Raw genomic sequence first — 144,179 nt, forward strand, 5'->3', positions numbered from 1 at the left:
CACAACTGTGGACATGGTGAGGACGCTGGTGTTGTCTGTTCAGGTGAGATATTGTTCTAATAAATTGTGTTGAATAAATGTATCTTTCTCTGTTTAGATGAACAACTCTGTGACCCAGTCACTATAACTGAGCTAAACTGAAGGACAAGAAGGAAAGTTGGGCTGGGTTATGCTGATTGGGTTTCTTTTGGTTTCTTCAGAATTTAAATGATACAAAGTATGTTATCTTTCATAATTATTATTGTTGGTAAATGTGTTTTGATTTTTGCCATGGCCAAATAACAAAAAAGAAACACTAACACTCTTTAAGCAAATGTGCCTGTGACTAGGTGCTCATATCAGATTATCCGGGTCTGGGTCCACTCGGTGCTCTGGAAGAGTAGAAATCTACCACAGCAGTGCGTGGGGAACAGTCTGTGATGATGACTGGGACTTAAGTGATGCTAAGGTGGCCTGTGGACAGCTGGGCTGTGGGACAGCAGTGGAGGCCACTGCATCTGCTCACTTTGGTCCAGGAAGTGGGAAAATCTGGCTTGATGACGTGGCCTGTTCAGGAAGTGAAAGTTCTCTAATTGAGTGTGGACACAGTGGATTTGGGACACACAACTGTGGACATGACGAGGACGCTGGTGTTGTTTGTTCAGGTGAGAAAAAATACACAAAACAACTTGATAAACTTAATTTTCTCCATCAATCATGTAAGGTACATGGGGTCAAAAGCAACAAATCAACCTGGACCCATCATGTTTCCTCCACTGTGCAGTGTTTGACATTTTTCTGTCAGTTTGCAGTATAGTGTGTTCTGTCAAGTTTTTCTTTAATGGTTTTTACTCAGGATTCAGTGGTTACTTGCCAGGGGAACTGTTTAAATAGATATGCATTTGCCATATACAAGCAGAGCACAAAAAGTGATCATTATTCTTTTTATTTTTTATTCTTTCATCTAACTAGTACACTGTTGATATCTCTTCATTTACAGACAGTTAATGTTTCAGATGCATGTCAAAGCTCTTTCAGATTATATTTCCAGCTTTCCCAGAGATCTGTTTTTGAGGCAACAATCGCATCAGCAGATGCATCGTGCAGATAACAAACTCAAAATAAGCGTAGCTTATCTTCACACCTTCAGTTTTGATTTGTAAATTAGCTGAGGCCCAGCTAAGGTTAGCATTTGGAGATGCTGTAGTGGGGTTTTACATACTTTTTCTAACCTACTGTACATGGAGCATTTTGATATTTAGCATGGTGTTATTAATATTTTGTCATCTAACTCCGTCTTGTCAAATGACAGAATCCTGTTCTAAGAGTACAAGCAGAAATGACAGTGTGGCTCACCACAGAGACCACATTCCTTTATTTATTTATTTATTTTTTGCCTGTCCCATTTGGTTCTTTAGCCGTCAGAATTGTTGTCTGAAGACCAACAAGGAGACCCAATGGATTTACTTTGCCAAATGGATCATCACGGCCTTGCCGTATTGGTCCATTTGATCGACCTTTGTTGTTATTATTTATTTTATTTTATTTTCAGTTGTTACAGACGGGACAGACATGACTGAGGGATAGGAAAGGGAGAAAGAAAGATGAAGTAAAAGAAAAACAGAAGGGAAGAGGGACAGTGAGAAAGGGCACTTAAAAAGAGAAAGAAGAGGAAAAAAATCTCCTGGATCACCTGTTGAGAGAAAAAGAAGAGAAAACAGAGCAACATACTAAACACAGCACCATCACGTTAATCTAGCTAAGTGTAAACAGCAGTAAATACTAAATATTGAATGTTGTTGTGTAGCAAGCAGGACCAACAGCGCACAATGTGCTTGGAAATAGCACCAATAAAGGTGTAGTTTATGTCTATGAACAGTGAACACCCGTGTGCACATCTGTGTGGATCAGCGCGCTTGTATTCAAAAGGTTTCCCCATGTAATGGTCTGCTAGAGGATGTAGAGAGCCATAGCCCCGCTCCCATGGCATGAAGCAGGCATGGAAGAGATCCAGGCCCCAGACATCCAGAGGCCCCAGAGTGCAAGAGCCCAAGAAGGACCACCGGAGGGGCATCCGTGCCACCCTCAAGAGCTGAAGAGAGACCACATTCCTAACATGTAATTGAAAATATATTTAAATGCACTGCAGCTGATTTGTACCAGCCTAAAATGTCCTCATGTAAAATGGTGAAACTACATTTTTATGCAAATAACTTGCGTATCAGCATGATTGATCAAGCATATTCACATAGATACATGGGCAGAAACACAAAAATGGCTCAAAACTAAACATCACAACACCTTCACATACTAACACACCCACACACAGTAAGTTACTCAGGCAAACAAGAAAAGCAGCAGCTGGTGTGTAGAGGAGATTTTAAACAATTCGGAGCACTGTTAAGTATGGGTGTCCATGGCTTTCTGCAAATTGTGCAGCTTTTACATGAGGATAACATCAACCAGTGAGGCTCTCTTTTCTTGACTCCTTTCCACTCTTAAAAACATTAAGGAAAAAAATAAACTGAAGGCAAGCAAACCCAACAAATCCAGGACTCTGCTTTGACACAACCAGCTTTAAGGCTTGGTGTACTTATAAACATAAAACTTTAACAATTCAGATGCAAAGAAACTGTCTTTGAGGAATTATGAAACAAAAACAAAACAGAAAAAAACCCCATTACATTAAACAGAGAACAGTGAGTCCGTTTTTTAGCGTGTATGTTTGGTGTTTTACTGTAAATTTCTTCTTGATTGTTTAGAGCAGGGCTCGGAAACCTATGGCTCGTGAGCCAGATGTGGCTGTTTTGATGGCTGCATCTGGCTCGCAGGCAAATCTTTAACAATAAAAGAAATATGATATTAAAACTATAAAACATTCCCATGTATTTCAATCAATTCATTTTCTACCGCTCATGTTGATGGTTGCGGATGGCTGGAGCTAACCACAGCTGTCCTCCGAGACAACACCAAATTTTTATTGGATAATGCGTAACATACATGGGTCATTGTGAGGTCAGGAAGTAAACTTCCTTCCTTTTAATCGAGTAGTCAGCTAGCCAATTGCAGAAACCCTTTTATCGAAGATGGCTAAAAGAAAAAAAGATGACGAATATCGTACTTTTCAGCAGGAATGGACAGAGGAATTCACCTATGTGGAGAGAGCAGGTTCTGCAGTGTGTCTAATATGCAATGATAAAATTGGATCGATGAAATGGTCAGATATAAAGCGCCACTTCGACACACGCCATACTACATTTGCATTGAAATATCCTGTAAGGGACAGCTTGATGTTGCTAGTTAACTTTTTGGCGACTTTTCAGATACAGACAAGATAATCAAACAAGTAAAAGATATGCCTCCGTCGGCAAAAACTGTTCACAATTGTACCACCATGATGGCAAATCAAATTGAGGCAACATAAGTGAAGGACATAATAATGGATTGCATTTATACAGCGCTTTTCGGGGACCTCAAAGCGCTTTACAATTCCACTATTCATTCACTCTCACATTCATACACTGGTGGAGGCAGCTACAGTTGTAGCCACAGCTGCCCTAGGGCAGACTGACAGAAGCAAGGCTACCATATCGCGCCATCGGCCCCTCTGGCCATCACCATTAGGCGGTAGGTGAAGTGTCTTACCCAAGGACACAACGACCAAGACTGTCCGAGCCGGGGCTTGAACCGGCAACCTTCCGATTACAAGACGAACACCCAACTCTTGAGCCACAATCGCCCTCAATTATTGAAGTTAACTCAGAAAGATCAATTGGAGAAAAAGAGTCTAAATGAATATCAATGGTACTGAAAGTAGCTTTTTATATTTTTATTAGTGTGTCCCACAAACAGCAAATATTGTCAAAAAAAGTAAGAAATCTTTGGGGGTGCTTTGGTCTACATCACCCCCTTTGATTGGGGGTGATGTAGATTCATAATATTATCTACAGCCAGGGCTAAAATCGCCCCTGGCTGTAGATAATATTACATCTGTGGGATGATTATTGGTAATTTCTTCTCTAATGAATAAAATTTTATTTGTGAAGAAGTTCATGAAGTCATTACTAGTTAACGTTAAAGGGATTGTTGGCTCAACAGAGCTCTGACTGTTTGTCAGCCTGGCTACAGAGCTGAAGAGAAATCTGGGGTTGTTCTTATTTTCTTCAATCAGTGATGAATAGTAAGATGTTCTGGCTTTGCGGAGGGCTTTCTTATAAAGCAGCAAACTATTTCTCCAGGCTAAATGATGATCCTCTAAATTTGTGACACGCTATTTCTCCAGATTACAAGTTATCTGCTCGTATCTGCTCATAGGCGGCTTACGAGCAGATAACTCATAGGCAGTTATCTGCCTAAAGCAGATAACTATAATTCTCCGTGGTTTGAGAATTATACCACAGAGTCAAATACTTCTGATTAGAGACCTTAGTTTTCACAGGAGCTACAGTATCCAGAGTCGTACGTAGTGAGGAGGTAAAATTATAATAATCGACCTCTGGAGTAGCGTTCAGGTAGCTGCTCTGCTCTATGTTGGTACAGGGCATTGAAGATGATAACAGTGGGTGGATTATATTCTTAAACTTAGTTACAGCGCTTTCAGAAAGACATCTACTGTGATAAAGTGATAAAGGGTTTTCAGGAAACACTGTTAAATGTTCAGTTTCTATGCCATATGTTAAAACAAGATCTAGAGTGTGATTAAAGTGGTGGGTGGGTTCTTTCTTTACATTTTGAGAGAAGCCAATTGAGTCTAATAACAGATTAAATGCCATGTTGAGGCTGTCATTTTTAGCATCTACATGGATGTTAAAATCACCCACAATAATTATTTTATCTGAGCTTCATTTAAACTAACATAATCATCCTGCTGCAACCAGGTTTCTGTAAGGCAGAGTAAATCGATTTGTTGATCAATTATTAAGTCATGTACTAACAGAGACTTGGAGGAGAGAGACCTAATATTTAATAATCCACATTTCACTGTTTTATTCTTTGGTTCAGATGTGGATACTTTATTGTTCTTTCTTTGTGATTTTTTTTTATGTTTAAGTTGTTTATTGCTGGTTTTTAGTTTGTTTTATGTCTGTTTGGGAGCTGACACAGTCTCTATGGAGATGGGGTTTGGGGGGGGGGGGGGGGGGGTAACCTGTACGAAACATTATTTAACAAGAGTCTTAACTCTAATTAACCTGTGAAGTAAAACAAATTTCTTAGAATTCACCTCATCCCATATCTTGTGTTTTAAAATTTCTGAATACATATTTTAATTTAACAAACTTTCGCTAAGCCTACCTGGGGTTGAAAGTCCTGATAAATGTGTGGCGTTTCAGCGGGTACACCGGCTTGCGCGAGTGTTTCGCTTTACACTACATTCAGTCATCCACACATTCACACACTGGTGATGGCAGCTACATTGTAACCACAGCTTCCCTGGGGCGCACTGACAGAGGCGAGGATGCCGGACACTGGCACCACCCGGTCCTCTGACCACCACCAGTAGGCAACGGGTGAAGTGTCTTGCCCAAGGACACAACGACCGAGACTGTCAAAGCTGGGGCTCGAACTGGCAACCTTCCGATTACAAGACGAACTGCAAACTCTTGAGCCACGATCACCCACGATAATCTCCCAAATTTAGGACTACAAGTTAAAAAAGAACTAACAGAAATAAAATGCACTTCAGCTAAATACTTTTACAATTTATTTTTTATAGCCACAGGTTGCCGACCCCTGCCCTAAGCCATTAGATGATGCATTCGCTGACACCTTGCATTCACAGCTTGGGTCATACATGGCTAACACTGGTGATGTCACCTTGTGTTCCAGGTCAAGAAACACTCGGCAGTTTCTCTTAGATAGGTCTCTTTCTTAAACAGAAGCCTGTCATGCTTAACTTTTGAGAATATAAGTAAATCTTTCTTTAAAAGAACTCTGTCCTGCTTAACTTAAAATCATATAAATTAATAGAAAGCAACAGAACAAAAATATTCTTGTAACTGTGCACATTTAGTGCATTTAGTACAATTGGCTTCAGTTCAGGTATTATTTCAGCTTTTCTAATGCTAATCAGCTGCTCCTGTTTGTAAACCCACTTGTTCCCATGATTACGCATCTTAACTCATCATCATTATTAATCTATGTATTACTTTTATGTATTAGTCATCTATTTGTTGTAATCATCTATCCTTGCAGTTGTTTATTACACAAAATAAATTATATTATCACACTTCTGGCCACATAGCCCTGATATTCACTGCACATGCCCATATTAACCTTAACCAGAGGGTTTAAAAAAAACAAACCAGTGTTTACATACCATATCTGCTTCTGCCGTGGCCTGGTGGACAAGCCCCTCATGTTCTTCATGTGCCCACCACTAGAAGCATGCCTATGGAAAAAGTGCGCCGGCACACAGTGCAGTGCGCTTTATAGGTGTTATCGTGCACTTTTCCAGCCAGGTGTTTTCCTTTTCCCATTCCTCCCTGTGCTTTTGCAGCCTATTTTTCTTTCTCTGAGGGGAACAAACATTGCTGCTCTAATGCTGGGCTTACACTGTGCGATTTTTGGCCCATTTTGAGCCGATTTTTGAGTCATGCGACCGATTTGGTGATCGGCCCGATTTTGGCCTTCATCGTGCATTGTGTAGTATATGTGGGGTAACGAGAAGCGATTAACACCTCACGACCAGCTCCCGATCATCAATCGCTCGTGAGCCGCTCACACTGCTCACGCGCAAACACGTAAACGTCGGTGAAAAAGATGGAGCAGCACGGCTGTGCAGCGTGTGATCTGGACACAAGCGATGGAGGCACAACTTGTAGAACTTTGGAAAGCTCATCCGAGCCTTTTCGATGTGGCCTCAGAAATTATCACGACCACAACAACCGTGAAAACAGTTGGATTTACACTGCTGCTCAATCACAGCTGCCTGATCAATGTTTTTCATTAGCAATTTAGCAAAGTTGATGGTGGTTGTGTGTCTGTGTGAGTGAAAGACAGAGAGAGCGAGCGACAGATTTTCTGTTATAACCTTCATTTTATGGACGCACAGTGTGAGCTCTCAGGTCGCATCAGAGCATCGGGTGAGACCCTGCATCGTGACCTACCAACTTCTAACCCCTGCGAGTCAATCGTGCAGTTTGAGCAGGAGCTGAATAACGTGACTGAAAAAATCGCACAGTGTTTGCCCAGCTTTAGGTGTACTGTCGTCCGAGACTTGCACCGCAGTGTCGGCGTTTGTTTCCCTGTTGGCCATGCTTCTTGTTGTGGTCATCTGTTGTCTTCCGGTATTTTCTCTGTAAGCGACCTTTCATCGACCAATGAGATGAGCGGTAATCTGAATTGTCATACTCGAATTGCCATAAGTGTGCTGTCAGCTCATTGGTCACAAAGCAGGAGAGGGGCTGGGAATTATGTTTTCAAACAAAGCGTTAATTCCATTAAAAGTTATAGACTACTTTTGATTCTCACTGTATTACGGGACAAAGTGCGTCCCTTATTAGCTCAATACGGGACGTGTACTTTTGTTTCGAAATACGGGACGATTCCGTTTTTTAAGGGACGTTGGCAACCCTAATGACAATTGCTATACACTTTACATCAGATGACCACTTTGGTTGCAAGATTCAGATGATTATTTATTAAAAGATAGAGAATTAAAATGACAATAAGAAAGAAAAGTATTTCTTTGTGCCCCTCTTTCCCTGGTAATGTGTCTGCAACCACAGTTGCAGACACATGATCTGGGCCACCAAAGGGTCGTCATTCTTTGCGGTATGTGGGCCATGTGTAAGTTGTGTGCAGCCACGGGCCAGTTGCAAGCACACTGCTGGCCCTGTGCTGGCCCTGAACAGGTTCAGCTCTGGACCCAGATGTCAGCCTAATGTCTACCTTAATCAAGCCATGTAATAACAACATGTGCATAATAGTGCAAAAGTAAAATGACAAAACTCTGATCAGACAGTGAATGGACTGACTCTTATACAGCACTTTTCTATTCTCCCAGATTGCTCAACATGCCACATTTACCCAATCACACACTTTCTCTAAACTGAGCGCTTCCTAACTACATTCATACACATTCAGACTTGACACTAGCCTTCCGATCAGTGGGTGACCTGCTCTACCTCCTGAGCTACAGCCACGCACTGGCAAAGATGAGCAAACCGTCACTAGGTTTTGGCTAAAGTGTACACTCACAAACCTGCATTTGTAATGTTGGCTACCATAGGAGTATAGTATTGCAACATGGCATTTGAGTCTTCTAACTAAAATAGGAACATAAATATTGCCATCATTGCCAGACCTGGCCCACATCTGGTTGACATGCAGCCATGACACCGGTCAGTCAGAAATGCCAGCTTGATGCCAGATCCGGGCCAGACCCATTTTTCTATGGGTCTGGGCCACATGAACCAAATCACAATCGAGCCAGATATGGCATGCCAACCGCTATGGACAGCGCAATCTATGCCAGGCCTGGCCCATATCTGGATGACATACGTCTTATCATGCCAGAAGTCAGCCAGCAGTGCAGGCTTGATACCAGATCCGGGCCAGACCTGCTTGCGATGTGGGAAGGACCTCTCCTGGTTTCATCTTCATGTTTCCCTCTCACCAGATATCCAAACCGATATCATGACCAGCAGCTTTTACGGCTGTGGCTCCAGCAAACATCAGCTGATACCTGAAAGTAATATTAAATAAATTCTAAAAACAGCTTATCAAGCTTAACCATACTGCTGTTGTTTAGCATGACATCCACAGGTTTCCTCTTTCTGTCACAAAGTGGGCGATAAACAAACAAGAGAGACGGAACTTGCAACAGAAAAGCCAATCAGCTGATCATTGATCAGTTTCATGATTGAAGTAGCAACAGGAGAGGGAGAGAATGTCAGAAGAAGAGGCAGCTGTGCAGCATAAAGACAGAATAACTCCAGCTTTGTGTCTTATTTTCATTCTAGCTGAAGAACGGAACAAATCACGTTCTTTTTAACCTCAATAAGGATACCGCAAAACCATTTTCTTCTGTTTGTCCATGATAAGATTGGTTTCAGAGCCGCTGCCCAAGCAAACGGGAGGGTGTGTCCGACGTCCTCAGCTGTAAATGGTCCAGCCCAGGGTCAATCATGACACATTGGCCAATCCACCGCCTTTTATTGTTTATACCATTACAAAAAATTAAAAAAAAACAACAAAAAAGCTCATGAGAACAAAAAAATATCATCGGCCCACCAGGCGAATGCCCAATATGCCTGATGGCCAGTCCAGCTGTACTTATGTCTGACTTTATGTTGATATGTTGATAGACTTCTGCAGGGTCAAATCTGAGTCAAGCTGCATGCATTCTGACAGCCGTTTGTCTGTGAGACCGACAACAAGCCTGTCACGTATCAGCTCATCATGTAGCACTCCATAGTTGCAGTGTTGTGCTTGTGCGTAGAGCACAGTCACAAAAAAAAGCATCCCCTTTCTGATTATCTCCCTGTCTGCGCATGTTGAATTTAAGCACGCTGAAAACAGCCTCGAATCCATCATGTACCCCCGATATGTTGTCCTCTGCTTAGCAGTTAACTTAGTCAGTGAAGAAATAAATCAAAATGTTGACTTGGTTCTCTTCCAAACTCACATTCAAATTACTTGCAAGAGAAAATCTTTTGAACCTTGGTATCCATTTGGACTACTCTTGCGGCTTTGAAAAGTCAGAGGACTCCAGTTGCTGGATGCTGAACGTCGTGCTCGGCCCCGCTGACACCACCAGTCTCGCCCCCTAGCTGCCATCCTAACTAATTACACTGATTGGTTCCGTTAACATCCATCCATCCATTCGCTTCCGCTTATCCTTTTCAGGATTTCGTGGGGCACTGGAGCCTATCCTAGCTGTCATAAGGCAAGAGGCGGGGTACACCCTGGACAGGTCGCCAGTCTGTCGCAGGGCTAACACACAGAGACAGACAACCATTCGCGCTCACATTCACTTCCGCATTCACACCGGTTCCGTTAACATCCTGCTGTGGAATGCAATTACACCGCAGATGTAACCTAACTCTGACCATGAAACCACAACCACTGTGCACCAGTCACACACTGTTCTTTACTTTAAATCCACCACATTATAGCAAATTAACCTGTTTATCCTGCAAAACACAATTTCGTATGTACTGGCTCAATGTCCGTTTTAAAAACATGAGGACTTACATGTAAGCTTTACATTTCCAGTTTATCAAATCCCACTGAGACCTTCAAATCTAACCTCTGTTCGTCTTGTCCAATCTTTCTTATCTTTCTCCAACTCTGGGTGAGATTTATTTCTCTACCTGTGAAATAAAGTAGCTGGACCTTTAGCTAGCAATACACTGTGAGACAAACTGCTCACAAACAGTTTGTGTGTTTGCTGATGTTTGTTGAGCTGATAAAAATGTTGCATTTGAAATGACCTGACACTTAAAAAGTCACTCCCCTCATTTTCATTCCTCTTCAGTAGGGCTAGCTAGATACTGCAACTGCAACTTACAGACACCTACAGTCGTTTCAGTGTTGTGCAAAAAAACATAAAAAAATAAACATAAAATAAACCACTGTCCCACTTTTAACCCATAAACGTTGGCCAATGCCATCTCTCTTTCTCTCTCTTTACCTCTCTTGCCATCCCTGGTGATTAATAAATGAACAGGACTGCCTTTCAAGTGTCACTGTCTAGGTTTAAACTGGTGTCATGAAGGCTAGCGGTAACAAACAATAAGTCCCCCCAAATGCGTTAAACCAGAGATAAAGAGCAAGTTTAGAAAATGTAAGGAGTAGAAAGTACAGATATTTGTTTAAAAATGTAGGGAGTAAAAGTAAAAAGTAGTCAGAAAAAAAGTACTTAAGTACAGATACCTGAAAATTGTACTTAAGTACAGTAACAAAGTATTTGTACTTTGTTACTTCCCACCTCTAGTGTTATTATACTGTCTATGCTTGGAAAGAGCCAAAGTTGTGTTAGCAGTTTCTGTCCCAGATACCATCTTGCTCTCATCTTTTCTAAACTGGATTTTATTGCCAGCAGACATGGTATTGATTCATGTAGAGCTTGAGAAGGGAAAGTGGAGGTGATAGTGGGTTGCAAAGTGGCTTGCTGTGAGAATGTCACTAAAGAGAATTACCAGTTGGATATGTAAACTGGTATCAGTTGAGCCATATGGATTGTTATTGGGATTAGCTGAGGACATCGGTGTAGCTTGACTTTGTGATCTATTAAAACTAACACTATTCTTTTTTTTCTTTTCTTTTTTTTTTGTTAGTGAGTCTCCCAAAACCCAGCATCTCTGTAAATGAAGGTCAGGTTAGCTGGGGTCAGAATATCAGCATCACTTGTTCCGTCTCATCTGAGTTCTTAGATGGAACTTTCACCCTCAAGAAAACCTCAAGTAATTTCAGTCAGACTGAAACAGGATCCAGATCTGCTACCTTCAATATCCACAGAGTGGACTTCAGTGATGATGGACTGTACCAGTGTCAGTATGAGAAACGCATTTCAAGTAACACATTCAGCTCCCCCCTCAGTGACTCTGTCAGAATCTCTGTTACTGGTAAGAAGAAATACACTTTCCTGAACATCATGTTTCATTTGTTTTCTATAAGTAGGGCGCTCAGTGAGCTACAACAAATGTATTATTGTGCTGGTGTTGTGTGTCTCTTTTCAGTAATCTTTCCAAAACCCAATATCTCCATCAGTCCTGCTGGTGAGGTGACCTGGGGTCAGAACATTGGAATCACTTGTTCAATCTCAACTCAAACTTTAGGTGGAACATTCATTCTTATGAAAACATCAGATTCATTCAACAGGACCCAAAACTCAAACACAAACTCTGCTACCTTCAATATTCCTGAAGTAGACTTTGATGATGAGGGATTGTACCAGTGTCAGTATCAGGAAAGCGGCCCAAGTCAACAATTTTACTCCCCAACAAGTGACTCTGTTAGGCTCTCTGTTACAGGTAAGAAAACAAATACAAGTATGATCATAAATAATCAATAGCAATGCTTATAAGAGGATACTGCAGTAGTTCTTTCTTGTATTTAGAACAGCAGCTCTTTTTTCATAAAATTTCTGGGTGGCTGACAAAATGCTCTCAAAGCCCACAGTACTCAGGACGAAACACAGACTACTGGAAACAAACTATTACACACTGTAGAGCATTTAGCAGCTAAAGAGCTAAATGTTAAGTTGAGGCCTAAAAGAGTGAATGCTGGACTTCCGTCCTTAATCCCAATGTCACTTTCACACAGTGAGACTGCAGAGGCCCAGCATCTCCTTGACGTCTCCGAATGCAGGACTTGTCTGGGGTCCTGAAGGTGCACAGATCACCAGGGGTTACAGCTTTGTCCTCACCTGTTCCATTAACTCCACATTTTCCAGTGGACATTTTATTCTGAGCTTCTCTGGCTCCAACCTCACAGAGCCAGCAGTCAACAACTCAGCCTCATTTAGTTTCCCTGTAGCTGAGTATGAACAGCAGGGCAACTACAGCTGTGTGTATGAGGTCACAGTGTCCACACGGACATTCAGATCTGCTGTAATTGCACCAATTAGTGTCATCATTAAGTACAGTAAGTACAGTATTTACACATACATAAATTACACAGTTTATGCTTTTTTATTTTTTAATTACAAACAAATAATAAGAAATGTCACTGTGACAAATCTTCTGTGCACACTGTGTATCTGTATTTCTCAGGCTTCTCTGTTCATTCTGTTAATTTCTGAATGTTTACATTTAAAACCAGAAAGAGAAGAAGCAGATGTAAAGGAGGAGACTGTTCCAGTATAGAAACAAACGTGAATATAAACAGAAAGATATGAGTCTGAAGTTTCCAAAAAAAACAAAAACAAATGCAGTAATCAGTCTTTTCAGAGTAATCCTGTGCTAGGGTGTACTTCATAGCAAAAATTACTCCATTTGTCAAGGGAGAAACTGGCAAGAATGTACCAGGGGGCCGATCCGACCTGCCCCAGATGTAAACAGGTGCCAGCCAACTTATGCCACATGTTCTGGTCTTGTTCCAGGCTGAAAGACGTTTGGGCTAACATCTTTAGAACATTCTCATTCATTTCTAATAAGGATATGGAACCAATGCCTCTGACATCCATCTTCGGTGTGGCACCGAGGGAAACTCAACTAACAGCCTCTCAGAGCAAGGCAATAGCATTCGCCTCATTGCTGGCTGGGAGATTGATTCTATTTAACTGGATAAAGGCAACACCGCCATCCCATAAACGCTGGGTGGAGGAGGTGATGGCACACCTCAAATTAGAACATCTCAGATTTACTATACAGGGCAACACCAAGAAATTCTTTAAGGTCTGGCAGCCTTTCATTTCCTATTTTGAAGATGAGTTTCCGTCCACTCCATGACTGGCAACTCCCCCCCCCTTTTTTTTTTCCCTTCCTCTGTCTGGGTATAGTTTTGTCTTACACTGTGTGGTAGGACTTGAGTTCGAGCTTTTCTGTATGAATGGTATGCTTTCTGAAAACTCAATAAAAACACTTTGATTATTATTCATAGCAAAAATTAGACAAACACTGGAATAGGATAAAATGATTGATAAGAATAAGATACTGTACATAATAGAATAGAATCAAATAATATACTGCATACAATAGAATAAAAATAGAATAAACTTTCTTAACCATCTTTCCTGTTTTAGCTTTCTCTCAGTCTGGACATTATACTGTCTGTCATCAGCAGAATTCTCAGTAATCACTAGTGAACCACAGTAAAGTTTTGAGACAGTCTGTTAAGACTGTTTAAACTTGTAAATAACTGCTTACATTAAATTGATGAAAATGATTTTATGTTTTTTACTGGTTTCATCTAATTGAATTAATTTAGCCTTTCTTTCTTTTGGTGCTGGGGACGCTGTCATATTTTTACAACTACTTTTAGTAAGTAAGTAGGTTTTTAAGTTGAGCGTGTAGTGTTGACTGTTGACTGTGTATCTGCTCCTGCTGAGCATAGTGTTCTGTAGCCAAACTCTTGAAACCAGACTGGTGTGAATGACATACGATGTGGCTGAAAACTACATGCTCTCGACTGAAACATAAATGAGAAGTAGTTTTTATGGATAAACTGATCAAATTTTCTCTTCTTAGTGTCTTTGATGATGCTGGTGTCCTCGGTATCTGTTGGAGTCCTGCTGCTGCTCCTGCTGCTGCCATTAGTGATGTGGCTGCTGTGCAGAAGACCACGAGCAACCAAGCAGCCTGGAATCCTCGTCCAAAGTCAAAGTGTGTGCTCACCAGGACACACAATTATTAAATAATTATTCATCACATTGTTTACATGTTCATACATATTACAAATTTGCATTGTTTTCCCTTACTTGTGTTTCAGTGTCTGTCAGAGTCAGGAATAATTATATCAATGCAGATGAAGAGGATGATGAGGAGGACTATGTGAATGTTGATGCAGTGGAAACTAATGAAAAAAGCAAAGAAGTTGCAGTACTGGATGAAGAAGCGAGTGATGATTATGATGACCCAGTGAGTGATGAAGATCATGATTATGAGGAAGTGAGCCCAAATGACAATTACAACAAGCCCAACGAGGCCTGTGTGAGCATAGACGGTCACAGGGAAGATGAAGGGGAAACTAGTGATGAAGAAGACAACTATGAGAACATATCCTCACCATCATTAGGTGTGGAAAATGATAAGGAAGAGGAAACTAGTGATGAAGAGAACGACTATGAGAATGTATCCTCACCATCAACAGTTCATTATCATTTATAATGACCTGAACTTCATAAACATCCGAAATACAACCACATAAAAAATGTTCATAAGGCTACGTCCACACGTACCCGGGTATTTTTGAAAACGCAGATTTTTCTAAGCGTTTGCACCTTTCGTCCACACGTAAACGCCGTTTTCGGTCATTGAAAACTGAGATTTTTAAAAACTCCTGCCAGGGTGGATATTTTCAAAAACTCGGTTTTTGCTATTACGTGTGGACGAGGTAAACAGAGAAAACGCAGCGTTAAAGGTGTGCACCTTTTTTGACGTCACACTGTGCGCCACATTATTGTTTCAGTGAAATGAATTTCTACAATGGCGGATTTAGACAAAATGTTACTGTTAATTTTACTCTCTGCAGTGTTTAAATGCTTACATATACACACACAGTTACTGTCCCTCCACACATACGACTCAGTTCTGCTTCTATGCGCCATCTTTGTTTACTCTTTCCCGCCCAGGCTTATTGACTTCTGATTGGCCAACATTTCTACACAGATAGGAATATAGCGCCACCTGCTACACCGGCATGTTTATAGAAGCGTTTCACTTCGTTTTTGGCTTTATGTGTGGACGGGATTTTTTTATAAACGAAAACAGAAAATCTTTGTTTTCAAAAATACCCGTGTACGTGTGGACGTAGCCTAAGTGTTGACAATAAATGATGGCAAGATTGGTCAGCTTGAGATTTCACAGTAAGCTGCAGTAACACCAGAGGAATATATTTTATTTCAAGCCAACATGAAAATAATCACAGGAACGTTTTTAAACATTCATTATTAACCTATTACATTTATATACATATTTACCACTGAATAATTGCTCGATGATGTCTTTTTCCATAACTTCTCTTTTGGGTTTAGTGTTCTATCGTGGCTCAAGAGTTGGGAGTTCGCTTTGTAATCGGAAGGTTGCCGGTTCGAGCCCCGGCTTGGACAGTCTCGGTCGTTGTGTCCTTGGGCAAGACACTTCACCCGTTGCCTACTGGTGGTGGTCAGAGGGCCCGGTGGCGCCAGTGTCCGGCAGCCTCGCCTCTGTCAGTGCGCCCCAGGGTGGCTGTGGCTACAACGTAGCTGCCATCACCAGTGTGTGAATGTGTGTGTGAATGGGTGGATGACAGGTTGTGTAAAGCGCTTTGGGGTCCTTAGGGACTAGAAAAGCGCTATACAAATACAGGCCATTTACCATTCTATGAGTCATTGAGTCGGGAACCATTTAGAGCAGAGACAGGCAGAGTTTAAAGAAGCAGAAGGACTTGTATGTTTATTTTTGCTGCAAGAGAATGATCAATAAAGTTCTGCTCAGCACCTGAATTGAATAATGCAAGAGTGTGTTTACTGTAATCTTTGCGGGTACCAAGAGTCTGGGCATCATGGTGAGTGGTTGGAAGGATTCAATATGTGGACTAAGGAATTACCAGCATTTATTTACAGTCTCAGCAATTCACACAGGGAAGTAACGAATTTGCAAACTATATCTCAAGAACAGCAGGTTATCCAGAAGGCCACTCATCCATGCCACAGGGATGGCCAGAGACAAATCCACCAAACTGACCCCAAAATACTCACAGTCCAAACACTCACTCAGCCCTCACACTCGATTCCTGTACAAACAGGAACAGAAGGTAAGTGGCAGCTTCAAGGCAAACAAAGAAGACAAACGATTAAATGTGGCAGAAACCAAACTTCACTAACTGTTTAGTTAGCAGTCCGGCGTTGAATGACAGTCCTCCTCCAGCTTAAAGGAACCGGATGATGAGGCAAGTACCCAAGTCAACCCAAGTGCAGTCAGCCAGATGCTGGAGGAAGACACTGCAAAACAAAGTGTGGTTAGAGACAAAGAGAGAGAGAGAAGCGGGCAAGGCAGGAAACTGGAGGACCATGATACTGGGTAGGAATGAAATATCAGATTTTGCCAAGCAGCATCCCGACATCAGTGTGAGGCCTGTCTAGAATTATCACTATATTTTTCATATCCCTTTTATTTATTAAACTTACACCTGATTATATTCTGATCAATAATAAGCAATTAAGCATCCTTAACTATCAGCAAAATCACATGTAAATCATGATTCTGTTCAACAAATACACCATAAATAACACCATTTCATTCAGAGTTATGCATAATGATTGGCTGGTGACATATTTATTATCTTTCACATTCCTGCAGCCACACACACACTAATCTGCCAAGGTCAAAACTTGATTATGTCTGTGCACACAGAATCTGGACATTGAAACCATTTTCACTACTGAAACTGTAAATGTGCAAAACTTTGGAAATAAAAGAGAAAATAAAGACTTAAAGAGACTTACAGCTTCTATTGTCATTGTGCGGTTTCTTGCACAGCGAAATTGGGTAGATGGACCACAAAGGTGCAAAAGTAAAGAAAACAATATACAATGAGGGAAAAAAGGCATATATATTTATACATATATGTGAGTAACAATGTACATGGTGTATGCGTAGAAATATTGAAAGAGAAACATTGTGGGCTGTATACAAGGTCAGTTATACAATATAATAAATAAATAAGGGTGGAGTGGCTATGGTCAGTTAGGGTGGAGGTGGTAGTTCCAGTGAGACCAAAATATTGCACATACCAAAGATATTACACATGGGCCAAAAATATTGCACAGAACATGAAAAGACTGAGATATTGCACATGGGATGGCAGCAACATAGTTGATTAGAAGCATCAGAGTGGATGTGTTGGAGAAGTCTGTTCACACTCTTAGTTTGCATTAAGAGTTCTGTCAGCCCACGGGAAGAAGCTGTTCTTTAGTTTAGTAATCTCAACTTTTTTCCAGAGGGCAGGATGTTGAAGAGGTGGTGGTTAGGGTGGAGGTAGTCCTTTATAATTCCCCTGGCTCTGGAGAGACATCTCGAGCTGGCAATGGAGTCCAGGGGGGACAGTGGAGCCGACAGCCGATCACCTTCTCTGCAGTTTTGATGACCCTCTGTAGTCTCCTCTTGTCAGCCAGCGTACCACACAGATAGTGGCTCGGTAGAAGGACACTAGTAGGTCAGTCTGCAGCCTGTTCTATCTCCAAACCCTCAGGAAATGGAGGCGCTGCTGGGCTTTCTTCACTAGGGCTGATGTGTTTGTGGACCAAGATAGGTCCTCAGATACGTGGGTGCTGAGGAACTTAAAGGAGGCCACCCTCTCCTCAAATATGCTGCATTGCAGAAAAATGTGGGAAACTCTTCATTTCGCACAAATTTTCTGCCAGGAATCATGACCTTGCAAGACCATCCAAGGTAACTGTGCACTACAGGGATGCATTTGGCTCATCTCCTGTATATCTAACAGTGACATGGTTCATAATTAAAAAAACCAAAAGAAAGCAGAGACATATATACTTCATATACAATGCCATGTAAGTGCAGCCTAGGACCATTCACAGATTATAATACAAAAATTAAATGGTATAATATAACATAAAACCACAGAAAACTGGCTAAATTTACATTTAAGTTAAGTTTTATTTCTCACTCAAATTCAAGTCTCTGAAGCTGTGAATGATAAATTTAAAAAGCAGACTGAGGAGCTCTTCAAGGTCATCTTCATCAACGCCAGCTCATCAGACTCACTGAAGAAAGTGATCACAAAACGTGGTGAGTTAAAGATACATCCATTCACTACCAATTCAATTAGGCATGTCTCTTAGATTTTTGATAATGTCATTTGAAATCTACCACTGAAATGTACATGTAGGTATGAACTCAGGAGGATGCGTTAGAACAGAGCTGTTAAAGGTCTCAGCTGTTTCTATTGAAATAACCCTAAATGGAAGCGATTACATTGAGAAAATCTTTGCTCTTTTAAGTGATCCTGATACATTCACTGCCCAACGCTTTCTAAATAAGACCTAATATGTGAATCTGGTCTGTGAAGATCAGGCCTCACATCTTCTTTGATGACCAGCAGAGACTTGTTGATACTGCATTGGGGTCCAGCACAGTGGCATTCCTGGTGCCCTCACCAAACTAACAATAATATGTCATAACGACGCAAAAATGTGAACTGAAATATGTCCCCATATTGGTCTAAATAACAAAAAATAAACACTTTTTTAAAATCTCATCTGTTATTTTTGTATCTTTATAAAACATATTTGTATGTATTAAAGTTATCAAAAAATGTACTGCATGTTGGAGCTGCCATAGCAGACTGGGATTTCCTCACAGAGAAACACTCTTTCAGGATGTAGATGTAAAGAAGAACCATAATATGTAACTATATCAGTCATTATGTAATTATGTCAAAAACATCTGAGTTTTGTATAGCACATGTTGAAATATAACAAATATGACTGTAGCACATTATGCTGCAAGGATTTATTAAAAAGCACCAAAATCTAGGAGGTATCATTTTTGTACCATCTTAGACAAGTAAATAATACTATCACACAAATCTCCTTAACCATTTAAAGTACTAACACTTTATATTATATAGCTGTTTTGTGAATTGGTGCTATATAAATTGAGTTATATAAAAGTTATATTCAAGTTCAAAATGAACTTCAAACTTCAAATTCAAATGAATCAAAATGAAGTAAAAGTGTTTTCACTCACTCTCAGCAGAGGGCAGTGCAAGATAGTCAGAGTTTATGTGCCTCTTTCCCCTGTTCCCTTGACTATGATGCTTTAATGCATTTCTACATTAATTCACAGAAACATTTATCAATGTAAAGCTGTTTAGAACCTACCTACAATAAGCTGTCTATTTTAAAGAGCTTGGAAAGAAAGCGAATGGACTTCATTTATTTTCATGAAGACAATTCACCTCTCATCCAAGAAGCTTCTGCAGTTCTAAAACAAGCTGAATAAGAGTAAATGTTGAGGATGAACTGTCCTGCTGAGGTCTTGACCTTCTGTATGTCAGTCAGATGACTTGTTTCTACTAACAGTGATGAAATCCAGCACACCTCAGAGCTTCATTAGTCTCATTAGTCTTCATTAGGCTCATCCAAAGACTCAATATATTTTATAATAATTCAATTGTTGACCAATTCCTGTGTGAAAGACCCTAAATCTGTAATATTATGAATTAACTAATGAGTCTCTGAATTTCACTGGTAAATATCTTAACAAGCGTATTGTGTATTTCATCCTTTACTTACATTATCATTATACAATAAATGTGTTCATTTCCAGAAAATCTAAATGTTATGATGATTTCAGGTGATTAAGTTCAGTGTTTACCCTTAACCCCTGGTAGAACCTGGGACCATTTCGTGGCCTTTGCGTTTTTTAATTCCACGCCATTTCCACTGTGTTTAATTATGTGTGACTGTCATCACATACATCAGCCACCATTCATGTCACACCCCTGGCTGAAAGGGAAAGACAAAATATATACACCTCACTGAAAAAAATAAATGTATTTAAAAGTCAAGAATATCACCAGTTTGTCTGTAATTTGTGTAGTGTGTAAATGCGTGTGTAAACAAATAAAAATTAAATTATCCCAAATGACCAGGGCCCTGTTTCAGGAAGCCGGTTTAGAAAACTCAGAGTGAAAAACGACACTCACGGTTGAGTAACCCCGAACTGTCCAACTCGGAATATTCCGTTTCAGAAAGGCTGATAACAATTAGTTCAGTCAACGCGGAGTTGCTTTAACCCCAAGTGAAGCGCGCGGACGAGGATACATAAAGCCCTGATAAGCGGAGCACAGATTAAGCGAGTCACCATGGAGACGGAGGGAAAGAAGGCGTGGTCAATGTATTTCACAGCGCTTGAGGCCGAAATTCTGATGGCAGCATATGCCGATAACACGCAAATTCCGCGGAAAAAAGTAACACAGCTACAGCTGCGAAAGACAGGGAGCATGCATGGCAAAACATAGCCGACAGAGTCAATGCGTGAGTGTTAATATAAACATTGATCTAGGGATTTCCACCCATTTAACACGTTATTTTATCATATGTTATTTTATTTGTTATTTTATACATTTTATTTTGTGATGTGATGTGAGCGCAGGTGCAACCCAACAGGCCCCAAACGTTCCTGGCAGCAAGTAAAAATGAAATATAAAAATATAGTCCAAACAGGTAAGGTGTAATTGTATTATGAGCCATAGTGCTTGGTCTGTTTGTCCTATGTAAATCAATTGCAGTTAGAGGCTACATTAATTTTCCTTCTGTAAGCACTTATTGAAATTATCTGAGCACATTACAAGTACATATTTGCTTACTCTGTATGCTCAAATGTGGCCCGTTATAGCCAACAGAAAAAAAGCGGAGGCCCGAAAAACAGGTGGGGGTCCTCCACCACCACCACTCACAGAGGCTGAGCAGTTGGCCCTCAGCCAAAACAGTGGGCGCCCTGTGGCCGAAGGCATCTCTGCGGGGACATCCTCTGAGTCAATAACCCCGCAAGACACAAGTGCCTACATAGGGGGTAAATCCAAAATAATACATGATGTGCATACATCCTTTCTTCACAGTCACCTTTGCAGTGCTACTCATTCATTTGATAAACTCTTTACCATAATGGATTATTTTGTAGTGAAGTTATTTTCCTACTGATTTTGCCTTCCCTCAGTCTTGGTTGTCTTTGAGAGCATAATGACAATGAAGTGTACGGTGATTGGTATGTTTGTTAATTGCCATTTGGTCCCTTGTAAGTTATAAGTGACCTGTATAAACCTCATATTCTATCAGTTGATGGTGGTGGTGTACTGCATCTGGTGCAGCCTCCTGTTGAGCCAGACCAACATGCAGTTGTGAGTAATACTCCACAGATTATATGAGTGTACAGTAGAACAGCAATGTTGTTTATTTCTTTACTACAGGAAAATAATGAAGAAACATTGACAGCTGTTACAGAGGAGGAAGCAACAGAGACACTTTATGAGGTTTACATCTTTTAATACTTTGTGTACAGGAAACACAGGTGACCAATAAAGCCAGTTGAACAAAAAATCTGTTTATTCTTCTTTCAACATGTTGAGGTGATGGGTCAAAAGAAATGATTGTGACATATGGTGTCTCTGACTGCTCTTCCATCTTGTATGTCCGTGGGAGGGTCAGGATGTTCATGGTTTGGATCACTGCTGATGTTTGGTTCAGAAGGACAGTGTTCTCCTCTAATTGTGGCAATGTTGTGAAGAATCACACATGCCACAATAATGTCACATGCCCTTTCTGGGGTGACCCTGAGTCTTTGCAGGCACTGGAACCGGGCCTTAAGCATTCCGATAGTCATTTCAATTCTGGCTCTTGTCCTGCAATTAGCCAGATTATATCGCTGCTGTGGGCCCGGTTCAGGGTCAGGGTAAGGGGTAAGCAAATAGGGTAAACATGGATACCCCCTATCACCAAGCAAGTAGCCAGTGAACTCTCCTAAGACAGAAGGATACACTTCAGTTCAAATGTCCCTGAAGCAATTGGTCTTTATATATTTTAAAGTATTCTCAACTCACCATGTCCAAATTTTGTGCTCAGTGTACATTCACGGAATATTTGTGAGTCATGGACAGAGCCTGGCCGCTTGGCTTCCACATTTGTGATAATGTTGGCAGCATCACATATGATCTTCACAGTGCAGAGAACACAAATTAGCATCCATTACTATAATGAAATAATTTGTTAGTTTGAAATGCTACAGGGAACTATGTACCTGCACATTAATGCTGTGGAAAGACTTCCTGTTCACATAGTCTCCTTCATTTACTGAAGGAGCAATGATTGGAATGTGAGTGCCATCTGTACAGCCAATCACGCCTGGGAACCCTGAAAATAAATGTAAAATTTAAGTAGTAGTTCAAGTATCACCACATCATAAATTAAGTTTTGGTCATCCTGATACCTGCAATTTTGTGGCATCCCTCTTTGATAAATCTTGTGGGTCTATGACCGGGGAACACCACAAACGAGTGCAGGAGACGTTTCAGTGCAACTGTAACATTCCTGACTGCCCGACAGACGGTAGCCTTGGAAACGTGCTCAGCGTCACCAATATTATACAGAAAGCTCCCGTTTGCAAGAAACCGAAGTGCAATACAAATAATATGTACAGAACTGAGAGCATGTCCGCGATGTGTCACATGCGTAATATATGGCCTGAGGATGTTATTCAAATAACTTATAGATTGTGCTGAGAAACGGTAACGTTCGCACAGAAAATCATCAGGAAATGATAAAATGTCCAAACGCGCTCTAATCACTCTCTCCCGGCGGAGAGCTCTGCGGAGAATTTGGGCTTCACGATCTACTGGCTCTTCAAGGAAGGGACACGCCATGTCCGACACTTCCTACTGTCAGGTTTCCGACAAAGGGGCGGAGACAGTCAGGGTTAGTTGTAGTAAACCTGCTAGGGGGCAGGTTAGCTTCACGGCGTGTGTCGTCATAGTGACTCACTCAGGCTTCAGCTGAACTCGCTTTGTGAAACCGAAAACCCAGAGTTTTCGTTAACTCAGGGTATACTTACTCAGTTTTTCCACTAAACCGGCTTCCTGAAACAGGGCCCTGGAAGAATAAGTGATAGAAACTGAGGTTGCTGAGGTCCATATATAGTCTCAGCTGAGTAACTAACCACGGTGACAAATATTGCTCTAAATACAAGTAGCCACCAAAACCTGGAAGAGGATATAGAGTTCTAAGAGCCATCACACATATTTATTCACAATAAAACAGGTTTTTGTGATGTTGTCCTGGGGGATGTCAACATGAAAAGTACACAGTAAAAATTAGCACAGACAGGTGTTCATCAAAAATGAAGGAAAAACATTGTAGAAGTGATTTGACCTGAGAAAATTTTAAATTTGTGTATGTAAAGAAAGCCAGTTTAAAAAAAAGAAAAAAAGAAGAAGAAAATACCCGTGTTATGTAAGCTTTGGATAAGATGGAATTAATAGCCAACACGAGAATGAGCCCACTCCTGCACCCTGATAAGTATGAAGGCTTAATTTGTTAATGATGTAGAGTATCAGGACAGGGACAGACTGTTAAAAAGTTATGAGCTGTGTTGTTGGAGAGAAAGTGGAGTCTGTCATCCTTGAAATGCTGCCAAGACAGGCAGCTGGCAGGATTGAATGATGCTCTGCCTCTGTGCTCAAGTACAGACATAGGCTTTAAGCAACCATGAGCCACTGATAAGCGTGACAGGTCAGTATTAATATGAATGCAAAAGTGGATTTGTTAAACATGAGCCACTGATAAGAAAACGCCAATGAACACGCAATAAAGTGGACTTGTCAGGGAGAGTTTTTCACCGCCATTGGAATAGTTCAGCTCAATTTTTGTTGAAATACAGAGCTAGAAAGTTGAGTCTTTGTTTCAAAATGCTGACAAAACCTTCATCAGATACAGTCAGACACAAACAAACAGTATAAACTACTGCTCAAAAGATTGGACTCAGTTTGAAAAGTCCTTGTTTTTCATGATTAAAGTACAGTACAGCACATTTTTAGTAACAATTACTCCTGTTTTGAAAGGAATCACATTGTTCTACTTAATACACGTTTTTCATGTTAGATAATTCATATTTGACTACAAACATCTTTATACTGACAAGCAGAGCTGAAGATTACTGTGCTGATTAAAGAAACATTACATTTGGTTAATTTAGGGACTGAAGCTTCAAATTTGTGGGTTAAATTGGACTGATAAGAGATCAAATTATCATGCACCCAGAATTTCTCTCCTTGTTTAATAGAAAATCTTTTTCCTTCTCTCCCTTCCTCTGGAGGAGGGGTCCACCCTAGGGCAGAGTCCGAGAATTGGACACCGATCTTTCCTGCTGAGCTGCATCGCTTCATGGAGCAGGCAGTATTTAAGGACGCCTTGTGCCACAGAGCTTCACCAGACTCTCTTCAGACTCTCTTCACCTCTTCAGTGGTACTCAGATCTGCCTACTAGTGTTTATTTCTACTTCTAGTTATGTGGCAACTAGTTTTCTATTTGTTCCAGCTGGTCAGCTTAAGCAGATCGCGCTGGTCAAAGACCTCAAGCTATCTCCCCTTAATGGTTGTGAATGGATCATGGAACTCTGAGCCCTCCACCTGCCTGCCCGCTGGCCACCGATCCCTCCCTTTAACCCCTCTTAGCTCCTGAAATTTCACGGGAACAGTTAACCCAGATTATCTGAAACACCCCATCAATTCTCTATCACTCTCTCTACGCAAATCCCTCAGCCTAAGTCCTCTGACTTCTTGGTCACACTGCCTCTGAATAAAAAACAAACCTTTGTGATAGAACGGTCTGCCCAGTCTGAATTTCAGGTCCTGACTTCCTGCTATTGGGACATAAATTGTAGAGTCTGCCTTACAATATAAAGTGACTGTTGTTGTGATTTGGTGCTGTATAGATAAAACTGAAATGACTTGAATTAAAAAAAAAGAAAAAAAAACTTCTCTGAGAATTACATTTTGTAAGAAGTGAAAACTATTCAATGTATGAAACTGATTTTTAAAAAAATGAAGGCTTTGAATATCTGGCTGTGCCAGTGTCAGGGCTGAATAGAAATAGTTAACCAAATTTGCTGTAATATAATATTAAATGAAGATTGTTGACAATAAATAAAAATATAAACAAAACAAAATATTTTAAAAAATAACTGTTTCTGAGCTCTTTGATTCCAATTTTTACGATTGCATTGTTCTCACATAATATTAATGCTACAAATACAGGATGTAATGTTCACAGGGTGATGTTAGTACTTTGTTGTAAAGTGAAGAATGTGAATAATTCCTCCATTGTTTAAAGATTAAGTGTATACTCAGAAAACTGTGTAAGAACATAAACTTTATCTACTTTGCTGTCCTCATAATCCTCGTATAACTTCGTATCATTGCTGTCAGTACTCTCATGCTCACAGCAGGGTCCTGCTGGAAGAATTCCCAACACTATTGCATCTAAGTCAGACAATGCATGCATTTCCCCACAGTTCCAAGAAATACTCTAAGCTACCAACTTTATACTAAATGTGTGCGTACTACATTACTGTTTGGATAGTAGTTCCAAAAAGATGGGAAGAAATGTTCCCAAAACGCACTATTTCTCTGTAAATTAAGGTGGAAGAAAAGCAAACTAGCTGCTGTTCTATCTTTTTAATTACTGCTGTTGAAAAACAGTTTACAATTGGAAATAGAACATTTCAGCAAACAAAATCACTCAGTGCAGTTATCAAGAGATCCCTTCATAAAATCTGTTTCATAGATCAATTTAAAAAAATAACAGCTCGTCCAACTTTGCTTCATGCTGCATTTTTTGTTGTATCATCTCAATGTACTTTTTTCACCAACACACCACTCATTATGGAATTTCTTTTTCTTATGAAGGTGGTAAAAAGCTGTATAATATATAAACAAGGTGGAATTAAAACTGGTTTTGTCATATGAAACGGGACATGTGGCAGTAATGTGACACTGGAAAAAAAACATTTCACATACTTCCATATCTGCAGTTGAGTTTTTGGTGTCATCTGAGTTATCTTTGAAAGCATGCACATACACTGGGAAGAGATATGGGAGTCTGTATTTTTTTTATAATGATGTTATCCCTTCATATAGCCTGTAAGAATTATTATTACTCGCTCGTTGCAAAAGAATTTATTTGATATCTTTTTGTATTTCATTGACAGGTGAGGCAGTTGTTGTGATTGCAGGCATGTGTTTATAACGTTGACAATTACTGGAGTGAAATTACCCACAATAATATAAATTGAGATGCAGATATGGAAGGAAATAAAGACTTTTTCAAATATGGCTTTTCAGCCCTGATATTTTCTCAACTTCTGAGAGAATATCACGGCTGTACATAATAAAAGTCCATCAGTGTTTTGGATGCTATTCCACAAGACAGCTGATTGAAAATGCCACACATAAATGTTCCAAAAGAACAGATGAAAACAGATTTAGTTTCACTGAGACGTTCAGTTGTCTCTCTGACTTGTACACAAAATCATGTCTTTTCCTTGTAACTGTGTATACAGTTAGCTGCATTAATGATACACACGCGGTTTAAAACTTTGCACCATAATACTTAATTTTAATATAAATGTATCATAATGAACACAATTAAAACACAATGATGAAAACAAGCTTGAGAAGAATAACAAGACTTCCAGTTTTGGCATAAAGCAAATATACGAGTTCTTCGTGATTTTTAGCTGATGAAACTCACCAACCAACCCACTGCTGCTCCAGCACCAGCCACAGCGGGACCTGCAGTAGCTGACATACCAGCTGCACCTGCAGCACCATTAGACAAAGAAACTGATAAATACTTGTGCTTTGTGCCTAATGACTAAATATCACTTCAGTCCTGCTGATATCACAGTGTACTCTATCATTATCATCAAGTCATAGCATGCACTGCTGTAAAGATTACAGCCAAATTTATCTATCCATGAACTGTATCATTATCATCATCATTATTCACAGTTATTGTTGTAATGATATCATTGATGATGTCATAGTTATGTTTATCATAATGACCATAATTATCATAATGATACAGCATAGTGTCATTATCTAATCTAAAATTATGATATTTTCATGAACTTTTTATTTTTGGATGTTGTTGCAAGTTAAAATCCTAATGAAACATCAAATTATTAATTTACCTGCTGACTGCAAAACTTCCGGCTGCCACTCCTCCTCCATTAGCAGCTGCAGCAAATGACATCATGCCTGCAGCTATTCCAGCTGAGGTGAAACCAGCAGCTCCCAGAAGAGCAGGAGCAGCAACTACAGCACCTACTGCAGGAAGACAAGACATGGATCAGACCTGGATCGGCCTTCGATTCAAATGAGGTAAAGTTAAATAAACTGCTTACCTCAGGGGTGTCCAACTCCAGGTCTCAAGGGATGGTGTCATGTAGGTTTTAGGTATCACCCTGGGTCAACACACCGGAATCACATGATTAGTTCATTACCAGGCCTCTGGAGAACTTCAAGACATGTTGAGGAGGTAATTTAGCCATTTAAATCAGCGGTGTTGGATCAAGGACACATCTAAAACCTGCAGGACACCGCCCCTCGAGGCGTGGAGTTGGACACCCCTGGCTTATCTGCTCCTGCAGCAGAGCACACAGCTGTCACTACAACCCAACATAAGAACACACATTACCATCTAACTGGGACCTAGTTCAGCTGTTTTTTATAAAAGACAATCTCTATGCACAGGAACTCAAATGACTCACTGGGGTCCATGTCTTTATCTGCCCTGCGTCTGCCCTGAAATTGGTTGATTTTTATAGCAAGATAAGCCTCAGTTTTGTTACTGAGGAAAGTTTCCTTTCCTCAGTAACAAAACTTTATGTTCAGAGCTGAACAACAGAGGGCGACAGAGAGCAACACAAACTGTAGAGTGGTTTTAACTGGAACGTTTTTTCTGGCACAAAAATGCTCAGCTGTCATTAATGAAATACATGTTTTCAGACATGTTCTGGCAGACCATCAATGTGTTTAACATGTCTGAGATGATGAGATATCACTTTGTTATCAGTCCATAATGATTCAGTGAAAAACAAAAATCATTTGTATCATGTGTGACACTCAAAGTGTGTGATCAATTTGTGTTTTCACTTCAAGCCTTGGTGATCACTTTCAATTTCTGCCAGTTATAACAAGCAAAATATGTCAGACTTGGGATCCAATTATGTAAAAGCAATGATATATGTATGTATCTGTTATCTGAAAAAAAAAAAGTAAATATAATAATAAAAAAAACCAGAACACAACTTCAAAATGCTTTTCATTATTAGGGCTTTATTCAAAGTTGCACAATTTGACCGTGTTCATGTGTTTTGTAATAAAACACCACAGCGCTACCAGCTCTCAGCCAAGCTTGACGCTGATATGATTGCAACTGTTTCCAGTTGGCAGCAGTAGATATATCATTTATTATTTCTTTTTTAAATTCTAATTTCAATAATTAGCGTACACTCGCAGCTGTACTCACATAGACTCATTATTCCACTCAGGGAGAGGAGCCTAAGACTGGACTGTGTCTTTTATACAAGTAGGAGGGTCACCAGTTATTTGATGGAAAACAAAACTCCTGAAGTGGGTGTCATGTGAAATAAATAAACTTTGTAAAGTAAATAAACTTTCTTTAGTAATGATGGAACAAGTGAGTGATTTTGAGGTTGCATCTCACGGGTAAGGCAAAGAAACAGAAACCTAAAGCCAAGGAAGTAAGAATAAACACAAGCAGAATGACAATAATCCACGAATATTAACCAATAAACACCAAACCCTGGGTCCGTGATGCAATACCATGACAGATTTATAACAAGTCCCCGAACAAATACAGATAAAGCATAAGAAGCACATTACCAACAAGTGGAAAGTGCAATAATATGATCCATTATGTCTGAGTGAGAGGTCAAACAAGAAAAAAATATCTGAATGGCAATTTCATGTTTTTGTTTACTGTGTACTGTGATGGATTAAAAGAGCAGTGTGTGACTGGTTCACAATGTGGCACAATGGCTGTGGCTTAAAGGTCAAAGTTATGTTACATCAAGTGTAGCACAGATTCATATAAATTTTACCTGATGATTCTGAGATTCCTTCTCTTCCACCTTCATACCTGCTGTATAGTGTCTAATAATAGGACAGCATTAACAGTGCACAGTCAATGTCTTAAAAACCCCAAAACACACTGCATCAAAAATTGGTTCACGCCAAGGATTGGGTCCCCCGACACAAACAGAGTAACATAGTATACGCTGTTAAGTGCCAGGAGGATTGCCAGGATTTATACATCGGGGAAACCAAACAACCTCTGGCTAAGCGGATGGCACAACACAGAAGTGTTGTGGACGTTTTCCATTAAATAAAGCTGGGGAAGGCTGGGGAAACCTGCAGTCAGCTGAGACTGAAGAAGTCACTTGGATGAGTGACGAAACATTTCTCTCTGAAAACGCTACGTCCAGATGAACAGAATCAACTTTTGGAGATGTGTCTAGAAACAAGCAAATTTGCTGAACAAAATGTACAAGTGAGTCATGGTTGAAGGAAAAAAAAAGTTTCTACAACTGCCTGTGAGGGGTGCAACAGGCCAACCACCAAAGAGTCAATTCTGCAAAAGTACATTAACACAAAAGACTTAAAACAAAATATCAATAAATAAATTATCAATCTCTGTGTTTTACAAACCTCATCAGCCAGTGTATTTCTGCTAATATCTGGGCTGGCTTGTTGCCTGCTGGTGCTTTTTTCTAGCCTGTACCCTCTTTCTTGCCTTTACAGAGTGATCACGGAGATTCTTCCACAGTCTGTAACACACTGATTTTTTCTTTCCCAGTGTCGCTGAAATCTCTCCGTGAATTCATTGACATTTGGGAGTCCTTGTGCTCTCACATTTATGTGTCATACAGATGCCTGTACAGACGGACCGTGGTTTTCCCTCGAATACGTCCATAGTGGCAATTGTGCCAAGTTACAAAACTCAAGAGGTGCATTAACAGCCAAGGTAACACCAAAATGGCGGCACATGCCGTTGTGTTCTTAATGTTAACATTACCTTCATTTCTGAAGCAAGTACAGTTTTGACATGGAACTGCTTTTTTTTATTATTTATGCATCTGTATGCTCTGTGAATTTTCATTCGTCAGACATTAACTGACTACCAAGAACTGACCTAAGCAGCGACTCCGGGCCGAGCACATATTTCAAACAGCAGTCTGAGCTCATCCTTTAAGCAGTGATGAGGCCCTGTAACCCGAAACAAGACAGACTCTAACATTTCCACACTGTATGTATGTGAGCGCTGTTTGTGAACACAACAAAGAGCATGTGTCATATGTATTTGTGGCTTTTTAGGACTGTAATGCCTTCATGTGATTGGCTCAAACAGTGAACAAGAATGAATGTGATTGGTTGAAAACAGCTGGTTCATTGTGGTATTTACCACATCCTCTTGGAACAGTTTGCTGATGCAAAACACCAGAAGCTTATCTTGATGTCTGTTATTGCTGTGAAAAGTTTAATGCACCTCAAAGTGTCAGCAAATAAATATTGTTTGCATTCAGCTGACTGGCTTTACTTGAAGCATTATGGTTTGGATGAACTGGACTGCACTGGGGATTCATGGTGAAGCCACCAAATCTGGACTAAAGAAAAAAGTTCACAAGGAACAACGACGCATATGAAATAACCTAAGTCAGCTGAAGTGTGTCAGTTAGGTAGAGGATGCCAGGATCAGAAACAGAAAGAGAGACTCCAGATAGCTGCTGTGTCTGCATCTCTAAATGACTAAGATATGATTACACCACCCAGCTCAACCAGGTTATTATTCAGTTTGTCAAAACATCCAAATTAAGATTGCCCAGGGTTTTAAATGTGTGAGAATGTGCAATAACATCCAGGTGAAATTACATATTCTGTAGGAAATTTATTAGAAAAGGTGTTTACTCGCTATCTATAGTTTTACATAAATAACAAAATGAAATTTATAGTTTGCTTTTGAAAAGTGTTTGAGTATCAAGGGACAGTGTATAATACTTTGCATGTATACATGTATATATTTACAGTATGTTTTTTATATGGACAAAGTCATAATACTGGAAAATATAAAATATGATGTATGCATCTAAAATTAATTGCAATATCAGTTCAAAATAGAGGCGTCCCAGACCCAAGTCCACCATCAAGAATAACATACAGTGCAAATGATTAAAATATAAATCATCAAAAATCTAAAAGTTATCAGGGAAGGTTGTTTCAAAGAACATTTGCACTCTTTTAAACACATATCCTGGAATTATTACTAATAATTAATGTGAAGACCCACACTGATGCTTTAGTGACATCATAGAAAACAGTTTGCAAACAGTTTGTTGAAGTTGAGCTTTTCACTGTTGACTATCATATCTAAAAGGCTTCTTACAACAAACTTAGGTTAGCCAGCTAATATTTTTACAGTACATAGACAATATTTGACTAGTTTAAATTCAGATCTGGTTTTAATGTTGGAGAAAATGTACAGTATCTCACAAAAGTCAGTACGCCCTGCACATTATTGAAAAAATGTTGTATCTTTTCATGGGACAACACTGAAGATATGACACCTTGATAGAATGTAATGTAGTCAGTGTACAGCTTGTATAACATTGTAAATTTGCTGTCAGCTCAAAATAGCTCAACATACAGCCATTAATGTCTAAACTGCTGGCAACAAAAGTGAGTACACCTGTAGGTGAAAATGTCCAAGCTGTGCCCAAGGTGTCAATATTTTGCGTGGCAACGATTATTTTTTTGTTCTGAGTGAAATCTGTCCTGTTAAACTGCCGTATGGTCTTTTTCCAATGTGCTGCAGCTCAGTTTCAGGGTGTTGGCACCCTTCTTATAGCTTAGGCCATCTTTATGTAGAGCAATAATTCTATTTTGCAGATCCTTTGCCATGTTAGACTTCCAGTGAACAGTATGAGAGTGTGTGAGAGCAATAACACCAAATTCAACACAACTGTTCCCCATTTGCACCTGAGACCTTGTAACACTAATGAGTCACATGACACCAGGGAGGGAATATGGCTAATTGGGCACAATTTGGACATTTTCACTTGGAGGTGTACTCACTTTTGTTGCCAGCAGTTTAGGCAATAATGGCTGTAAGTTATTTAGAGGGGACAGCAAATTTAAAGTTATACAAGCTGTACACTGTGTCATATCTTCAATGTTGTCCCATGAAAAGACATAACAAAATATTTGCAAAAATGTGAGGGGTTTACTTACTTTTGTGAGATACTGGATATCAAAAATTATGCATGCATCCACCCATGCTTGGCATCACCCATTGGTTATTGAAATCCCACCGTGAAGCCTCAAGATGAGCAATTTTGCCATCATTCTCTTGGTGTTTTCAAACTGGTGTTTTCATGAGCAAGGGGAAGATCTGACTGAGATTAGAACTTAGGGGACACAGCTCAATCAGTTGCAAGCAAGTTGCCTAAAGTGCATCATCATTTACAAAGTTAACATCATGTTGTGTTCAATATGACTGGAAGGTGACACGACAGTTTTTACCCTTTTTCCATGCACTTCCAAAGAAGTGCATGGAAAAGAAGTAGGTGAAGCTAGAGCGGGTCATCTACTAATCGGAAGGTTGCTTTGATCCTTGGCTCCCACAGTCTGCATGCTAAATATATATACTGACCTCAAGTTGCTTTCTGATGCATCCACTGGAGTGTGAATGTGTGTGAATGTTAGATAGAAAACTCTTAAGCATCAAAAGTGCTTGTATGAATGGAGGAAAGAGGTAAGTTGCCTAAAGCGCTTTGAGTGCTCAGAGGATAAAAGAGCTTTATAAGAACAAGTCCATTTACCATTTCATACAAAAGGACGAGAGCTCATTACGAATGATAATGAGCTGGTTATGGTAAAGATACATTCTCATAGTTGTTTTCTTCATCACTAGTTTCCTCTTCTTCCTTATTGTCCACACTTGCTGAAGGCGGGGACACATTCTCATAGTTGTTTTCTTCATCACTAGTTTCCTCTTCTTCCTTATTACACACACTTGCTGAAGGCGGGGATACATTCTCATAGTTGTTTTCTTCATCACTAGTTTCCTCTTCATCACTAGTTTCCTCTTCTTCCTTATTGTCCACACTTGCTGAAGGCGGGGACACATTCTTATAGTTGTTTTCTTCATCACTAGTTTCCTCTTCTTCCTTATTGTCCACACTTGCTGAAGGCGGGGATACATTCTCATAGTTGTTTTCTTCATCACTAGTTTCCTCTTCATCACTAGTTTCCTCTTCTTCCTTATTGTCCACACTTGCTGAAGGCGGGGACACATTCTCATAGTTGTTTTCTTCATCACTAGTTTCCTCTTCATCACTAGTTTCTTCCTCATCTTGTCTGTGACAGTCTACACTCACACAGGCCTCCTTGGACTTTTTGTCATTTGGGCCTGCTTCCTCATAATCGTGATCATCATCACTCACTAGGTCCTCATAATCATCATCATCTTCATCCAGCCCAGGAGCTCCTCCTTTGATTTTTTCATTAGTGTCCAATAGATCAACATTCACAGGGTCCTCAACATCCTCATCATCATCTTCATCTCCATACTTGTAAGCATTCCCGACTCGGACAGCCACTGAAACACAAGTAAGGGGAAAGAATGTGAATATATAGTCTGATGAATATCAGATGAATAATTGTTTAAAATTTGCGAGCACACACTTTGACTGTGGATGAGAGCTACAGGCTTCTTGGCTCGTCGTTGTCTTCTCCTGCACGTCAGCCCTACCACTAACAGCAACAGCAGGAGCAGCAACAGGAGTCCAACAGATACTGAGGACAGCAGCGGCATCAAATTGACTAAGGAGAGAGAATTTGATCAGTTTGACCATCAAAACACTTCTTCACATAATGAACTACTTTTCATTAATGTTTTAATTTAGAACATGTAACTTATTTCAAGTCTGTTTCGAGAATATGGCTACAGGTCACTGAAAGGGCACTCCGCTCATCCTGTCAACACTTCTCATCTCAACTATGTCTAAAAGTTAGACACGACCACCCATTGGTTTGTTAAGTCCTGTTGTCAAGCCTTCTTAATCTCACCATTTTTGCCATTATGAAACCAAGTGTCAGTCAATGGGTGGATCTGAGAAAATGAGGGACAATGCTTGCTCATGAAACGTTTCACCTACAGGGTAGGTCTGCCCTACAGCATAGCCAGCTTTAACCTCCAGTTTGACAATACTGCAGAACATAATGTCAATATTACAGAGTAAGAGTAACATTCATCAAAATGATCATTGCTTTAATGTCTTATATTAAGTCTGACTTTCTTTTTATTTGATCTTCATGATTTGTGACTAACTTTCACATAGAATACAGGATAATGGTGTAACACATAGTGGACAGTACCTCATCCAAAAGACCGGGTCTGTTCTGACTGAGTGACTGTAAGAGGTTTGGGTATACTTAACAGATTTTCTGAGAACATTACTGTAAAACAATCTGTAATAAGAACTGGTTTGCTAAGATCTTTTTTTATTTTGTGTCATCAAAAACAAATGGGGTCTTTTGAGGATGGCTGTAGCTCAGGTAGAGATGGGTATTGTTTAGGTTTTATCCGATACCGGTGCCAAACCGGTACTTTTGAAACGGTTCCGGTGCTTAAAGAATGGAGAACACAAACTTTGTCCAAAAACCTCTCATGTTCAGCTGTTTTTTTTGTAAAAAGACAACAATGTTAGCCTTTTCTGCAGCTATGGGGCATATATGGCATCACTCTTGGCTGGAAGCAGTGCTTAAACAATGGAAAAAAAACACAAACTTTGTCCAAAAACCTCTCGTTTAGCTGTTTTCCACTTTTTCTTTGGTCATTTTAGCCTTTTTGGCCAGGGTGAAGGGAGTATCTGCCATCAAACAGGAAGACAGCCGCATGTAACTACGACGGTGTTTGCTATTTCACCTTACATGCATTAATGTAATAACGTGGTTAGCCTACTCAATGTAAATTACACACGAACAACATTAAGCTACTCACGCAGAGAAGAATGGCTGCTGCTGCATCATCATCCTCATCATTTCTGCTACACTGGCAGGGCTACGGCTACACCCTCAGTAGATGTGCTCGGTGTGAGGTCTCGCAGCAAGCTATCAAATACGGCGCATTTCTCGGCTTTAAGAAAAACCTGCTATGCATCGCCAGGTGTTTCATCGGATTTGAGGAGTTGCCTCCTTTGCACAGTATCACCTTAAAGCACTTGTTGCAGGCTGCTGAGTTTGCATATTTTGCTGTGAAGTACAGCCAGTGTTACACCCCGGCCTAGGCAACCGGAGTGCAACACGAAAAAAAAGTAAAAATAAAGAAAAAAAAACACACACAAAAAAACCCCACTAAAGCTCACCACCAAAAATCCCAAAACGAAAGTATCGACAACTGTTTCTTCAAAGCAAAATACGATATTTATGTACATCAAAACACAAAACGTCAAACTATTTACAACGGGGGGGAAGATCGCGACCTTGACATACAGAAACACAGGGCTTAAATACATAGAAGGAGCAATCAGGGAATGGACCACAGGAGGGAAACACAGCTGGGGCAAATTAGAACTGACGAGACAGGGAAAATGTAAACTGAACACACTAAGATAACACAGACTTTCAAAGTAAAGCAGGAAATACATAACAGTCACGCAAAAACAAAACACTGACAACACCGAAACGTAACATTTCCCCCTACCCAAAAATCAAACATGTAACCCCAAGTGAAATGTTTGATAAAAAGCGGATGAAGGCTGGTGGAGGCCGGAGCGGTCCCACGGACCCTCCAGCAGACGACGAAGGCCGGGGCGGTCCCACGGACCCTCCAGCGAAGGCGGATGAAGGCTGGAGCGGTCCCACGGACCCTCCAGCGAAGGCAGATGAGCAGCCCACCAGCTGCACACACGGACACGCAGCCCACCAGCTGCAGAAGGCTGGAGCGGTCCCTCGAATCCTCCAGCGAAGGCGGATGAAGGCTGGAGCGGTCCCACGGACCCTCCAGCAGACGACGAAGGCTGAGGCGGTCCCTCGGACCCCCCAGCGAAGGCAAATGAAGTCTGAAGCGGTCCCACGGACCCTCCAGCGGAGGCAGATGAAACTGATGGAGGCCGGAGCGGTCCCCCTGACCCTCCAGCAGACGACGAAGGCTGGAGTGGTCCCACGGACCCTCCAACGAAGGCGGATGAAGGCTGGAGCGGTCCCCGGGCCCTCCAGCGAAAACAGACGGAGGCCGAAGCGGTCCCTCCCTCGGACCCTCCAGCGAGGACAGACGGAGGCCGAAGCGGCCCTCCCTCGGACCCTCCAGCAACGGCGAACGGCTGAAGCGGCCCCCGGACCCTCCAGCGAAGACAGACGGCCGAAGCGGTCCCCGGGCCCTCTAGCGAAGACAGACGGAGGCTGAAGCGGTCCCCGGACCCACCAGCGAAGACAGAAGGCCGAAGCTGTCCCTCCCCGGACCCTCCAGCGATTGGACGAGCCCCCATATGTTACACCCCGGCCTAGGCAACCGGAGTGCAACACGAAAAAAAAGTAAAAATAAAGAAAAAAAAAACACACACAAAAAAACCCCACTAAAGCTCACCACCACCGGCGGACGGCTGAAGCGGTCCCCGGGCCCTCCAGCGAAGACAGACGGAGGCTGAAGCGGTCCCTCGGACCCCCCAGCGAAGGCGGATGGCTGAAGCGGTCCCACCCTCGGACCCTCCAGCGACGGCGGACGGCTGAAGCGGTCCCCGGGCCCTCCAGCGAAGACAAACGAAGACTGAAGCGGTGCCTCGGACCCTCCAGCAAAGGCAGACGAAGGCCGGAGCGGTGCCTCGGACCCTCCAGCGAAGGCGGACGAAGGCTGAAGCGGTCCCTCCAACGGACCCTCCAGCGAAGACGGACGAAGGCTGATGAAGGCTGGAGCGGTCCCACTGACCCTCCAGCAGACGACGAAGGCTGGAGCGGTCCCTCGGACCCTCCAGCGAAGACAAACGAAGGCTGACGAAGGCTGGAGCGGTCCCACTGACCCTCCAGCAGACGAAGGCCGGAGCGGTCCCTCGGACTCTCCAGCGAAGGCAGAGGAAGGCTGGAGCGGTCCCACGGACCCTCCAGCGAAGGCGGATGAAGTGTGGAGCGGTCCCACGGACCCTCCAGCGAAGACAGACGGAGGCTGGAGCGGTCCCTCGGACCCCCCAGCGAAGGCGGATGGCTGAAGCGGTCCCACCCTCGGACCCTCCAGCGACGGCGGACGGCTGAAGCGGTCCCCGGGCCCTCCAGCGAAGACAGACGGAGGCTGAAGCGGTCCCTCGGACCCCCCAGCGAAGGCGGATGGCTGAAGCGGTCCCACCCTCGGACCCTCCAGCGACGGCGGACGGCTGAAGCGGTCCCCGGGCCCTCCAGCGAAGACAGACGGAGGCTGAAGCGGCCCACGGACCATCCAGCGATAGGACGAGCCCCCATATGTTACACCCCGGCCTAGGCAACCGGGGTGCAACGCAGGAAAATAAAAATAAGGAAAATAAAACCACGAAGGCCCTCCACCAAAATCCCAAAACGAAGGTGTCTCAAACGAAAATATTAACAAACCCATTCACAACTATTTACAACAGACTATTTATTTACAACAAAAACACCAAACTATTTACAACACGGGGGAGATCGCGACCATGACACACTGAAACACAGGGTTTAAATACATAGAGGGAGCAATCAGGAAATGGACCACAGGAGGGAAACACAGCTGGGGCAAATTAGAACTGACGAGACAGGGAAAATGTAAACTGAACACACTAAGATAACACAGACTTTCAAAGTAAAGCAGGAAATACATAAGTCATGCAAAAACAAAACACTGACACACCGAAACGTAACAACACAAGGCGCCAAACTATTTACAACGGGGGGGAAGAAGATCGCGACCCTCGGACCCTCCAGCGAAGGCGGACGAAGGCTGATGAAGGCTGGAGCGGTCCCACTGACCCTCCAGCAGACGACGAAGGCTGGAGCGGTCCCTCGGACCCTCCAGCGAAGACAAACGAAGGCTGACGAAGGCTGGAGCGGTCCCACTGACCCTCCAGCAGACGAAGGCCGGAGCGGTCCCTCGGACTCTCCAGCGAAGGCAGATGAGAGTCCAGTAAGATCATCCCTGGGCGATTATCTAAGCCGAGGACAGGACAGCCCAACCTGCTACTCTCCTCCGCCCTGCGGCGAGGACCTCCAGGACGACCACACTTACAGCACCGCCAAATCCCCCAGCAGGCTGTGCTCCTCCCAGGTCACCTCCCCTTCCTCCCCCGTGGACGACGACGACATTATCGCCGTGGAAATCCAATCAGACGTCAAACCCGAGCCCCGGGAGATCCCACTGGACTCTCACGTCACCACTGCCGCCACCACCACTACCTACATTTCCCAGCAGCCCCCGCGCGGACAGAGACGTAGTTTGGGGGGAGCCGGGACTCTGGCTGGGAGCAGTTTGCCCTGGACCAAAAGCCGAGCGAGAGGCATTAGTGACACGCTGCCGCTGAAGAAGCGGCGCGCGGCGACGGTGGAGAAGCCGCCGGAGAGCGACGACGAGGAGATGAAAGAGGCGGCGGGATCGCTGCTCCACCTGGCGGGGGTTAGAGCCTGCCTCAACAACATCACAAACCGCACCGCCAAGGGCCAGAAGGAGCAGAAAGAGGCCCTGAGAAACTAAGACACACACACATAGAACAAAGCATAGACACACACACACAGACGGCTTATAGCTCCAAGCACACACACACAGATTTACACACACACACACACACACACACACTAGGTCAACAGGTAACATTACTACAGCATTAGTCTCAACGGACACTTGTCATCTCCCTCTATCTATCTGCAGGGCATTAGGTGAATCCTACTTATTTGTGGCAATATCAAAAATCTATGTTTTCCTACATGTTCAGCAACACTAAACATCGATGGGTATTTCTCATATGTCTTTGTTGGTTTTTTGTTGTTTAAAAAGGGGATGAAAGCCATAAAAAAAGGAAAAAACAAAAGCACGTTTTGTCACTAATTTGGACGAGCGCGACAAAACCGAGTCACGTTGCCGGGAGGGGGAGGGCGGGAGCTGATGATGGCTGTTTGTCTTACCTGTTTGTTTCTATGTGAATCTGTAGCAATCTTGCAGTGATGCCGGCAAAGGCGGGTCGGCTGCCCGCCGGCATCACTCTCCTACATCCACGAGCACAAATGTGAGACTGTGCCAAAGATAAGCGACCAGGTTGCTTCATGTAGCCGATACGACAGCTGACAAGAAAAAAAACAAACACAAAAAAACCCCACTAAAGCTCACCACCAAAAATCCCAAAACGAAAGTATCGACAACTGTTTCTTCAAAGCAAAATACGATATTTATGTACATCAAAACACAAAACGTCAAACTATTTACAACGGGGGGGAAGATCGCGACCTTGACATACAGAAACACAGGGCTTAAATACATAGAAGGAGCAATCAGGGAATGGACCACAGGAGGGAAACACAGCTGGGGCAAATTAGAACTGACGAGACAGGGAAAATGTAAACTGAACACACTAAGATAACACAGACTTTCAAAGTAAAGCAGGAAATACATAACAGTCACGCAAAAACAAAACACTGACAACACCGAAACGTAACACCAGACTTTTGACCGCTTCACCTTGGGCATTTTTAATCTGTAGCTCTGCTCTAAAAGAACGTACGTACCTGGACCCGCCTACTATCCTCGGAAACGTAAAATGATTGGCTAAAATCTAAAGTGTATCACAACTCAGGAAAAAAAAAGCACCGAAATGTGCGCTGCTTTTCGGTCTGGTTACTACCGTTTATGTCAGAACCGGTGCCATCATGGCACCGGATACCGGTACCCATCCCTAAGCTCAGGGGGTAGAGCAGGTCATCTACTGATTGGAAAGGGGGTGGTTCAATCCCTTGCTTCCCCAGTCTGCATGCCAAATATCCTTGGGCAAGTTATTAACCACCTGATGCATCCATCAGAGCAGCGGTCCCCAACCTTTTTTGCGCCACGGACCGGTTTATGCCCGACAATATTTTCACGGACCGGCCTTTAAGGTGTCGCGGATAAATACAACAAAATAAAACTAGTACCGGTACCGAAAAAAATAACATTTATTCATAACACACGTGAAAAGACCCAGGAAAACCGAGTAAACGATAAAAACGATAACAAAATAAGGCTGAAAACCGATAAAAACCCTGAAAACCATACATTTCCCACCTGAGCCTCAACTCTCGCGGCCCGGTACCAAACGACTCACGGACCGGTACCGGTCCGAGGTCCGGGGGTTGGGGACCACTGCATCAGAGTATGAATGTTAGTTAGAAGGCACTGACAAGTATAGAAAACAGTGCTTGGTTAAATGTGGCGTGTTGTACAAAGACATTTGAGTAGAGACGAGTAGAAAACTGTTATATAAGAATCAGTCTATTTACCATTTTATTTTTATACTCTACCATTTTCCTCCTTTATGACTTCTCTTTGTGGTCTTAAATGTATACATTTATAACAAGACTGGGAAACATAAGCTAATGCAATGGTCACAGTTTGCATGGTACATACAGCTACAGCTACCACAGTCAGTCTGATATTTTTATGTTATTTTTTGCTTTTATACAAAAATCCATGAATTCAACACTGTACTTACATTTAATGATGACACTAATCGGTGCCAATACAGCAGATCTGAATGTCCGTGTGGACACTGTGACCTCGTACACACAGCTGTAGTTGCCCTGCCGTTCATACTCAGCTACAGGGAAACTAAAGGAGGCTGAGTTGTTGACTGCTGGCTCTGTGAGGTTGGAGCCAGAGAAGCTCAGAATAAAATGTCCACTGGAAAATGTGGAGTTAATGGAACAGGTGAGGACAAAGCTGTAACCCCTGGTGATTTCGGCACCTTCAGGACCCCAGACAAGTCCTGCATTAGGAGACGTCAAGGAGATGCTGGGCCTCTGCAGTCTCACTGTGTGAAAGAAAGACTTACCATTAAGAAGGGCAGCAGAAACAAGTCCAATGGTAGCATTTCATGCAAGTTAGCTTATTATTTATGAATCATCATTAACCAATCAACATTAGCCATGTATTTTGTGATCTACCGAATGTTAACAGCTGTTTAATGTTCTACAGTGGCGGTGTCAAACATAAGTCCCAGGGGCCAGAATCGGTCTGCCAAAGACTCCAATTCGTCCCACTGGATATGTGTAGGAGGGCATAGATTTTTGCTGCTGTTCCTACTGATAAAGATCCCTCTCGTGGTCATTCACATTACACTAAGGAATTAAGTAATAAATAAATGTTGAAATGACAGAAAAGTTCCAGCATTTTTTTTTTTATATAGTGGGTCAACAGTAATAAAACCAAAAAAAAAAAAACAGTTTATTAACTGCAGCCGCGTTTCTGCGAGATTATGCAGAAAAAACAAGATGTACTTTTGAAATTGCGCTTTTTGTTTTATATGAAAAAGTTAATATCTATATTTTTATTACATAGATAAACATAAATTAAAGCTGTTGATATCTTATGACAAGTAATTTCTACAGTTTATACAACACTATTTGTATAAACTGCAAAAATATAGCAAATAGCAAAAATGTAAAGATCTGTAAATTTGTATTATTTTTATTTAGTTTTGATCTTTTTATTTTACCCTTTTATTTATTGCTCTTACCTGTGACATTGAGTATGACACTGTCACTTAGCGGGGAATTAAAGTCCCGCCTTGAGCCCTTTTTCTGATACTGACACTGGTACGATCCCTCATCATCAAAGTCCACAGAAGAAATATTGAAGGTAGCAGAGTTTGTAGCTGAATTTTGGGTCCTGTTGAATGAATCTGATGTTGTCATCAGAATGAACGTTCCACCCAAAACCTGAGTGGAGATTGAACAAGTGATTGCAATGTTCTGACTCCAGGTCACCTCACCAGCAGGACTGATGGAGATATGGGGTTTGGGGAAGCTTACTGAAATAGCAACACAGAATTAAAGTTTTCATTTTATCACCAGTTTACTGATTAGATTATACAAAATGGAATATACCATAAAACTTGGGAAATTGGATTTATCCTTACCAGTAACAAAGAGTCCTACAGAGTTACTAAAGGGGGAGGAGAACTTTGAACCCTGAATGCTTTCCTCGTACTGGCAGTAGTACTGTCCTTCATGACTGAAGTTCACTTTGTTGATACTGAAGATAGTAGAGTTGGAATTTGAGGTTTTAGTCTCCATGAATGAGTCAGACGTCTTCTTGAGGATGAAAGTTCCATCTGATGCCTGAGTTGGGACTAAACAAGAGATGCTGGCACTCTGACCCCAGGTGACCTCACTGTTATTTATGGAGATCCTTGGCTTGGGGGGGACCCCTGAAACAATAATTTGGCATGTGGTAAATGTACACCGTATTCTCCTTTTAACTTAAGCATCTCTGGTGTAGTGCCAGCATTGTGACAGTAAAATGGCACTAGCACTGGTTTTCCTGGTCAGTATTTCAACATTTAAGAGACATTTTTGGTTTGTTGGGGTGGTGTTCTACCAATCTATGGTAAATGGCCAGTATTTATATAGTGCTTTACTAGTCCCTAAGGACCCCAAAGCGCTTTACATATCCAGTCATCCACCCATTCACACACACATTCACACACTGGTGATGGCAGCTACATTGTAACCACAGCCACCCTGGGGCGCACTGACAGAGGCGAGGCTGCCGCTGCCTTTTCATATAATCTATTTATCAAAAGGTCGGTGGTTCAATCCCAGACTGCTCCGGTATGTATGCCAAATATCCTTAGGGAAGATACTAGACCCAAGTTGCCCTCCAGTGCACCCATCAGAGTGTATCTGTGTGAATGTTAGATAGAAAGCATACAAAAAAAGTGCTTGTATGAATGAGAGTGGTGTAAAGCGCTTTGATAATTTTTGTATTATCCATCCATTTTCTAAATGATGGCACCCGTATTTGGTTTGCATTGCTTTGTTGCTCATTTGAATAAGTTGCTGGTCTGAGCTTTGATGGCGACTTTATGAATGAGGAAATGAAGTTTCAGGCAGCTGGTTGATGTGCAGCAGGACAACAGGATACTCTGTTGAAGAAAACCTGCCAATGAGCTGGTTAAGGTTACAATCTGTTTCTCAAATAAGTGACTCGGAGTGAACCAGACTCAAAAGTAACTTTAAAAAACACATAGGCAGCACACAGATGACGAAACAGAGGAAAATCCTGACATGCTCCTACAGAAGCCATGACACCATGAAAGTATGGCCCTGACTAGCATGCAATACTTGAAAATTCACACGTCCTGGATTTTTTTTTTTTTTTTTTTTACAGGCAGTTGGCCTGTCAGTGTTAACCTTACATTTACCTAAACTGAATAAATAACAAATACAAACAGAGCCAAAAGTTCATTGTGAAGAACAGGAGAAAAAAAAAAGGCAACTCCCTCCGCTCTGAACCCAGAGATGTACTTCTGAATTATTTCCCTATGCGTCACTGTCAAGTAGTAATACCACATTACTGCTGTTCAATGTGCCGCGCTGCTAAATTAATCCTTTTCCTGTCAGCATCACCTTGCAAAGCAACTAATGCTTTGATAATGAGATCAAAGGTATCTGCAGGCAAGCTCAAGATCAAAGATAACGAACAGAAAGTAGAGCAGCTGAAGAATAGTCACACAGTAGCAGGCAGGACGATTTCATCATTTGTTGAGGTGCTCGATGATACCACAGTGATGTTTCCCACAATATGTCGACCTGCTGAACATTTTAAATTTTTAATTCAATCATCAAAAAACTACCTTACAACTTCACACTGTATTTTCCTGTTGCCTACTTCATATTATTTATTGGATATAGAATTGTAAACTGTGTGTCATTTTTAACTTCACTGAGTATATGTTTTAGTTGTACGCTTGATTAATCATGCTGATCTGTCCGTTGTGTGTGAAAATATGGCAGCCATGGTGTTGATGTTGATTTTGGTCATACAGGCTGTAACATTACAGCTGAGAAAGGACAGTCTTGTGAAAAAGAACATTTTCAAAGAACTCTACGAACAATTAGAATAATTAGAAAGTAACTGAAAAAGTCTCGTTCAGGGTTTCAAATTTTGTTTTTATATTTGATCTTTACTGTCAAAACCTTAAACAGCACCAAGTCTGCAGCTGTGAGAGCAAAATCTAAAACTGTTGGGAACAGGTTATGTTTGAGATTAAAATCAGTTGGAAGTTCAAAGTTCATTTTCACTGATTCTTTTATTTACAGCAGCTGAAGAGACTTGTGTCTCAGAGAAGAAGAAAATCTTATTTTAAAAAAAGATATGCATTTACATTTTTGTTGGGAAATATAATTTACTAGTAAATGTTTTCTCCAATGAACAAAGTGTAGTAAAAACAATATAATATACTAATTACATTATTTATTAACGAAAAATAATAATCACTTCACCACTTTTAACAACTTTTATTATGAACTGATATCACGATAGGATTTAACTGAAAGTTTGCTCACCTGAACATGTGACACCAGCATCCTCATTATGCCCACAGTTATGTGTCCCAAATCCTCTGTTTCGACACTCAGTTAGAGAACTCTCACTTCCTGAACAGGCCACATTATCAAGCCAGATTTGTCCTGTACCTTGACCAAAGTGAGCTGATCCATAGGTATTTACTGCTGCCCCACAGCCCAGCTGTCTGCAGACCACTTTTGCATCATTTAAGTCCCAGTCATCATCACAGACTGTTCCCCAGGAGCCACTGTGATAGATTTCAACTCTTCCAGAGCACCGAGTGGACCCAGACCCAGCTAGTCTGATCTGACCTATCAAGAACGTTATATAAACAACATTTTAATATTTCCCTTAAAGGTTTTCCTTTAAAAAAAGACATAGGAACAGACTGACCTGCAGCAGGTGACGGTGAGGCCAAGAGACAAGAAACTATTGGAGAGGAAACCATGCCATTGCTTATTACATAGAAATGTTCTTGTTGATATGCAGTGATGAATATTTGCATTGAAAATCAAACCCAAAATCCTATTGATACTGTGCCTGTACAAAATTACAAAAAACATTATACATTATAGAAAATCTGTCTTACCGAGGGTAAAAAAATGCTGTCTGCCCCACATGGCGTGTCATTTATGAGATCCAGAGAACACTACAGAGAACCAAAATTGTTCACAGTGCTTGTCCTCCCGAAACACTTCCCCTTTCGTTTTGTCGCGGGTTTTTTTTTTCCCATCAACCGACACGGGGCATTAAAACTATGCAGAATTAAAGTCTGAAGTTAACACACTTTGTCCAGCAAAAAAACAATCGCATCTATACTTCTGACTGAATGTTATCATTCTGCTTTCTGCTGCCAGCCGTGAGTACAGATTTGATCAATGAAATCAATTTAGTTTCACTGTAAGTTTATCGCCATTCGTTGCCAAAAGTGTCAATCAAAGCGCGTATCTCCCGTCTCAGGCCCTTCTATCGTGAGATAGTTAGTCTCAAAAGATTGGAAAATGGTTACGATATTACCCACAAGTGTAAACTAAGATTTACATATATGCGCGCACACAATGATTTGTGTGTAATTCCGCGTACTCAGAAATGCGTGCAACAGTCCACACATGCAATTCCACAAATCAAATAGTTCAATCAGTCATCAGTCTCACTTTCAAAGACCTTCACGAGCTTACTCGTCTCTAAAAATTATTTCAGACATTGTTTATGCTCACATCACGGTTTATGTGCTCGCGGAGTTTTGAGAGATTTACACACTTTTCATCTTTCCACGGGGCTACAAACACAAGAGGCGCTCCATCCCTAAATGAAAACTGGACGTTTGAAATTCCTTTGAATCTTTAAATTACGTCCAACAAAACGATTTTTTACCAGAAATTTCCCAAAAAAAAAAATTAAATTAAATTTAAAAAAAAATAAATAAATAAAAAATAATTAAAAAAAAAATAATAATAATAAAAAAATATATATATATATATATATATATATATATATATATATATACACACACACACACACACACACACACACACACACACACACACACACATATATTTAAAAAGGTAATTTTTAATAAACAAAAAGGTAATTCTGAATACATCTAAAAAAATGTATAGAGTGCAAAAGTGTGGTAAAACTTTTTGCCCCCTTTTCCATTCACTCATTATTCATGTCTAGCAACCCTATCTAGTCTCCAAGCTAGAAAGGAATAGGATTGTCACTACAGTGTTGCCACAATACACATCCTTTTGAGGTCCAAGAGTTGAAGATAAGCTTTGTGAAATCACTGAAATAAGTCAGACTTGTGCATGCATGTCAGTGTAAGCTGGCTTGCAATTAGACCAGATAAGGCTTTGATGCAGCAGGTGTGTTATGTGGAAGCAAGTGGGATAGACAGCCTTGATCAAATTCAAATGTTATTTGTCACACGCACACACACACACACACACACACACACAAAATACAATATGTGGAGAAATGCTTATTGCTGTGCAATGCCCATTAAACGACAGTAAAGAATTTACAGATAATGATAAAATTTACAGATTTTACCTTAGAAATTTACAGTAAAAAAGAATGTGCAAATAATGATTTAAGAGAGAGATTATAAGAAGTGTGCAAATAAACAGAGTGTGTGCGGTGATGTGATGTATGAGAGTCCAGTCCTACACCTGGTTCAAGTCCCAAATAGCCTGGGGGACAAAACTCCTCTTTCACTCTGTTTTGACCTTAAGGGAGCGGAAGCGCTTCCCAGACCTCAACAGTGAGAAGAGTCCATTGTTGGGATGGGAGAGGCCCATCATGATCTTCCTGGCTTTGTTCTTGCACCACTTGGTGTAGATGGACAGCAGGTCAGAAAGCGCTGATAGATTGATGCGTTTGGCCGAGCGCATCACTCTTTGCAGATCTCGTCTGTCCTGCTTGGTGCTGTTCCCAAACCAGGTGCAGATGTTTCAGGATGCTCTCGATGGCGCAGGAGTAGAACTTCTTAAGCACCTAAGTCTTCTGGGGAAGAAGAGACACTGGCAGGCTTTCTTAACCAGGGTCTTAACCAGGGTGTTAATGTGACAGGTCCATGATGAGGTTCCGCATCTTCCGGGCAAGGACAGAGAGACTCAAGAGGAGCTTCTATCCCCAAGCCATCCGTGCCCTAAACACACACACCCGCCCTCTCACATCATCTATAATTGACTGAGACAGGACTCTTCCAGACACTCTAAACCAAGGCACAATGTACATTTCAATTCCTTTAATTTTAAATATGTTTATATTGTCTATCCTGTAAAATAGTCAGATGTCTATTCATATTAATGTACAGAATTCACCTGCTTGCTGCTACTACTGCACATTCACCCAGTGTATATACTATATGTATGTATATATATATATACATATATGTTCTTCCTCTACACCCCCCCCCCCCCCCATTTTTGCACATGTCGAGGAGCGTGTCAGGCTACATTTCACTGTGTGTTATACTTGTATAACTATGCATGTGACAAATAAAGAACCTTGAACCTTGATAGGTCCTGAGTGATGTGGAGACCCCTGGTACCGGAAACTGTCCACTCTCTCCACTAGGTGTACAAAGCAGATATGGCTAGTTTAGCAGATGAAAGGAGCACAAGCAGGAGACTTGGCTCTCAAAAATAACAATGTGGAATTGATTAAAAACAAACAAACAAAAAAACATGGATGTCCATTTGTGATCACAACATAGGTTTCATTTAGTTTGGTTTAGTTTTAAATATAGCCGGGGATCGGCTCACCAGGGCCTCCGTTCTTGGCCGCCACCTGACACACATTGCACCCGACCCCTACGGCGCCTCATGCAGGTGGTGGGCCTATAGGAGGATGGGCCCATGTCCCTTTGTCGGACTGGGCTCCATGGCCACCAGACGCATGCTAACATCAGCTGCTTTCTGGTAGAGAGTACCATGTCCCCCCATGTTTTTAATGCACTTGGAATGCTGGGCCTCCCTGCTGCAGGACCGGGGTTGGTCTGCTTGTCTCCACTCCACAGCAAACATTTCCTGGGTCTGGATTGACCCTCTGGGAGTGTCTATGTGTCAGGTCGAGTCTTAGACTCCACCTCTCAGGGAACATCTCAGGCTCCCCTAGGTGTGGGGGCCTATCTCCCCCCACTACACTCCCTGCCAATGGCTGATACCCTCAACCCTTGGTGCATTGGTGGTTTTCGGTGTCCGGGGCTGGGTGCATGGTGCTCACTCCCGGTGGTTGCTTGGCAGGGCCTGGCGCCCATGGCTCGGTCAGGGCCCTTCCGGAGGGCTATGGCTCCCCACATTTACTTTCAGATAATTATATGGAGAAATCTTTGGAATACAAGCGCGCTAACGCACACAGGTGTGCACAGACACACACCATCTTCCTTGGATGCTGCCTCAAAGCATATCGTGCGTTGTCGATTTTGTGTGCTTAATTTAAAATTAATTTTAAAATTGTAAAAGTAATTTTAAACATTTTACTCAGTAATGTGTACTGAGGACCTTCACCTTTTTTAGCTGAATATGGAAACCACTATACCAGAGGTGTCAAACATACGGCTCACCTGTATATTTTATATAACATAAAATAAACTATATACAAAGATGCAGAAACGTGTGCACTGAAAAACAGAGAAAATGTTAGATTTACATAAATTAAGTAGTCGACATTGGTTGCACACAGATGTTCTGCTTTTTGAAGCAACTCAACACAAGTTACACAAACAAAGTGCAATTGCAGTAAATTCATCAAAGACGCTTGAATAAATCCAAGAGATGGCCAGTCTCCATTTTTCACTGTACATGTAGCACAGAGCCGTGGCTCAGTGTCTGAGTGTCTGAATGAGTCTCACAGGTCTGAATGTGTGCTTAAAGCCATTTATAATTCCTAACTTGTTTGATCTGCTGCTCACCACAAACAAGCACAAGCATACATTTTGAACATTTTACTGTATATTTATAGGTTTTACAGTTTTTACTACTGATAAAAAGTTCCCTTATGGCCACTCATACTCCACAAAGTAATTAAGGAATAAACAATTACAAAACAAAAAACAACAATTTTCACCTTTGAAAAAAATGTAATGAATTCCCTCTTACTTTGGCAGTTTGGCACTTCCTCTACAGCTCTAAGTCTCAGTGTGTTTTGATACCAGTTTCCCATCAATAATCTCTATTTTTGGCATTATTCGTTTGCTTATTACAAACCAGTCTACTGTTGTGTACAGTGTTGTTTTTTCTTAGTTTTTGTTCCCAAAAACGTGTCTCTAATAAAACCTCTGTAACTTTGTGAAAATAGGAAAAGTTTTTGTTTTTCACTTTCTGCTATAGAAATTTCTAGAGTTTTCTAAGGGATCCTCGAGGTCATCTTACACACCTTACACAATTAAATAAAGTAAACAAAAAACCCCAACTATAACGTTTTTCAAGCTAACAATAGTCTAAAACCAAGTTAGAATAAAGTTGACAGTTAATTATATCAAAAGAAGAGGACAATTATTGATGAAGATTTGCAATTTTGGTATTTAAAAAACCCCATAAATTCATTACAGACTGCAGCAGAGAGTGAACGTATATGGTAACGATATCTAGTACAAGTGTTTCCTTCAGCTCACAGAATAATAGTAGTGTAGCAAGCACATTTAGCATGAGAAATAGCTTCTTTCCTATTGTATTGTTTATGACTGAGATACATGTCCTTATGAATAGTAAGTCCAGTTTTTCTGAAGAGACATTCCAGGCGATGGCCAATAGCTTTAAGCTGGCAAAATTCAAATGAATATCAAGGGACAGAATGGGGGAAGGAAAAGTTTGAGTTTTCTGAGGAGCCAAGGTATCTAAGAGTTTGACAAATCCATTGTTATAGTGAGATACCAAGTCATTTGTGGAAGCTGAAGCATCTATGGCCATTAAATTATCAATGCAAGGGGAAAGAACTGATAAATCAATGCCTGTAATGTTTCTAAAATTAAGAAAGCATGTTAGATTACCTTTGTACAGTTGGAAACCAACACCGAATGAAACTAAATTATGATCTGAAAAAGATATGTCTGATACAGCATAGTTCATCGCTCGGACTCCAGTACAACAGATAAGGTCTAAAGTATGTCCTTTGGAGTGTGTGGGAACATGTATTTATTAGTCTAAGCCAAAATTCTCCAGATAGGAAATATAAAATTTTTTTTAATTAATTTGATGCTCTGTCCATGTGGCTATTAAAATCTCCCAGCAATGTTATATTTGGACAGTAAAAAGTAAAATTACGACACGAGCTTTTGGTAAGTAGTTGTTGGTTTTGTGAAGCAACCGATGACGGGGTAACTCTCATGACTAACTCAGATTCCCTGTGGTTACGGAGGAAGAAAGGAGCTTTCCAGAATGCATATGAAAATTTTTCTCAAGGGATACTAATGTCCTTGCATTATATGCAATGACCTTCTGTTACGACTGTGGCCATAAGAAGTCTGTATGAGCTGCTTTGTTTCTGTGTCTGTGCTGTGCTTAAGACCCTCTGCAGGTCCTTCCCCTAATGAAGAGTAGTGAGCTGCTGATTGGACCGTGGAACAGGTGACTGCGTTCAAAAAGCCGCTCTGACAGCTCCCGGGAGAGAGAGAAACGAGCGAGCAGTTTTAAAAGCAGACGCAGACCCAGCCCTGGTTTCCAACTTTTTGCATTTCTTGGTATCTGTGTAAGCGTGCTCTGTCAGAGCCGCCACTGGTGTAAACTCAGTGCTTATGTATGCATAGGCTGAAGCGGAAGGGGTGAGCTGCCTTTTTCTTTCGAACAGTTTTCTCCTGTTTTGTGGGCTAGGAAGTGAGGGATAGTATTGTCATTTGTTTGTTTTGTTTCTATCTTAGGGTTTAGTTAGTTTCCTCTGGTGTGACTTAGGTGGTTTTGTTTATTATTTTAGCCTGGGTTGCTTCCTGACATTAAATAAAATCACCTTTTTTTACTCATAACTGGTTTCGAATGTTTGGCTTGGGAACCAGGGCAGGTACTTGCCTCTCTCTCCTCCAACCTTATGTGCGTCTCTATACGCCTAGACTAGGGGCGTAACACCTTCATCTTGGCTGCTTGTTTCTGATAAAACAGCTTCCAGGCACTGCTGTGAGGTGGGGTACAAAGGGCTCTGAAAAATCATGGTAATCTAGAATGGGTGCCTGTGTTAGATAGTTTGTCAACTGGTTTAGGGCATCTTGATGACTCTCAGTCCATCCAAGTTCTTCTTAAGACCAGACCCATTCTGGCTGGTCAAACTAGTGAATGGCAATTTCTGTCCTTCTGTTCTGTCTCCTCAATGTGACAAAAGGTCCGTAAGTCTTTTCTCAGAGTCATTCTGGTGCTTCAAACACTGCAGACTGACTTGCTTCTTTCTCACTCATTCTAGCAGCACTTTAAACTGGATGTGTGAATGTGTGATGTGTGCATTCATTAACTATTTTCAACCGTGTTGCTGTATCATCAGCTGTATCATCAAGTCACATCAAGGTCATGATTTTACAGTGAAGTTCAAAATTATTATTTAATACGCTTCCACCTGCAGAAAATGTTCCACCCTAGGACTGACATATAGTGCTTTTCTACTTTCCCTGAGTAATTCAAAGCACTTTATACAACATGCCTAACTCAGCTATTCACCCCAGTGCTTTTTTCTATGCTTGAGGGCTTTCTATTTAATATTCCCACACATTCATACTCCAGTAGATGTATGAGGGAGCCACTTGTGGTTAGCATCTTGCCCAAAGATATTTGGCATGCAGACTGAAGCAGCCAGGTATCAAACCACCAACCTTCAGATAAGTACAGTCATGCCAGGTGTCATAGGGCAAATAGTGGGGTAAACCCCAGACAGATCATCAGTCTGTTATAGAGATCCAGACAACCAGACACACTCATACCTTCTGCCAATTCAGAATCACCCATTTACCAAAGCCCATGTATGTTTTTGAACTGTACGGGGAAGCTGGAATACCTGAAGAGAATCAATGCAAACACAACAAGAACATGACAACACCACCAAGATTCAAACCCAGAACCTTCTTTATGTGAGACAGCTATAATGACCATGTGCTGTTATTAGTTTAAACAAAAAATGTTCAATCATGTTAGTTATTGTTCTCTGTAATCACAGGTTAACCGTTACCTCACACTGGCAGTCTTTATGCTAACCGTGAACATGGTATCTTATTTTTTCCTTCATCAGAAATTAACTAACAATCGAGAACAGACCTCAGCAACTGCTCATAACTGAGCACTCATTAGAAATAGAGAACTTGTATTTGAGGGTGGCTGTGGTCCCTAACCTCTGCGAATACCAGAGGTCAACTGTAAGGACATAAATGAGGGTGAAATCATCTTGTCATCTACATTGTTGATACAAGGTGCTAAATATGTGTTTTGATAAGATCAACAAAGATAAAGTTTGTGTGACTGCTTTACATTAAGTAAAAAAAAAAACTTACATGAGTTTGAATATAAAAATATGCATTATCTGTTCATACAAATATACTGTATTTACCTCTCCAGGATCAAATTTGACACCTTGTCACCAGGACTATACTAAATATGTACACAGACACCTGAAGTACATATTCGTGTTACTTGTGCAAATACATCATGTTGGAAATCAAAAAATATAACATAAAATTATAGGATGAGTACAGCAAGCAACAGCTGGATTAAGATATAGAGCTTTTTGGTCTATTATCTTTGTTTGTAAATCAAGGGTTTCTGCAAATTTCAGGCCAATAAGCTTAACTGAGGTTATACAAAGAATAGAAAAAAAAAAGGCTAAAACAGGTTTTTGATGTTGAGATCTTCACAGTCATGGCTAAAAAGCTAGAACAAGTGAATTTAATATTAAGGGCAGCTAATAAATTCTTACACTACATAGAAAATATTCAAATTGTTGAAATTCTAAAATTTTAACATTAGAAGACAGTTTTAAGGGATCATCTTAGAATGTTTATAAAGTATGCATAAACCCACCGATGGCTGACATCACCTACTGCGAAGCCTCAAGCTGAGCAATTTTGCCATTTTGGTCTGGGTGTTTTAAAACTGGGCATCATGAACACGTTGCAGATCTGACTGAGAAACTGAGCCCAATCAGAAGCAAGCAACTTGTGAATCTCATGATAAAGATTACCCTGCTTTACCCTTCTTTTGACTCTAATGTACATGATGATTTACAAAGTCATGTGTGTTCAGTATTTTAAACTTGAAACTACCAATTGAGGCCATCAACACATCAGAACGGTTTTAAGGTCATGAGCTCATATAGCAAGGAAGCCAGAGACCTCCATACAAGATCGCACCTTTGCAACAAAAGCAGTCTCCTCCTGTTGGCCATAAAAAAAAAATTCATGTCTAAGTGGCTTCCACAATGGCATCACCTTTCAGACCCAGAAGGCAAGTCTACCTTTTATATCTATATAAAAGGCATCTATATATTTTTATATTATGTAGTATGTTACAATTACGGGAAACCAAGATAACTAATTAAACATATTGGCTAAAAGATTTTTTGGTTGCAGTTGTATTTTAGGTCAAGTTATTATCAATGATGATGAACTGCTGATAGTCAAGATACATTCTCATAGTTGTCCTCTTCATCATCACTACTTTCTTCTTCTTCATCATTATGTACACCAAGCGAGGGTGGGGATACATTCTCATAATTGTCCTCTTCATCACTAGTTTCTTCTTCATCATCATTATCTACACCAGGTGGTGGTGGTGGTGATACATACAGCGAGGGTGGGGATACATTCTCATAGTTGTCTTCTTCATCACTAGTTACATCATCTTCATCTTCTCTGTGATCACTTACACTCACATAGGCCTTCATGCAATTGGGGCCTGCTTTCTTGTAATCATGATCATCATTACACACTGGCTCCTCATAGTCATTGCTTCCCTCTTCATCCACTCCTGCAGCTCCCCCTTTCATTTTTACATTAGTGTCCATTAGATCAACATTCACATAGTCCTGCGCATCGTCTTCATCACCCTCACTGTCTCCCCACTGGTAAGCATTCCCGACTTGGTCAACAACTGAAACACAAGTAAGGGAAAACAATGTCAATATGTAGTCAAACTATCTGATGAATAATTGCCTAAAATTTGTGAGCACACACTTTGACTGTGGATGAAAGCTAGAGGCTCCTTGGCTCGTCGTTGTCTTCTCCTGATGAGAACCACTAACAGCAGCAGCAGGAGCAGCAGCAGGATTCCAACAGCTACCGAGGACAACAGCAGCATCAAAGACACTAGAAGGACAGCATTCGATCAGTTTGATCAAAAACTTCCCCGGTACAATGAATTACGTCTTAGTTAAGTTGCTAATCTAGAGCAGTGTTTCCCAACCACTGTGCCATGGCACAGAGTTGTGCCATGAGAGATCATCAGGTGTGCCATGGGAAATTATTTAATTTCAATTAATTGGTCCAAAAAATACAATTTAATAATTACTGCAAATAATAAAATCATTGTTGGGCAGCTGTCCTTTCAACGCAGTGACTGGTAGAGTAATTACTCTTTCATGTCAGTGGGTGGCAGTGAATGAATGAATGAATGAAGCCTTTATTTGTCACTTGCAGTTGCCTGCAGTGAAATTGGAGCCCTTCCGACCATACATACATTACACAAACATTCCAGAGGATGGTATGGTGGAGTCAAAAAGGAGGTACTGCCTCTGGACACAGTGGAGACTGTCAGAAAACAACTACAAGAAGACAGCTTCTTGGAAGACAGAAACAGCTTTACCCCAAACCAGATTTGCACACTATTAGACCTCTGCCTTACCACCACATATTGTAAATACAACAACGGTTTTTACAGACAAAAACATGGATGTGCCATGGGCTCCCCGGTGTCACCTATTGTAGCCAACCTTTATATGGTGGAAAGAAAGGCTCTTGGCTGTTTTAACGGGAGGGTATCTAGCTGCTGGTACAGATATGTGGACGACACCTGGGTCAAAATCGAGACCCAAGAAGTAGAATCCTTCACTGCGCACATCAACGCTGTGGCTAAAAACATAAATTTCACCAGGGAAGACACAAAGGATAACTGTTTGCCATTCCTGGACTGTGCTGTGCACATTAAAGAGAACGGCAACCTCAATGTTGAAGTTTACCAGAAGCCCACACACACACGGACCAGTACCTCCTCTTTGACTCCCATCACCCTCTGGAACACAGACTTGAAATAATTAGGACCCTACACCACCGGGCAAAAAATGTTCCCTCTAAGCCTGAAGGAAAAAAGAGGGAACACGCACATGTAAATGAGGCTCTTAAAACATGTGGTTATCCTAACTGGGCTTTCATAAAGTCAGCAACGAGGCACAGAAAAGAAGATCAGACACCAACTCTTGAGGATCAGAAAGACAAATGCAAAAACATTGTCATCCCCTATGTTGCCAGTTTATCAGAAAAACACAGGAGTTTTCTCCAAGCATGACATCCCAGTGTACTTCAGACCCAGCCACACGCTCAGACAAAAACTGGTTCATCCCAAAGACAGAACTCCTAAACACAAACTTAACATAGAATATGCTGTAAAGGGTAGTGACGAATGCCCAGACCTCTACACTGGAGAGACCAAATAGCCACTTAATAAACGCATGGCACAACATAGAAGAGCCACCTTGACGGGACAAGACTCAGCAGTCCATCTGCATCTAAAGGACAAAGGTCACTCTTTTAGGACACCAATGTTCACATTTTGGACACAGAAGACAGATAGTATGAAAGAGGAGTGAAAGAAGCCATCTATGTGTATTGTGAATGACCATCTTTGAAGTAAGTAAGTAAGTAAAATTTTACTTATATAGCACATTTCTAGATAAAAGATCACAAAGTGCTTTACAAGGTATAGGAACAGATTAAAAAGACAAAGTACAGTCAAAAGTTAACAAAATGCAATTTTAAAAAGGATGTGTTTTTAGCTGACCACAGGCGGTGGTTTACGACACCAACTTTCTGCCATCTGAGATCCCTTCCAAGACGCCTTAACGCCCACTCACATCCTGGGCCATCTGACCTCAGGAAATCACATGATAGGTTGGGGCCAGGTTTCAGAGCAGGTTCATCCAAAACCTTGACTGATTGTGACCTACACCCGTTTTCACACCTTGACTTGTGTGATTAGGTAGAGGATCAACAGGGGGTTCATGACCCCGTTGGGGGACACTCACTGAGGAATTAAATCTGGGAGTCTCCACCATTTGACCGTAGAACTGAAGAAGCTTCTCGAATGAGAGGTGAAACGTCTTCAAGCAACTTAAAGAAGTCCAGATACTTTTCTTTCCAATCTTAATGAGTCTACGGACATTAGCTGACATTCCCAACTATTGGCCAATGTGCGTCTTGTGGAAGGAGACTCCATCAGAGAAAACTTTCTATTTTGCAAGGCACTGCCAGAAAAAAAACGGGACAGGAAATTTTTTGGGTTACATCCGAATAGCTTGAACAAAGAGGGTGGGAAACCTGCACGAGTATCTGCACTGATGGAGCAGCAGCCATGGTCGGACGCACCAAAGGTTTCGTTAGCAGAGTGAAAGCGATAAACCCAGATGTTGTTATTATTACGCACTGTTTTCTGCACCGCAAGGAGCTCGTTGCCAAGACTTTACCAGCAGACCAAGCTCCTGTATTGGATGATGTCGTGCGCATGGCAACCTTCATCAAGACAAGACCTCTGAAAAGCCACATACTTGCATCTCTGTGCGAGGAAATGGGAGTGGAGCATAAAGCTTTATTGCTCCACACGGAGGTCCGATGGTTGGCACGCAGCAAAGTACTGGCCTGTGTGTTTGAGCTGCAGGAAGAGCTAAACATGTTTTTGAGTGATGAGAGGTACAATGATGCAAAGCTGCTTACAAGTGATTAGGGGTGTGCAAGGCTGGCTTACATGGCAGATATACTTCCGCATTTTAATAAACTTAACACACAAATGCAAAGCCGAGATGAAAACCTGCTCACAAGCACAGATATAATAAATGTATTTTGTTCAAAGGTCCACCTCTGGCAACAACATCTTTAATTAACCGATTCGCACTACAACCTGGTTTGCCTCTTACCTGTAATTATTTTTATTTAATTTAATAACTGTACAGTACTCTGTTTATAGTAACCATTGTCCTTAATGTAAATATGTAAGAAAAATTGTGTATGTTTCTGTTCCGTGTCCTGTGTACTGTTTGTTTGTATATGTGTCTTTTTGGCTGCTGTTACAACCAAATTTCCCCTTGTGGGACAATTAAAGGATTATTCTATTCTATCTAAAAAATGCCAACCTTGGCATGTTCCCACTCGCTCAGAAATGGCAAGGAGATACTGAAACTGCCACACTGTGTGAAATAGTAGGTAAACATTTGAAAACGCTCGAGAAGAAGTTGTTAATTTATTTCCCCTCTGTTTCCACTGAATGCCTTGACTGGGTAAGAGACCCATATAGCTCAGCAGCAGTTTTTTAGAAAGGATAAGACTTTGCAGGAACAGGAGGAACTAACTGAATTGACACAAGACTGTGGTGTGAAGCTAAGCTTTGCTGATCTATCTTTGGATAGTTTTTGGTTGACTGCTGCAAAGGAGTTCCTCATTCTGGCAAACAGAGCCATTTTGACATTGCTCCCATTTTCCACAACATATCTATGTGAGCTAAGCTTTTCACTTAGGAAGAGTGGTTGAGAAGAGCTTCATATATGGGGAAAAAATGCTTAGATGGTTTTGTTACAAAACCCATAAAAAAAAAAAACAGAAAAAGAAAGCTGAACATACGCAAATCTTATAAATGTATACGACTTTTGTTGAAAAAATTGAGGTAATCTACTAATCAGAAGGTTGATGGTTCGATCACTGGCTGCTTCAGTCTGGGTGAGGCAAGTTGTATAAAGGGCTTTGAGTGCTCAGAGCAGAAAAGCAGAAAAGTGGTATATAAGAAACAGTCAATTTATCATTATTATAAACTACCGGTCAAAAGTTTTAGAACACCCAAATGTTTCTAGTTATTTATTGCAATTCATGTCATTCAAGTCCAATGAATAGCTTGAAATGGTACAAAGGTAAATGGTGAACTGATAACTCAGACAAGAAGAGGTCTGACAGACCCAAAGCCACCACTGAATCAGAGAACAAGTTTCTGAGAGTTAACAGCTTATATGATAGGCGGCTCACAGGACAACAGCTTCAAGCACAGCTTAATAGTGGTATAGAAAGCAAGTCTCAGTTTAAGCGGTAAAGAGAATACTTTAAGCTGAAGGTTTGACAGGACGAGTTGCAGCAAGAAAGCCATTGCTAAGACGTCAGATTAAGACAAAGAGGCTTGCCTGGGACATGAAACACCGCCATTGGACTACTGAAGACTGGAAGAAGGTATTGTGGACTAATGAATCAAAATTTTAAATCTTCAGTTCATCATGTAGGATCTTTGTTTGCCATCAAGTAGGTGAAAGGATGGTTCCACAGTGTGTGGCATCATCTGTCAAACATGGAGGAGGAAGAGTGATGGTCTGGGGCTGTTTTACTGGATCCAGGGATGGTGCCACAGCATTCTGCAGTGCCATGCAATACTCTCTGGTTTGTGCCTAGTTGGTCAGGGGTTCATCCTACAGCAAGATAATGACCCCAAACACAAGTCCAAACTATGCCAGAACTACCTCAGGAAAAAGAACAAGAGGATGGCTTGTTCAGACACAGACTTATACCCCATCGAGCTGGACAGAAGAGTGAAAGCAAAGCAACCTACAAGTGCAACATTTATGGGACCTTCTGCAACAGATTGGGAAGGACTTTCTGAAGAATATTTGATTTCTATTGTAGAAAAACTGTTATATCTGACAAAAGTCTACTTTGATGAGTCAAAACTTTAGAATACATTTTGGTACACTTCAGTTGCTTATGTGCACTATGTTTTCATTTCAGAGTGCAATGAGACATAAACTTTTTTTTTTTTTTTTTACCAGAAGTGTATATCTATTAAATGAACATAACTGCTGTTTGGCAGTTTTTTTTTCTTCTTTTTTTGGCAACATCAAGGTTTAAGTTCCTGTTTCTGTTAAGTTCTATTTTTATTTCAGCCTTTGCCCCTATTTCTACTGCTTCTTCTCTTTCTAGTCTTAATTGCAAACATACAAAGGGAAAACACAGAGACATTAATACTGAGAAAAATTAGGTAGTTATGATATGGTTTTGTTAATAAAACATAAATTCAACACTGTACTTACATTTAATGATGACACTGATCGGTGCTGTTGCAGCAGATCTGAATGTCCGTGTGGACACTGTGACTTCATACACACAGCTGTAGTTGCCCTGATGTTCATACTCAGCTACAGGGAAACTAAATGAGGCTGAGTTGTTGACTGCTGGCTCTGTGAGGTTGGAGCCAGAGAAGCTCAGAATAAAATGTCCACTGGAAAATGTGGAGTTAATGGAACAGGTGAGGATGAAGCTGTAACCCCTGGTGATTTGTGCACCTTCAGGACCCCAGACAAGTCCTGCATTAGGAGATGTCAAGGAGATGCTGGGCCTCTGCAGTCTCACTGTGTGAAAGCAAACTGGGATTAAAACATATTATTCTCTCTACCTTTTAATTCTGGACTTGTTTAAACTCTAGAATCAAAAGCAGAAGGAAGGATTTTTGTGGGGCACTTAAGGGAAGCTGAATCAAACTCAACACATTTCATCACTTACTAACTTATTAGTATTTGGTGTTATTTTATTTTTCACACATTCAGCAGTTATTGAGCAACATTAGAAGTTTCTTGCTACATGATAAATGAAAGTCCATGCTTATCTGCCGAGAAAAATGGCAGATTAGCTTGGGTAAAAGACCGAAAGCTGAGGCACACAATGAAGAATGCTGTTGGTAAAGTTTCTGGGCTGCCTTTCCTCATAACAGCCATCCCTTAAGATTTTCTCAATTTAGAGCAATGCATTATCAGGGATTGTAACATCTAGTCTTTTTACTGAATCTTTTAGCCCTCAACGTAGCATTTAGCTCTTTAGCTGCTCAATCCTCCATGGTATGTAATAGTTTGTTTCAAGTAGTGTGTGTTTACTCCTCAGTACTGTTGGCTTTGAGATCATTTTCTCTGGATACTGAAAAATCCACAATGAAAGTGGGATTCTGTTCATAATGCTTTTTTTTGCTTTTGTTTGTGCTTTTTTTTGTAAATAGCTATTAAAACAAGTTTAAGCTATGACTGAAACAACTTATTATCTGTATTAAAAATGATAATTTCTCATTTTGTTTGAAAAAATGCTTCTTACATGTATTTGCTTTATTACCTGTCACAGAGAGCCTGCCAGAGTCACTTGGTGGGGAGTTAAATTCAAGACCTGAGCCCATTTTCTGATACTGACACTGGTACGATCCCTCGTTATCAAAGTTCACTTTAAGGATATTGAATGTTGCAGAGTTTGTACTAGAAGTTTGGGTCCTTATAAATGAATCTGATGTTTTCTTCAGAATGAACGATCCACCCAAAACCTGAGTGGAGATTGAACAAGTGATTGCAATGTTCCGACCCCAAGTGACCTCACCAACAGGATTTATGGTGACATGGGGTTTTGGGAAACTCACTGAAAAAACAAACAAAACAAATGAACAAACAAAAAAACAGCATAATACTGATTGATATGTTGCTGGCTTAATGACACTTTTAGCTTTTGATTCTTGGAGCTGTCGAGCTCAGGAAATTGTTTTGTTTTCTTACCATTAACAGAGAGTCTGACAGCATCACTGAGGGGGGATGAAAAGTTTTGCTCTGAAATGGTTTTCTTATACTGACACTGGTACGAGCCGTTATGATCTAAGTCCACTTTGTGGATACTGAAGGTAGCAGATGTGGAACTTGAGAATGCAGTCTGGCTGAAAGTGCCTGAGGTCTTCTTGAGGATGAAAGTTCCACCAGAGAACTCGGATAAGATCAAACAAGTAATGATGACATCTTCACCCCAGGCAACCTTATCTCTATTCAGAGAGATCCTGGGCTTTGGAAGGCTCACTGAAAAACACAGTTTAGCATAATGTTAGTTTAGATAAATATAAGTTCATGCATTTAAATAGCAAATCTTTGTAACTTTTTAATTTTACAACCCACTACCAACTCACTACCACCCCAGCTCTTCCCCATCCCCCCATCCTTCATCTAACTTAATTTCATGTCTGTTAGCAGTAATCGTTCTGTACAGAACATGCCCCACTCTCCCTTCCTTTGTCATTGCTAACTATCTTTTCTAATAAATACCAGGGGTAGCTGTAGCTCAAGAGGTAGAGTAGGCCATCTCCTAACTGGAAGGTTGGTAGTTTGATTCTTGGCTGCTCGAGTCTCCAATCTGCATGCCTAAGTGCATTTTGGCAAGATAGTGTAGAATAAAAAGGGGATGCTTTTTCCTCTTCTAGTTTCATTATTTTAATATGGCACTATTAGTTCATTAGAATCATATAACCAGCTTTGCATTAAATATATACTGAAGTTTTTGATCTTACATTAGCCTTTGTATTACAGTGATTGTTATAACTCTAGTTTGATTTTCTACTTACAGGTGCCAGAATAATATGATCTTTCATTGCAGATGTGACCATGATCAACTTATACATATTGCAGTTTGTTGCTTATTATAGAGTTGTGCTCAAGTTAATTAAGGGTTAAAAGCTACAGTCAGCGTGAATGTCTGACTGATCTATGGAGGGGAAAGGCTTCGAGCATAGAGGGCCGCATGCGCTTACATACCACTGATATCATATTATCCTTTGTGGTCTTTTATTCAATTATGTTTTTTTGCTAAGTTTAAAGTGGTAGTTAATTAAACAACATGCTTACAGTACATATAATACATATAATCTAGGAATGTGTCCGGCCTGAGGCCTTAACTCATTTGGAGTCTCACTATATTTTACTCTACTTGGTAACAGATGACCAGAGTCAATAATTAGCCTCAGAGACCCAGGGCTTGAAGTTTGTTGCCTTGTTTGGAAGGTGTTATAGAAAAGAGAAGTTCTATGTCTGTTTATAGCCATTAAAGATGTACAAAATGTACGATTAACTGTGACTAATGTCTGGAACCTATTTTGATCTGTCATTACGCATGAAGGGGCATTCTAATACCCTGATTTTTACAAAACTATGGAGATGTGTTTTTTGTAATGAGATCTGAGGCTGTCTGCATACAGTTTCCATCTCCCACGGGTGTGACCATTAAAATCATCGTTTGACTTGACCCGGCCGGACCAGTGTTGTTATTGTGGTGTTTCTCCTGTCTCCATCCCCAATATTTTGAACCATAACAATAGCAAACACCAAGTTCCTCTCTAAACCATTTCTCATTGTATCGGACCGATGCCGATACGTAATATCGGATCGGTCCATCTCTAATTACTACTATAGATTTCTTAGAGATGTTAGTTTGCATGGACTGAAACAGTACTGTACGAGTAGCAGCAGGATTTCATGGTCACCAGGGAGACCAGCAAAATCAAAGACAGTTTTTTTATTAAGAAAACAAAAGAGATTCCACACATGTAACTTACCTATAAGGCATTTACGGCATGCCATAAAAAAAAACATCTTGCTCCCACCCACCCCCTTCATTTCTGTGTGAATGAGCTTGACTGATCATGCTTATCTGTCTGGGTTCCTTTTTTTCTTTTTTCTTTTTTTTTCTTTTTGTTTTCAGCCTATGAAGTGTTGATCACGGGAATGAGATGATAAATCCTGCGGATATATAAGTCTTACATAATTTAACTTACATTTAGGTAAGTACTGTAGGGTTGGAATAGCTGGTTTGAGTAACATTTGATTTCAGAACCTTGTTAGTTCCTGGATATGTCTGGCATCATGACTTTCTGTGTGTGCAGCCAGGCAACAAGAAACACATGAAAAACATGAAGTGTTTGATTTCACCCAGTGTCAGCTAAACACTGTACAGACTTAAGACACCACAGATTCCTAAGTGTTCAATGCAGGGTGTCAAACTCATTTTACTTCGCGGGACACGTACAGACCACTTTGCTATTAACTCATTCACTGCCAGGGTTTTTGAGCATTTTTACTCATTTTTGAAGAGCCACAGAAAACTGTGTGTTATGATCATATAAACGCTGAACCTACCAAAATGAAGAACAGACTCTCTTCTTCCATCCAAAAAAAAAGCTTGTTTCTACCATTTTCCATTCTTTAGTAATCAGCTGTAGAAGAGAGGTGGGTTCCACCAAAAATGCCTGTTTTGACCACAAAAAGGGAGAAAACGAGCTTTTTGTGAAAAATACATTTCAAGCAGTCTGATGTTCACTGACAAGCTGCCCGAGGTTGTATTCTAGCCCCTCCCATTGGAAACGTAATTGACGTCTATAGATGTCAATGGCAGTGAATGAGTTAAGTGGGCCGGACCAAACTCTGCTTTCTGTCACTGTGTAAAGAAGTTACATATTAAACAGTTTTAAAAAATTGTGACAAAAAAAGAAAATCTGTCAGCAAGACTCTTTGAAGAGTCTTTAGAAGAACTTTTCCTATTTTCACAAAGCAAAATCTGTTTACCTGCTCGTTAATCATTTGCTGTTTGCTGGTTGTTGAAATGGTTTTGAAAACTTTTAGCTGAGATTCTGATGTTTCTGTGGATGCTACACGTTTATATATTTAACAGATCTGGCTGTACATCCTGTTAAGCCAGATGTTCTCCCTTTCACATTTGATACTGGGGGCATTGGGGTTCAATGATTAACTGTTTATTGCTTAATTACTTTGTGGCCATAAGGAAGATTTTTATCAGTAGGAAAAGCTGTAAAACCTATGAAAATATAGTTAAAAGTCCAAAATTTATGCTTGTTTGTGGTGAGCAGCAGATGAAACAAGTTAAGAACTATAAATGACGTCAAGTTTTCTAGTCTCTTTGCATGTGGCCAAATGGTGTGCTCATTTAATAAAGTTGCTTGCATGAATTCTTAGCAGGGCTGAAGATTCGCCTCCCACGGGCCATTAATACCTGACAAATGAAATTATTGTTTCACTTGTTTGACACCCGAGGTCTAATAACTTAATGGCAAGAAAACGCATTTATCATCATTTTTGTATTAAAAAAGTCTTTGTGCTATAAAAATATCATAATCCAAAACAAATTGAATAACATGATGTTGTCATGCTGACATCAGCACTAATAATCAGTATATATTGCTGATGTCCTTGATCTTCTAATAGAAACAGGCTAATGTCATCATATTGTAATACAAACAGGATGTTATTAGCATGTTCTCATAGGAACATCTTAAAACACCATCCATCCATCCATCCTCATCCGCTTTGTCCGGGGCCAGGTCGCGGGGGCAGCAGCCTAAGCAAAGAGGCCCAGACCTACCTCTCCCCAGCCACCTCCTCCAGCTTATCCGGGGGAATACCAAGGCGTTCCCAGGCCAGCCGAGAGATATAATCTCTCCAGCGTGTCCTGGGTCTGCCCCGGGGCCTCCTCCCTCCTCTTAAAACACTAAAACAGGTTTTCGTATAGTTCTTGCCCTTCGGAGGAGTTGTGGTCTCCACGTGCTCTTGTTTCTCAGTGATTTCTTTCCTTATGGTGCATCTTCTCTTAGGTTTTCCACCTCCAAAAATCACTTTAACCTCTTTGTTCAAGTTAGAGCTAATTCAAGCGAATTAGTTCTGTTGATAAGCACCGCTGTTAATGTGTTTTTAAAATACAAATAACTGAACAGGCATGCGGTCCATAGCAGGAAACCAAGAGGGAAGTTGCTGCATGAAGATTACTGAGAAAAAAACAGCACCATACTGCAACTATAAATATCAAGTATTGATAAGATCATGTGGTACCATATTTGGGCATGGATGCTGTAAGTATTTGGGAGTGCTACTAGACTCTAAATTATCCTTTAAAAAACACATTAAAAAAGTAGTGAAAACTGTAAATCTTAATATACAGAACTTTAGACATATCCGCACATCATTAACAGACACAGCAGCGATTACATTCCTGCATTCTATGATACTGGCTCATATTGAATATTGTATTACAAGTTGGTCCAAGTAGCTTTGCTGCTATTGGGCCAATTGAAGTATGCTACAAAAGAGCATTAAAAATATTAGATAAAAAAACCTTTTTCATATCACCATTGTCAAATTTTAGAAAAATACATCCATCCATCCATTCGCTTCCGCTTATCCTTTTCAGGGTCGCGGGGGGCGCTGGAGCCTATCCCAGCTGTCATAGGGCGAGAGGCGGGGTACACCCTGGACAGGTCGCCAGTCTGTCGCAGGGCCAACACACAGGGACAGACAACCATTCGCACTCACATTCACTCGCACATTCACACAATGGCAATTTGGATTTTCCAATTAACCTATCCCCTCAAGCTAGAAAAATACAAGTTTTTAAATTTTACTAATTTCAAATTATTTAAATCTGCCTGTCTAATATACAAAGTTATACATGGTCTGGCGCCTCCACCAATGAGTGATTTTATTAAACAAAAGTCTAGCAGTGTTGCCGGGTCTCGACTGACTTGAGCCACTGTTAGAGGTGATTGTGAACTGGCACTCAGGCGGACCACCTTTTCACAGAATGCTCTGTCATATCAGGGAGTGAGCTTCTGGAATAGTCTTCCACTGTCAGTGAGGGAAAGTACAAGTCTACCCATCTTTAAGAGTCACTTAAAAGGGCGGCTGAGGGACACACAAACATGTAATCATGTTTAATAATCATGTTTTATATTGGACGGGAAAAAGAGTTAGTGTATTACAAAAAGGGAAACAACTGTTAGTGCAATGGGTGAACGCAATATCACGATGGTCAGGGCATGTACAATACTGGGGTTTGTGCAATATAATTGATGTGTTTCCGTTATTGTTATCTATACTGTCCTCTGTGTCCACTCTCCTTGTCATTGTTTGTTCTAGTATAATGTGATCACTGTTTTTGTCCTTGTCACATGACCTGTAAATAGTGTCTCTGTATGTTTTTACTAACTTGTGTTTAACACCAACCTGCCAGAGGGTCTGCAGATGGAAATTAGCCCAAGGCTATAATCTGGCATATTTACATTTGTTAAAATGTTCATTAATATGTATTGCCCCTCTTTCTAAAAAATAAATAAATAAAATAAAATAAAATAAAATAATATCAAAGAAAGGAAACTGACATTGATAAAGATATCTTCAGCCATTTTGACACAAGCACCGATTTTTTTTTTACTTGTCTTATCACACACTCATGAAAACACAAATATCTGACACAGAGATCAGAACTTAGAAAGGGGCTGGCATGAAGTTGAAGTTATTGCTGCCAAAAGAGGAACAGCTGGTTATTTTAAACAATGATTGATGATCTACTTTCTTCCACCACTCAGAACGCTTAATGAGTGTGCTTCATAAATAAAGAGTTCAAAATGTATTATTTATTAATTTAGCACATTTTTATCTATGTTTTGATAAGAGTATAACAAACACTTCTCACCTGAACAGACGACACCAGCATCCTCACCATGTTTACAGTCGTGTTTCCCAAATCCATTGTGTCCACACTCAGTTAGAGAACTCTCACTTCCTGAACAGGCCACATCATCAAGCCAGATTTGTCCACTTCCTTGACCGAAGTGAGCAGATGAAATGGCCTCCAATGCTGCCCCACAGCCCAGCTGTCTACAGACCACCTTAGCATCACTTAAGTCCCAGCGATCATCACAGACTGTTCCCCAGGAGCCACTGTGATAGATTTCAACTCTTCCAGAGCACCGAGTGGATCCAGACCCAGCTAGTCTGATCTGTCCTATCAGCACATAATATAAACTATATTTAATACTTTCCTAAATTTGAAAAGAATTAAAAAATTTCACACACAAGAACAGACTGACCTGCAGCAGATGAAGTGAAGGCCAAGAGGCAAGAAACTTTTGGAAGGAACAAAATGACATTGCTGATTATGTAAAGTAAGTAAATACATCTGTAGTCATTTATCTAAAGTGATCAATATTTGCACTGAAAGGTAAACCTCAAAGACCCAAACTGTCTCTCTACAAAAGCATTACAAAAGTATGTCTTACCGAAGGTCAAAAACTGAAGCACTCTCTGCTGTCTGCACCCCATGACTGAAAAAAAGAGGCTGATCGTGTCATTTATGGGAACCAGAAGACAGTAAAGTCAACAAAAAACTACAGTGTACAAAAAACACTTCACATTTGGTTTATCCTCCCAAAACACTTCCTCTTTCGTTTTGAATTTTTAAAAAAAATTCATCCACGGGGCTTTGACACGAGCAGCTCTAAAGACTGGAGCTCACCACATCATTAAAAAAATCAGTTTTTTAAAATAAAAATAAAACTGCTCGAGTAATCTAGTGACTCTCGGATACATATTGATTCATTATAAGCAAATTTGCACCAACCCTACCATCATCCACAGAAACACACACACTGTCTCCATCTGGTGATTAAAAAGTAATATTGACACAGATGATACATTCTTGAGGTTAAGCGCTCATAATTTTAAGCACTCCTACATTAGCCTAAAAAGTATTAGCAAGGACTCACAGTTTAACATTTGGGAAGATGATCTGAATGAGAAAGTCAATCCTTTTATAGTGGCAGTGGAAAGAAATGCAACCAGAGAATTGTCTCTGTTTCGACAGTTTTAAATCCTAACTCATTTCATGAATGTTTCTGAGGACTAAATTGGAAGCCACACTTTAAACTATAAAATCTTTAAAATATGGGCCTAAAATCGATGATCTGAAGCATTAAAGTGTCACAAATATACACAAAAAAAGCAAAAGAAGAGAAATCATGAAGGAGGAAAATTGCTTTTCGCAGCAGTGTGTGTGATACACCAACAAAAACACAGGGGCACACAGAATAAACTCATCCAAGATTTTTAGGAGATATACCCATGCCATCAATTTGAACAATCTACTGTGCTCGAGGTGATGACAATATGTACGCCTGTCTGACATATAACGTTCTACATGGACTTGCCCCCACATCCTTTAAATTAATTTATTAATCACATGATGTTCCTGTTAAATGTATAAAAGGAAGAAAAAAATCCTGTAGTCAAGAAAGGAGTGAAATAATTAATAATGACAATAATGAACCGGTTTGGAAAATGTAAGGAGTAGAAAGTCGAGATCTTTGTGTGAAATTGGAGGAATAAAAAGTAGCAAAGTGTCAGAAAAGTGCTCAAGTAGAGAAAGGAAACTTTTGCTTTTGATAAAGACCACAGTGTGGAGGACGTTCTGCGAACCTTCGTTTCGGGTTATCACCGTCCTCTGTCTTCGGTGGTGGCCCCTCCTTTTCCTCCCACCGTCCTCTGCAGCTGTTCCAGCTGTTGCTGCTCCCGTGAAGTTTCATTGTGTTAACCGGTGTTAAAGGCGTGCAAAGCTCACTATTACTCATTCATACATAAACAACATGCAGTGTAACTGAATCTGTTAAAAGTCCTTTACAGCAGTAGATCACCTAGTTTCTCACCTTGCTTATCTGCGTTTATTTTTTTGCGGTAGAGACTGCCACGTCTGCCTGGGAAAAGCAGCCTGCTAATCGTCACCACTTCAGCTCCTCCTCCTGCTGACAGCGCAGTGGGAATCACACTCCTAACTACACATAGAGCGATTGCCATTTTTCCCGAATCACTGTCCATACCACCACCTCTAACTGTAAATAATATCTCACATAATAACCTCTATCAGCAGTCATAATTAAGGAAAATGCTTTAAAAGATCAAATGCAATAAATTTAATTAAATATTGGTTAAAACATCCCTGTTTAGTGAATGTGTACACATGCCCTATCAGTGTAAACATTTCAGGCCTTTAGACAGCTATCAGCTACAGTGTAGCAATATCAAAATCTGAATGAACTTCTCTACAGTGCAGAAGAAACTTCAGTGGACATTCTTTATGACATAAGTGTAAAGAAAACCTTTTTTTCTCTAACAAACTTCACTGTTGAGTTCATCAGTCTGTGTTTTAGATCCTCTGTGAGCGACCTGAGTTTGGAGAAACAGTGGCACAAAGATGGTGCTCAGAACAAAAATGACACTTACCCACAGTCACCCTGTGATGAACTAACAAACAAGCTTTGTAAAGTGTGAAAACTGAGAAACAAGTGCTGCAGTTTTTTCATAAAATGCACTGCTAATCTTACTATGTTTGGTGTGGTGATGCCAGGGTCTGTCATGTGCTGTGTGATAGTGATAAACAAAAGGCGAACTTTGTATTTAGGCTGAAAGACAAAATAACAAGGCATAACGTAAAGTACCAAAGGAAAATAAACACATAACTACAGAACACACACAAACGCAGCATGCCAGGGTGATAAGGGAAGTGCAGACAGGGGAAGCAAAACTAAACATAATGCACACAAGATAATATACTATCAAAATATCAAATGGAAGTAATTAATACAAAAACCAGGATGTCTTAGTCCTGCAAGCTTGACACAGACAAAGTGTAAACAGACATAAAAGACTGACTCAACATGGGAGACACTAAAAGCCAAAATACAGAGATAAGACTGAGAGAACAGGAAGGAAATGTTAACGGGAACTAAAAAAACCAAAAGGGAGAACAACACATTAATTATTTTATTAATCAACACATTACACACATATGATACAGTTCAGTACACCCCCCCCCCCCACACACACACAAAACACTGTAGTAGCAATAATATAACTGTGTGTAATATAATATAAACGTATCATTACCTACTCTTTAATACTTTTGCAATTTGTTGTAGTTGTACTCTCTCAGTGTGTGTGTGTGTGTGTGTGTGTGTGTGTGTGTGTGTGTGTGTGTGTGTAATGATACAAGGGGTAGAGATATTGAGATGGACTGATAGTAGCCACTACTTGTTATTATTTCCTGAAATATCCTTTATCAGGTCTGGAGAGCTGAATCAAGGCTAGTTTTATGCATGATATGGACACTTTACCACATTGTGGTCTCACTGTTTAAGTTAAATAGATTGGTAGTTGTGGATATATTTGGTAAATATGGGGTTCAATATCTTGCTAAAGGAGACTCTGTGGTGCAAACTGGAGAAACCAGGATTTAAACCACTGAACTTCCAATTAGAAGTCCTGAGTCACAGTCATCATGGTTAAAGCAGGGGAACTTGGTATAGCTAAGGACCAGTGGGAGATGAATTTTTGAATGCCGTTGGTTTTCCTCAATGTCAGTAATATTAAAGTTTTGTGTACTATCTGTGAGTGCTATACTATCAGAATGTAACTCCCAGAATGCTTGTTATTTGATATGCATGAAGCTTCAAAAGCATATTACGGATCTAATCACACCAGCTGATTTTAAGTCTGGCTGAAGTGATGAAATCGTCGGACGTCTTTCTCTGTTCCCCCAGCCTGTTCCTCCTCATCAGTCGCCCCTTCTGCTCTAAAAACAAGCATCTCTGTGTTCTCCTTTTGCTTTGAATTCTGCCTTGTGGTGACCTGGAGAGACACAAATGCCTGTTTCCACTGTGCTCCTATTCTTTTCTTCCAGGTAAATATGCATTCATTGACTCTGATGAACAGTACCTTGTTGTAGAAATGAAGGCCAATGTTTGCCAGCACTGAATTTGCTGGATCTGTTTGAAGGACATTTATAAAATCAGTAAAACAACAAAAAAGATGTTTAAATAGACTTAGAATATACATGCTCATTTTACAAGTCATATATATTAACTTAAACAGAGTTAGAGACAATAGGCTGCCAGCTGGAACACTGATAGGAGGAGGTTAGGCTGTTACCTGGTGTACATAAAAGAACAAGTTGATTCAGTAGTGGTTGACAGCATTCAGACTCCACTCTTAACCACAGAAAAGACTCAGAGTGATTCAAAGGGCGAACTGTAGGATCCCCTCGTCAGACACAAAAATGAAAACCTAAAAACGCAAATCCGATAAGTACCCCATACCACACATTCATGGTTCAGTGTAGCTAAAACTTACTATCAGGAGAGCATCAGTGAAGATTAAAAAAAATTCACAACCTTTAAAACACCATGGATGTGGTATGAATCAAACAGGATTGTGTTTGGCCTCACAAATGCACCCTGAGCTTTTCAGTATAGTATGGAAGCAGGCCTCAGACACAAAATATGCAATCCATACTTAGACGATGTGTTGAGGACATGTTCTCAAACATCTAAACTAAGACCAGACAAATGGGACCTGTTCAGAAATGAGGTGCTCTATCTCGGAAAGGTGATCCCTGCTGATGGCTACATGATGGATGATATAAATGGATGACCACAAATACTGCTAATGATTTCAGCATCAACATGTGGCAATGTAAATACGGTCTGTAGTGTCCCTCTGGTTCACAGATAAATCGGTTCTGCCTCCAGAGAGGTGAATTTCCTTGACAGCATTGCTGTTGCTTCATACACACAGCTGTAGTTGCCCTGGTGTCCATACTCAGCTGCAGGGAAACTAAAGGCAGGCGAGTTGTTGACAGCTGTCTTGATGTGTGTGATGTTGGAGCCCGAGAAGATGAGAATGAAACTGCCTGGAGTGGAGCTGAAGTTCATAAGGCAGGTGAAGACAAAGCTGTAACCCCTGGTTATCTCTGAACCTTCAGGACCCCAGACCAGACCTCCGCTTGGAGATGTCAGAGAGATGCTGGGTTTCTGCAGGGATTCCAGATATTAAAAATGGAAAATAAGATGAAATAAGGTAAAAAGAACATTTTTCTGCCTGATATTAAGCTAATGTAGTCAGTGTTTTGCTAGCCTGACCAATACTTTTGATCTGCTACATCACTAACATCAAGTCAATTAACTTTAATTTATCTTGGTAGAAGTTGGTTTGTCACATGATTGCACATTATGTTTGATAATATAAAAAGATTTAAACCAAAACAATCATGTGTTTCTAAAAACGGACATATACAAACTCTGTTTTAATACATGAACCTTATTTGTTCAATGACAAATGTGTTTGGCTTTTATTCACTCTTTGGCCAGATTTAGGCATCAAAGCTACTGGGACCTTATCATGGACCTACTATCAAAAGATAAATAGACCCTCTCACAACCCTGAATTGTAACTTTAAAATTGAGGGCCCTAATCAAGTAAATAATAATCAGCTTCTACTGTGATTTTAATACATAAAAGTACTGACTTAGAGCTTGACAACAGAAGAAATAAATAAAATAAAGTAAATTACCACCCAAACGCTGAAAAGAATTAAATCCAAGTCTGAGACTTAATAATTTGTTAATCTCTGTCTTGTGTTGAAAAGAGAAGAACACATCATACCTCAGTACTGCATGGATTTAGTTTTTTTTTTTTGCTTTCATTTCTGGTTTTCCAAAAAAGCTTGCTTTAAGTGGAAATGAAAGTTTTCTAAAGTCTCAACTCTGAAGACTCAACAATTTTATATATAGCTCCTTTTTTCTGTTGCTAGTAGTTCGAGTAGTATTTTCCCCTCAGTGGAAACATTTTCCTGTAAACATGGATCTCGGGGACGAGACCTGCCCATTAAAGTCGCTGTGCTCCCTCAGCTGAGCTCTACTGATATACTTCAAGTTACATTAAATCATGTTTGTTAATGAAAAACAAGACCACCCATGTCACCAATAAATTATTAGAGTGCAAGCTCAATTTAATTATTTGGTTAACAGTAGTTTCTGCAGCAGTCGTGGTAACCAGCAGGTTAGATTTTAAAGTACCGCTCATGTGTCCTTGAAAGTAATTTATGATGGACTATGTTTATGACTATTGATTATTCTTAAATTTGCTGTGTAGCTAATAAAGGTGGCCCATTGTGTGAGTTTAGTAATAGTAGAGGACAGACTGTTGTAGTACTCTTCAAAATTCAAATGTGTGTTAGTTTAAAGCCTCTGGAAATAACGTGTGTGATGTGTCAGCATGTTTTTTTTTAAAGGAATAACAAAATGATTGAGCCAAATCTGCCCTTGTCAAAGTTGCTTACTCATCCAGTTCAAATGCTCTGGTGCCAACCCTGACATAGTTTGTCCTTATTTTAAGATCTGTTGTACATATAATTTTAAATTAGTAAATAATACCACTGATATCAATTACTTTATACTTCTCTTTAACCTATTAATAAGTCATTCTTAAAAAATGGATCTTCAAATTTTGTTTGGGAAATTATTAATCAGAGTATTTTGAGTGCTTCCTGTTTGGCTGAGTGCTAGAATACTTAAAGTACCTGTTAACATGGACATTTATCATTTTACAACAGCTGGAATGCTAAATTTAAAAACTTACAAATAAAAAAACATTGTATTAAAAGGTAAGTGTAGAAAAGTTTCAATAATGTCTAAATATATAGTCTGACAGGGTTCCTTGCATCATTAGTTATAGTATCCAAGTATATATAGACCTCACGATGTCGCTCACCTGAACAAATGACACCAGCATCCTCACCATGACTACAGTTATGCTTCCCAAATCCTCTGTGCTGGCACTCAATTAGGAAACTTTCATTTCCTGAACAGTCCACTTCATCAAGCCAGATTTCGCCAGTTCCTTCACCAAAGTAAGCTGAGTGAGGAGCACTCAGTGCCATCCCACAGTTTAACTCTCTGCAAAAGATCTCAGCATCAATTAAGTCCCAGTCGTCATCACAGACTGCTCCCCAGCTGCTGTTGTGATAGATTTCAACTCTTCCAGAGCACACAGTTGACCCAGCTCCAGCCAATCTGATAGGCACACCTGAAAATATAAGTTTGGGATAAAAGATACAGTGTTTTTAATGTTAACATTAAGTCACAATAATTATCAGTGTTCTTTGGTAGCTGATTTTATACATTTCAAGTTTTCAGGGGAACAAGGGGAATCAAGCTAATCCAAGTGCAAAACAAACTATATTATGATTTTTCTTTTAAGATTTTCCTGAAAAGAAAATTCTAATTAATTAGAATAATCCCACTTGCATGTCTTCCGTGGAGGACAAAGTCTGGGGACAAAGGGGATGACCCACCAATCTCCAGGGGTGAGGTCACTGAGGCAGTTAAACAACTCCTTGGCACCAGAGCCTCTGGGGTTCCTGAGTTCCTGAAGGCTCTGGATGTTGTAAGGCTGTCCTGGTTGACAAGCCCCTACAATGTTGAGTGGAGATCAGGGGCGATACCTCTGGATTGGCAGACCGGGGTGGTGGTTCCCATTTTTTAAAAAGGGGGACTGGAGGGTGGAAAGGAGAGTTCGTCCGTTAGAAGGAAAAATGCGTTTTTTTTGTCCTGGTCGCGGAACACTGGATCAGCTCTTTATCCTCTCGAGGATAGTTGAGGGCACATGTGTCACGATGAGTTGTGTGGCTGTCAGTGGCTGGACCCACGTGCAGGACTCGGAGACAAAACATTAACTTAAACGACGGCTTTATTTGCTGGAGAGTCACCTTTGGACGATACATAAACAACAACTTAAACTAACTAGACAGGAGATGCTGAAGGAAGACAACCATGGATACACACACAACAAACGTGGAGGACGCAACAACTGGCAGGGAAAAACACAGGGCTTAAATACATACTGAGGTGATTAGGGAATGTGAAACAGGAGGAGAGCACAGCTGGGACTCATCAGACATGACAAGACAAGGGGAGGCAAAACTCAACACATTGACATAGTACACAGACTTTCAAAGTAAAACAGGAAACTGAACAGACGTGGACTAAACTAGGGGATACAGTGACAGAAATCAAACCCAAGAGAATCAAAACACATCATGAAAACAAAGATAACTAATACAAACAGAAAAACACTGAGTCCACAGACTCAGGACCGTGACAACATGGGAGTTTGCCCAACCAGTCTACATGTGTTTTGTGGACTTGGAGAAGGCATTCGACCGTGTCCTTCAGGGTGTCCCGTGGGAGGTGCTCCGGGAATATGGGGTGTCTGGCCTATTGCTAAGGGCCATTCGATCCTTATACAAACGTTGCAAGATCTTGGTCCGCATACCTGGCAATAAGTTGGACTCTTTCCCGGTGGGTGATGGGCTCCGCCAGAGCTGCACTTTGTCACCAATTCTGTTCGTAATTTTTATGGACAGAATTTCTAGGCGTAGGCTTTCACTTGGGTGGTCTCAGAAACTCATCTCTGCTTTTCATGGCTCTTTTGGCTTCATCGGGTGATGGCCTCCAGCTCGCACTGGAATGGTTCGCAGCTGAGTGTGAAGCTGTGGGAGTGAGCACCTCCAAATATGAGACCATGGCCCTCAGCCAGAAAAGGTGGATCAGGAACTCTGGATCAGGAACGAGTTCCTGCCCCAAGTGGAGGAGTTTAATTATCTTGGGGCCTTGTTCACAAATGATGGGAGAAGGGAACGAGAGATTGACAGACGGATTGGTGCTGCAGCTGCAGTGATGCGGATGCTGCACCGGTCCATTGTGGTGATGAGACAGCTGAGTGTAAAAGCGAAGCTCTCAATTTACTGGTCGATCTACATCCCTATCCTCACCCTATGTGTGACCGAAAGAATGAGATAGCGGAGAGATAGGGTGAGAAGTTCAGCCATCCAAAAGGGGATCAGAGTAGAGCTGCTGCTCCCCACATGGAAAGGACCCAGTTGAGGTGGTTCAGGCATCTGACAAGGATGCCTCCTGGGTGAGGTGTTCCAGGCATGTCTCACTGGGAGGAAGGCCCAGGCCAGACCCAGGACACGGTGGAGAGATTATATTTCTCAGATGGCCTGGGAATGCCTTGGTGTTCCCCTGGACAAGCTGGAGGAGGTTGCGCTTCACTGCTTAGGCTGCTGCCCCTGCAACCCAGCCCTGGATAAGTGGAAGAAGATGGATGGACGGATGGATAGAATAAACTTTACGTATATCACTAGAATAACTGACCTGAAACATTTCCATAGATTTCTTACCTGAACAAATGACACCAGCGTCTTCACTGTGTCTACAATTGTGTGATCCAAATCCTCTGTGCTGGCACTGAGTCACAGACCTTTCATTTCCTGAACAGTCCACTTCATCAAGCCAGATTTTGCCAGCTCCTTTACCAAAGTAAGCTGAGTGAGGAGCACTCAGTGCCGTCCCACAGTTTAACTCTCTACAAAAGATCTCAGCATCAATTAAGTCCCAGTCGTCATCACAGACTGCTCCCCAGCTGTTGTTGTGATAGATTTCAACTCTGCCAGAGCACCGAGTCGACCCAGCTCCAGCCAATCTGATGGGCACACCTGAAAATATATGTTTTGGATAGAACATACATTAGGTTTTGTTCTGAGTGAAATTTGTCCTGTTAAACTGCTGCATGTTCTTGACCACCATTGACCACCATTGTATCAAAGTGTCATATCTTCAGTGTTGTCCCATGAAAAGATATAACAAAATATTTATAAAATGTGAGAGGTGTACTCGTTTTGTGAGATACTGTAATTATGATTCTTCTATTAAGACTTTCTTGAAAAGGAAAAGTCTTTTAATTATAATAAAGTTTCTGTATGACACTAGAGAAGACTGACCTAAAATATTTTCCATAATTTTTATTACCTTACACTTCATCAAGCCAGATTTCGCCAGTTCCTTCACCAAAGTAAGCTGAGTGAGAAGCACTCTGTGCCTCTGTGCTGTGGGACAGCACGTCCCACAGCACAGAGGCTGGTAAACTCTTCTTGTTAATATTTTAAAAAAATTACAGTGTTCATATGTTTCATGTAGTGGCCACATAGTGCCTGTTAATACAAACTACCTGTCAGGGACGTGCAGCGGGGTGGGGGGGCTTGAGCACCTGCCCCTTTCCTGATGGGTGCCCCAAGTGCCCTTTTCTTGAAGCAATTTGTTTATTATTTTTTATGTGTGTGTGTGCACGTGGAGTCCTGCCTGTGCCCCTCAATGATAACATTTAACTATTAATCACAGTTTGGCTAAATAAAAGGATCTAGCTTGCATCAGTCACATGGTGACCATTAACCAATGCTCACTCTTGACAGCAGAGTGCTCTGGTTTAGAGCCGGGAACAAGCTCTCACAGAGCAAGTGCATTTTTTGCTGCCTTACCGATGCGGAGCTGTAGGGAAACAGATTAATTGGGAGACACAGACTGATGCAAAGGAAAACAATAAGAATGGTGTACAGCGTACACTGTAGTCTATAGCACACAGTATTAGCTTATTATGTACACGTTGGTAAGTTGTCTGACAAATTAAAACAAATCAGCATGCTGTGTGTGTGCGCAACAGCACGACAAACACTACCTGTCCTTTTATTAACTGCAAAAGTAGTGCTGGTCAATAGCTGTTTGCTAACTGGGTGTCAGGGGTTTGTAGCTCTGTCCACCATTTCTTTTTAGAGTAAGCTGCAGGGCTTTCCCCTGCCTTTCTGGAAGGCTTCTATTTCACTAAAAACTATCTGATATGCATATCCACATAATTATGGATTATTATAATTATGCTATTAAAAACACACTGTGTTTTAAAGATAATACATTAAGAAACTGATTATGTTCGATTAATAATAAATAATAAGAGAAGCATTCTGGATCAGCACCATGATGCAAACTTGTAGCCATAGTATATACAGTACCCTGGAGAAGGTAAGAATGTCACACACGTGTGTGTGTGTGTGCATGTGTATAGATATTTTAAAACGATTACTCATCATATAACATTGTCCAGACATATCCGGTAAGGGAGGAGGAGGAAACAGTGATTCTAGAATAAAATCAATAATGAACACAACTGCCATGTTTTGGTTCTATATAACATTTCCTGTCATTACTTTATTATGGATTGGGTGCAAGAGTTGTTAAGTGTGGATAATTAAATAATAGATTAATGCAATATCAAACTGTGCCTTTTTCTTAGTTGGACAGCAAGTCCAACAAGTGTTTCGGATAAAATGTGGGAGCCCGAAATTGTGTCTACTTTCATCTTACAATCCGGCAACAAATAAATTGCACTGCAAACAAAGTCTATCAACAAAGAAAACATTTTCGTTTCATACTTTTCCGTTATATTCCCTTACAAAGCTAGCTTTAACGCTTCGAGGGTTCCTTTGTTCTTGCCGTCGCCTCGGCGCTTGACCCAGACTTTCGCTCTGTAGTTGCTTTTTAGCATAGTACTACAAAAAATTGTAAATCTGTGATATATGATTGATAAACGTAAAGGTAACTGTATAAATGTGTTCAATGACTTTGTTACTTTTAATGATTGGTGAGCACCCGCTTCGATTCGCACTCAATTCAAACTTTACGTTGCACGCTCACCTAACTTTACGCTGCACGCTCACCTAACTTTACGCTGCACGCTCACCTAACTTTACGCTGCACGCTCACCTAACTTTACGCTGCACGCTCACCTAACTTTACGCTGCACGCTCACCTAACTTGCGTTTGCACCTTTTGTCCACACGTAAACTGCGTTTAGCATTTACGTGTGGACGAGGAAGACGGAGAAAACGCAGCGTCAAAGGTGTGCGCCTATTTTGACGCCACACTGTGCGCCATGTTTTTGTCTCGGTGCCATGAATTCCTACAATGGCAGACTTAGACAAAATACTGTTAATTTTATTATCTTCAGTGTTTAAATGCTTACATATACGGGTTTGCTTGTAATTGTTGCCTATATACATTTTAAGCTATTATTTATTATTTAGTTCAATCAATAGATCAAGTTTTGTAGTGACTATGAAATATATTGTAATTATCTGTTTCCTGTTTATCCTAGACAGGGCAAAAAAGGACTCCAAATTAAAAAAAAAGATAAAAATGAAAGACTGGTGCATTGTGCAGTTTAGCACTGGTGGTACAGAAATAGTCCCTAGATCATGGATAAATGGGGAGAAATTGTCATGGCCTCCATATCCTCCGTGAGACACATTCAGGATCCACGACACAGTAAAGAGGAGAGTTCATCCTGGTGCAACATGGCTCACCTATGCACCAGTCCGACTTCTAATAAGCCATGGTGGGTATCATCTGGATTGGTGTTGTATAAATGTAACAATAACAAGTTTTTCGTGTCCTAATTTATGTCTGGCCATACATTGTGTTTGTACTTCCAGACACATTTCACGAAGCAGAACGCAGTCTTCAGAAATATCTAAGTGAACATTGTGATACGTCTGACCTTCAGTCCGAAGCTGAAACTCAGACCAGTCATAAAAGAAAGCACAAGTAAAACTTTTTTTTATTTCACAAACATATCTTTGATTGCTAAGAATTTATGATCTTGTCTTTTATACATATCTGTGGTGCTTGCATACTGCAATATCACCACATAATATAGTCCAAAAAGTGGAAGCTTGTAAACTTTTTATAAATGCAAAGCCGTGTACACTTGTGCACTTCAAAAATTCCTTGTATACTGTACCTTCTTGCACATCTCCGTTTCCTGTGTGTGTTGTTATAAATCAAACTGTAACTTTAGGAAAAAATATTCCAAAAGCACATTTGTAATTACTTATGACCGTTTTCAACTTTTTTTCTTTAGACCAAATCCCCTGTACACATATAGTGACTCAGAGGATGAGCAGCCCACCAAAAAATGGTTTCCCCAGGCCCCTCGAGTGAAAATACCAGGTAATAAAATACTGTCTAGTGTCTTTGTACATATCTGTGTGTGACACAAGGAAACGTTTGACAAGTTGTCTGTATTCTTAAATACTTAAAAAATTTTTATCTTTTTCTGTCAGACCTGACGAGAGCTGTTAATGAACTCCGTGAGGAGGTCAGAGCCATCCGCAATGAATCGGTAGATGCTGGGGTACTGCCTCTGGATTTGCCCTTGCACAACATTGAGGAGCTAAACAATGCAGAGCCAGCTCTTCAATCACAAGAGGCAAATAAGGCAATGGTAAGTATATAAAGGTTATGTACACTTTGTAACTATAAATTGTAATAGCTGTCAGATGTGATTTAAATACATAACAACGGCCTGTTGATTAACCTGGAGGGTCTTAGGGTCGATTTGTGGCTTTTTCAAATTTTGATTACATGCCATTTGCACAGTGTTGAATGGACTATAGCCAAATTCTCCAAAAAAAAGTTTGATATGATTTTATTTCAAAATTCAAGTCTGACTTCCTTCAATTAGCTTCAGTGGCTAAGCTACAAATAAACTTACACTATTGGGCTTAGTGGTCGATTTGTGCCCCATTGAAACCCATTATAAACGCTATTTTTCACTGCAAATTAATTACGGTCAAAGGGATCGTCGATGTTTAAGTTTCATTTTCATTTTGCAGTAGGGGCCTTAGAGTTGTAATCTTTTTATTTGTCCACCAGGTGGCGCCCTTGCTTCACATTTGACCCCTGCTGGAAAATCCCATATTTACAGCAGTGTTTTTCAGCTCAAATGATGAGTGTGGGTCACTATCAATATGTGTGTCTAAAAAAAAAAAAAAAAAAAGAGAAAGGAGTGTGTGTCTAACTCCTTTTTTTGTCTGATTTCAAACGTTTTTTCTCCTTTGAGGTCCACACTGCAATACAAACAACAAATGTAAACCTAAGAACTAAAGACTTTGTTTTGTCTGCAAGCGCAGGTTGTTTACGCAGCTGCACTAAAGCCGTGGTTATAAATATGAGCTTTAGAGGCAGGAGTAGTCTTTTCCAAAATGGCAAGACATTACAACACGGAAGAAGCGCTGAGAATGATCATGGATCCCGAGGACAGCTCCTCCTCCTCTGCAGAGGACTCTGGGGATGACGAGGAAATTTCAACGGGGGAGGAAACGGAGGAGCTGGAGTCCTGTTCCGACTCAAGCGGAGCCCAATCTTCTGAAATTGAGAGCGGAGACACGGAGGAAGCACCAGCGGGGTGGATTAGTAAAAATGGATTAATGTGGAATCCAACAAACGCCGAGACGCTGCATCATGTTCCAGCCGCTACTGGGTACACCGGACCTACGCATTACGCCGCCGCTCGGATCTGTGACCCGGTATCCAGCTTTTTAATCTTTGTCACTGATGAAATCATGCTGAACATTGTGTCCATGACGAATCTCCAGGGGAGGCGTACGATCGAAAATTGGAAAGACGTGGACAGCGACGAGCTGCGGGCTTACGTGGGGCTACTGATCCTGGCAGGAGTTTACCGGTCCAAGCACGAGTCCACGCTCAGTCTGTGGAATGAGAAAACTGGCCGCATTGTATTTCGGGCTACCATGTCAGAAAAAAGATTTCACCACATTGGCAGGGCCCTTCGTTTCGATGACAAACTTTCAAGACCGAGACGCAATTCTGGCAAACTGGCTCCCATTAGTCAAATCTGGGATATGTGGACCCGCCGCCTAGAAATGATGTTCTTCCCGGGGAGGGAAATTTGTGTGGACGAGCAACTAGTCCCGTTCAGAGGGAGGTGCGGGTTCAGACAATACATGCCCAAGAAGCCATCCAAATACGGGCTGAAAATATGGGCAGCCTGCGACGTGGATACGTCATACGCCTGGAGATTGCAGCTGTACACAGGCAAACCAGCTGGCGAGCGCCCTGCAGTCAACCTGGGAATGCGGGTCGTTTTGAAGCTGACAGAGGGGCTCCAGGGACGAGTTGTCACATGTGACAGCTTCTTCACATCGTTTCCTCTGTCAGAAGAACTCCTCAGAAGAAAAATGACCCTGGTTGGAACCATCAGAAAGAATAAACCAGAGCTCCCGCAGCAGCTCCTTCAGACAGGGGGGCGAGAGGTGTTTTCCTCAGTTTTCGCTTTTAGGATGACGCACACGGCCGTGTCGTACGTGCCCCGCCGCGGCAAAAATGTGCTCTTATTGAGCACGAAACACCGCACCCAAAGCGTGAGCGATGATGCCAAAAGAAAGCCTCAAGTGATAATTGACTACAACAAATCCAAAGGAGGGGTCGACAAACTTGATCAGGTAAGTGTCATTACGCATCAGTTGCGCACGAATTTATTCATTGTTGCTCATATATTCTTGTGTAAAATATACATAGGTTTAATTTTTATTTTTTTTAATCAGGCTGTGTGCGAATACTCCTGCAGGAGGCGAACGAGTCGGTGGCCAGTAGCTCTGTTCCATCATATGATTGACGTCTCCCTTTATAACGGTTTCGTCCTGTGGATCGCAACCGATCCAGCCTGGAAGAAGTCCAAATCACATAGGAGGAGGATTTACATCGAGGAGGTTGGGGAAGCTTTAGTGAAACCACACATGGCAAAGAGAGAGCGCCTTCCTCGCTCATCACTCACAGCGGAGTTTGTGAGACGTGCCCAGTATGCTGCTGCTTCAGACCCCTCTGCAGGCCCCTCTGCAGCCATCAGCTCAAAGGCCAGGAAGCAATGCGACCTTTGCTCAACAAAAAGACGAAGAATCCTCACCACCTGCTGCAAATGTGGAAACGAAATATGTAAGGACCACACCCTGACCATTTGCAGCAACTGCTCCTGAGCAGGACTGTCCTTCCCTCCCCCCCTCTCTCACTTCCTCATATCTCATACCTTTCCCCATTCCCCATGTGTTCATTGTTCTGAAGTTGTAAAATAAATGTTTTCTGGTTCAAAGTTATATTGTATTTTTTATTTTATTTTAGAACACAATAAGGTAATAGCATTTAGTGATAATAAGCAATAATTATAAATGGTAATAAGCATTTTACCATGAATATTTCAAGGAGAATTAGGTCTAAAAGATTGGCTAATTTAAAGTGGAATAAAATATTAATATATAAATTTTTTATAGCACTTTTTATGGCGTGGTCGATTTGTGCCCTTAGGACCGATAGTGTGTGCATTTTATGAAATGCGCTCCTGCAAAAAAAATAAAAGGCGATCAAAATGAATGTTGGTGCCAATCTTTGGTCCATCTAAAGGCCTAATTATAATAACAATTGAATATTACCTCAAATGGTTTTTTTGGAAAATATTCAAGTTTTTTGTTTTTTGGGGCAAAAAAAGCCGTGCGCTCATGTGACGAAACCGGGATATAAAGGGTTAAAATCCGCGAAATGTAATTAAAACTTGACATGAATATTTCAAGGAGAATTAGGTCTAAAAGATTGGCTAATTTAAAGTGGAAAAAAATATTAATATATAAACTTTTTATAGCACTTTTTATGGCGTGGTCGATTTGTGGCTCTAAGACCAATAGTGTATGCATTTTTCTAAGACCCCAAACACACAGGCACTTGCATACACATTTAAGACATGAGACACGCTAATTCCATCTCTTAAAATGTGTCTATAGGTGAGACGCTTTGCCTTGATTGGAGCCTGACGCAGCAGTTAGGGGCAAACTCTATGTCCGAGTTTGTCTTTGCACAAGCAGTGCAGAAATGGCTCCGATACGCCCCAGATCGTTTGGGTGGGTGCAGGACGCACATCATGCAAAAAAATTACAAACTTCTGTGAATCATATAAACGTAAATAGGAAACTGTCTTTTAATAAAGTATTTAGCAAACGAAACATGCCTATTGACCTTTTTTTGTTTATTTTTTTTCTCTCTTACATCACATGCAATGCTTTCTTATTTTAGGATATTAATGTTGACATGATACATTGTGAGACATTTGGGTTTTTTTTATAAAGGGTGTCCAATTTAAGAAATAAGTACAATTATGTGTTTAGGTGGTTGAAGTATTGATGGAAACATGCAGTAGTTTAGTATTGGTTAAAATACCTATAAAGAAAGGTAGATTTCCAGTCATGATTTAACTGTTGTTTTAATAAAAAGCAACTGTGCGAAAGAGGTGGAAAATCAACACCATAGCTCAACAGTGTTTCAATATCAGAATCTGACATTGTTTCAATGTCAGCAGTATTAGAAAATATAACGTTGAATCAACGTCAGGTTTCAACATTGATTCAACATCAAAACCTGACGTTGTTTCAACGTTAAAAAAGGGTGCAAGAGTGACGTTAGGTCAACGTCACACTTCAACGTTGATTCAATGACACAGCCTGATATTGACTCAACATTGTTTCAATGTTTCCTTGCTATCTGGGCTAGGTGCACAAGACATGGGTGGTGTGTCCATTTCAGGATTTTAATTGCTTTTGTTATGTTAACTGCATTGTCAGTAACACAGCAAACCACTTTGTTTTCCACATCCCTGTCACGGTCGCAGTGGCAGACCGTGTGGAGAGTGTGTGGAGGACTCAGGTGCAGACACAGGCGTGGACACGAAACTGAGTTGAACGAAAAGCGAGCCTTTATTGTGGCTGAAGACAAGGAGTGCAAACAAGGCAGAAGCGCAGTGACAAAACTAAACTTTAACTAAACTATGAAGACACAGGAAATCATAACTATGACTACAAAAGACTGGCTGTGACAACATGGAGGGTGGGAACACAGACGACGCGACACAGACCGCATGAAACACCGAGACTAAATACACAAGAGGGATGATCAGGGGAAGTGGCCACACATGGGAGCACAGCTGACACACATGAACCTAACGACAGGACAGGAGAGGTGAAACTAAATACACTGACATTGAATACAGACTTTCAAAGTAAAACAGGAAACATGGAGATTAGACATGACATGAACTAAACATAACCACGCAGACATGACTCATGACAGGTAGACGCACGAACCAGGAAGACAGAGTACAGGGGAAGATGACAGAAGCGACAGCATGAACTTGAAACACAAGACACACAGACATAAACACATGAAGGGCAAGGGAGGCTCAATACAAGGGTAATATAATTACAAATGAGCTGGAATAACTTAATGAACCTAACAAACAATAAACATCAAAATAGACTAAACACAAAACACTGGGTCGCACGACCCAGGACAATGACAATCCCACTCTTTTGCCACTTTGAGCAGCTCTTCTGCTAAGTTCTCAGAAGTGTGTCTGTCGCTGAACTCAAAACAATCCAGAAGACAGGATACCATTTTATAATTTTCAATAAAGTGACACGTAACTGACAAGAAGGATGTGGTGGTTTGGGATGTCCAGCTGTCAGTTAGAAACACTGCTGTGGCTTTTTTAACCCTCTCTTGCAGTGATGCACGTTCTCTTTCATATATGCCTGGGATGATTTTTTTGGGAGAGAGCCTTCCTGCTTGGAATTAGATACATGGGATTCATTGCATGTATAAAAGTCCTGAATCCCTTATCATCCACAACAGAAAATGGTTGGAAATCAAGTGCTATAATTTTTGCCAGTTCTTCATCAATTGTGTTCTGTCTTGCTGGAGTCACAGACTTCTGCAAAAACTGTCTCATTGAGCTCTGGCTTGGTTTAGGTGGTATACTGCATGACGCTTCAGATACTGCAGCAGAAGAAGGAGCAGCAACAGTTGCAGTAGACCAGGGGTCACCAACACGGTGCCCGCGGGCACCAGGTCGCCCGCAAGGACCACATGAGTCGCCCGCGGGCCTGTTCTAAAAATAGCTCACCATAACAACTTACCAGTAAGCTGCATCTATTTTTATTTTTTCTTGCTATTTTTTTTAATCACAATTGCATTGGCGTTAATTTGTTAGAGATAATATATAAAAAAATGTTTATTATTAAATATTAGATCATGATCTAATATTTAGTGCTAGCTGGTCTCCACGGAAACAGTTGCCGTGAAGACCAGCAAAGGCAAAGGTGAGGAGATGAGGAAAACATGGCGGAAAAAAGGAAGAAAACATATAATTTTCACAGTGAATGGGAGGAAGAGTTCTTTTTTACCACTGTGAAAGATTCATGCGTGTGTCTCATTTGCGGGGCAACTGTGGCAACGGCAAAGCGGCACAACGTGGAGAGACATTTCCGAACGTGTCACACAAGCTACCATGCTAACTACCCAAAGGGCAGCACACTGCGAGCGGAAAAGGCCCGCGAATTAAAGGCAGGTTTGAGCAAACAGCAGTCTTTTTTCACGAGACCGGTGAAAAACTCTCAAAAAGCAACCGAAGCCTCATTTAGAGCTACACATTTCATGATTAAGAAAAAGAAGGCATTTTTAGACGGGGAGTATTTCAAAGAAGCAATGATGATAATTGCAAAAACTGTGCTTAAAGACGAGAAATATGGAAACGATGTAATCTCCACTCTCTCTGATGTCCAGCTGGGGGCAACTACAATTGTTAGAAGAGTGTCGGCTATGTCCGGGAACTTGGCCGATCAGTTGGATCAGGATCTGGCAAAGTGCAGTTGGTTTAGCATCCAGTGTGACGAGTCCGTCGACAGCAGCAGTACAGCACAGCTGGTGGTCTTTATCCGGATGGTATTTGATGGTTTCTCCACAAAAGAAGAACTTCTGACACTACTGCCACTAAAGACAACAACGAAGGGAGTTGACATCTATAACGCGGTGAAGGAGTTTTTCGCGAAGAAAAAGGTACCGTTGGAAAAGCTGGTATCAGTGACTACCGACGGGGCTCCTGCTATGATCGGCCGACATACGGGATTCATCGCTCACTGTAAAGGTGACACAGAGTTCCCAAACTTCATGCATTACCACTGCATCATTCACCAGCAGGCGTTATGCGCAAAGGTGATCGGCTTCGAGCACGTCATGACTCCCGTCGTGAAGATCATAAACAGCATCCGCTCCAGAGCTAAACAGCACAGAACATTCAAGGTGCTATTGGAGGAGCTGTCAGCTGAATATGGTGACCTGCTACTACATACGGAAATCCGATGGCTCAGCAGGGGACGGATTTTGCTTCGTTTTTTGTCACTTTTGGGTGAAATCAAGGAGTTCATGCAATCCAAAGGGGAAGACACATCTCTGCTGGAGGACACTGAGTGGACACTTGACCTTGCGTTTTTAACAGACATTACTGGGAAACTGAACCATTTGAACTGTGAGCTGCAAGGCAAAGGTAAGACTGTTGCTGACATGATAAGTGCTTTAAATGGATTTAAAGCCCAGATGAACATTTTCTCTGTGCATTTACAGAGAAAAAAGGTGCTGCACTTTCCCTCTGTGCAGATGGTGCTGAAAGACAATGCTTCTGCATCTGAGACTTTTGACAAAGTTGCAGAAAAGTACACTCAAGTCATAAACCGACTTGGTCAAGAGTTTGAGAACAGGTTTTGTGACCTTGATCAGCTTGAGCCATGTGTCTCATTTGTTTCCAATCCTTTCATGAATGTGGACACAACATGCATTGCTGAGCAACTAAGTTCAATGTTCAGCTTGGATGCTGGACAGGTGGAAATCGAAATTGTAACATTGCAAAATGATGTCCACCTCAAAGCCTATCTGGGTGCACCAAACTTTTGGTGCCTTGTTGACACAGAAAAGTACAGTGGTGTGTGCACAGCAGCTATGAAGGTTGCCAGCCTGTTTGGTTCAACCTATCTTTGTGAATCAGCCTTTTCTGACATGAACTTCATCAAGAACAAACACAGAACACGCCTCTCCGATGCACATCTGCAAGACTCACTCAGAGTTGCAGTGTCAAGTTATACCCCAGATTACAACACACTGGTGAACAGCATGCAATGCCAGGTTTCCCACTAACAGACAAAGAAAGCCATATTAGATGTTCTCAGTGGCAACATTACAGTGTCATGTCAAAGTTGAATTTAATTATTGAAAAACAAATGTGTTTGTTAAGTGTAACATGTGACAATTTGCTTTAAAATGCTGCCAATTTGGTGAAAAGTTCTGTAAAATTTGAAAGTTGATTTTTTGTATGTTACATACATACAAAAATAATGTATGTAACAGTGCATGATTTGTTAAAATTTGTTAGTGGTAAGTGAAAATGTTGTAGAAGTGATCACTTCAAAATGTAAATACTTGCAGAGATATATAGAAATAAAGCGTTGCATATTGATATTTATGTTTCCTACCTTGTTTCCTAATTGCATTCTTTATAATTATGGTGAAAAATAATTAACATAATTAGTGTCCGTACATAGATGAATATCATTAATTATTAATGATAACACATAATTAAGTTAAACTGAGGAAATTTGTTATTTGAGAAGTGTGTGTCAAACTGGTAGCCCTTCACATTAATCGGTACCCAAGAAGTAGCTCTCACTTTCAAAAAGGTTGGTGACCCCTGCAGTAGACACACTAGCACCTTCATTTATATCACCCTCAACTGACTGTGGGTTTTTTTCCCCATTGCACTGATGGGTGGACAGTTCTCAGGTGCCTATCCATATTGTTTGTGGAGCCAGCTCTATATGAAATTCTTCGCTTGTAGACTCTACACTCTGCCTTTGTACTGTCAATAAAATTGAAGTGGTTACAGATTTTGCTTGTTTTCTTGGTTGCTTCACTCATTTTCTTTACTGTACCTTTCTAAATTGACGACGTTGTCTCTTGTTGTTGCTCTCTTTCTATCTCTCCCTCCTGCTCTGTTCGTGTGCTACTGCTGCTGCGAGTGTAACTACCGCCCCTCTGCCCAGCGCTGAGCAGAGGCGGGAGGGGCTCAAACGCATAGCTGTGTTTGCTCCCCTCCCCCCTCTGCTAAGCGCAAACACGAGGCTCACGTGTGGCGTGAAGCGAAAAAGGTTAGCGAGAGGGCAAGAGAAAGAAAACAAACCCCCACGGCTCCCAATAAGGAGCCGGCTCCCGTCATTCACTTCAAAGAGCCGGCTCTAAGAGCCATTTCGTTCGCGAACGACCCATCACTAATTGAAACAGCTGAAGAGTAGCCTGAAAGTCCAGGGGCTAGCGCCAGTCCAGCTCCCAGCCTCAACAGTGTAAAAGGTAGGCTTGTTGTAGTCATGTGTGGAGAATAAAACTGAGTATAAGTAACATTACATTAAACGTACTGTATAACACATGTCTAAACACATAACAGAACTGAATAAATTACTGAACAAAAATCGAAAACATTCTATATGACAGCAATAGCGTAATTCTAAATGAAGGCTGAACTAAATCAGCTGTAACCATGTACATAACTTTTTAATAGGTTGTGTGATTGTATTTTCAAAAGGCGCCTGTACACTGGGTGAGGATACTCCTGTGTCACTGACATTTGATTCTGCATCAGAGGAAAGTTCTTCATCTGCAGTGAGTGCAGATAATTCCATAAAGAAGAATGCACAAACCAGAAGTAAGTAACCCATATATTAAATAGAACATTGTTGTTGCAAACTTTTCATCATCACATTAGAATAAAAACGTTTTTTCTAAGTAAAGTGTCATGTTGAGACCTCACAAGGCAAAATGATGAGTTAAATTTTACTCTAGATGCCCAAGCATGGATAAAGCACAGATATCTTTTAATTAATACTACTCATTTTGTCAATGAGAGGGAAGGGTGAGATTGTAATGTAAGACATACTGTAGATTTTACAATGTTTTTTTAAATAAAAACCATGAGTTGATTCAAATGATCAAATACCCCACAGTCTTAATTTCTGACCTGTACTGTTATGGTGATGTTCTAATTTCTCCAAGGTGTGTACCAGAACTGCATATGGAAATTCCCTCTGTCCTTCAAACAAAAACAAAAAAATCCTTTGGTTGAAGTAACACAAACAACTATTCTCTTTACAGATACATCTGCCAAGAGCAGGAAGAGAAAGTCAAAGATGGAGTCAACTTTGGAAATATTTGCAGACAAGATTACAAGCGCCTTGAAGAATAATGAGTCGGAGCTTCTGTTGAAGATGCAAGCAGCTCAGCATGAGCACGATCTTAAAGTGCTCTACATGTTGACCCAGCTCATCACACGCCAACAACCACCTTTCTACCAGCAGGCAGTACAGGCTCCGCATCTTTACTGCCCAACACAGTCTTCACTCATCCATTCCCCTCCATACCCCATGGCTTCATCTCAGTCTCCACCATTTGAGATGTCCAATCAGTCTCTGTCTTTCCAACAAGATTTAGCTCAACCTCTTCCTTTTGGTAATGCCCTTCCACCATCTCACAATCCAGGTCAGCCCTTTAGACCAGAACGACCAAACCCTCGAGACCAGGCTCAGCATGCATCCTTTAACCAGGCCTTTATGTCATCCTACCCTCCTCCAGATGAACAGGATTAAACTACTTTAAGGCATTAGTTTAAATGTTATGAAAAGCAAGTTTTGCACATGGTTCACTTAATGTATTTTAAATGGATACTCCAAAAATATTTCAGTTAATGTTATGTTAATATTTTTTTGGAGGGGCTTTAATTTCAATGCAAAATGTTGGTTATTTATCGTTGCATCCAAAAAATGCTTTATATTTGTTGTTAGAGATTTTCAGTACTGCTGAAGGACAATGGGTCTTTCAGATTTAATTTGTGCTTTTCATATGCAAACTTATGTTTTGAGACAAACAACATTGCAATTTCAGTACTCAGAGGAAGAAGTGTACATGTTACACGTCAAAATAAATATTTTCCATAAAAAAAAATAACTTTGAATGCTTTACTTTATATTTTGTGAATGCATCACTTAAACATCAAGCTCAAATTTATTGACAATGAGATGAAACCATGGCTTTTGTGCCTTAACGTTGACTATCAAAAAATTGGGTCAGCACCTCTCTGATTCTTATTGGCTGAACATCTGGTAAGATGCCTCCCCTTCAGTACCTCTAGAATCACGCAGATCAGCTTTATCAGTTTCATTGTAGGCTTCACCATGTTTTTCACACACATTGTGGAGTGTGCAGCATGCAGCTATTATTGTGGGAACAGTGTGGATGTCCACATCAAGACGTTTCCCAAGGCACCTCCACCGACCCTTAAGTCGACCAAATACAAACTCCACTGTCATCCTGGCTCTGCTGTGTCTCTGGTTGAAGTATTGTTGTTCTTCAGTTAGGGTTTCTGTATCTGCATATCCCTTCAGCAGCCAGCTTCGCAGGGGATATGCAGGGTCACCGAGCAGCATGACTGGAACTTCAACACCCATGATTTCTTCTGTAACCTAAGATTATGTGAATACAAGGTGACATACATCAACAAGGAAGAATGGTAAAACAATTTTAATTACAATTCACTGTGTTCAAAGATACTGACTGGTGGAAATAGCTCCCCTCTCTCTGCCATTGTGTATATCTCAGAATTCTTGAGATCCCTGGCATCGTGAACGCTTCCTGGCCATCCAGTGTAGATGTCAGGCTAACTGAGCAGAGTGAAGCTGACCCCCCACCCACTTGAAACGTAAAGGCAAATAGGCGGAGCGGTTAGTGCTACGTTTGTGCAGATTTGTGCAGGTAAAATTATCGTTTGTGCTGCTACGGTTTTTGAGTTATTAAACATTATTTTATAGGTCATTCAAAGGTCACCATCCCCCCAGACTGCTCCAAAACAAACCAAAATGGTCTACTTTTTTAGTGCTACGTTTGTGCTGATTTGTGCAGGTAAAATTAGCGTTTGTGCTGCTACGGTTTCCGAGATATTAAACTTTATTTTATAGGTCATTCAAAGGTCACCATCCCCCCCAGACTGCTCCAAAACAAACCAAAATGGTCTACTTTTTTAGTGCTACGTTTGTGCTGATTTGTGCAGGTAAAATTAGCGTTTGTGCTGCTACGGTTTCCGAGATATTAAACTTTATTTTATAGGTCATTCAAAGGTCACCATCCCCCCCAGACTGCTCCAAAACAAACCAAAATGGTCTACTTTTTTAGTGCTACGTTTGTGCAGATTTGTGCAGGTAAAATTAGCGTTTGTGCTGCTATGATTTGAGATATCCTGTTATGGTTTACTGCTGAAAAATGTCTTTTTCAAATGACCTTTCACTTTGTGTGTTCACTTGTTCAATAAAGTTCTGTTAAAAAAACCCTCTTGTTGTATTTAATCAGCTAAATTTGTAATGAGTGTATTTTGTTTTAAACTTCAATTTCTTTACTTCAATCACTTTTTGTTCATAAAACCACGATGCAAATGCTTGAGTATTTATTTTTTTTAGAGTGGATTAAAAAAACTTTATTGAAAACTACATTTGAAAATTTTACACTCCCATGAACACTTTTTGAGAAACGAACAAGCTAGCAATCTTTACACATTTTCTGGCAGAAAAAACTATTTTTTGGCATTACTGTGTCTGAAGGATTCTTAGAACAGCGTTCATCTGATTTCTGAACAAGGTAAGCTTACATTTAAAATACTGAGGTTTTAGTTACTGAGTTAATACATGATATAGCTAACTGTCTGGATCAAAAGGATTTTTTTTTCCAATGTTAAACATTTTCAAAAATGTCCAAGAAAAAAGTTTCTAAAGCACTTTAAAACATGTAGCACACTGGACTAAAGTGCTGTACAGTACATGGGTTAAATACTCAGACTCAATTTAATAAACTCACAAATTCAATAGCTCCATCTTAAAAACAATAATTCCAGAAAATATGAAAGTGTAGATTGGTGGAGAACTTGGGGGAGGGGTTGCTCCTGGCTGTATATATAGTTCAGAAATCACATTTTGCTCCATCATAATCAGTGTGTTGTTTTTTTTTTTAGATGCCTCAAAAGCCATCTGTAGACAAGGTATCCATTTTTGCAGTTCTTTGCAATTCAAAAGAGGCCATAGTCCAAAATGGCAAAATAGCCACTCCAGCTGCATCAGTCTGGAAAGAGCTGAGTCAGCAGCTAGAAGACAAGATGTCAGCAAAGGCCCTGTACACTTTTGTGAAGCTAAATAGACACAACATCTGGTCAGCTTTGGAAATCAGTGATCAGGAAAGTAATAGTGAAGGAGAGTTAGATTCACATTGCATTTCTCCTGGACAAGAAAACTGTCAAGCTTTTGAACTAGAAGTCTCTTTTGAGGACTGGGTTAAATTTACTCCTGAAAAGGTTGAATACAATGACAAGTTTTCTCCTACCCAAAAAAGGGAATACACAATTTTGAAACCTGGCACTTGGACTCATATCATCAACGATCTTATATGGAAGAAGATCAAAAATACATGTACACTTGTGTTCCGTAGAGCAAAGGTCCATCCAACTGTCAACAATAAATATCTGGACATCAGAGGCGACTGTAAGGAGTGTCATGGCCAGTTAGAAATGTCATGTGACAGACAGCCAGCAATTAATAGTCCAATGGTGCTCCAGTGTTTCATGAGAAATACAGATTTCTCCCTGCACACTGGCCACTCCAAGCGGTTCATGTCTGGAAACCTGTGTGAACAGATCGCTAAAGAGCTGTGTGAGGGCAGAATGGAACCAGCTGTATGGAGGTCAGCGAGGGCAGCAGATCTGATGGATGTTGGAGATCCTGAGCCAAGCCACCTTCCAAATTTGGCCACTCTGCGAAAAGCCAAACAAGAGAGAAAAGACTTGGAATTAGGAGATAAGGACCCCATTGCATCTCTGCAATTGTTAAAATATAGTGTTCCTCACAGTGGTAGCATCCGAGATATTGGACTGGACAAGTTTTTCTGTCACTACTGGAGTCAAACACAGATGCATGTTTATAAGACATTGTCAAAAAAATCTCCCCCAACTGTGTGTTTTGATGCAACCGGTTCAGTTGTGAAAAAACTGCTGAGACCAAATGGCAAATCTGGCCATATCTTCCTTTATCAAGGTATTCTGAAAGAAAACAATTGCCCCAGTATCCCAGTGGTGCAAATGCTGTCAGAGAAACATGATGTTAATGCCATCGCAAACTGGTTGACAGAATGGATTCGTGCAGGTGCACCTGTGCCAAAGGAAGCTGTGAGTGACTTTTCTCTGGCAATTCTGGGAGCTCTGGTCAAGGCTTTCACTCCTCATCCTGATCTGAAGTCCTACCTTAATGAATGCTTTCATGTCCTTCTTGGAACCCAGTCTGCCAAACTCCCCCCTTGTTATATCAGGGTTGATGTTGCGCACTGCATCAAGATGATATGCCAGTGGGACTGCCTGAAGAAGAAAACACATCGTGTTAAAGATTTCTTTGTCAGGTCATTAGCAAAACTTCTTCGGTCTCAATGTTTGGACCATGCAAAACAGCTCCTACGTGCTATCACTGTTGTGGCCCTCAGTGAGGCAGAAGGTGATGACAGTTCTGGAGCCCCTCTTCCTTCAGAAAGGTGCAAGAAATACTTGAAAGCCCAAATTGCTCAAGACTCCATCATCATTCCAGATGAACAGACGGAGGAAAGTGAGAGAGTGGATTCAGTGGATGAGATCCAGACTGACCTACGACAGTGGGTAACAGAAATATGTGAGGAGAGCAGGTCACTTGCTGCAGCAAACGGGGATAGAGATAATATTCACTTTCTCCCTGAGATTATTCCTCATATAATAAGACTGGCAAGTTACTTGCCACTCTGGACAGGAATAATGGTCCCTCTCTTCCAAAGCACCAGCATCACAGCAAGTTCAGCCACTGTTGAAGCTGAGTTCAAAAACATAAAACATGGCCTTTTCAAACATGACAACTTGCCTCTTCGAGTCGATCGCTTCATTGCTCGTCATCTTTCATTCATCGAGGGAAATATGCGGATTTGTTCTGCAAAAGAAAAGGTCAAAGATGAGCCAACAGTGGGATCACTGAAAGTCACAGATGCCAATTCTGGATCCATGACGACTCACAATGCAGAAGACAAAATAAAAATGGATGCTCACCCGTTTGTGGGATCTGATGCTGCCACAAACATTCTTCCGGCTGATGGGGATGCAGTTGAGAACTGGAGGGGCCTAGCTGTTCCACCCAAAAAAAGGAAGAGGACTTCCTACCTCTCTTCATGTACCGAATGGCTCCATGCAGATAAAACCTTTGGGGCCAAAAGAGTGAAAGTGGGATTATTAAAAAATGGAAACCTCCATCAGCCTATTCGATTAGGGGAATCGACAATCTCTGTGCTCAATACCTGTGCATTTGATGCATTTTTTCAGTGCTTATGTTGTGCCTTCTGTGACAGCTCCACATTTCAAAATGCTGTTCTGAAAGACAGTGAAAACCCAGTCCTGCAGCTGGTGAAAGCCATTGCCACAGATGGTGTGACCCAACAAACCTACAGGAGGAGAGCAGAGCTGCTTAGTGTAATGTTTGAAGCTGTCTCGTTGAGGTCTGCTGCGATCCAAATCGATGCTCAGTGCAATATCTCTGCTGTAATTGCTAAGACAATGAGGAACATCTCAAGTGTTTATTTTACCAAACACTGCTCCTCACAGCACTGCTACCTCAGCAAAGGGATGACAAGGGAAGTGCCATTTGTTTCTCCTGCCATCTCTGTCCTCAAAGAGTCTGGTATGGCTCATCTTGGCACGGCTGTGGAAGCAGGACTTGGCCTACCTGAGTCTACCTGCCTCAGGCCACTCACCAATCCATCTCTGTGTCCATCAGAATTCAAAACAGAAGACAGCACCACAGGAAATGAGCTCTGTGCAGGGACAGTTACTCACAGCTACAACATTGGAGATATCGTGTGGATTGATACTGACCTTGCAAACCAAACAGAATTTCCACTGAATGAATTTCCCTCCAACCTGGTTCTCCAAGGAAAGTCGTTCACTTTGAGGGCATTAATTGCTTTCCACGGAAAGATGACCACTGATGGTTTGGGGCATTACACTGCATACTGCAGGAGAGCTCCATGTGTGTGGGAGTGCTATGATGACCTGGGAAATGGAGTGACAGGAGCATCTGAAAAGAAAAAAATACAACCCCATGCTGTGTTATACACAGTATAATGAGTGCTGCCTGCATTTTTCTGTTTTATTTGGTTCATTACAGTTACATGTGTTCAAATGGCTAGTGTGTGTTATTAGTAAGTTCAGTTTTGCACATAAAGTTAAAGTTCTAAATTAAAAATCTTTTAACACTCTTTTCTTTGTCAGTCTGATGCATATTTGCTTTTACACACCCAGTCACCTTCACCCGTAGCCTTGAAAGTACCCGTTCCATTTTTCTGTCAATAATTTTTCTGTTAAAGGGTTCTGTTAAAACTGTTAACAGAACCCTTTCTTGTTGTCTTTATAATAAAAAAATGACTTACTTGGTCTTACAAGAGCCACAGTGGAGGGGCCGGAGAGCCACATGTTGCTTTAGAGCCGCAGGTTGAAGATCCCTCGCCTAGGTGCTGTGGAATATTCACTTTTCTACACGTAGGTAACAACCTATCAAAGCAAACACTTCATTTTTTCTGAGACAGCTACATTAATAATAATGAACATATATAATTCAAAACAAAATAATAGAGGCCAACTGGGTATGTAAAAAATAATAATAATTTAGGTATACGTGAATCACTTCACATGAAACTCAGTTTTGCCACAGAAAAAATAAAAACTTTAGCCTACCTTGTGTACATTTCTGCACTAGTAACAAAAGAAATATCGACCTTTCCGCTGAATAAATTGTGTTACTAAAGTGTAAACTAATAAAAGTTAATATGCAGCAAGCCTAGAAAAAGTGCAAAACTCCACAGCTGCTGAAACTCACTGCCACAGACACTGGTGTTATACAGTGTAGGCCGTAATAATTAAAATCATTATATCTCAGATACTGTAGCAGCACAAACGCTAATTTTACCTGCACAAATCTGCACAAACGTAGCACTAAAAAAAGTAGACCATTTTGGTTTGTTTTGGAGCAGTCTGGGGGGATGGTGACCTTTGAATGACCTATAAAATAAAGTTCAATATCTCAGAAACCGTAGCAGCACGAACGCTAATTTTACCTGCACAAATCAGCACAAACGTAGCACTAAAAAAGTAGACCATTTTGGCCCGTTTTGGAGCAGTCTGGGGGGATGGTGATGTCATCAGCAAAAAATATAACTTTTAATATCTCGGAAACCGTAGCAGCACAAACGCTAATTTTACCTGCACAAATCAGCACAAACGTAGCACTAAAAAAAGTAGACCATTTTGGTTTGTTTTGGAGCAGTCTGGGGGGATGGTGACCTTTGAATGACCTATAAAATAAAGTTCAATATCTCAGAAACCGTAGCAGCACGAACGCTAATTTTACCTGCACAAATCAGCACAAACGTAGCACTAAAAAAGTAGACCATTTTGGCCCGTTTTGGAGCAGTCTGGGGGGATGGTGATGTCATCAGCAAAAAATATAACTTTTAATATCTCGGAAACCGTAGCAGCACAAACGCTAATTTTACCTGCACAAATCAGCACAAACGTAGCACTAAAAAAAGTAGACCATTTTGGTTTGTTTTGGAGCAGTCTGGGGGATGGTGACCTTTGAATGACCTATAAAATAATGTTTAATATCTCAAAAACCGTAGCAGCACAAACGCAAATTTTACCTGCACAAATCTGCACAAACGTAGCACTAACCGCTCCGCCTATTTGCCTTTACGTTTCAAGTGGGTGGGGGGTCAGCTTCACTCTGCTGTGAAACTGTTGGGAAGACGACGTTTGAGAAACGTGAACATTTTTTTTCTGCTGTAAATCTGCAGATTCTGACAGGAATCTGCAAGTATCCTTTGAAGCACTGCTCTTCTCTAAAACAGCAATAAGGATAATTATCAGGACATATGTAAACAGCAAAATAAATTCATAACTTAAAGGCAAAATTGCGAAACGTAAAGTCCAAAACAAGTCTTTATATTACGGGCCATCAGTCAAACAATACTTTTTGGTCTGGGTATGGGTGCCAGAAAATGCAATATATTTTAATAAAATATATGAAATCTGTGAGGTGGGTAGTATAAGTTTTAACTTTTAAGAGTAGTTTTACTTGTAAAAGTAACAGTTCACTACTACATTGAGCAACAGTTGATTACTTATGACAATTTATAAAGGATCACTCATTTATGTAATAGTAATCATTTAAAAATTTGTTACATAAAAAAACCAATACAAGTAAAGTGAGTTTAAATACATAGGGATACCGATTACTGGAAGCAGGAAAGATGTGGGTAATTAGGAGAAAACAGAGAGACTGAAGGAAAACAACACAAAATGTTCATCACACTTATGATCAAACGGTTACTTGCATAATTCTTTAGGCGACTACTTTTTGTCCAGCTCTGTATATACGTTTGAGCCATTCAAATGCACGTTTTTTTTTCCTTTCAATTTTTCATAATTAACAGATCATAGTATGCTTGCCAGAATTGATGGTCGACGACGCCCTGAAGGATGACAGAGTGCCAGCCTTTGCAGTTAAAATAATTACAGTGATTGTCCTCAGGAGCAGTGATGGGAATGTGACTCTCATCTATTGCTGCGGCACACTTCAATAACTTGTATCGGGTCATCTCCTTGAGGCCATTTAATGTAAATGGTAAATGGCCTGTATTTATATAGCGCTTTACTAGTCCTTAAGGATCCCAAAGCGCTTTACATATCCAGTCATCCACCCATTCACACACACATTCACACACTGGTGATGGCAAGCTATTGTAGCCACAGCCACCCTGGGGCGCACTGACAGAGGCGAGGCTGCCGGACACTGGCGCCACCGGGCCCTCTGACCACCACCAGTAGGCAACGGGTGAAGTGTCTTGCCCAAGGACACAACGACTGAGACTGTCCAAGCCGGGGCTCGAACCGGCAACCTTCCGATTAGTATTTAGTATTATTTAGTATTTATTTATTTATTGTCATTGTCAAGAACAATGAAATTGCGTTTGGGGCTTCCATACAACCCAAAAAAAGAAGAAAATAATAAATACCCCTTAAAACCCAAGTGTACATATTTAACCCAGTGTGACTCCAATGCAATAAGACAATCCTTAGCAATAATGTTCGTAGAAATTCAGACAAAGACCTGAGAAACATGACAAAATACAACAATGCAACCCATTCAATATTATTGTACTGTGAGATATGATATCAGATATGATAGTTATCTATTTAAGAAATTACAAGGCGAACTGCCAACTCTTCAGCCACGATCGCCCCGTACAATGTACTCAGGCATGAGGACATAGCGGACTGCAAAGCAGAATTCATGGACGGTGGAACAAACTGTGGATTTGGCAACTCTGAACAGGTTTGACATGGTCTAATAACATGCGTCTGTTGCCAGCCAATACAGCCCGACTCCAACGCGGTTGCTCACAGGTATGGATTGGCGGAGATGAGTATCCTGTCTAAGCACTCTAGCTGAAAGGCGCTGACAGAGATATTCAAGTGTTTGTCTTGACATCCTGAAATTGTGGATGAACTCCGTGTCAGTGAAGCCTCTCACATCCCAATCCCACCACTACTGGTTCTGACTCCGTGTCCATATATACCTCTGCACGGAGGTAGCAGCCACTGCTCCAAACAAGGCCATTGTTAAAGCACTGACTCTTTTTTCTCAGTGTCCTCCTTTCTCTGATTAATTTGTCAACATTCTGTCGGTTATGACTGCATAAATTGACAAACTGCTGCAACAACACCTACTCGCTCTGTAGCCGCCATTTTTACTTCCGTAAACAGAGCGTGTTGTGCGTGATGTCTTCTTTTGCGCATGCGGGTCGCTTTGAGGGCCATGAACCGTTCACACTACAGCACGTTTGCTGTCGCATTTTATTTGTAGTGTGAACAAGCAGACAAAAAAAAAAATCGGATTTGATCAAAAAGAATCAGAATTGAGCATTAAGACCTGCAGTGTGAACGTAGCCATAGAGACAAAATACCGTTTCTGTTAATCTGACTATCTTCAGGTTTTACAGCTTACATATATACACGCAGTGTCCCTCCATTTAGAAAGGCAGAGGCGTAACGGTGTGATTATTTTACGTGTAGTTGCTTTTTCCCCCCCTGTGTATCAATATTCAACATTGCAATCAAATCAAAAAAATGCCTCTGTGCAAAATGGGTTTAAAAACATAAACTGTAGGACACCGTTTGTCCGTGATTTAGACAGGGGGAACAAATCATGGCAGGATCAGCCTGATATTATTTGTATCCCACTGTAGCTTTACTGTATAAAGAGCTAACATCTCCAAAATGTCAGGAGTAGTTAGTCATTACAACAAGTGTTGTAAATCAAGAATGTGGGATACTGTTTGTGAAAATAAAATAAACAATAAATGCAAAGGTGAATCAAATAGACCAATATGGCAAGGCCGGGATGGTCCATTTGGTAAAGTAAATCCGTTGGGCATCTTTCTTTGCCTTTAGACAATAATTCTGATGGCAAACGGGACAGGCGGGGGGGAATGGTCACGCAAAGTGGAGCGTGGAAATGGGGCTTTTGAAAATCAGTCTTTTAAATTGAAATTTGAAAACTTTTTTTGAAATGGAGGTTTTTAAAAAGCATTTTCAAAAATAGCCTTTTTAAGTTGGAATTAAAAAATGGTTTTTGTAATGAGATATTTAGAAAAACATTTTGAAAATCAGTTTTTTAAATTTGAAAATGGTTTTTGAAATGAGGTTTTTAAAAAGCATTTTTTAAAAATCACTTTTTTAATGTGGAATTCAAAAAGGAATTTACAAACGGAGTATTTATTCTACAATTCATTATTTAATCAAAATTGTTTTATCTCGATGCGCGTGGCTCTCAACTGATGTCGATGGAAATGTAAAGTTTCTCTGGGCAGCTGCAAATAGCTGCTAATAAACAAAAAACATCAGAAAGCAAAGAGGTAGAACCCATACTTTCTGATGTACTAATTACATTTACTAAGTCAGAGCCTATGTCAGATGCCTATCTACTTTTGCTGCCCCTTGTGTCTTTAGGTTTGATTAGTCCCAGCTGTGTTTCCACCTGTTCCCAATCCTTCCGTTAATCCTGCCTGTTTATTTTAGGCTACGTCCACACGTACACGGGTATTTTTAAAAACTGAGATTTTCTGGGGGTTTTTTGTTTTTTTTAATCCTGTCCACGCATGCAGTTTTGAAAAAAAATATCTCCGCATGTAAACACTAAAAACAAAATTTTGCCCAATCACAAGTCTTAAAGCCTAGGAGGGAAAGACTAAACGTGTTTGTGCCCTCACAAAACCTTAAGTTTCTGGAAAGGCAGCTAATTTTGTGTTACTTTTTAAGTGCCTTCATCATTTCGAATGTTAATAACTAAAGAAAGTATTTTAGTTGGTGTAGACTCACAACTTAGGAATGAACAAAATACATACAGCATTCATAATTTTATTTTTTTTAAATAATTTACAAAGCCAACTGGATTTGGGTTATGAGAGCATCTGTGTAGAACAGCGGTCCCCAACCCCCGGGTCTCTGACCGGTACCGGTCCGTGAGTCGTTTGGTACCGGGCCACGAGAGTAGAGGCTCAGGTGTGAAATGTATGGTTTTTATTGGTTTTTCAGCATTATTTTGTTATTGTTTTTATCGTTAACTCGGTTTTCCTGGGTCTTTTCACGTGTGTTATAATTAAATCTTATTTTTTTCGGTACCGGTACTACTTTTATTTTATTGTATTTACCCGCGACACCTTAAAGGCCGGTCCATGAAAATACTGTCGGGCATAAACCGGTCCGTGGCGCAAAAAAGGTTGGGGACCGCTGGTGTAGAATGTAGAAGCCACGTCCGAAGTTTTAAGATTACTTTTCCGTGTTCCGAGTCCTGCATTTGGGTTCTTCCTTCTGTCTGCCACAGCACACACTTTAACAATTTCAGTCCTTCATTAACAAAAATTATTTTTTTGAATTTTCATTTTTTTACTGTTTCATTCTTATGTTGCAGAAAACACAATCTAGTTGCACCTGAATACAATTAGCAGGTCATTAGCAACACTCTTGACTGCATGCTGAGGTGGCAATTCAGCCATTTAATTTATGTTACAGCAGCTCATGAGTGAACATGGTGCAATAAAAGTACCTTTTTTTTCTTTCTTTTTTTTTTTAAACACTTACATTTACTTAAATTTACTTGAGTAGGGGTAGGATTAGGGGTTGCCACTTCATATTTACAATTTGGTGGTGCAACGATTGCAGGTATAATTAATTGGTTTGCTTACTGCAATGTGTAGGACCTTCTGTGACAAACTACTGGTTTGTATTTATGGGAGATAGTGTTACAGCCCTCGCAGGACCCTCTCCTGAAATTGTCCCCGTGTAGGTGTGTCCTGCCATCTCTCCTGCCTTAGGTGCCACCTTGTTTTATACAGCTGACGCCCATCAACAATAAAGAGTACTTAAGGCCAGAGAAAGGCGAGCTCTCGTGCTAGAGAGTCTTGACCTGTGTGTGTGGTGGTTGAGTGTGCCTGCTCTGTGGAGAGGAGTCTGTTTAGGGTTTTTCTTCCCTCCTCCCCTTTTTTCCTTCCCCTTCTTTCTTTAAAAGGTGATAGTGGCTTGTCAGTCTGTTTTTGCTTATTTTAGGAAACTCAAATTTAACCATTTTGCTTCCCTGTCTCCTCTTCCATCCTGGATACCTTTTTTGTTGTTTTCCCTCATCCCCTGGACCTCTTTAGGGGAATGCAAGTCAGGTCAAAGCTTTCTGGACAGAAAACATAATTCAATTATATCCAAAGCATAATTATTGCATTTGTTTTTAAATATTTTCACATTACAGATAACATTCAGTAGGAATTTTTCTACTTCTACACATCACTGAATGCATGTTTTCCATGCATAATTTTGATAGACTTGCCTCTTTAATAATACAAAACATTAACCTTTTGATCTTGATTTCTATTTCTGATATTCTTGTTTTGCAAACATTTTTCATCTTCTCATCCTGCCACAAAAACATAACCCTCACCCACCCACAAATGTTTCATGTTGACCAGGTTCCCCATCCAAGTAGTCCTTGTGTAACATTTGTCTAGCTCAGGGGTCAGCAACCTTTAACCCCTTAGCAGTCCTACAAATTTTGCCTAAAATTTGTGAAAAAGGCATATCCAAAATAAATTGCATGCTGCTCTTGAACCATTTGGAGTATATGCATGGTTTTGGTCTCTTTTGAAAGGAGACAATCTGTAGTTTGTTCCTGAGGTGTCAGAATCACTTTATGTCATACTGCTATTGAGTAATAGAACTTTGAACACACTAAAAAAGAGAGAAAAAAAAATCCGCCCAAGTTTTTTTTTTTTGTAAGGAATGCATGCAGATGCCTACCTTGTGAGGTATTAGCTGGAAAACACAACAGGATCAAAGCATGAAGCCTTACCAAGCCACAATTCAAATTTGATAACAATATCTTAGAAAATGAGTGTTCTATGCAAGTTTATTTAGGTCTATGTATAGGCGCTACCCAAAAAAGGCCACTTGGAGACTCCAAATGGCCCTTTGTAACAATCAACACATAAAAGGCTGTAATTCTTGAATGCTTTTATGTACAGTCCTAATTTTGGTCTCTAATTAAAGGTTACACTCAGAGCTATTCTTACATCCAGATTTATTGTCAATACTTTACAAAATTACAGGAGCATAAACATTATACAGTGTTTTTTTTTCAATTTCGAAACAAATGTAAAGGGAAAAAAAAGTATTATGGCATTAAAACTCACTATATATACACACATTATGTATATGCATCTGTGGGTGTATAAATATATATATATAGTTTTTCACACAAATGTATTTTTACAATTATATTTTTTAGAGATCATTGGCATCATGCCAGTCTTTATAACAATCTCGACTTGGCAAAAAGCACAAAGGCACATCACAGGAGGAGCACTTTACTGGTGTCTTTGCCTGGCAGTGTCTGCACCTCAGACGACCTGTGGTGCTGTGTCCACTGATATGCACAGGCTTGTGATGTGCTCTGTTTGGAGAGGGTGATGTGTATGAAGCTGTAGGTATGATCTGAGGTCCTGGTGATTTGATGGGCCTGAAGGTGGGCTGTGGTGGTATTATGTCTGGAGCATCTGTATCATTCCATCCCTCTTCAGGTGTACTGGCTGGCATCTCAGCTTGACTGCTGCCAGTTCTCCCTCTTCCTCTTCCTCTCCCCCTCCCTCTTGGCCTTCTGCTTCCAGAAACTCTTTGGAAAGTGGAAGGATGTGGCTCCTCTTCTGACGAAATGCTGTCATCGTGTTCCTCTGTACTTGTCTTTTTACTGGCTGGCTCCCATAGTTCATCTGATTCTGATGATTGTCTGTGATATACAAAAAAACAACAACGATATAAGTTAGCAGGAACACCTCAAAACACACACAATATATATATATATATATATATATATATATATATATATATATATATATATATATATATATATATATATATATATATATATATATATATATATATATATATATACACACACATTATATAAAGACACACGACGTGAGTTAGTAAGAACACAATCAAAACACAAAGATGCACACAAACAAACAATATAAACACAGCAGGAGTTAGTAAAAACGCATCAAACACACAGAGGAGCAGGCGCGCACACACACAAAGGCGCACACACACACAAAGGCACACATACAAACAGTAATATCATTGTATGATATAATAAACACTTACATGTCGAGAGTAGCGTCTCCTCCATCCAAAAAAATATCCTCTGCTACCGAGTCAACAAAGGAAACATCACTGTCTTCTTCGGAAATATCTTCCTCCGACTGATCACTGTCACGCCGAGTGCATTGTTCGAGGACTTCTTCCAGTGAGAAGTAAGTTTTCCTCTTTGCCATTTTGTACTTACAAAGCTCCTTTGGTCGCAAGTTCTCTCAAAATGCTGTATGTAGTGATGTGTCCTGTGTGTCGAAGCTTCGAATCGTGCGTCGGGTAATCGCGGGGGCGTTTTTCTGAAGCGCGTATCGAGGCTTGCTTTGATTACGTATGCAGTGACGTTCGAGGCCTCGCGGGCAGTCCGTACCACGTGACTGATTCAGGGACTGGTTCATCGGTTCGCGCCAGATTCGAAATAACATGGGCAGGAAAACAGCTGATTCCCCATCACACCATGTTGTGGAATTGGATTACGTACGTGCTACATAGTTACTTGTGCATTTCTTCTTCGATGGAACCAGCAAGGAAGAGATGTTTTTTTTTTTAAATTTTGTCTCTCCTAATAAAGTATGCACACAGTAATAAATATCACAAATGATAAACACCAAAATATAAATAAACAACACTACACATCCTATAATCTGATTTCTGTCTTTTAGTTTATTAAAAAGTGAAGCACCAAACACTAGTTTGTGTCATTATCCAGATGTACATAAGGTTTACACATCATTATAATCAAAGAGCCCGCTTCACTTGAATTGTCCACTTGATGGCGCAGTAGAGCAAATGAATCATCACAATGCTTCGAACCATGAGTCGACCAATTGGATGGAAAGCTTCAGTTCATCATGAGGCTTCATCTCACCATCACTAGCTGTAGGAACACAGACGCTGTCGTCGCTATGAAAGTTTACGCAAAAGCGCACGAGTGACAAAAACCTTTTGCGCATGCAAATATAAGGGGAAAAACAAGTGTCCTGCCCCTTAGGCTGCATATCAATCTTCTTTAAAGATCATTGGCTATCTGATACGCCAATCATTTTGACACTCTGCCACAATTGGAAGAAGTTACTGCCCATCAAAGGGGGGCTGGCCAGACCGCTGACCACCAGCTGTGTTTGGCTATCGCTGCTTGTTCACACCTGTGTGAAGCACCCATTGGTTCAAATGAGGTGTCAATCGAAAGTGCAGAGGTCAGCGGCCATTTTGAGATCAAAATACCCGGAATATTTACATGTCAAGAGCTGCTAATGCTTCAGGAAGCACCGAAAATAGGATTATTCGCCGGCTACTTTGAAACAATACTATTACATTCAGTGGATGTTTATCAACATATAAATGTCTCAGAGACTAAATATTGGACTGATTTGGATTGCCTGGACTCTTGGCAGTCTAACTACACCGTTTTTGTTGGAATATTATGAACCAGTGGACTAACAGGTGCTTTATATGTGAGTACAGACCTTATTGTTATTGTTTTTTTTCGATGTTGGCAGCCTGACATAAACACTAATTGTACCTGCTATGTTGATTCTATCTTGAAATGCTTTACATCGTTCGAATCACGAGAATCTCAGCTTTCCAAATATATATAACATGTTTAGCTTCTTTTTTGATAAGTTTTTGTACGTAACCAATTAGTCCCCTAAACCATCCAATGTACCGTGGGCGGTACGTCCGACTGCTGACCCAAAGAGCCATTTGTACCCGGTTTGCACGGAATAGAAAACACTGGGAGCCGCAAATACTTTTTGACATCTAAAATGAAGAATAACACTGCACACTGTTTGTTTGCTTTTACCTTTATGCTTTGTATAAAAAAACTATAGTGTGTTGCTTATGAAATCCATGAAAGGCTACAAAGTAAATTAAATTTTATTTATCTAATGAACACATTTTGAATGCTTTAAAAAATTATAACAAAAATTAAAAACATCCAGTTGAAGGTCTCTTTTAAATGAATTGAGAAGCTGAACTTAAATTATCCATGTAGCAAACAAAAACTGATCCTTATATTGCCTTTGGGCTTTCGGAGCGTGTAGAGCCTTGACCTGAATTTTAAAAATAATTGGAAAAAAGCACTATGCTCCTAAAAAAAAAATGAATAATATTCGCAAAATATCTGCATAAATATTTATTTTACCTGGTTAATGTGTATGGCGGGGCGTGGCCTGCAGTGCTGCTGCAGGAGAGGTGGTCGCACCTGAGCGTCATCCGCAATCACGACTCGCCGCCTTAAAGTCTGTGCTCTCTGCTGTTGTGTTATGTGTCGGGCTGTGTGCTGGAAAGCTAAAGCCAGCTGCATGTGTGAAAAGTGGTCAATAAAGAGAAGCTGAAAAGGATGTTCATGCAAACATCATTGGGTCTGCCGTGGTTTGCAATGGGACTCCTGCTCAACCTCTGCGCACAGCGTCGGCGGACAGGGGCTGTACGATGTCACTTTCGTCTTTACGTAGGACTGTAAGCTGTCGTCTGTGAGGTGTGAGCGGTTTTTGTTTCGACAATCCACAAATTAGGCATGGTAGGCCGCTCTCGTCAGAAGTAAATGCAAATAAATCTACCCAGGCATCATTAAATCTTCTTCAGATAATTTTCTTTTTTTTACATTTCTCCATACTGAAAGTCTCGATAAATGCACGTCGTTTCGGCAGATATACCGGCTTCTGCGAGTGTGACTGAAAAATAACTTAAAAATCATTTTATTATTTTGAGCGATGAAAAATAATAAAGTATCATTTTATTTTTCAATTTCAAGATCATGATAATCTTCTCATTTAGAACTAAAAGTTAAAAAAGAAATAGCACAAATAAAATACACTTCAGCTAAATACTTTTACAGTTTTCCCAAACCACGGAGCCGCAGTATAAACACTAAAGAGCCGCATGCAGGTTGCCGACCCCTGGTATAGCTACACAGCCTGCATCTAACGGTTCTTTAAAGACTGTTGTATTAACCATGCTTTTCAGTTTCATTTCATAAACACAACACTGTATGCATTTCCAACTCCTTATTACAATTCTTTTCATATAAATACGTCACATTAGAAAACCCTTTAAACTGCTGTTCAACCCCCCCCTCCCATTTCTAATCTAGAATTCCATTTTTTTTTTTTTTTTAAACATTCTCAACACACAAACCAAAAATACTTCCATATTCCCACTGACTTTTTTTTTTTTTGTGTGTAATAATAGGAACTCGTTTCCTTCCTCACTGCCGAACACTGAGGGAGGGGGGTAGAAGAAAAACATGTAGCAGCCAGAACGTAACAGGGGAACAAAACAGTCAGGTCAAACCTTTCTTTGGACACAATTTAGCATCTGTTTGGAAAAAAATGATTGATTTTACTTGTAAATACATAAAAACACTAATGGCTTCTAAAACCTAAAGCAATATCAATTCTGATGGCTGCACAAATTCTAACCTCCCGTTCTATTGTTATAAGCCCCACATTTGTTGAGCTCCTCTTAAGGTTAGTCACAGGAGCCAGGGGATGTAAAAGATCCTCAGCTTTTACAAGAACGTCTTCTGCAAAAAGACGGGCAGGTGCCTTGAAAAACTGGGTCCATGCAGTGATGTCTATGTCTTTAGGGGGAGCTTTATCTCTTAGTTCCTGCCCCTTAATTATATAGGAGACCCCCACTTTGGAGAAACTCATCAGACATGTTATTTTCACTACAATCTCCCCATCGGTGATGGCTGCCACTTTACTACACTTTGTAATAAGTGGTTTAACCACTTCCTCTTTCGGGTCCTAGGTGAACACCTTCACCTGGTTGCACATTTTCAAAGTATTTCTCTGAAAATATAAACTCTCACAGAGTAGGACCCAAATGCAGGACTCTCTGGTATGAATATTCATCCTTGAATCGTGTGTGTGTGTGTGTGTGTGTGTCCGTGTGTGTGTCCGTGCAGTGTCTGCTCCCAGTGATAGTGATCTGTTTCCGCTCCCTTTGTTACCAAATACTGTGTTGCTTGCTTTGTCCCCTCATGTCAATGATCCTGCTGGAAACCACAGAAACGGCCATTAGAAACTTTTCACCAGTGGCAAACAAACACTTTCAAACATCTAAGCTCACGGACTACACTTGCAGATTCTCACGATCCAGCATTGACGGAAGCTCAGCCACTCTAAGTAGCTCCACAGGTGCAGCAGGTCCCGGAATCCACAGAAACCAGGGCCCTGTTTCAGGAAGCCGGTTTAGTGGGAAAAACTGAGTAAGTATACCCTGAGTTAACGAAAACTCTGGGTTTTCGGTTTCACAAAGCGAGTTCAGCTGCAGCCTGAGTGAGTCACTATGACGACACACGCCGTGAAGCTAACCTGCCCCCTAGCAGGTTTACCACAACTAACCCTGACTGTCTCCGCCCCTTTGTCGGAAACCTGACAGTAGGAAGTCTCAGACATGGCGTGTCCCTTCCTTGAAGAGCCGGTAGATATCGAAGCCCAAATTCTCCGCAGAGCTCTCCGCCGGGAGAGAGTGATTCGAGCGCGTCTGGACATCTTATCATTACCTGATGATTTCCTGTGCGAACGTTACCGTTTCTCAGCACAATCAATAAGTTATTTGGATAACATCCTCAGGCCATATATTACGCATGTGACACATCGCGGACATGCGCTCAGTCCATTACATATTCTTTGTACCGCACTCCGTTTCTTTGCAAACGGGAGCTTCCTGTACAATATCGGTGACGCTGAGCACGTTTCCAAGGCTACCGTCTGTCGGGCAGTCAGGAATGTCACAGTAGCACTGAAACGTCTCCTGCACTCGTTTGTGGTGTTCCCCGGTCACAGACCCACAAGATTCATCAAAGAGGGATTCCACAAAATTGCAGGTATCAGGAGGACCTAAACGTAAAGTATGATGTGGTGATACTTGAACTACTACTTAAATGGTACATAAATTTACAGGGTTCCCAGGCGTGATTGGCTGTATAGATGGCACCCACATCCCAATCATTGCACCCTCAGCAAATGAAGGAGACTTTGTGAACAGGAAGTCTTTCCACAGCATCAATGTACAGGTACATAATTCCCTGTAGCATTTCACACCAACAAGTGATGGCATCATGGTAACGGATGCTAATATGTGTACTCTGCACTGTGTAGATCATATGTGATGCTGCCAACATCATCACAAATGTGGAAGCCAAGTGGCCAGGCTCTGTCCATGACTCACGGATCTTCCGAGAATGTACACTGAGCAACAGATTTGGACATGGTGGGTCGAAGTAACTGTGAAATATACAGAGACCAATTGCCACAGGGACGTTTGCACTGACATGTATTCTTCTGTCCTAGGAGAGTTCACTGGCCACCTGCTCGGTGATAGGGGGTACCCATGTCTACCCTATTTGCTCACCCCTTACCCTGACCCTGAACCGGGCCCACAGCAGCGTTATAATCTGGCCCATTGCAGGACACGGGCCAGAGTTGAGATGACCATCGGAATGCTCAAGGCCCGGTTCCAGTGCCTTCGTGGACTCAGTCACCCCAGAAAGGGCATGTGACATCATTGTGGCATGTGTGATCCTACACAACATTGCCACGATTAGAGGTGAACAGTGTCCAGCTGAACCAGACGACAGCAGTGATCCACATGATGAACATCCTGACCCACCCACGAACGTACAGGATGGGCGAGCAGTCAGACACCATATGCCACAACCATTTCCTGTGACCCGGCAACCCAACATGTCACGAGACAAATACACAGATACTGTGGTCAACTTGTTTTATTGCTCACCCTGTATGTCCTGTGCACAATGAATAAATGCGAATATTAGTATGTTGTACAAACACTGACATGATTCGTCCATCTATGATCACTCCACCCACCCTTAACTGTTGTTCCAGCAGTACAATCTCCAGCTTCGACTTCTGGATCTGCAGCTGGAGGTGCACCATTTCCATATCACACTTCCTTATCCTCCTGGCCAGATATGTTCTATACAGCTGCTTCACAGGGAGCTATTGCAACAAAGGACATAGCATTGGCATCCATAGTACATGCCTACTTAGGTTGGTTGTGAATGTGTGCTGAACAACCCACTGCGGAAAGCTTCGTTGTAGGAGTGGCTGGACCCTCTTCCTCTTCATTTGCAGCATCACTCTGCCGGGGACATAGTAGGTCCATGGTGTCATCATAGTGCCACATTGTAGTCAGTTGTTATATTTTCCACTGTACACTGTATACCTCATAGTGTGGCACTGATGCGGCCTCCTCTGTAGCAGCTGTCACTGTGTCGTCATCATGTGCCTGTGGTGGAGACATTTAACAACATTGCTGTTCCACTGTTGACACATGTAGTCTGTGGAGTATTACGAGTACTCACAACTGCATGTCGGTCTGGCTCAACAGGGGGCTGCACCAGATGCAGTACACCATCACCGTCAACTGGGGGAATATGGGGTTCATACAGGTCACTCATGACTTATGTGGGCGCAAATGGCAATTACCAGACATACCAATCACCATACACCTCATTGTCAGTATGCTCTCGGAGACAACCGACACTGAGGGAAGGCAAAATCAGTAGGTGTCAGGGTGGGAACGCCTTTATGAGCTCTATGTTGCATTGAGGTATATGTTCATATGTTACACTCATTGGGGAGGGTACGGAATGTACTACTCGCTCTGTCTCTGGGAACAGGGAGCTCACCCTGTGGGGGGTTAACACACACACACACGTATGCAAAATTAACGGACACCGCTATGCACATAATAAAGACGTACCACTGCAGCTCGGTGTGTGTGAGTCTCTCCCTGGGCCCTCACCCGTGCAGCACGTTAACAGTTCCCAAGTGTCTCAGTGTTGTCTATTCACCTAACTGTTTGATGACTGTCATTCTCTGTCAGTAGGACAGTAACTGCACTGCGACATAGTTCATTTTGGTCATGGTGACTGTGCAGAATGGATGTGTGCACGCCATGTATTGTTTTGGATTTACCCCTTATGTAGGCACTTGTGTCTTGCGGGGTTATTGACTCAGAGGATGTCCCCGCAGAGATGCCTTCAGCCACAGGGCGCCCACTGTTTTGGCTGAGGGCCAACTGCTCAGCCTCTGTGAGTGGTGGTGGTGGAGGACCCCCACCTGTTTTCCGGGCCTCCGCTTTTTTTCTGTTGGCTATAACGGGCCACATTTGAGCATACAGAGTAAGCAAGTATGTACTTGTAATGTGCTCAGATAATTTCAATAAGTGCTCACAGAGGGGAAATTACTGTGGCCTCTAACTGCAATTGATCTACATAGGACACACAGACCAAGCACTATGGCTCATGATACAATTACACCTCACCTGTTTGGACTATGTTCTTGTATTTCATTTTTACTTGCTGCCAGGTACATTTGGGGCCTGTTGGGTTGCACCTGCGCTCACATCACATCACATATTAATATGTAGCACAGGACAAATGGGGTAACATATAATGACATAACGTGTTAAATGGGTGGGAATCCCTAGATCAATGTTTACATTACCACTCACGCATTGACTCTGTCGGCTATGTTTTGCCATGCATGCTCCCTTTCCTTTGCAGCTGCGGCTGTGTTGCTTTTTTTTCTGCATGATGTGCATGCTGTCGGCATATGCTGCCATCAGAATTTCCGCCTCGAGCGCTGTGAAATACGTCGCCCGCGCCTTCTTTCCCTCCGTCTCCATGGTGACTCGCTTAATCTGTGCTCCGCTTATCAGGGCTTTATGTATCCTCGTCCGCGCGCTTCACTTGGGGTTAAAGCAACTCCGCCTTGATTGAACTAATTGTTATCAGCCTTTCTGGAACGGAATATTCCGAGTTGGACAGTTCGGGGTTACTCAACCGTGAGTGTCGTTTTTCACTCTGAGTTTTCCAAACCGGCTTCCTGAAACAGGGCCCTGGACACCAACACGCACAGACACATACCTGTTTTCATGATATATCAGTATGAATGACAAACATGTGACAAATGGGTACATGCTTTTCCGAAGGTCCTAGAGGCATGGGAATCACAAAGTGTGACCTATGCGTCCAGTAACACGCCCATGTGTTGAGATTTTGGCTAGGGCTCTCTTGCTTGTTTAAACTAAAAACAGACCCAGGAAAGGACTGAGCAACTTACGACCAATGCAATAGACTTAAAGACAAATTTAAAATTAAATGAAAGTAAAGTTAATTTTAACTGATACAGCATTCCACCTGAACCTGCATTTTATAGTGCTATCTATTCATTTTTCTTTTTAATGCTATCATCCTGTTGTTGATGTAGTACTTTACGGCAACCCAGTCTCTGCCTTTCAGAGCTGCCGGCTCTGCTTGAAGGCAGGAGTCACATACCTTTTTTACCTGGTACTTTGCAGCTTGTTATGAAATGAAACGTGTGCCGCTCAACAGCCTTCACTTCATCATTTGTCCACTTGCTTCTCACCTTCCCAGCTGTCATAAATGGAAACAAAAAACATCTGCGAAACAACAAATGCGAAAGTAAGAAAGACAGTATTCTAGTTAATAATGTGAATACGGAATGTTCTTATGAATACATGACGACTGAACATGGTGTTGCGACTTTCATCCGTAAATAAAGCCGCGGCCGGCTGAGTTGGTTGTGTCCCTGTGACGCGCCTCCAATAATCCATAATGAGTCGTACTTGTACTTTGCGCATTTATTTTAAGAACAAAACAAAAACAAACATTTGCGCTTTCAATCAATTTACAACTAGCGCATGGATTAACTGGTGTGCCAAAAAATGACGGTCAACAGAAAAGTTTGCCCACAAACCACTCACCCAACACACCTGCTGCGAACACCGACATCAGGTAAATAGACTGTGACCACACCCACATACCATCACCTGAGACGCAGGTAAAGCTATACACCTGTGCCACCAAAACAAAAAGGATAAACATTGACTTTGGCTCTTACACATGGAGTCCATGTTCCTGACTTCTAACTTCTCCTGCTGTTGTCAAAAAAGCTCTCAACACTGATGTAAAGCAATCCATTTCCCAAGAAATCCAATCATATAAACCAATCAGCGCGAGGTTAGGTGACAAATAGGACAAAAATATCAAATTTGGTCAGAATAAAGATCAATTTGATGCTTTAAGGGAAAGTTTGGACTAACAAATGGTATAGCCAATTTCTTTCTGCTAAGATATTCACAAACAAGTAATTCTAATGTTTACATTGAGAAACCTTCACTCAAACTGATTGTTTTAATACAATCACAGGGCATTTCATTTATGCACTAGGCCCAACTGACACACATACTTGAAAAATAATGTGTAACCTGTTGGAAGAATGAAGTGTGTGTCACTCACTTCTTGGTCTGTAGGTTGAGACAGGATCTCAACACTTGGTGTCTGCAACAAAAGACAACAATATGTCAGACACATTTAAATCCCAAAAAACACAAATCTTGTGTTAAAATGTGTGTCCTCCATAAACATGCCAGTCCACTATTCACATGCTAATCCTTCTTTGTAATCAATGTAAGATGACATTCTGTGTTCTAACAATTATTTATTCATCTTTATTTTTCTGCTGTAGTGTAGTTTATTAAGCTACTAATTGAAAAAAAATTATATTAGAGCACAGTCTGTGTTACGCAGTTTGAAAGCACCTGATTCGCTTTAGATTCAGCCCTTGGTCCTGTCACATTTCTAGTGACATTACAGAGTACCTAATATTGTTATCATAATATACAGGTAATAATGCATAATTTTTCTTTTGGTTGCATGGTCAGACTCTTCCTGCTCCAGAGAATTTCTTTAAGGATCGAGCAAATACAGACAGCTGTCATCTGCATTTATGTACTGTGATGGATATCTCATTTTAAAAAGTACATAAATTATTAAGACTGTTATTTGAAGAAACTAAAATTCACAGAAATGTTGCCTGTACTTACCAGTTACAAGTGAACATGGCTTTGTAGTTATCAAACCTGTGACATCTTGGAAATTAATAGCCAGTTTGCAGAATCTCTCACTCACTCACTCTCACTCAAAATATTATAGCAACACACTTTCACTGATCTAAGGAGCATAATAGATTTTTGGAATATGCAGAAAAACAATTTCAGCTGTGATAAGAAAAAGCTTGAATTCAAAAATCCAACCACTCTACAGGACCCCCCCCCCCCTTTAATTTGTTTTTTTTTTCTTTATTTTTTTTAGTGTACTATGTCGCAGCGGTCCGCCAGGGGTGTTCTTTTTTTTTTTTTTTTTTTTTTTTTTTGTGTTTTTTAAAAAAACCAGGGTCTTCAGCCAGTGTGTGATCGGTTTTATACATGGCTATGGTCTTACGTATGCCTGTGTTGGATATGGCTGATAACGGTACGTTTAAATCTGAGACAGCTTTCAAAAACTCTGACCAACCGATGGGTCTCAAACCCTCAGAAGGTGTGTGTGGTTGTGACGGCTTTAATTAGATCATAAATGTGTGAACCAGGGATGGTGTTAATCAATAACGATTTTGTCATTGTAAGAGATCAAGTCTGGCGAACGGCTCACCACTGACAGAATAAGTTCTGCATTCCTCCTACTCCTTTTAGGTATGTGTGTTAAAACATTCTCCGCAACAAGATCCCTCACCCCTGCATCACCATGAACAGGCGATGTGTCCGCCAACTGGGGTTGCCTGTTAAATTGTTCAGGTAGTGATAAAGACAATACATTCTTTTCACGAGCACCTTGTCTCACAAGCGTGAGGTGTCTTTGGAGAATATCGCCGTATTTTTTTAGCCTTCTCAGACACATCTATGTCAGAATCTTGTAACACTTGTAACATCTCCTTGTCCAACTCATTCTGAGCCTGTTGTCTGATGCTGCTGCTGTTTTATTAAGTCCAACTGGTGTTGGGGTACCAAAAACATCTTTTGCACATGTTCCATTTTCACCTGTTTGCTATCAGACTGCTTATGAAAGGGATTGCAGCCCCTAATAACGGCAGTAAAAACCCTCCAGATTGGTTGATTGTCTTTCTCTTTTTCAAAGTTTTGATCTTTTTGTCAGCAATCAGTCTGATTGTTTTCTTTTTTAGCTGTTTGTACTGCTGATTGGTCAGTGGAATGTTACCATGCAATACGTTAAAGGCTATCTCACACAGCGCATTGATGAAATCCATGTTTGAGTTACTAATAATAGCTCCGCGTAGAGTAGGGGGAGCCCTGTATATCATCTTCAACAGAGACAGATTCCTCCGCATGCATGATGACATCCTTTCACCTTCATGGGCAAAAAGCTGAACGAATCAATCCACCGCTGGTCATAGTCCAGGTCATCAAAATCACACGGCTGCCGCTCATTATGACACTACGTGTTATGCTCTGTCTGACAAAGTACTCCAGGAGTATGTAGTTATCAAAGCCAGATTCATTATGTGCTATGAAAGTGTACCCACAAAACCTTGGGCCTCTCTAATGCTGCACGAACGCCTCCACACACTTTAATGTATTAAATGTGAACTTATTGCCCTTCAGATCAGACGCGCACACAAACTTAGCCTCATGTTTACCGTTGTGGTTTCTCGTGTCAAAATCATATAAAATATATTTATCGCTAGGCTTCTGTTTTTCAACAGGCTGTATGAACACTGATGATCGGAGTCTCCGGCTAATTTAGGCTCGCGGCAGTGCTCGCATCTAGGCTGCACACATTTGTGTGGCAATTTCTTGGATTCTCTATATGTGGTGCCGCAGTGCATGCAATGTTTCATATTATCACAGGGGATCATGTTGTGTTTTAATTCTGGTATTTTGTGTTGCTGGTAACAGTGTTGTGATTTGCAGATGCGTTTACAGTCACTGCATTTCACTGTGGGACCCGTGTGGTGTTGGCAGAGTGTGTAACATGTGTTACATCTATGTTTACAGCTGTGCTGTAATGGGGTATTATATGTACTGTAACAGAAATTACACACATAGGATGCCCCAAGAAAAGCGGCCGGGTTTAAAATCAGGTGGTAATGTTGATTATGGAGATACATCATCAACGTGTTTGTGTTTGGCTCTTCATGTGTGAAAAAACATTCCAGGCGTTTACGCCCTTCTGTGTGGTAATAGATTACAATCTTAATGTTGAAGTGGTTCTCAAATTTGCCGACATCAGAGAATGATACTTGCTGTGTGTCGCATGGCTGTAGCAAGTTTTTCTCGCTCAGAGGCTGATGAGTTTAATGAATGTGCTATGCATGAGGAGAAGCACAAATTGTTGTGTGTGTTGTTTGGTGTGTATAAATGTCTGCCTTTCTTTGAGAGAATCTCATCATAAGGGATTTGTGCCAGTCTTAAGTGAGCCCCACAACTACTGTTCTGAGCTACCGTGACAATAAACTCTAATTCATCATCACTGATAGATTTATCATTACTCTGCATAACTTGTGCAATTTGATTCGAGGAACAGATCCGGATCATAGGGGAGAGTGAGGTAAGATGAGCCAGTGGGTAAGTTGAACCACCCCTTGTATCTAGGTAACTGTGTACATGTTTTGTCATGTGACCATAAATCCAGGAAGCACTCATCATTTCCATCCTGCTATATTAAAGAGGAGCACATTGGAGAAGGGGTAAGTCTGTATTACACAAAAAAATGTTTTTTGCTTGTCAAAGTAAAATTTCTGCATATCAGGTAAATTGACTGTAATATTAAAACAAATGTATCTGTGTCTAAGATGATATATTATACATGTTGGTGGGTTTCTAAAATATAATATCATCTGAAGAAGTTTTCTAAAGATTAGCCTAAATTGCTAAGCTAGCCCGTTTTTTTCAAAATGGTGGCTATGGGGCAAAGTGAGCCAAAGGCTATGGGGTAAATTGATCCAATGGTTCAACCTACCCCACCATAAGGCACTGAAATTTATTTAAGGCTCTGACTTATTAAATAGTATTTTAGTTCAGTATACTGAACCCTTTTGTTGTATTTGTCATATGTTAACTATTATAGAAAAGATATCATGCCAAGGACCTACAGACGGAAGACCAGCTGGGGCTCAACACCCCTGGAGGAGATTGAAAGGGCAGCGAGTGAAGTCAAGGGAGGAAAGTCCATAAGATCAGTGGCTAAAGAAAGACAAATTGACAGGTCAACACTCAGGAGATATATTAAAAAGAGGGACACATAGGAGGTCAAATCGGTTGGCTATAGTGGAACAGCTTCAGCAAAGAGAGTCTTCTCTGAGGAGGTGGAGAAGGAGCTAGCAGAGCATATCAAGAAGCTTGCAGAGCAGTTCCAGATTTTTACCAGACCCTGTACATGCATGTGGTTCACGAAGTGACCCCAACCATGCTCGATATGTGTCTCCCACTGATATTCTACCCTTACCCAAAAGTCAGCAGCCCAGGAAACAAACAAATCGAAAGCGTGTGAAGACACGAATCCTGACTGATACACCTGAAAAGCAGGCAATTGAGAGAGAGAGCCCATGAAGAAAGGACAAATAAACTGAAAGGCAAAAAAGAAATAATCCACAAAAAGCAAGGAATGTGGAAGAGGAAACAAACCCAGACAAAAATTGCAGTGGAAAGCAGCTCTGAGGAGAGTGATGTTCCCATCCCATTTGAAGACACTTCTGAGTACACTTCTGACACGCTGAGTTCCAGCGATGAAAGAAGTGAACCAGATGTCTCAGACCTGGTAGTTGGTGACTTTGTCATCGTAAGATTTGCATCCAAATCCAGGAGCCACCATTACATTGGCCTGGTTGACAGGTTTGCAGACAACGAAGTGAGTGCCAGATTTCTCAGAAGAATCCGAGGGATCACTAGCAGTAAGAAACCCACGTTTGTGTTCAAGGAAAATGATGAGGCATCTTTCCCACGCAAGGATGTGCTGAAGAAGCTACCTCAACCTCAACAGGCTGGAGGAACTGCAAGGAGGGAGCAACAGTTCATATTCCCCTGCAACCTTGATCATTGGAATATTGAATAGTTCTTTTGAATAAATGGTTTTGAACTGGTGGTTTGTTTAGAAACCACCAGTTTCCAGGTTTGTTCTCACAGGTTTACAACTGTTAAAATGTTTTTTTTCACAATATGATCAGTTTTACATTTTAAAAACTACATGGTCAGTTTGCCCCAAGATGGCTCAGTTTACCCACTGACTAGGTTCAATTTACCCCTAATCTGGGGCAAGTTGAGCCAAAGGAGCATTTTTTTTTAATAGGTCATTATTTTGGGCAGCGTCATCAGACATAGATTCTGATCATTACATTTGAAAGGAGACATCCTGAAATAAAGGAATATGTTATCATTCTATTTCTGTGTCATTTTTTTCTCACATCCAGGGCAACATGAGTAAAAAGTGGCTCATCTTACCTCACTCTCCCCTACTGATCATCAGCGTTTAAAACAGCCTGAACATCTGAAGCCAGCGAGGGGCCACGCAGGACCACGTTTAGAACGCTGCCCTGTTGAGATCCAGCCACAGCTCTGTCTACCACATTGGCTAAGCACTTGCGCAGGTACTTGTTCTGGATGATCGAGACTTACACCCTTAAAATCAAGGCGCTCACGCAATTCGCGAGCATTAAAATTAGGTATCGCTCTAATGTGTGGGTAAGAGCGACTGCCAGACCCAGACTGCACAACGGGCTCGATTACTGCAGTATCTGTTTGTGAGAAATTTGCAATGATTGAGGGGGTGTGTGTGTGTGTGGCTGAAGTATTAGTAGAAGCGGTAAAATACTCAATAGCAACTGCAGCAGCAGAGGTAACCCAGCTAGATTGTGCATCAGACGCAAAATCACCAGCAGCAGCCGCAGTACGGTTAGCATCAGTAACAACCGCAGCCCGTGCAACAATGGGTGTACAATCAGCATTATTAACGACAATAGCCCTAGCAGCAATAGCAGGCATAGGAACAGTCTGACTAGGACGTGTATCAGGTGAGGATGATGCAGCTGCACTACTAAGTCTTGCATGCAAAACTTGGCATTTGTTTACTATTTGCGCAGCCCACTGGTTATAAGCCTCAAAGTCAAACAATTTAGCTCGAGTGGAGGTACCATCATTGTGTTTGAATAATTTACGGGGTGGGTCCATGGTGTGGATTTTAAAAGTCAGCTGGTACTAATGATCTAATAAACCCCAGGTATTGTTTATCACCGGCCGGGTACTAGTTAGAGCACCTGCTATTTCTTGCAAGTCGCCCTGTGCTGCTTCTTGATGTTGACTGAGTTTAGCATCGATCAAAGACAGTATATCGTCTTTTGAAGCAGAATGGGTCTGTTCAGCAGGCTGAGCGTCTGCAACGTTCATGTAAGCATCATACGCCGCAGATATTTGAGTCTGTTATACAGTTTTCTTCAAAATCTATGTGTGAATCATCGCCATTTCTGACACATTCTGGGGTGGTGGGTATATGAACTAGATCGAAATCTGATATACTGTACTCAAAAACATCAGAGAAATCAGGAGGCAGCCACTCACTCGGGGGTGTTGCAGGTAGTGATGTGCGATACCACTGATTTCCCTTCCGATCCAATACAAAGTAATATTCAGGGTGGTATCGACAATACTGATCCGATACTTTGTACAAAAACTCATTTTATTTATTGTATCTCAAATATCTCATGATTACAGGTCATCAGATTTCTTGTTCTTAGCACTTAATAATGTAGAGTTCATCATATAGAAATAAAAAAAAAAAACTGAAGTTGTGCGCTATTTGAACACCTTGCCTGCCTGCAGCACTAAAGGACTCCGTGAGAGACGTCACCTGTCCCTGTCTTCCTCTTCAGTTCATCTCAACATATGCTCGTCATATTCTGTGATATGATTTACTTGAGGTGTTTGACAAGGTTAATGATGTTGCCACAACCATACATGCCAACCCTCCTGATTTTTCTGGGAGAATCCCGAATTTCTCCCGATTTTCCACCCAGGCAACAAAATTGAAAAACCATATGTAGAATTTATAGCGCGGCCCAGCCAATTCCAGTTTCCAACAATGGCGGCAGCTACTTAGTTTTAATATTACTCTTATTTCTCTTTCTGGGTCGCAAAAAAACTTTTAACATATCTTCAGGTTTCAGAATGTAGCTGTGTAAACTTTAAATATCTGAGCCGAGCGACACATCGTTTTCAAACCCCCTTGTCTTTCGCTACTCGGGTTAAACATGATATATAAGTCATTGAGAACTTAAAAATGCTATTGTTTGGCTTTTTCAGTGTTTTATTTGTTCGTGAGTAAATCGGTTTGGCTGAAATTAAAGTTATTAGATTAAATTAAATTTAACTTTATTAATCCCTCCCACACAGCTGAATAAACGTTAAACAGAAAACTAACTAAACAAAGTGTGAGACGGTCGAGAGTTTACGCCAGCGCCCTGTTATATTTTAGATAGCAAGGAGCAGACGGCAGAGTTTCACTCCACCGAGGGAGCTTGTGACGGCTTTCTTTAGACCACGAAGGCCGGGTCCTCAGGTGGAAGCATCCTCTGAATTTGGACACCCCCGCTGTTTCCGGGCCGGCCAATAATAATGGTGACATTTAACGTATTTTCTCCGATAAATAAACACTGTAAAATTTATTTATTTATAATAATTTATAATACGAGGGATATTTCGCATGGTACTCTCAACAACTAAGTGATACACCTATCTTTTGTCTTCCTAAGGAATCACAACAATTAAATGATACCCGCAGTGGGCTTTTGCAATCCTGAACAATTTCAAACAATTAACGGTGTTGAAAAGACGGAGCGGGTCTGTGCGACTGGTTTTAGAAGTATCATTGCTGCGTGTATTTTCTAAAGGGCTGAATGTTATTTGCGACCATCTGTTGTGTTAAAAATGTCTGTGAAGGTTCTCAGTCACCCAGGTCATCGTAGTCAAAGGAGCTTGCAAAGAAAAGCGTCTGGACTTCTTTAAGTTGCTTGAATGCGTTTCACCTCTCATCCGAGAAGCTTCTTCAGTTCTTAGGTCAAATGGTGGAGAGTCCCAGATATAAGCCTAGTGGGAGTGACCCCCCCCACAGAGGGACAAAAGGACCCCCTGATGATCCTCTAATCGCCTGAGCCAAGGTGGGAAACTGGGCGTGGGTCCCAATCAGCCAGAGTTTCGGGTGTGTTCATTGTGAAACCTGGCCCCACCTTATCATGCGAATTCCTGAGGTCAGATGGCCCAGGATGTGAGTGGGCGTTAAGACGTCTGGGAAGGGATCTCAAAACTGGATTATAGATGGCAGAGAGTTGGTGTCGTAAGCCACCGCCTCTGTTCAAAGATGGTCGCTCACAGTGGACATAGATGGCTTCTTTCACTCCTCGAAATGTTCACATTTTGGACAGAGAGGCAGCACGGTGGCACGGTGGTTAGCACTGTTGCCGCACAGCAAGAAGGTCCTGAGTTCAATTCCACCATCAGGCCGGGGTCTTTCTGTGTGGAGTTTGCATGTTCTCCCCGTGTTTGCGTGGGTTCCCTCCGGGTACTCCGGCTTCCTCCCACCGTCCAAAGACATGCAGTTTGTGGGGATAGGTTAATTGGATAATCCAAATTGCCACTAGGTGTGAATGTGCGAGTGAATGTGAGTATGAATGGTTGTCTGTCCCTGTGTGTTAGCCCTGCGACAGACTGGCGACCTGTCCAGGGTGTACCCCGCCTCTCGCCCTATGACAGCTGGGATTGGCTCCAGCACCCCCCGCGACCCTGAAAAGGATAAGCGGTAGCGAATGGATGGATGGACATTTGAGGAAAATACTAATAAAATAAAAATAAATAAAATAAATGTTCCCTTTAGAAATCTTATTTTTTTTTGCTCTATAAAAATAGTTGTTGTTCTTTTTCATCACTCATCTTAGCAGTAGGATATACATGAAAAGAGAAACAAATTAAGTTTGAGTGAAAATGTAAATTTTTTTGCACTCTGGGCAACTGACGCAGTGACTTAAAAAAACTATTCATTTTGGTGAGTGACTCATTCAAACTCGATTCAGTAAAAAGAATCGAATTTACCATCTCTAAACAGAACCAAATTTGAGCTCTTTTGCACATTTCATAATGTTTAAAATTCCTTTTCTTAAAAGTTTCTTTGCAATGGATATCATGTGCACTGTTGGGTCATTCTGCAGACATGGGCCTACCAAATGAATAGGCTTCATGCAAGGTAGTTTCCCTGCTGTGGTGACTGCTACTTGTCCTGTCTTTTGCCATTTTTGGCAATGAAGACCCCACTCTCTGCTTGGATATTACGTCCTCCAGTGGCAGACGGTGCCTTTGCAAGTCTTCCCATGTGGACTTTCATTAGCTGCATTCACAATTGCATCTACTTTGAAGGCACATAAATCTCCTTTCCATACTGTGACTGACACTTTATTAGCCATGTATGTTGCAATTTTCTGACTATCAGCTACTTGTTCCTGGCTCTCATCCTTCAAAGACAGACGTGTCAATTCTCAGTCATGTATGACAACAACACACGACACATAAATGTAGATATTAAAAAGAGAGCTTTTGAACAATATCATGTTGTTTGAGCTGTTCAAAGGTTTTTACAGGAAACAATGGACTCTCTTTACTATAACAGATACAATTTTTGAATGAATAATTGTGAGCTTAAAGCACTGAAAGTCAGGTTGTCTTTGTGTTGTCCCGGGGTCATTTTGACCTTAAATCTTTTGCCATCAAAGTGTTTGTTATTCTTCTAATGGTCTGAAAAGATTTTTTTTTTTTTTGTTTTTTTGTTTTGTTTTTGTTTTTTAACAAAGGTCCTTGGTATTTTTCATGACATGGCTCAAACATCAATGAAGAAAGGGAATGTTAAATGTCTGTGATGAATGCTGGCCAGTGAATAACTTATGCAGCAGATCCTCAAGACTTGTTCTGCAGAATATTAGGGAAATAGATCGGAGGAGTACTAGTGATCCACCACACTTGAACATGACAGGCCTGTTGTAGGCCCGATCTCCAAAAGCTCTTACCTAGTGATGGGCAGATGAAGCCAATTGGTTCACCCCAGCGCAAAGCGTCTTGAAGCTTCATGTGCTCTAGTAGGACACCTACTGGACGTAAAAATATTAGTTGGCATGAATTTGAAGAGTGTGGCCTTTTGCACACAGCCTGTAAATGTCAACAACAAAAGGAGTGTGTAAAACATCTATATTGTAGTGATGCAGTATACTGTGTATATTTATACTGGCAGTATGGAAAATGATTATTTGGAAATGCTTAAAATGGAAATGATCATTTACTGTGAGGTGTGGTTGGGGTATGGACAGTAGTTGTGCTTTTGTAACGTTGAGGTATGGACAGCTACAGTCCTGCCTGTTCACATTTTATTCTGTAAAAACCAAATTTTCATTGCTTTTCTGGCCTTTTTAGTGGGGAGAACATAGCTAGGATTTAATGATTTAACAAACCTTTTAAATCCTTTGTCCTCCACAATGCTAAATGGCTGGGAGTCCTCGATCACCATGCTAACCGGGGCCCTATTTCAGGAAGCCGGTTTAGAAAACTCAGAGTGGAAAAACGATACTCAGGGTTGAGTAACCCCGAACTGTCCAACTCGGAATATTCGGTTTCAGACAGGCTGATAACAATTAGTTCAATCAACGTGGAGTTGCTACAACCCCAAGTCAAGCGCGCGCACGAGGATACATAAAGCCTCGATTAGTGGAGCACAGATTGAGCGAGTCACCATGGAGACGGAGGGAAAGAAGGCGCGGTCGACGTATTTCACAGCGCTTAAGGCGGAAATTCTGATGGCAGCATATGCCGACAGCATGCACATCATGCAGAAAAAAAAGTAACACAGCCGCAGCTGCAAAAGAAAGGGAGCATGCATGGCAAAACATAACCGACAGAGTCAATGCGTGAGTGTTAATCTAAACATTGATCTAGGGATCACCACCCATTTAACACGTCATCTCAGTATATGTCATGTCATTGCCTATGTCATACATTTTATGTTGTGATGTGATGTGAGCGCAGGTGCAACCCAACAGGCCCCAAACGTACCTGGCAGCAAGTAAAAATGAAGTATAAAAATATAGTCCAAACAGGTAAGGTGTAATTGTATTATGAGCCATAGTGCTTGGTCTGTTTGTCCTATGTAAATCAATTGCGGTTAGAGGCTACATTAATTTCCTTTCTGTGAGCACTTATTGAAATTATCTGAGCACATTACAAGTACACATTTGCCTACTCTGTATGCCCAAATGTGACCCGTCACAGCCAACAGAAAAAAAGCGGAGGCCCGAAAAACAGGTGGGGCTCCTCCACCACCACCACTCACAGAGGCTGAGCAGTTGGCCCTCAGCCAAAACAGTGGGCGCCCTGTGGCTGAAGGCATCTCTGCGGGGACATCCTCTGTGGCAATAACCCCACAGGGCACAAGTGCCTACATAAGGGGTAAATCCAAAACAATACATGGCGTGCACACATCCATTCTGCACAGTCACCTTGACCAAAATGAACTATGTCGTAGTGAAGTTATTGTCCTACTGTCAGAGAATGACAGTTATCAAACAGTTAGGTGAATAAACAACACTGAGACACTTGGAGACTGTTAACGTGCTGCACGGGTGAGGGCCCAGGGAGAGACTCACTCACACCGAGCTGCAGTAGTTCGTCTTTATTAAGAGCACAGCAGTGTCCTTTAATTCTGCATACGTGTGTGTGTGTGTGTGTTAACCTCTCACAGGGTGAGCTCCCTGTTCCCAGAGACAGAGCGAGTAGTACATTTCGTACTTTTCCCAATAAGAGTAACATATGAACATATACTGTAATGCAACATAAAACTCATAAAAGCGTTTCCACCCTGACACCTACTGATTTTGCCTTCCCTCAGTGTCGGTTGTCTCTGAGAGCATACTGACAATGAGGTGTATGGTGATTGGTATGTCTGGTAATTGCCATTTGCGCCCACATAAGTCATGAGTGACCTGTATGAACCCCATATTCTTCCAGTTGATGGTGATGGTGTACTGCATCTGGTGCAGCCCCCTGTTGAGCCAGACTGACATGCAGTTGTGAGTACTCGTAATACTCCACAGACTACATGTGTCAACAGTAGAACAGCAATGTTGTTAAATGTCTCCACCACAGGCACATGATGACGAAACAGTGAGAGCTGCTACAGAGGAGGCCGCAACAGAGCCACACTATGAGGTATACAGCGTACAGTGGAAAATATAACAACTGACGACAATGTGGTACTATGATGACACCATGGACTTACTATGTCCCTGGCAGAGTGATGCTGGAAATGAAGAGGAAGAGGGTCCAGCCACTCCTACAACAAACCTGTCCACAGTGGGTTGTTCAGAACTGATTTACAACCAACCTAAGTAGGCATGTACTATGGATGCCAATGCTATGTCCTTTGTTGCAATAGCTCCCTGTAAAGCAGCTGTATAAGACATATCTGGCCAGGAAGATACAGAAGTGCGACATGGAAATGGTACACCTCAAGCTGCAGATCCAGAAGTCGAAGCTGGAGATTGTACTGCTGGAACAACAGTTAAGGGTGGGTGGAGTGATCATAGATGGACGAATCATGTCAGTGTTTGTACAACATACTAATATACGCATTTATACTTTGTGTACAGGACATACAGGGTGACCAATAAAGCCAGTTGACCACAGTATCTGTGTATTTGTCATGTAACATGTTGGGGTGACGGGTCACAGGAAATGGTTGTGGCATATGGTGTCTCTGACTGCTCTTCCATCCTGTACGTTCGTGGGTGGGTCAGGATGTTCATCGTGTGGATCACTGCTGATGTCTGGTTCAGCTGGACAGTGTTCACCTCTAATCGTGGCAATGTTGTGAAGAATCACACATGCCACAATGATGTCACATGCCCTTTCTGGGGTGACCCTGAGTCTACGAAGGCACTGGAGCAGGGCCTTGAGCATTCCAATGGTCATTTCAACTCTGGCCCGTGTCCTGCAATGGGCCAGATTATAACGCTGCTGTGGGCCCGGTTCAGGGTCAGGGTAAGGGGTGAGCAAATAGGGTAGACATGGGTACCCCCTATCACCAAGCAGGTGGCCAGTGAACTCTCCTGGGACAGAAGAATACATGTCAGTGCAAACGTCCCTGTGGCAATTGGTCTCTGTATATTTCACAGTAACTTCGACCCACCATGTCCAAATTTGGTGCTCAGTGTACATTCCCGGAAGATTCGTGAGTCATGTACAGAGCCTGGCCACTTGGCTTCCACATTTGTGATGATGTTGGCAGCATCACATATGATCTACACAGTGCAGAGAACACATATTAGCATCCATTACCATGATGCCATCACTTGTTGGTGTGAAATGCTACAGGGAATTATGTACCTGTACATTGATGCTGTGGAAGGACTTCCTGTTCACATAGTCTCCTTCATTTGCTGAGGGTGCAATGATTGGGATGTGGGTGCCATCTATACAGCCAATCACGCCTGGGAACCCTGGAAATTTATGTACCATTTGAGTGGTAGTTCACGTATCACCACATCATGCATTGAGTTTTGTTCATCCTGATACCTGCAATTTTGTGGCATCCCTCTTTGATGAATCTTGTGGGTCTGTGACCGGGGAACACCACAGACGAGTACAGGAGACGTTTCAGTGCAACTGTGACATTCCTGACTGCCCGACAGACGGTAGCCTTGGAAACGTGCTCAGCGTCACCAATATTATACAGAAAGCTCCCGTTTGCAAAGAAACGGAGTGCGGTACAAAGAATATGTAATGGACTGAGCGCATGCCCGCGATGTGTCACATGCGCAATATATGGCCTGAGGATGCTATCCAAATAACTTGTTGATTGTGCTGAGAAACGGTAACGTTCGCACAGGAAATCATCAGGTAATGATAAAATGTCCATACGCGCTCTAATCACGCTCTCCCGGCGGAGAGCTCTGCGGAGAATTTGGGCTTCAAGATCTACTGGCTCTTCAAGGAAGGGACACGCCATGTCTGACACTTCCTACAGTCAGGTTTCCGACAAAGAGACGGGGACAGTCAGGGTTAGTTGTAGTAAACCTGCTAGGGGGCAGGTTAGCTTCACGGAGTGTGTCGTCATAGTGACTCACTCAGGCTTCAGCTGAACTCGCTTTGTGAAACCGAAAACCCAGAGTTTTCGTTAACTCAGGGTATACTTACTCAGTTTTTCCACTAAACCGGCTTCCTGAAATAGGGCCCGGGTCTTCATCTATTTGAGATTGTTCTGCTGGGGAAAGACAATAAAGACAAAGCACAAATATAAATATCACACATGTAACTTATTACAGCTGTATAATATTGTTATATCATTTAGTAACATTACTGCATGCTGTATTATCATGACATTTGATGGCTCACCTGGTCTTGCTCCACAATCGGTGTTCCCCTTATTCTCATGCAAAGCTCTGTAGTGCCTAAGCATGGATGAGGTGTTGTTGTTATATCCCAGCTCCCTGGCACATAGCAAACACTTCACCTTGTACAAAAGTAAAGCCGCTTAACATAAATTGTATTGCACCATCAGTATTATGAAAATACATCTTCTGTAGAAATTTACATACCTTGTTAGGAGGAATAAGATCAAAATGCTTCCACACAAGGGAGGACATCCTCCTCTTCTTAGCTTGCTCCATTCTCTCTTGACTTTCTCTCATAAACCTGTCTCCAAACTCTCACTAACTGCAACTCTCCATCAAACACCCACATTTTGAATGAAGTCTGAACATTGTTTATATCTCTGTCATAGCTCGCGGCAAAGTTCAAACCACTTCATGAACCAGTCACATGGTACAGCCGGGCAGCGAGGCTTCAGACGTCATCATTTTCAACTCCTCCCATAAATGAAGCAAGCCTTGATATGCGCATCGCGGAAACGCCCTCTCCATTACTTGACACAAGCTTCAAAGCCTCGATACAGAACGTCACATCACTACTCTTACCACATCAGTATGAAAGGCCTGCAAGAATGTCTTAGGGGCGTGTGGTCATGCGTGACATGTGTGGCAACAGGAAGAGATGCACCTTTGGATGGGTTTCTGATGACCTTTCATTCCAACACTCCTTTTCTTTCTATAATTCCAGTGGCATCAAAGTACACAATGTCTTCTTTGCATCGCTGTTTTTAACCATAGCATTCTAGCTTTTGCATGCACTAGAATCTTCTGCAGGACCTCCTTTTTTATGCAACCACGGGTCGCCTTTTCAGCTCTTTATGGCAGACCTCACTTCCTTTTAAAACGACTTCTGCTTTCAGTTTCTCTTCGTCACAAACTACCACACCCACAATGACAGGTGAGTCCTGAAATCGTAACTCCTTTTTTCATTTGTTTTCTGCTGTCGGAAACTACACGTGAAAAATCTTTCTTCTGAGCTGCTACTGTCAGTGTGGACCTTAGCGAATTCATCCGATTCATTCCCCTGCAACATATAGATTCTAAAAAAATCTAAATACTTTCAATGTTTATCAAAAGAGTGTCACTATTAAAATAGAGCGGCATCAGATAGTTACATTACAATTTCACTAATGAAGTCAGAGTACAAGTTTCACATTATCTTGGCAAATTTGTCTTAGTAAGTGAAAATGACTAAGAAATATGTATTTTACCTTGAAAGATCATCCCAACAAGATTACAATTGAAACCTTTACTTTTAATTCCAGTTCAAAAGACCAGAAATGTTTAATCTAATAATTACATGCTGATTGAGTTTAGACGTTTTGTTAAAGCCTATGTTTTCTTCCTGTGTTGTTTATTAAAAACACAGAAAATTATTAAATTACCTTAGTATTTGCATTTGAAGATGAAGGTTTAGAGTCCCTCTCGAGGTGTTGTGTGTCAGGTGTATGGATGCCACTCTCTGCAGTTTTTCTAGTAGTAGAGAAAGGGTTGTCATTTCGGTTACAAATGTTTTTCCTTTTTTTTTGTGTCCCGTTTGGATCTTTAGCATCAGAATTGTTGTCTTAAGGCCAAGAAAGATGCCAAGCGGATTTATTTTACCAAGTGGATCATCATGGCCTTGCCATATTGGTCCATTTGATTGACCTTTATTATAATTATGAATTTATTTTATTTTCAGTTCCTACAAACGGGACAGACATGACTGGGGGATAGGACGGGGAGAAAGAATGAAAGAAAGAGAGGGAGAGAAAGAAAACCAAAGGGGAGAAGAGACGGTGAGAAAGGGGGGAAGAAAGAAAAAAAAAAAAAACAAACAACAAAAAAAACACCTGGGTCACCTGTATGGAGAAAAAAAACAGAAGAGAAAGCAAACAACAAAGAGCAACATAATAAAAAAAACAGCACCATCACAATAAACTAGCTAGCAGTAAATATCAGTAGATACTAAGTAATAAACGATATTGTGCAGCACGCAAGATAGACAGCGCACAATGTGCTTTGAGACAGCAGCCAAGAAAGCTGTAGTCCGCGTCTGAATACCCGTGTGTACACCTGTGTGCATACCTGTGTGGATCAGCATGCTTGCATTCCAAAGGTTTCTCCATGTAATGATCTGCTAGGGAGTGTGGGGAGCCACAGCCCCGTCCTCCAGGGTATGAAGCAGGTATGGAGGAGATCAAAACTCCAGACATCCAGAGGCCCCCAGAACACAAGAGACCAAGGAAGACCAACAGAGGGGCAGCCGCGCCACTGTCCCAGTAAGAGCTGAGGAGAGTCCCAGATAAGGGCTCACTCAGCAGCCGCGGAGCAGAAGCCAGGGGGAGTTGCAGTGACGCGCCCGTGAGCTCCGCCGGCAGCCAGCTGTGCCTGAGTGACCGAGCCCCAGGCCGAGAGGCCGGGGGCACCCCACCTCCGAAGTGGCCCGAGCGAGCCCCAGGCTCCAGGCCCTGATAAGCGGCCGCCAAGGAGTGAGCTGGTGTACCCGGACGCCCACCCCCAGACACAAAGAACCACCAACGCACCGACACCTGAGGGAGTCCGCCACTGGCAGGGGAAGTGGTGGTGGGTGGAGATAGGCCTCCAAACCTTGGAGGGCCTGAGGTGTCCCCAGAGAGGTGGCGTCTGATACCCAACCTGACATATAGACACAGACATACAGGCACACACAGACACAAACATCCATTCCCACCCTCATGCTCTCATATGCACTTACTCCACACTCAACCAACGCGGAGACAGACATAAATAATAAATAGACGCTGTACACACGATCACACTCCCCAAGCGTACTCTACGAACCGGGTCTAGGTACCCTTGCCCCTGGAGGGGGGAACTGCACCCAGACCCAGGTGGTGTTACCCTTTTCCCTGCGGTGGGGAGAGGCAGACCGCCCCGACTCCGCAGCAGCAGGGAGGCCCCACACTCCAGACCGCAGTCGGACGGCCAACTCCTCCTCCTAGCCCCCCCGCTCCAGCAGGTCGCAGAGAACAGGGGTGAGAGAAGACTCCAAACCTCCCTCCACCCGCTCATTGTAGTGTTGATGCATGTGTGTTCTAAGGTGCAATTAAAACCCAGGTGGGCATGGAGCTACCTGCCAGAGAGCAGCAGGTAAGTGCATAGTCCCTCCTGCTAGCCCTCAATGTCTACGTGTATTCAAAATTGAGAGGTGGGCAACGACGCCAGGGGTGGGGTGTACACCCTGATGGTAATTTGGATTCCATGTATCGTGCCCACCCCCAAGATCCTATATGTATGTGTAATGAGAGTGTGAGTAATGTGAATGTCTAAGTTGTGGGATAAAATTGAGGCAGAGGCAGCCAGAAAGAATCACAATGTAAGATTAAATTAAACTAATTACCCTTCTTTCTTTTTTTTTCTTTTTTTTTTGAAGGTAAAGGTACCTTTATCTTCAGAGTGTGGAGACTTTGTTGATGCTCCAATGTCTTCATCGTTATAACGAATCACAAATATGTACAAATACAAAGTAATTAAAACGTATCCATTAGACGGACATTTCTATATGCCTTTAACGCACAAATTTTTTTTCAAAATATTTTGTAATAATCTATGTAATGACTATTTTATGAGAGGCAAAATCTTAAGCAAAGATATGAAGTACTGTATAAAATTCCTTAATAAACATTAAGTAAACAGCAGGGTGCCTTACACTACTCCAACTTATTGTTATTGTTATTACACATTAAACGTGCCTTTAAGGGTGCTCAAGGAAACTGTATAGAGCAAAATGGTGTCAAGAGATGTATTCTAAGACACTTCTTCAGCTGCGAATCAGAGAGGAGAAATACAGTTTTACTTGCAGCAAGGGCAGTCACAGAGTGAGGGCTTAGGGACTCGCGCTCTGCCACTGCCCTGGTCTTTATTTATATACATCAGTGGGTGTTTGTTCCTTACATTGAAATGTGGATGTGTATGCGTGTGACAAAGGACAGACTTCCTCTGCCTGGTATGAAGTGAAGATAAGTGTCCAGCTGTGGGAAGAAGTCTTGTAGTGAACAACAGCCTAAGTCATCAAAAGGTCAACATGCAGTATTCTACCATATGCAAACTTATATTATTAAAAGATTATACTGACTACTAAGTACAATTTTCTATTGACATTCCCTCTTGTTTGTCACGTAATAACTTTTAAGTGAGAGATCAGTAGCTAAATCTTGTACATTTTCTGTCACATCGTCATTAATCACACAAAGTCTTCATGTTCCAACAGGTCAGAGTCATCATTATCATTTGTCACGGCTATGTATGCAGCAACAGTGGAAAATATTATGCGGTTAATCATGACTTTTAGACATGGCAGGATACATGTTACAAAGACACAAAATAAAAGTAAAAATGTTCCAACTCCAATGAGTAGTCTTTTTAGCACCAGGAGCCAGTGTAAAACCAAGAAAACCAGTCACTTGTATCACTTAAATAGTCCTGAATTTGGGCCTGCTGGATCTCTCTCAAGGCATTCAGGGCGTCTGTCATGTTTGATGAGTGTACAATGTCTGGTATGTAAGTGCAGCAGGTGTTGTTGAAGAGGACACAAACTCCCCCTTTCTCTGCTAGTATCATGTCCAGAGCTACTCGATGTTGCATCACTGCAATGTGTAATGCATCGATTTCCTGATTCTGCTGTTCGTTGATCTTACATGAAGCGTTCAAGAAGAGTCTTAAACGGTAGTCCAGATTTTCAATCCTCAGCATGTTTTTTTTCCAGTTCCCTCCAAGGGGAACAATGAATGAAGTACTTTCTGTCCGGTAGTCCATAATTTTAATTCCTTCAGTACGTCGCTTCCCCATGTGGTTGAAGTTTAGGGAACGTTGATCTTCTTTTCCGGCATGCTATAGAAGTGGTGTTTACTGTGGTCATCCTGAAAGTGTGGTCTGACAGGAATATAGGAGCACATGTTCCTGTCCAGCCTGGGGGCAGTATGAAATATGCCCGTTTCCACATAGCCAGGCCATTCGTTGCACCCAGTACGTGCCGTTAGAAGGTCCACTCATATTCAGAGGGGCGCCCTCTCCGTGACCTGCAGTTTGGACACAGTTTGTGGTGTTTCCAAGGGGTCCGTTACCTTTTTCTTGTTGATAACACATGGAGTGGTTCTTCCCTGGGAGTTGGTCCAGGAACACTGGGAAGTGGATGGATGTATTCCGGTTTGTCACATTGAAATCGACCCAGAAGAGTTGATCACATGTTCCATTACTAAGTCCAACAGCATGTGAGATTGTATCGTTGGTGGTGGTTTGGCTGTGTTGGAATCCATTGCCAGCAAAACTAGCTGCACACTTTGCTTGAGTGTTGTTCATATATTCACCATATAGTGTGGGGTGTGTCGACGTGCTGGGAATATGAGAACAGAAATAACAGTCTGTATTTGACGATTCTGCCTTTGTCCTGTCGTGGATATAATGGTACCAGGCATTGTTCATCCACGGGTGGATGTGGTCTTGTGCCATGTCTCTTAGGTGGGAGTTATTGTGTGTCCATCTTTTCTGTCTGCTTCGTGGTTCAACGGTTTCCGGCATCAGCTGGGGTCCTGTAAGGGTGAGCGTCGTAGTCAAGGTAACCAGGAGGGTCCACCTTCCCATGACTGCGTACAGGTCCGTCACACCCTACTACTTGGTTACCCTAGAGTTGGCCAATGGCTGCAGGTTGAAGTGCAAGCAATGCTCAATCAGCACTTCCCAGTTGGAGTGGTCAGAAGCACTTGGTATGGACCCTCCTACCGTGGCGAGATCCAATCACCTGGCTTCAACCTGCAAGAAATAGGTGAAAAAGAGTCTTGCGGCAGTTTATTGTTCAAATTAACTTCTCTGTTTATCAACAATCGAGTCATCCATCCGCCAGAGTGGTTTCACGGATTGATTTATCTAGTGACCCGCTAGTAACTGGTAGTGGAAAAGGTTGCCCATGTATAATTTCAAATGGAGACAGTTTGTTAGTTTGTTGCTTCCTTGTGTTATTCTCATCCACATTTTGACCAGGCCTACACATTCTGGCCATGGTCTGTCAGTTTCTTGCATTGTTTTCCTGAGCCTTTGCTTTATAGTGCCATTTGTCCTCTCCACTAATCCTGCACTCTGTGGATGGTAGGCACAATGGTGTTTCAAACTGAAATCTAGTGCTTCAGATACTTTACTGATCACGTCATTTACAAAATGGGTTCCATTATCTGATCTCATCAGAGTAGGAATTCCATATGTTGGAATGAAATGGTTGCATAGACACTTTGCAACTGAGATTGCGTCTGCTTTTTTCGCTGGGTAGATTTCTGGCCATTTTGAGAAAATCTATAATTACTAGAGCGTATTTTGAGCCCTGACACTCATTCAGTTCAATGAAGTCCATGTGAATTAATGAATTGGGTGAGGTGGTGTAGGAAAATGTCCTCTTTTTGGTCTTAAGTTATCTTGGGTATTGTGTTTTTGGCAGGTCATACATGTTCTCATATCCTTTTATAGTATAGAATTGTTGGTTTATTATAAAGATCATCTCTCCTGATGAGACATGGCTTAAACCATGGCTCACTAGAGCGGCTGTTTTGTGTAATGATTTGGGAAGAATGGGTTTTCCTGCTATTTTCATTATGTCATCAGTGTCTAGTACTGCTCCTTGTTTTAGCCATTGCTTTTGTTCTTTTGATGGTGCTGCTTTTTGTTCGTCCTGTGCTGCACATTTGCAAATTGCTAAATGTCGCGGCAGTTGTACTGTTTGTAACAGTTGCTTCAGCAAATCTGCATACTGAACTGGGTTTCCAGAGGAGGTAACCATTCCTCTGTTATCCCATATTTTTGCAAAGTGGTGAACTGCTGCAAATACATACTGGCTGTCTGTGTGGATATTAATATCCTTTCTTTCATGTATTTCACATGCTCTGATTACTGCAGTCAGTTCTGCACTCTGAGCTGAATGCGTGTGTGCCAAGGCTCTTGCTTCCACTATAGTGTCTGTTGTGGTTACTGCATATTCTACACAGGTACGCCCTAGTGCATTTTTTGATGCTGAACCGTCAACAAAGATGTCAGTGAGACCTTCTTGTGGTGTACTGTAAATGTCAGCACGTGGTTTAGTTTCCTCTTCTAATTTTTCCACGCAGCAATGTGCTTTTCCCTCCGTGGGTGTTGGCAACAATGTGCCAGGATATAAAGGTCCACATCTCACTATGTTGATATGGGATTGCGAAAGCAGTGTGCCAACATAGGAGAGTTGTCTAGCATGTGTTAAGAAAGGCAAATGTGCTTGTAGCAGTATAGAAGTTACTGCATGTGGTACTCTAACAGTCAGAGTGTGTCCTAAAACTATGTCAGCAGATTTGTTGCACTGCCTCTGAAGCTGCTGCACATGCTTGTACACAGGTGGGCATTCCTGAGGCCAGGAATGAATAGAGTTTGTTTGAATAGAAAGCTAGTGGCCTTTGTTTTTCTCCAAATGATTGTGTCAATACTGCTTTCATGTGTCTCTGTGTTCCGTCTACATTTAAGTAGAATGGTTTGCCATAATCTGGTAATGCAAGCACAACGTTAGTTTGGAGCATGATTTTTAGTTTAGTAAATGCTCCTTCTGCTTCTGGTGTCCACTGTATTTTATCTTTTAAAGCAAGATCTTTTCCATAGATTAGGTTTTGCAGTGGTTGTACCTGTGCTGCATATTCTGGAATCCACGCCCTGCAGAAGTTACATAGCCCGAGAAAACTCATCATCTGTTGCTTAGTTTGTGGCTGTGGTGCATTTTGTATGGCCACTTTTCTTTTGTCTAGTAGTTTTCTTCCTTCACCTGAGAGGGTGTGGCCTAAGTATGTTGCTTCAGGTCTCCATAATTGGAGTTTATTCAGAAACACTTTGTGGCCTTGCTCAGCCAGGTGACGTAGCACAGCCATAGTATTCTGTTTACACCCTTCCTCTGTGTGGCCAGTCACTAAAATATCATCTACGTAAAGTAGAAACTGTCCTTCTGCTGGCAGGAGGCAGGACATCATTGATTTCTTTAAAGCTTCAGCATAGAGAGTGGGGCTGTTTTGAAATCCCTGAGGTAACCTAGTATAGGTGTATCTCTGTCCCTCAAATGTGAAGCCGAACAGATATTGTGAGTTAGGATGTAAAGGCACTGAGAAAAAGGCATTTGATAAATCTATCACTGAGAACCATTGTTCTTTTGGAGTGACTTGATTCAGTATAGTGTGAGGATTTGCTACTACTGGTGGTATCATTTCAGTAATTTCATTTATTGCTCGCAGATCATGTACCAAACGATACTTTCCAGTATTAGCTTTCTTGACTGGGAAGATTGGAGTATTGCAGGTAGCAGAATTAGTTTTTATTAGAATTCCTGCTTTTTCCATATCTTTTCATATCACTGGTTTAATCCCTTCTGTTGCTTCCTTAGATAAGGGGTATTGTGGTTTAATGGGCCTGCGGGATGAAACAGTCTGTACTGTTACTGAGTCTGCGTTTTTTATTAATCCCACATCAGTTGGTCCATTCGACCACAGTGTAGAAGGTAAACTTTTAAGTGCTGGCTCTTCTTCCAGCGAGAGAATTTGTCATTCTTGTGTGCTGTGTCCTCTCCCATAATATCGCTTTCCATGCTCCGCTTTGTGTCCGTACTTGGAATTTCTTTGACATGAACGTTTACGCTAAGATCCAGTTTGCCACCTTTTCTCTGTTCCTGCCTCACATTTTTGCGCAAAACCATGTCTCCCACCTGGAAGCCATCCTCCTCTCCCCTTTCTGCCTTCCCCCTGCGGATCTTGTCTTGGGTGGTTTTGACATTTTTGGTTACGTCAGCGTAAACCACCTCCTGGGATTTTAGGCCCTCACACACGTCTTCATTCGAAATGAGTTTAGTGACCATGCCTTCTGTAACCTGCCAAAATACAATGACTGAGTAACTGGATTAGGATTGAGACATCTTCTCTCTTGTACATTACACCATTTTACCTTGTATGCCTTTGGGATCTCCGATGGATACCTTGCCTCTCTGCCGAACATGAGGTAATATGGGCTGTATTTTGTTGTCAGCTGCTTTTATGTCCTCAGTCCAAACATGGTTGACTGCAGGAATTTGTCCCAGTTCTTGGGCTCGTCACTCACCAGTTTATTGAGGGATCTGAAATGTCAATGCATGAATACAATATACTAAATAGCCATCGTTGTGACATAGTTACAGCACAATATATAAATGACAGTATTGTACCTCTGGATTGTGCCATTTAATCTCTCCACCAAGCCATTGGTTTGGGGATGGTATGGTGAGCAGAGGCTTCTTCGGATGCCCAGGGTTTTACACAGGCCATAGTTGACCTTGAAAAGGTGATCACATTGGTCATCCAAGCTGACATTACATATGTGCTTGAGCTACTAATACCCCACCTTGTTGCAGAACTCTGAGCCCTGGTCTGTTAGCAGTCTTTTAGGTGCACTAAATTTGTAGAAAAAATCCAGAATACAACTGGTGACCTCATCTGCAGTTTTGTTTTTCAGTGGGTAGGCCTCTGCCCATTTGGTGAAATAGTCAACCATCACACAAATGTACTGATTACCACCATCCGTTAAGGTCAGTTTACCCACAAGATCCATTCCAACGAGCTCAAAGGGCTCTGTGACCTGTGAGGGGGGTAAAGAAGAACATGTCACATTTGATGTATTTGGACAGTAACAAATATGCTGTCTGTGTTACTGTACCTCGATTGGAATGTATCCTTTCTTTTCCTTAATATTGGCCCGCTTACACTGGCATTGTGGGCACTGAGCAACCTATTGCCAAATTAAGTAACATTGCATGTTAATGATCAGCAAAGTGCCTTGGAGCTGTAGGTTATATGGGTTAGTTAGGAGCAACAGGGTACGAACACAAGACATACGAACAACAGAGAAACAAACAAATGTAAAAAAAAAACAAAGGGGGGGGGGGGGGGTTCTTGGGTTTCCACAATGCGTTTGAGGCTCATTCATACAGAATGTGCTCACCCATTTTTTAATGTCACCCTCCATGCCAGGCCAGTAATAGCGTGCCATGATGGCGCAGTGGGTCTTCTCCCATCCACAGTGTCCACCAAAGTGGCTGGACTGAAATTCCTCAAAAATGTCATTTGCCTCTTTGGCAGTGCAGACCACTTTTGCCAGGTTCTCCGTTCTGTTCTTCTTCTGCCTGCATACATAGTACAGGTCTCCATCTCCATTGGGCATGTGGGGCGAGACAAGAACAAACAGACAAGAGGGAATGTTCACATTAACGCACAATACTACACTCTGATGGTTTACATGACATTATCCATTGTACTCACCATTTATCCTGAAGGTCTCAGCTCTTCTTTTGATTGTATATCTTTCCCTGCTGGTTGATCCTTCAGGATAGCGATCGTGGAGCTTGAACTCCAGAAGCTCCCTCACAATTCTGGGATCCATTTCCCTCACCTACACCTGTCCACCTATCTACCTACTCCACTGTACCACAAACACACAGACTAACAGACACACCACACAAACCAACTAGCACACCTCAGTCACTCACTTTCAGGAGTCCACTCTCTCACAAGCTCTTCCCAACCACACTGGCTATAGTTGCCTTCTAATCACTATCTAACTGCTGTCTAACACTATCTAACACTATCTAACTGCACATCCACACATGTGCAATAACACTAAGTGCAATAATCTTTTCTGGCATCGTTGTATTTTTACTCAGTTGTATATAGCATTCGTATTCTATTTTTATCTTATTGTATATTTTTATTCTATTTTATTCTACTGTATATAGTATATTATTTTATTCTATTCTGTACAGCTGTGTACTGTATTTATTCTTATTGTATTCTAATTTTTGCGTCATAACTTTTGCACTGTCCACTTCCTGCTGTGACAAAACAAATTTCCCACGTGTGGGACTAATAAAGGTTATCTTATCTATCTTATCTTAAATTCACTGACTGCTACCACCTCACGAAACCCACAGATGTTGGTTGTACTCACTGGGCTTATATAGACTGCATATGACTACCAATTCTTTCCAGCTGTGCTGCTTAATCACCTATATTGGCTACCAGTGTTCCTGGCAAACACCACACGATTGCCTCATGTGACTCCAGTTGCACAATTGAAATATACAGAATCACAGTAGAGACATAGGCAGCCTATTCTGACAAGGTGTGTTGTGAGCACACTGATGACATATTTCTATGTGATCTATGTGTGGAGTGCATATTGTTGTTGGGTAATAACATAAACAGAAGGAGTTGTGATGTCTACAACTTCATGTATATGATGGGATTTAAATGGATACACAATTGTGTTTCATGTGGTTGCATGGTTTATGGGACAGCAAAGACAACATTGACAATTACAAATGTGTTGTGCAGGTAACATATTCAAACGTGGTGATGGGACCAGCTGCAGATGTGTGTGTCATACGTATATCTGGCTGGATGATGGACAGAAGGAATTGACCCGTGTAGTCTTTGCTTACTGATTGTTTGTAGTGTTGACAATCCACATTGCTGGCATTGCATGTTTCAACATATTTGTGGGTAGATTTAGATGCACCACGTGTGAGTGCAGCCACTCAGCCTTTACTCAATGTGATCATAGCAGCAGGTGCAGATGTGTGTCACAAGTTAATCTAGTGGTAGGCTATGGTACTTGGCCACAGGTGGCAGCAGTGGACTGACCTGCATTGGGGACTGGTCCAGCTGCTATGTGGTAGTCAGTAGATGGGCTCCACATTGGGGATTATATGCAAGTTTTGGGGACTGTTTATTGCTGATCACTGTGTGACTGCTGTACATTCAGCGTAGCTGCCATCCCCTTACGGATCGTTATGAGATTGACCACACTTATGCAGACTGTATATCACATCCAACTCTGAAATGTTCGTTTGCAGAGGGGAGACACAGGCAGACTATGCTGGCGACATGTGAGTTACAACACTGGTGAAATATTGGTGTGTCATATATTTGTTCACGACATTTTTCTTATGGGCAAAAGTGTTGATATCAGGATGGTGATTCTTATGACTATGTGTATGTCATTTGGCATTTTGTACAAATGTAGGCTGATAATAAATACATGATATCATTTCATTCATTTCAATGGTTTATTTGCATGACGCACAAACACACAATTGAAAGGTACAAATGTGCATGACACGAATTCAAACGTGCTGCAGATGTGTGTCACCAGTTGATCTGGCTGTAGGCTGTGGCACTTGGCCAGAGGTGGCGCTGGTTGACTCGACTCCATGTTAGTGCACAGAGCAAACTGCTCGCTTTAGTTGTGGAGCAAAAACGCTGAATTCGGTGAAATAAACCGTGCGAGTGGAACGATAACGACGACAAGGGTCTCCCGATCGTTTACTCTTGCTGTCCTGTGAACAACAACGGCATGGTGTTACTTGTTTGCTGTTTTCGCGATCGCGTCGCGCATGAGGATATCACCAGGTAAACTCGCCACATTTTTAAACATTTTGTTGTTCAACAGCATCAAGACTGACGGAGTGTGTTTGAGATAACCTCACAAGTGTCACAGATGACACATTTGGCGTTTTTTTGCTGGTTTGTCGGTAGGAGCTACTGAAACGCAAGACTGCCACACATCTGTTCGACCAACGCCAGTTGATCTAAACGCCAGTTGATCTGGAACACCGGCAGCACAGGCAACGAAAAGTGCCACCGCCGGAACCCAGGACTTCACCAGTGCAAACGCCTGGGCGTGTGTAAGTGGAACTGTACAGTTTACTGGGTCTGAAGGCCCAAGGTCTGCTTATGTTGTGGCTGAGAAGAAAAAGACTGTTTCCTCTGAGACCAATATTTTCCATTTAGGCAACCTAAAAGACTGTTCTTCTCATGCTCCTCCTAGCCATAACAACGCAAAGAACTGTGGTAATTCTGTTCTGTTTGAGCCTGGACTAATTAACTCTGTGTCTGCTAGCTCAGAGGGTGTTCAATCAGAGACTATTAATTCAGAGACTGTTTTTCCAAAAACTGTCCAGCCTGAAGCTCACTTAGCTGCCCAGCCTCCTGAAGCTTCATCTCCTGTGTCCCTGCTAGCTCCATTCTCACCTCAGCTATCACTCCAGCCTCCTACGTTGCCTTTAGCCCAGTCTGCTGCTATCGGCCACTTGTGCAATCCATAGCTCAATTACCCGTTCAGTCCTTTGCTCATGTGCCTATTAAGTTTCGAGCTCAGTCTCCTGCATTGCCACCAGTTCAGTTCCCCGTAGCACTTCAGTCTCCCTCAGTTTGGTCTGCCACTCAGTTGCCCTTAGCTCCATCATCCATACTTCCACCACAACCATCACTACACTCCCCGTGTTTCCGGTAGCTCAGCTCGCACCTGAACCATTGGCCCAGTCCCCGGTAGCAGTACAGTCTTCTGGTCAGCTTAATATTCAGCCAGGGGTCCCAATACCCTCTAGCTCTACATCAGCCCCTGCTGGAAGCTCGGATGAGTCCATCCAGCACTCCGCGGCTCCCGCGCCGCCACCCGCCTCGTCCACTGGGGGTTCTGGTCAGCCCGGCCAGCACCACCTCGTCTCCGCTGGCGGCTCTGGTCAGGCCGGCCAGCACCTCCTCGTCTCCGCTGGAGGGTCCGAGGGGCCCGTTCAGCCTCCTGTCTCCACAATATTTTGGCTTCAGACTTGTTGGATATATTCCAGAAGGGTTACATGTGATATATTTTATCCCAATAACTCTCCAAGAACTGCTGAATAACTTGTACAGGAACAATAAAACTGATAATATGCAATTTCCAACCTGCCAAAAAGTGATTGTAGTCTATAACTTGTCACTGAAATACTATCTCCACTTCAAACTGGGCGGCTGTCATTCAGAAGGGTCATATGTCAAATATTACATCTCAAACAGTCCCTTAGAACTGCTGGATAACCTTTAAAGGAACATTAACATTGATAAAATGCTATTTTCAGCCTGCCAAAAAGTGATTGTGGACTATATCTTGTGACTGAAAGAATATTTCTTCTTCAAACTTGTTGAGTATCATCAAGAAGGGTTGAATGTGACACACAGGAGCCCAAACAGTCCCTTAGAACTGCTGAAAAACTTTTAAAATAACATTAATACCAATAATATGCCATTTTGAGCCTGCCAAAAAGCGATTGCCGCCTATATCTTGTCACTGAAACAATTTTTCTGCTCCAAACTTGCTGCATGTCATTCTGAAGGGTCATATGTGACATATTATATCTCAAACAGTCCCTTAGAACCAGTGTTGGGTAAGTAACTTTAACTTAGTAACTTAGTTACATTACTAGCCAGACCCGCCCCTGCACAGTTACCAGCTGTCAGCTGTTTCTCTCAGAAACAGTTCATAACTTCTCTTCAACTCATTAATGTCACCTAAAAGGCAAACCTGTTTCTCCATCACCTGTCCAGCTCTGATGATTCAGTAAGGACATCTCCTGGTTTCATCTTCATGTTTCCCTCTCACCAGATAACCAAACCATATCATGACCAGCAGCTTTTACAGCTGTGGCTCCAGCAAACATCAGCTGATACTAGAAAGTAATATTAAATAAATTCTAACAACAGCTGATAAAACGTGCTGCTGTTGTTTAACGCGACACCACTTGCTAATGTTACTGAATCTGTGGAAGCTTCGTGATAGCCACCACACGAAGTAATGAATAACGGGCCTATCTAAATCCCTGTAACGAGTAACGCGTTCCTGATTTTGGCATAACTAGTTACCGTGCTCATTACCACAATAATAACATAGTTATTGTAACGCGTTACTTAATAACGTGTTAGTCCCAACACTGCTTAGAACTGCTGAATAACCTTTAAGGGAACAATAAAACTGATAATATGCAATTTCCAACCTGCCAAAAAGTGATTGTGGACTATAACTTGTCACTGAAACAATATTTCTGCATCAAACTTGCTGGAAGTCATTCAGAAGGGTCATATGTGATATATTCTATCTCCATCAGTCACTTAGAACTGCTGAATAACCTTTAGGGGAACATTAATACCCATAATATGCCATTTTTGACCTGCCAAAAAGTGATTGTGGACTATAACTTGTTACTGAAACAATATTTCTACTTCAAACTTGACTGATATCATTCAGAAGGATCATATGTGACCCATTCTTATGGGCATAAATCGGTGCCATCAGAAACTGAAATTGAATAAGTTAAATTTGAATTTGAATTGCATAGATTGAATCTGAATTGTAACTTGAATAAATGCTTTTGAAAACTGAATTTGAATTAGTCTAATTTGAAATTGAATTTATGGTTTGAAAATGATCATCACTAAATTGAAATTGAATTTTATATTTTGAAATTGAATTCATTTGCTTTGAAACGGCATTTTATCCTTTAAAAATTCAGCTCTCGAATAATTTCAGTTTCACTTCTCACCATTCAGTTTCAGTTCTACAATTCAGTTTTTTGGAACTTGCATCCGGTTCCGGTTCTTGCGTAATCGTGCGCAGAGTAATCGAACTTCGTTTTACTAGCGGACCGCAAGTGGCAATCTACGACATCTTGAGCTGGAGCTGGAGTAATTCTTCTGAAGACATTCGTGATGTCAAATGACCAGTTGAGAAACTCTCAGGTTGGTAATAAATGTATTACATGTATAAGAACAAGCGTCATGTTAACAAATAATACCCGTACAGTAACGTTTATGCGTGTTGTAGCTGTTAGCTAAAAACGCTAATTTAGCGTAGATTGCCCTGGGTTCAGCGTTGACAAACAAATATGAAAGACTCCTTTCAATAGAATCCCAAAGTTGTCATCTTGTAGCCCTCCAGAGTCCTCCACACTTGCAGAGGCCCCTACAGTAGGAAAATGTGCAAAAGAATGTCAAAACCATTGCTATTTGGGTTTTCTTATGTCTCACACAGCATCCCAAGTCTTTAGCTTACTTAAAACCCTTAGCTACAGTGTATATTTAGTCTAACACTCATCAGTGTCTGGATCATTACTGATCACTTCGGTGTGATATGATATATAACTTTTCTGTTACATAGTGTATGATTAAATACACAGTACTCTTAACATACTTAACATACTCCTCAATTCTTAACATACTCAATTGTCAGGTCAGCAAGACACCTGCTAAATTTACTAACTTCTACCACTGTTCAGCCCAGTGTTCAGACTCACCAAGAGCCTCCCAGGTTTTGTGAAGCTAGACACAAACAACACATGCACAGATTACCAAATGACTTTTGAATCATTTGACATGTGTTTTACTGTTGTATTATATTAATTAGTTAGCATAAAATGATGTGATGCATCTTCTGAATATTGTGTCATTCTAGCAGACAGGCCCCTACAGTAGGATGAAGGAAAATTTACAGGCTAGTTTCAGGTGTGAGGAAATTGCAGGTTTCCTGAAAAGCACCATTAATTAATTAAAGTGCTTGAAATCCATGAAACTGTGCTTATTATTGTTAAATTCTTGTGGATTTAAAATGTGAAGGCAACGCTGATGGTTTGTAATGGCCTTAAGTGACACTTATTATTAACAGTTATCTTAATACTAAATGACATTGTATTGCATTTCCTTTTTCAGAATATATTCGTGCAGGAGTGC

General features: G+C 41.3%; 6 protein-coding genes and 7 long non-coding RNA genes across 18 annotated transcripts in view; 4 read left to right on the forward strand and 9 right to left on the reverse strand.

The window, feature by feature from the left end:
• Positions 1–16,160, forward strand: part of LOC309704691 (uncharacterized protein) — a 17,228-nt gene extending 1,068 nt beyond the window's left edge. The window contains exons 3-10 of the mRNA XM_082530062.1: positions 1–43; positions 330–644; positions 11,262–11,549; positions 11,664–11,957; positions 12,250–12,570; positions 14,115–14,249; positions 14,356–14,717; positions 15,620–16,160. The exon at positions 1–43 is cut by the window's left edge and continues 269 nt beyond it. Of these exons, the coding sequence (XP_082386188.1) occupies positions 11,780–11,957; positions 12,250–12,570; positions 14,115–14,249; positions 14,356–14,717; positions 15,620–15,829 (1,206 nt within the window). The 5' untranslated portion in view covers positions 1–43; positions 330–644; positions 11,262–11,549; positions 11,664–11,779 and the 3' untranslated portion in view covers positions 15,830–16,160. The remainder of the gene's footprint in view (positions 44–329; positions 645–11,261; positions 11,550–11,663; positions 11,958–12,249; positions 12,571–14,114; positions 14,250–14,355; positions 14,718–15,619) is intronic.
• Positions 16,161–21,613: 5,453 nt separating this feature from the next.
• On the reverse strand, positions 21,614–23,225 carry LOC309704737. Its single transcript, XR_014276352.1, has 2 exons — positions 22,189–23,225; positions 21,614–22,108 (listed from the first exon to the last, which is right to left on the reverse strand). It is a non-coding gene; the product is annotated as an uncharacterized lncRNA (long non-coding RNA).
• A 7,819-nt stretch (positions 23,226–31,044) lies between these two features.
• LOC309704680 (uncharacterized protein) lies at positions 31,045–45,601 on the reverse strand. The gene is made up of 8 exons (XM_082530029.1): positions 45,339–45,601; positions 45,143–45,178; positions 44,749–45,060; positions 42,318–42,608; positions 41,916–42,209; positions 40,893–41,210; positions 33,907–34,044; positions 31,045–33,820 (listed from the first exon to the last, which is right to left on the reverse strand). The coding sequence occupies exons 1-8, from the start codon at positions 45,367–45,369 to the stop codon at positions 33,090–33,092; spliced, it is 2,151 nt and encodes a 716-aa protein (XP_082386155.1). The 5' UTR covers positions 45,370–45,601; the 3' UTR covers positions 31,045–33,089.
• Positions 35,563–38,070, reverse strand: LOC309704703 (uncharacterized protein). Of its 3 annotated transcripts, XM_082530094.1 has the most exons (3): positions 37,567–38,070; positions 37,275–37,482; positions 35,563–36,564 (listed from the first exon to the last, which is right to left on the reverse strand). In XM_082530094.1, exons 1-3 carry the CDS (start codon positions 37,669–37,671, stop codon positions 35,876–35,878), a joined length of 1,002 nt encoding a protein of 333 aa, XP_082386220.1. In that variant the 5' UTR covers positions 37,672–38,070; the 3' UTR covers positions 35,563–35,875. The 3 variants fall into 3 exon arrangements, with proteins under 3 accessions (XP_082386220.1, XP_082386219.1, XP_082386218.1); XM_082530093.1 differs by having other exon boundaries at positions 37,359–38,070; XM_082530092.1 differs by having other exon boundaries at positions 37,275–38,070.
• A 6,677-nt stretch (positions 45,602–52,278) lies between the features above and the next one.
• On the reverse strand, positions 52,279–68,808 carry LOC309704684 (uncharacterized protein). Its single transcript, XM_082530037.1, has 10 exons — positions 68,731–68,808; positions 68,504–68,590; positions 67,309–67,353; positions 67,120–67,155; positions 66,723–67,034; positions 60,983–61,273; positions 60,555–60,848; positions 59,489–59,806; positions 54,396–54,527; positions 52,279–54,312 (listed from the first exon to the last, which is right to left on the reverse strand). Exons 3-10 carry the CDS (start codon positions 67,349–67,351, stop codon positions 53,840–53,842), a joined length of 1,899 nt encoding a protein of 632 aa, XP_082386163.1. The 5' UTR covers positions 67,352–67,353; positions 68,504–68,590; positions 68,731–68,808; the 3' UTR covers positions 52,279–53,839.
• Positions 68,809–71,326: 2,518 nt separating this feature from the next.
• LOC309704745 lies at positions 71,327–75,009 on the reverse strand. Its single transcript, XR_014276363.1, has 3 exons — positions 74,211–75,009; positions 73,628–73,942; positions 71,327–71,889 (listed from the first exon to the last, which is right to left on the reverse strand). It is a non-coding gene; the product is annotated as an uncharacterized lncRNA (long non-coding RNA).
• A 3,536-nt stretch (positions 75,010–78,545) lies between these two features.
• LOC309704735 lies at positions 78,546–81,649 on the forward strand. Its single transcript, XR_014276350.1, has 5 exons — positions 78,546–79,141; positions 79,239–79,350; positions 79,667–79,755; positions 79,869–80,029; positions 80,718–81,649. It is a non-coding gene; the product is annotated as an uncharacterized lncRNA (long non-coding RNA).
• A 10,301-nt stretch (positions 81,650–91,950) lies between these two features.
• LOC309704728 lies at positions 91,951–98,479 on the reverse strand. 3 transcript variants are annotated; one of them, XR_014276341.1, is made up of 10 exons: positions 96,519–98,479; positions 95,983–96,103; positions 95,429–95,630; positions 95,168–95,245; positions 94,855–94,998; positions 94,610–94,758; positions 94,428–94,493; positions 93,999–94,180; positions 93,791–93,901; positions 91,951–93,304 (listed from the first exon to the last, which is right to left on the reverse strand). It is a non-coding gene; the product is annotated as an uncharacterized lncRNA (long non-coding RNA). The 3 variants fall into 3 exon arrangements; XR_014276342.1 differs by having other exon boundaries at positions 95,168–95,317; XR_014276343.1 differs by having other exon boundaries at positions 95,140–95,317.
• A 4,569-nt stretch (positions 98,480–103,048) lies between these two features.
• Positions 103,049–104,416, reverse strand: LOC309704740. The gene is made up of 2 exons (XR_014276357.1): positions 104,318–104,416; positions 103,049–103,940 (listed from the first exon to the last, which is right to left on the reverse strand). It is a non-coding gene; the product is annotated as an uncharacterized lncRNA (long non-coding RNA).
• Positions 104,417–108,093: 3,677 nt separating this feature from the next.
• On the forward strand, positions 108,094–110,338 carry LOC309704707 (putative nuclease HARBI1). Its single transcript, XM_082530103.1, has 4 exons — positions 108,094–109,142; positions 109,219–109,331; positions 109,417–109,528; positions 109,609–110,338. The coding sequence occupies exons 1-4, from the start codon at positions 108,710–108,712 to the stop codon at positions 109,815–109,817; spliced, it is 867 nt and encodes a 288-aa protein (XP_082386229.1). The 5' UTR covers positions 108,094–108,709; the 3' UTR covers positions 109,818–110,338.
• LOC309704718 (uncharacterized protein) lies at positions 110,050–112,174 on the reverse strand (the record flags this gene model as incomplete). The annotated part of the gene is made up of 6 exons (XM_082530129.1): positions 111,608–112,174; positions 111,259–111,435; positions 110,643–110,704; positions 110,504–110,566; positions 110,360–110,419; positions 110,050–110,277 (listed from the first exon to the last, which is right to left on the reverse strand). The coding sequence occupies exons 1-6, from the start codon at positions 111,633–111,635 to the stop codon at positions 110,050–110,052; spliced, it is 618 nt and encodes a 205-aa protein (XP_082386255.1). The 5' UTR covers positions 111,636–112,174.
• A 4,531-nt stretch (positions 112,175–116,705) lies between these two features.
• LOC309704748 lies at positions 116,706–118,540 on the forward strand. Its single transcript, XR_014276366.1, has 2 exons — positions 116,706–116,850; positions 117,231–118,540. It is a non-coding gene; the product is annotated as an uncharacterized lncRNA (long non-coding RNA).
• A 7,611-nt stretch (positions 118,541–126,151) lies between these two features.
• On the reverse strand, positions 126,152–127,433 carry LOC309704741. 2 transcript variants are annotated; one of them, XR_014276358.1, is made up of 3 exons: positions 127,376–127,433; positions 126,369–126,678; positions 126,152–126,288 (listed from the first exon to the last, which is right to left on the reverse strand). It is a non-coding gene; the product is annotated as an uncharacterized lncRNA (long non-coding RNA). The 2 variants fall into 2 exon arrangements; XR_014276359.1 differs by lacking the exon at positions 127,376–127,433 and having other exon boundaries at positions 126,369–126,480; positions 126,566–126,831.
• Between the last annotated feature and the right edge of the window lie 16,746 nt (positions 127,434–144,179).

Source organism: Aulonocara stuartgranti, assembly GCF_965226115.1.
Source record: "Aulonocara stuartgranti genome assembly, chromosome: 4".
Classification (NCBI taxonomy): domain Eukaryota; kingdom Metazoa; phylum Chordata; class Actinopteri; order Cichliformes; family Cichlidae; genus Aulonocara; species Aulonocara stuartgranti.

Excerpts from the sequence above, each read along its gene's own strand:
- LOC309704703 (XM_082530092.1), bottom strand. The coding sequence starts at position 37,671 with ATGGGGGCTCGTCCTATCGCTGGATGGTCCGTGGGCCGCTTCAGCCTC. Across the intron at positions 36,565-37,274 it reads TCCTCTGCCTTCGCTGGAGA|GGTCCGGGGGCCGCTTCAGC; the intron begins GTCCGAGGGACC and ends TCTTCGCTGGAG.
- LOC309704684 (XM_082530037.1), bottom strand. The coding sequence starts at position 67,351 with ATGGGGTGCAGACAGCAGAGAGTGCTTCAGTTTTTGACCTTCG. Across the intron at positions 67,156-67,308 it reads GCTTCAGTTTTTGACCTTCG|TTTCTTGCCTCTTGGCCTTC; the intron begins GTAAGACATACT and ends TCCTTCCAAAAG. Across the intron at positions 61,274-66,722 it reads TGCTGGTGTCGTCTGTTCAG|TGAGCCTTCCAAAGCCCAGG; the intron begins GTGAGAAGTGTT and ends TGTGTTTTTCAG.
- LOC309704707 (XM_082530103.1), top strand. The coding sequence starts at position 108,710 with ATGGCGTGTCCCTTCCTTGAAGAGCCGGTAGATATCGAAGCCCAAATT. Across the intron at positions 109,143-109,218 it reads GGGATTCCACAAAATTGCAG|GGTTCCCAGGCGTGATTGGC; the intron begins GTATCAGGAGGA and ends ATAAATTTACAG. Across the intron at positions 109,332-109,416 it reads TCCACAGCATCAATGTACAG|ATCATATGTGATGCTGCCAA; the intron begins GTACATAATTCC and ends TGCACTGTGTAG.
- LOC309704680 (XM_082530029.1), bottom strand. The coding sequence starts at position 45,369 with ATGTGGGGCAGACAGCATTTTTTTACCCTCG. Across the intron at positions 45,061-45,142 it reads CTCACCGTCACCTGCTGCAG|GTCAGATCAGACTAGCTGGG; the intron begins GTCAGTCTGTTC and ends CGTTCTTGATAG. Across the intron at positions 34,045-40,892 it reads GATTAGTGTCATCATTAAAT|TCAATTTGATGCCGCTGCTG; the intron begins GTAAGTACAGTG and ends CTCTCTCCTTAG.